We start from the raw sequence: 144179 nt of genomic DNA, 5'->3' as shown, positions 1-144179 counted from the left end.
GTTAGAATGTCTCTATTTGGTTAATGAACAAAAACTTTCTATCAAGATTCCATTAGCAGAAAACTTCACATTTTAGTTCTTAACTATGCTTACACAGTGTCTTTCACAGAAAGAAGAAAACAAAGAGTCATGCACATATACAGACAACTTTACATACGAACACCTAGACACATTCAGTAGATTTACACAGAGAAACACAAATGCACAAGCACAATCACTCATAAATATAACAACAAACCTGTTATTAGTTAGCAGCAGTATAAACGAGGGTAGTTCATTTAGTTTCTGCACTGCTGCTAACTTTCATGTACAACGGTGTAGGGAATATATATATATATATATATATATATATATATATATATATATATATATATATATAAAAACTTTAATTTTGTTAATTTATGTTCATGAATTCACTTACTGTATAATGGCTATTAAATTTGCTATTACCTTGTATATTCATTCTGAAATGTAGTGCACCTCTCTGTTTGTGAAATATAAATAATACTGTCAAACACAAATAAGGAAAATTAATATCATTCATCAATTCATTTGAAGAAAGAAGTGCTCACATCTGCATGTTTTAGCTTTTGTAGATTATTGATATTCGGGGAAAACTGGGTGCTTTCACACTAGTACTTCTGGTGCACAACTTGGTTAGTTTGAAGTCAGATTTCAGCTTGTTTGGACGATGTGATTGCTGTTTTCTGAACTCAAGTGGTACCTGTGTGTGAGTCCACAAGTTAAATTCGCTGAAGATATTAACCCAATTGTCCTAAATTGCTTAAGTGAACCTGTATAATATATTCAGACTATGTGATTGTTCTTTGAAACCTTTGCAATACATTCGCAGCAGACAGATGCAAGTGGCATTCTGTGTTGACTCTTTTTGAAACTAGCACAAGGGGTTAAAAACCAATGTACAAAACTGAGCAATGCTGTCCATTTTACAGCCTTTTCCTAAGTAGTTATCTAGCAACATGGGAAAACAGCTGCTGTTTTGATGACACATATTTACCACGGTTTGGACACAAAAATACAGTGTGAACACAATCCAGTAGGGCCAGGGAAAAAGCAGAGCAATTGAACTCTGGTTTGTACCAAGCAATCAAGTATAAGAATAATGACAATCTAAACAACTTTAGATAGAAGAGGTCTTGAGATGTGCGATGAGTTCTAAAATCATATCAAGATAACAACGACATATAGACATATATGCATGGACATTCACAAGTGCATTCGTAACCTAACGCTAGTAACTTACAATAAACTCAACCTAATGCATAAGTTCAGTGTTTGGTCTTACACACAGAGACAACATGACATGTATTATTTTTTCGTAAATTAGTTTGTTAATCGGTTGTTTGCTGGTATTCAGGAATGTTGGAATGCACTTTGTACTAAAAAGATACAAATAGCTTCTTTAATGGTGTTAGTAGTAAGGCTATTGTTTGTGCTGCATTTGCTGTTACAGAGTTGTTCCATCGGGGTTTGCTGCCACGTGCCAACAAAACCTCTCCCTTTGAAAGGCTTTCTGTTCTTTTCGTGAAGACACAATTGATCAAGGTCCCAAGGGCCTCTAGTAATCTGATGCATCACTTATCCCCTCCTGTATCATACTGTAAATGATAAGTACCTTCCAGAGCAGAGCCACAACCCTGTATTTGTCCTCAACAAAGGAGAACCAAGCCTTTATGGGTTTTTCTTTTTGTTCGTTATAACAGCTTTCTTTGAAGGTGTTCTAGAATTACTTCACTGTCCACTGTATCCCTTTTTGGTGATTATCTTATTAGTGGAACCACAAACAACTCAGTCCACAAGTTTCGGACAAAAGGCCCTTGGATGTTCACAACCCCAAATGTCTGGTTCAATCTGGTTTTGGTTTGGTGGTTTCTTACTTGCAGATGTGGACATCATAAACTCGTGTACACTCCTGGCAACTCACGTGGCAGCACCAGTGAAAAATGCAGTGGCATTTCTCCTTGCGTTTCTCAGTTTGAGTGTTGTGGCCTCGTCCGCAACAGAGCAAGTCGCAGCCATCGATACCATGTGATGTCATATTACATAAACGATCACGGGTGCCAAAGGAGCCAGTTTCTGGGTTGGGTTCACAGAAGTTAAGTGAGCTTTCATAGTAGACAAGGTCAGTTTCAGTAGGGGGCTTGAAGAAGGTGTACTTTGGTCGTAAGGTCTCAACCCAGCCTCGCGATTCCCGATGTTTCTCCACCATCATTTCTGATGCGCTGTCATACTTGTCCTTTATGTAGTCACCTATAACCCGAAAGTCAGGCTGCGACCACCAGCAGGTTTTCACCTCACAGCTGCCTGAAAGGCCGTGACACTTACATTTCAGGTACATGTGTTCAGTGATTGACTAGGGGAAAAGGGAAAACAGAATATTGATCTTAGCAATGATATTAAGCTTTATTGATTTGTTTTGTTTTTTACCACAGGAGCAGTTCAAGAAAAACAGCACTTCTGCATTTGGATGTTGGTTCCTTGGTTTCTTGACCAATCATAACTTTTTTGAATAGTAAGACTTGCTTGTTCACCAGCAAGCAGCATAAACTAACCTGAGCATATACTACCCCTGAGCATAAAAAAAAAGTTCTCACCACACGTCCAGCTTCATTGTTTTGACGATTCATAGCTGAGCGAGCGTCTGGACGATTCTCACGAGCATCAGCGAACTCTCGGGATACCATGCTGCCAAACTCCACATCCTCACTGCAGCCACCCCACTTCCAGCCTTCACCTGGCGGTCCTTTCCTCCGCGTGTCACAGCCACAGATGGTGGCGGAGCCCTCAGAGCAAGCCCGCGTCACAGCGAATGCTACCCCCGCTGAGGCAATTGCATGGACAAATGCTGATTCTCGAGTGGCTATGGAAATGAACAGAGAAAACAAGCATATGTTATACCTCAGGATGTCGATCAAAGTTATTGGTTATTTGCGAGATATAACAGGTATCTGTCTTGACCTTTATTAAATACGCATCTTAGCACTTATGAGCACTTATCTGCGTGTTTGTATTTGTAGGTAAGGCAGTTTACTCAGATCTCACTGTGGACATGGTGTCGAATTATTGAGGCATGAGTCAGGGAAGACCAAACATATCCTTCCAGATGAGGTAAATACAAGGCTGACAAGTCTATAATTAGAAAGACTTAATTTAGTAACTCTGAGGTGGGGAAATAGACCTGCAGTACTCACAGCTAAGACTCACTGTCGAATTGTGGTTACAAGACCCAACACGTTACTTTCAGAATTAATTTGAAGAATGAACAATGCTAGTTTATGTTGATGATAATCTCAAAGATGATCCAACATTCTGTCTAAGCAGGGATTGTGACAATTCTTGCTGACGAAGGCCCTATACAAACTTAAAAATCGATTTACAACAGGAATCTAATGAGTGTTGGTAATTTTGATGAATATTCTGTGGTCTTGTGCAGTCATGCACTTGCAGTAGATAGGAAACGGCTATTGAGACATTTTGAATCAAGTGTTACTTTGTTGCAGGTTTCAACTGGTAAGAGAAATCAAGGCTAGAGATAATGATGTTGCAAAACTGGCCACAAGTCTTTATTTCACAATGCTAATTCTAAAAAGAACCTTTCGGAAGTTTCAATTGAAATTACCATCCAAAATTATTTGTGTTGTTCTTGACTACAAAAATATTAAAGTCTTTATCTGTAGCACAGATGGCTTTGATTCCACTTGCTCAAACTAGCAACTTCTGCTTCCATATCCAGTCTCTAAATCACACTGAAGTTGGGGGTACAAATAGTTGGGTCTGAAAGAGCATTCAATTACAATTTAAAACCCACTGATTGACCTGTGATTTATGATCAGGAAGCCAATAAAATGTGGGTCAAATACGGCTTGCAGACAATAACATGGCAGACTGGTTGGGGGAATAAAGGAGAGACAGCGTTGGGGGAAAGTGGGGGCAGATTTAATATCCAGAGGAAGAATGGATGAATGAGAGATAAGGAGACACTTCAGAGTGGTAGGGTGTCTTTACATGAAAAGAATGCATGTGAAGCCAGATTAGACTGATTTTTGATCAGTTGCTGCCCACCTTCTGGCTAACTTTTCTGGACCCTCACATGGCAAGTGGTCCCTGTTACCTGCTGGGACCCTGAATCCCTCATTGTGCTGCCACTGTCATGGTGAATTACACACACAAAAGCCCCCTGATATTTTATATGAAATTTGCCCTTGCCAGTGATAAGTGGGGACCAAGTTAAGTCATAGCAACGGAGAACTATGCATTGGTCGGACCTCAGTTGTCGGCAGACAGGGAAATCCCCATTGAAATGGTTTCGTAAAACCATCTAAAGGGCGCGTGAACTGTGAAAGAAGCTTTCTCTCTGGCTTAATCTTATGGTCGCCCAGATATTGTGTGGTGAGTTGGGCCCAGCAGGAGGCGGGGCTAAGGTCCCACCATCAACTCTGTTTTCCACACCCAATTCTTTCTTTCTTGGGCAGGGTTAATAATATACTGGTGAGCAGACTTCCCCCGGCACGGTTAAACATGCATTTGATGAAAGGCACGGTGCTCTCAGTACATCCTAAATTGTAACAGTTTCTACTCCTGAGGGCAGAGGTCATAACCTGGGTAGCATGACCTCATGAAAAGTTGGTTTAGGTGAGGGTGTTAGCATTAAGAGTCGTGGGATTCCTTTACTTATTTTGTGTTGGTGGGCAACATGGTGGATGCCCCTGAGGAATTCCAATGAAAAGGCTTTCCTTGACACCCAGATGTAATTTTATTGCTTGTTAAATGTCTGAGTATATTGCAAGGAAAGGCTGTTTTGAACAAATATCACGAAGCAATATGATGGTAAGACAATGCATGTAAAAGGCCACAAAAATTTCAATTTAATGGTCTGATTTCAGTAATAACAGAAATCTTGAGTGACATTAAGAACAAGTTAATTCTGGTTTCCAATGACAGCTTGCATGCGACTGGCAACGTTAACTGTAGGTGTGTTCACCAAACCCTTCTAGAACACCTGCGCTGACTCTTCTTTCTTTGTGCATTCCAATGGGCCATGTTTTGACACTTTGGTTTATGTAAATTAATGAGCATTGATACAGACGTGGCCCGAGGCAGCACTGTGAAGTAGATAGATGAGGATGAGATTGGAGAGGTAGTTTACCATTACAAAACAATGCAATACTGTAGGCAACACATACACAGATTTATGAAAGGTTTGTGAAGTAACCAAAGAAAGCTGTCAAATGGTCAGTAAAAGTATCAAAGTAAAGGCCTTTAAAGGTGCACTTTCTGCCCAGAATTTTAAAAATAATGTCTGGGTTCAGACAGGTTTCCAAAAGACTCACCTCCCCTGTCTGTCAAGCGACAAACAAACAGGACCTGTCCTAAATTACATCATTAGTTGAGCCAATGTCAGGTTGATCGGGATGCTTAAACAAACAGAACATATTCTTATAGCCCCACATGGCCAGACTGCCATGCATATAAAGCAGGGATAGAGAAAGTAGATTTCTGAATGCTGAATGCTGAGGAAACATCATCCACTTCTACTGAAAGTGCCGGAGCAGATCTCAGACACCCGTGTGATGGTCAGTAACAAGCCGCTGAAGACCAATTAAAGATCTGTGCTCCATTCAGTCCAGCACAAAACAGAAGAGGAAACCGACGCACATCCGTCTGCGCCCCAGACATTAAACACCAGTGCACAATAGCACTAGCTCCGCAAAAGTGACAACGTAAGTCACAAAGGAGCGAAAGTGAGAGGTGCTCTTCTCTAAGCTCTGTGAAAAAAGCTTCTGAGCTTCGAAGCGGCCCTTAAACCGCCCCCCAACAAAGCACTTAATCTGTCTGCTTTGACCTCTCACATTATTAAGAGCTTCAGAAGCTTTAATCCAATCAAAATGGTTTACTAAAGCCACACCGGACCCTGATGACTGACTTGGTTCAAACCCCCATCACCCCTGTCCCTGACCAATCTCCCCTTCAATTTAGACCGGAGGAGGGGGAACTGCAGGGGACATGGAGAGGCTATTAACACTACAATGGAGAAGACCTGAGTAGTCCTCCCATCATCAGTGGCCAGCTTGGGCCCAAGCCCTCTCCATCAATGTAACAATTACTTGAGAGTTTATTAAAAGCAACTGACACGGCTGACACCACCTCCTGCCGTAACCAGTTATCAGTATTCATCCCACCTGCAGCCCCTCGATGCGCTCTGACTCCTCATACCCTGACCGCTCATTTCTCCTGGACACTGTGAGAGGGCTAAACTGATACAGCTTTGAATTGATATAACTTTTTCATAATGAGAGGGGAATAAAAACAGCAACAGGAAGCCAGACCCTTCTCATATACTCTCTCCAAATCTCAACATACCAGAGCAATATCCACTGACTGCAGTGCTGGGGAGTAACAATTTAAAAACCTAACTATAGCCTTCTGTACAAGGGCTTAGCTGTTTTAAAAACTGAGTAACTCAGTAGTTACTCCACAAGGTGCTTCGTACAAAGGGCAGTGGTGTTGTGTCACAAAATGTATTTTTATATATTGTATTGCACGTGCATCTTAAAACCAAGGGAACTGGTAATAAAATCTTAACCACCAGAAAATTGCCTAAAATGCCCTTTTTCTTACAGAGTACTAAAAGTGACGATAAAACCTGGGAGATGAATTCACCAATGGTTTCCTCCAGATTTTCCTATGGTTTTTATCATGAGGCTCTTCAGTTTATTTGTAAAACAAGGTCTGCAGTAAATATAATAAGTTTTCTCTACAACGTAAATTAAAATCTCATGGATGGACAATGGAAGTGGAATCATTGTACACAAATATAGATCATGAAGAAGGTTTTCTTCTTCTCACATTATCCAGAAATTAGATAATCTTTTGAAAAACAACCGGCTTGTTTTATTTAACAACTAGCAGAATGGACATTGAAAAATGTCTGACAGATGGTTGACAGATGACTGAAGAAAGATGATTTTGATATCAAGGCCCATGATATGATTCAAAGATTTAAAGAACGAGGATATAAAAATTATCATGTGATCTGTAAGGCATATAATAAAGCTAATAACATAAGTGAAAGTCATGACATTTGCCATGTATGGTAGCCCATAAGTGCACACACACAGCAGTGAGAAGTGAACACACCATGAACAAACACCCGGAGCAGAAGGCAGCTATATATCCAGCGCCCGGGGAGCAACTGGGGGTTCAGTGCCTTGCTCAAGGGCACTTCAGTCATTGAGGGAGGAAGAGAGCAACAAGACTCGAACCGGCGAGTAACTAGTCTAAGTCTCTAACCATTAGGCCACAGCTGCCCCATGGCCAGTAGTGATGAGTAAGCGGCATAAAGTCAAAAATCAAGACAATCTGAAAATTTTGTTGACACAATGCAATACAGAGACAAATAAAATCACGAAAATTGTTAAAGCTAATTATGAATCACTCTTAATGAGTAATCATCAACTTAGGGAAGTTCTAAGAGATTCTCCTTCTAATGAGTTTAGAAAAGGACCAACTATTAAAGATAAATTAGTGAAAATAAAATCTCTTTGTGTTGTTTTTACACTTAATCAGGTGACAAATTGATAGTTCTGAACGTGTTTGTAGGTTGACACCCTGATGAAGGCTTGTGAGAATAAATGCTTTTTATTTTGCATTATATTTTCGAGTGCCTAGGCATTTTGAGTTTTTTTTGACAAATTAACAAAATCCCACTCTATACTTTATACCATATATTTGCATTTTTTGAAGTATAGTGAAGTTATGTTTAGTATATACCTTAATTTACTCATGATTTAAAACCCCATAGCAAAATCTCAGCATGATGAATTAGTCTTTTAGGTTTTACTGTCATGGCTGAAAGGGATAGTTCGCCCAAAAATGAAAATCATGTTGTTCTAAATCTGTATAATTTTTTTCTTCCTCTGAACACAAAATAAAATATTTTGAAGAATGTTGGTAACCAAACAGTTGAGGGCAGCCATTGACTTCCATGGTATTTTTATTTACTAATAAATTTAAAAGGCAACGGCTTGGTTACTTGTGGGTGAGTAAATGATACAATTTTGGGGTGAACTGTCCCTTGAAACACTAATGGGAAGGCTGATTAATTTAATGAAGCAGTTTGTTTTTAAATCAGTAAAAACTGGTTTATTGTAACATTTTGTGTCTTTACTTTTTGGATATGATAAAATTAAATATAACAGTCAGGTACAGTCATTTAAATATTAATATTATATGTACTTAATTGTGGCTTTCCTTCATTATGTTTTGACTAAGTTATGCAATGTTAATAAATTGATCACATGATAGTTTCGGGACCAATTCTCACTATTAATTCGTTGCATATTAGCATGCATATTACTAGCATATTGGATGTTTATTAGCAAATATTAATGCATTATTCTGCATCACCATATTTTAGATCCCTTAATCTGTACCTCATACATAAACTTATCAACTACCTTACTAACTATTAATATGCAGCAAATTAGGACTTTACTGAGACAAGATCATAGTTAATAGTTAACATTGAAAACTGGTCCACAAACTAAAGTGTGGCCAAAAATATTAACCCACACACAAATGTCATTTGCATCAAATTTGATAAATATCTTATCAAATTAAAGTTGTTTAATATGAACAATAGCAATAATGGTGCTTACCTTAGCAAACTATACACTTCTGTAATGAAACCATCCAGTTTATTCATTAAGAAACAGTTGATTTAGTTTTTTTTTTTTTTTGCTGAAAATGCCACGTCTTCTTGTTAAATCTACATAACCCTAAACTGTTCTGTGTTATGCACAGACTTGTGCCACAAGAATCCGAACTGATTAAAGACCAAAACAACACATTCATAACTTCACCTTAGACAAACACACAAGCTGGCAATGTAATCCATTTGAGTGCATGGTAAAAAGTATGTCTGTTAATGTGTGTGTGTTATACACACGCTGAGATACTTCTGAAATGCCTGTTAGGAACGTCAGCGTGTTGCTGCTGTGAGATGCATTACCGTTACTGTGCCGGGACAAACACAATGAGAAATGTGGGGATCCCCTTTGACAGAAACAAACAAAACATGTCCCACCCACTTTACACGCGTGCATCACAACATCTTTACAAACGGTCATAGTCCAGTGCACCTGACTAATGCCCATTGAGAGTGGGATTACAGAGCAGCAATTAAATAATGTGCACAAAACAAGTAATCTCAGCTGTGTGCAAAAAGGGACTTTTGTTGTAATTGAGAAGTCATAATGTTACATAGTCACTGAATACAAAGACGCACTGAATGATATATGATTTTCAAGTAGCTTTCATTATTGGGTGGATAAAGGTAGATCACATTCCTGTTCTCCAGTCTTTAAAACGTAAAATCTGAAATTCATAGATCATTTTTTTGTCATTAGACATTTTTTCATCAGGAAAAAAGCGTAAAAACAACATACTTTCACAATGAAACAACTGTTGCTTTCAGCTGATATTTGAAATGTATCTGTTAGTTGCTAAGCTTAGTCATTAAACACCATTTTGATATTAAGGAGAAAAAAGAAGACAACGTTTTTCTTGGTGTTGAGTTCAGCTATGTTACAGACAAACTGTAAGTGTTTACAGTTGACAATCTTACCATTTTGACTCAGAATTTCAATGGTAGGCCCTGTCTGACCAACCAAAGTGTATTTTCTTGATCAGGTTAACCTCATATTTATTTATAAAAAATAATAATAATAATATTAAATCATAAAAATATTGCAAACCATAATGTACCCAACATAGTTTACAAGCAATTAATATACTTGTCAAAAGGTCAATGGACATCAAATAAAGAAAAAATATAGAAACAAATGACCATAATTTGTTCAAAATGTCCATTACAGAAGAAAATGACATCACATGAGTCTGGTCAAATTTTTTTGGTTTTGTTTTCAGGGGTGCTCTTTTTAAAAGATATTTAGATTGCAGAAATGAATTTAATATATTTATGATCTTGACTAATACTATGAAATTTCTGAATAAAATTATTAGAAAAAATTAAATTATCATCAATGGAGATGATATGTACAATGACTCGATTGAAGTGAAGTGACATACAGCCAAGTATGGTGACCCATACTCAGAATTCGTGCTCTGCATTTAACCAGAGACAATTTATAAGAGACATGCCACTTCCTCAATCCTCAATACAACTATAGAAGGAAAACCCGGAGATGGCGGTTGTATGCACATGTCCCGCCCCTCCCGCTGGAAAGCCAATCATCTGCTTTTAACAGTCAAGCCGGGAAACATTTAAGCCTATCGTCTAGTTCCACTGACGTATGCGCACAGTTGAGGAACCCTTGTGCATGCTTAGTAAAAGTATAACCTGTTGGGAAAAAGGCGTTTTAAACCTTATTTTGGGGCAAAGTCATAAAATAATTTCAGCGATTTTTATCATATTTTACTGCTGTTTTTATACATGCAGTTTTTATGTCCCAGTGACCAGTGAAAGTGCAGTTCTGACTCTATGCCCATTCATTTAGATAGGAGCTTGGTCTTGTTAGTCTGAAATAGCTGCCCGGAGGCGTTGCCAAGATGGCGGCTTAGTAGCACGACTTGCCTTAAAGGACTTTGATTTAACCCATCCAAAGTGCACACACACAGAGCAGTGAACACACACACAAACCGTGAACACACACCCGGAGCAGTGGGCAGCCATTTATGCTGCGGTGCACAGGGAGCACAGGGGGTTCAGTGCCTTGCTCAAGGGCACCTCAGTCATGATATTGCCGGCCCGAGACTCGCACCCACCACCTTAGTGTTACCAGTCAAACTCTCTAACCACTAGGCCACGACTTCCCCCATTGTTTTCCTCAATGATTTCCATCGATTCTCTTATTGTAGGCCTACCTTTATCCAGCACTGGTCCAAAGATGGCCAGGTTGTCATTAATAGTTGTGCAATTCCATCTGCGGCCTCGGAACTGATGCTGACACTCTTGGATGCCGATTTTCACCCCCTCTGCCACACTAGGCATGATTTCCACATAGTTGCGGCAGAAGCGGAGCTGTTTGGGTACCAGACCAGGAATTGAGCTGCACAGGATGGGCTGAGTACCCAGAGAAGTGTACTGGTGTCCCACCGCCAGAGACCTGCCGAGGAAAACATGGAGGTTAGCAGATAACTGGTACAGTTTTTGCCAGCACTTAATTTTACAGTCCTTTTCTGCATGTACATTACTATAGTTATTACGGTAACACTTTATTTTAAGGAGCAATTCTTACTATTAGCTAGCATGAATATTACTAGCATGATGACTGTTTATTAGTACTTATAAAACACATAATGTATTAATGCCTTTTTCTGCATGACCACATTCTAGGTCCCTTAATCCAACCCCATACCTAAATTTAACAACTACCTTATCAATTAATAATAAGCAACAAATTAGGAGATTAATGAGACAAAAGTTGTAGTTAGTGAGAATTGGTCCTTAAAATAAAGTGTGACCCTAATTACAATAACTGGTTGTTAACTTTGAACTAACCCTATATGTCCAATCCCAAACTTATCCTTAACCCTTGTTAAATCCATGTAGTTACATTTCAACTGGTAATACTTTTTTTTGTGTGTGATAGGTCCACTCTATGCATCCATACTGAAAAAATAAAAGTAAAACTGCTTTTTCTTGCATTTGCTGAACTTTAGTGCTATCTAAAATATGATTGTTGTCTTGAATGCCGACAAAACTGATCGATGCACCAGATTTAACAAATAATCCACAATGCTCAGCCACAGAGACAGTGCCGAATGAATAAGTGAATATAACACATCTTTACTGAAAAGGCCAGTTTTGCTTTATAAAATACAGATTGTGTCAAAGCAGCTTCAATAGCGATAAAAAAAAAAAAAAAAAAAAAAAAAAAAAAAATATATATATATATATATATATATATATATATATATATATATAATTCAACTTATGGAGACTGAGCAGCTCTAAAAGAAAACAGTGCCATTATTCGGCTCAAGTCAGATCAGTGTTGGTTCTGTTCAGACTATGAGACATCTTTCAGTCCTGATCACGATTTCTGCTTCTCTCAAATTATTAAGCATAATCATCTGTGATATTTGCCCGCTGGTTATATTTACCAAGGTATTATTACTGGTTTAGCTAGTAATGAGGCCTGTTGGGACATAGCAGCACACTAGCATGTACCATGCTGGATCCAAACCAGAACATTTGATGCTGGTATTTTCAGTCAGGATTGAAAATAAGTTTTAATTTTGCTCAAAGCACAGACCCTCCTTTACTTACTACTCCTATTTACAGCATTATCACGGGTGTATCATTTGAAAGTTAGCTGAAAAAGCCAGAAGAGTGTAATTTGAACAATTACAGGATCAAAGTGTAACATGTGGATGGACTCCATGTCCTTAAATGAGGAGATCAGTCTAACACTTGGCATTGTATATTTACCAAACCAGCTAAAAAAAATTAGCAGAAGCAACTATTGTTGCTTGTGTTGTTTGAACCTGTCATAGGCATTGAGGATCTTTTGCTTTGTGGGAGGGGTTCAGATGAAGCCATAACACGTTGCTAAGTGGTAAACAAACATGAAAGCCCCAGCTGAGACAGAAGCAGTGTACTAATCAAAGATTCACAGTGCGGGACAGATACCTTGTCATTAAGGGCCACAGACATCCTTAAACCGTGATATAAGTCTGTGGCTTGCTGTAATGACACAATGTGCACAGGTCTGGCTGAGCACCAGAGGATGCTTGACTTATGTTAGTTTGAACTCAACCATTCTTTGATGACACACGGCTCAGATGCAACTCAAGTGCTGACATGCTTTTCACTTACAATTCAGAGTTTCCATTGCACTGCTGTTTGTCAGAAAGTTTGTCAGTCGGTACAAGGTGTTTAGCTACTGTTTTTCTACTTTGTTGTAATCAGTTTCAAATATAAGATACAATCTGTATCCTAACTCTTAACTATGCATAAGTCAATACAAGTAGTCTATCTGATATGCTAACCACTCATGTTAAGAACAAGACGCATCTCGCATCTTGCAACAGCTCTCATGATTTCAGAAATAAGATTTAAAAAAATCACAATATTTTAGAGAAACAACAACAAAAAATATTACTCAGCAGTGAGTGTGTAAAGTGAATATATGTATATTTTATTTCATTTATTTTTTAATATAACGTAAACATTTTCGATAGGGCTGCACAACAAATCCTGTTTTATTTGTGGTCATAATTTCGGTTTCTCTCAATTTATTAGTCATCAGTGATAAATGCGTTTATTTAATAACCAATTTATTCGTAGCAACATTTGCGTTATCTTGTATCAGTAACAAGCTTTCATGGTTGCGGTTGCCAGAAGAGTTTTAATCTAATTAGTCTAATACAGACAGTCTGTTTTCTTTCACTCTGTCATCTGTGCTTGCAGTGACTAAATCTGCAAGCAAACCATGCGAGTTGACACTTTTGTGATTTGTGCCTATGTGAAATTGCACTCATTCTGATGAAACGTAAAAACAATCCGCCCTAATTTTAGATATTAAATATTAACTTATTGTAATGTTTACAGTTAAAATGAAAGTGAAGGTGTGAGCAGTCTTAGTTAGCTGTGCGGGTTGACCAGTGTTATGAGCTGATTACTAATCACAACAAAAGGGCCCCTCAGTGACCCCTGACCAGCAGCGTTAGACCTGTAGGGCTCTGACTGTGACACTCCCTCATCAGCTGATGTTGGCCTAAACGTGAATTTCATTGTGTATGATTATAGTTCATTTGTATATTTTAAAAGAGTACAGAAAGTACTTATACTGAATTCGGCTTGAGAAATGTTAAAGAAAGAAGTACGCATACTAGCCACTGCTAACAGCTGCCTTGTCTTTCTCCTGCAAGGTGAACTCTTTGATATCTTTCTATGACGGTTCTTGTTCAAACTTACTTGAAAAGCTTATGCTTTGCATAAGTTGATCCCTGGCATTATTTTACTGTGAGTCAGGCAATTTTACATATTTCTCGGTAAAAAGCTTAATCTGAATTTTACATTAAAGAGTCTAAGGGGAGCACAGAACAAGAGGGAACTTGAATGAAACTGTCCCGAGAGAAGATCCAGACCTCATTTTTCATTTGTTTCATTTACATTGATTTTTCAATACTTTTTAATAAAATTCTCCTGTAAATAAGATTCAAAATTTATTATTTCTTTATTTTTATTACTTTTTTGCATGGCATTCAGAAGTTTAATTATATTTTTCCAAAACACCAAGAGAGGCTACGTTACAATCATTTCACCACAGGTAAGCCTTGATTATGGTCTTCAGGTATACTGCAGTCAAGACTAAAGAGATAATTAATAGGCTCCGCTGACGGCTAGAATCAGCACCTCATACTTTGGTTTTGTACTTTGCCAGAAGCTGATGAATTTGAGACGTCACCATCGCTGAGTGAGATGAACAGGTGTTTCAGTGACACGTCCTGTGCTCAGCTGTCTTGGGCGTGTGTCTGCCCCGTCATCTGTTAAAGCTCATGATACTGAGATCACCATCATTTATAAAGAACAGAGAACTCGGGCCTCTAAAAACAAATAAAAGCACATTTGTCCAAAACAAATTCATTGTTACTGCACTGAGATCGGATAAGCTGGTATTTCATGAAGAATAATGAAGATAGAATCAAATGCAATACAAACATTTATTTGCATCAGGTGTGTGAAACTCTTTGAACCAAGCTTGTGCCAAACTTTCTTATTTTAGTGATGTTCTAATGAAAGGATGACCAGCTGACATCCACCATCCACCCTGGCAGAACAGTACCATCTTACCTCCCTGAAATCTCTTAAAGCCAGGTAATTAAGGAGAGAAGTGAACATTCTTTATGCTCTGGAGTCTTAGATATATTTGCTCATTGTATCCAGTCTAGGTTTTAATGCATATTTCAGCAAGCCCAAGCAAGTGCACCTCTGAATTACCACTTTGCTTGTAGGCCCTGGGGCCACAGAGCCGACTTTGACATCAAGAGAGAAGTGTTTTGGAGAAGGAATGTGCAGCAAGCTTTCACCTCCTCCAGGTATTTATCTTTTAAGGTGGAGCACGGGGTGGAGGTGCAGTCAGGCAACTCTATGTCATGAGGAGATGCAGGAAGCCATGAACCTGCTCTCTATACCTGACCCACATCAAAAACCTCCTTCATAGTGGCCTTCCCAGCGCTACCAAGCAAAGCGTTATCCAAAAGTAAATGTATAGATACACCTGTGCTGTCCAGGTCTCCTCTGCATGGACATCAGCAGTCCTGCGTTAAATCACCGCGGTCATGACTGCATGTTATCATATCACATAACTCTCTCAGCTGGAGAACCGCAGGCCACTCTGCTGGGTTATATTGCCCAGCCATGTTTTCATGGATATGCACCTTTTGTAAGGGGAAACCGAAACTCTGTGGCTTGTTTCTTGGAAAAAATGAAGAACCTCAAACTTCAATGACTTTATTTATACCTCCATCAAAAGCTGATTGTTTAGAGAAACTGGCACATTGAGTCAGAAGCAGTACATTTCACATAAAAAAAGAATAAAAAAAACAAACTGATCTAGGTCAAACTTGACACTTTCTGATGCTTCTAACTTTTAACTCACATTTTACCTTGAAGGTGAAGTTGAGGCTTGAACTGAAAAAACATGTTCGTCCAGAAGTGTGACAGCTGGTTAGCTGTATACCTCAGTGTTTTTGTAGCTTTTTGCATTGATTAATTGACAGTTTTATACCTTGATAGTAAATGTCCTGTACTTGTATCACACACTCCTGAGCTTGAGACAGAAGAACACTTACTGCAAGCATTACTTTTAAAAAGAGTGCATATTATGAAAATATCACACCTTTAAAAGAACATATTTAATTGGGTTTCTGAAAACATTGCATTGTGTTCAGAAACCTAATTGCAATCTATTACCAATTAAATGAAAGGTTAAATTTATATTTAATGCATTTAGTTGAATTTAATAGGGTTTTGACCCAATTAAGTACATCTTTATATGTAATCTCATAATTACTATTACATAATAACTGAACTATGGTCAAAGTGTTGAAAGTACAGACAAGCATTTATGGTAAAATGAGATAAAGGCTACTTTAATGTAAATTCTATTGAAACTAGTATGTCATGTATTTAAACGTATTTGTAATTACACATTGTGATCTTGCAATTTGGCACAACTATATTAACTTTAAATGTATCAAATAACTATTTTTAATAACTGCACTATGGTTACAGATATAACCAAGTACATTACATGTGCTTTAGTTTGTTAGTTAGCACTGAAAACTTCAAAAGATTATTAAAAACATCATTAAAACAGTTAAAATGTTCTTTTAAAGTAAAACCTTTCATTTGATTCTTCATTGCACTTTTTAAAAGTGTACTTTAACGTCTTAAATATAGTCAAGAAAGTGTATTTTCTTTAAGAGTGGGCTTTTATTTTATTTATATTATCTGAAAGTATTTTAAAAATATACTTTTACGATTTGAAGTACCTAACAAGTGCACATTCAATCCAATAAAGCACAATTTTTTTCCACAAGGGTTGCAACTCATAATAAGCAACAGAAGTTTTTGGATGCTGTTCTCTGAACATTGTGAATGAGAAGGAAAGCAGAGTTTTCACAATTTCAAGAGGGTCAGACAGACAACAGTTAACAAAAAGAGCAGCCTGGACTGTGACTAATGACCTACTTTTACAACCTCTGAGAAAACTCAGTTTATTGTCTTGTCTCCCTGAAACAATGATCTTTTAGGTTTGTGAGTGGAGAACACCTTGAATGTTTGCTGTGTCAGTTCTGAACTTTACTTTTTTTGTACAAGCATGAAGTTATTTTAAGAGAATATATTTAAAGAAATACATTGAATACATTGAGAAATCCAGTGGATTTTTAAAAATATGTTCTCAAGAGATAATGCAAATCCGCATATTCTTAATAATCATTTTCCAACCTCACCAGCTACAATCTCCTATATTACTTTATTGCCATTATTATAGTAAGTGGTTTAGGCCTATTTAAAATACACTAATTACAAATAAGTGTTAAAAAGCCCAAACAATAATGATGATAAACATACAACAACTAAAATCGAACATGCACGATGCACAAGCCTGATTTTAATCAGTTCACCGAAAGCGAAATCTCTGATTAACGAAACTAATTGAACAGCTACGTTAACCGCATTGATTTATACTAATCAACACGTAGTACAAATAGCCTATCATTTTCTCACTTGGGTTTTATTAAAAAGACAACCCGGTCTGGCGTCCAGCCTGTCGTAAAATATCACAAAAAGTCAACATCTGAATCGCTGAGAATTTTTTAAAATTGATTCATTAAATTTTAATGAATGAATCGAACGCTTTAATTTTTTCTATGTTGACAAAGGTTGGTCCTGCAATGCACTTACAGAACGATTAACAGGTGCATGATAGATAGATAGATTTTCAATACCCCAAATCATTGTCAAGTTGAAAGCTTGTCATTTACCCTTTCTAGACTACCAAACTCATTGTATTTAACAGAGAAAGGTTAAAAAAGTCATAAAACTTACCACCATATCGGGTAACTTGCCATGACACGCGTGAGCCCACAAAATAGAAGCAGGAAATATCCAAGATATATCATCCTTTTAAAAAGTTAGGCTTAAACACGCACGCACGCACACACACACACACACACACACACACACACATACACACACACGCTCACATGTACGCACACACGCGCGCGCGTGTCAATAAGAAAGCGCGAGGTGATGATGAGCGATATTTCTCTCCGATAATCCTACAGTGTTCTCGTGCGCGCGCTCACGAGCCGCATGTTAAAGTTGAGAACAGCTCTGCGCTCGGACCCAATCACAGGCTTCTGCCACGGGCGAAATCCTGCTGATAGAGTCACTCAGACAGCCTGAACCGCAGAGCTCGGGACACGCACTGTCTTAATAGTTATTGGGACATGCAAGGCTTTTTGTGTTATATATATCAGGTTGTCTAAGGGTGGGTGGGGGGACCCCTGTGGATTAGGTAGCTATAACAACCTGTCCGGATTTCACCCCCCCCCCCCCCCGGTTTAAAGCCCCTCATAGCAAAAATGAAAAACGTGTGAATTGCTTGTTTGCCTTGTGTTAGTTTTTTTTTTCTTTTCTTGCAGTATTGCTTGCTTCGCTGTGCTCAAATGATTCCAATCAAGCAGTTTTGTTATTTAACCCTCTGGGCTTCTTCGCCCGAAAACGGGCGAAAACTTGAACGTTTTTAAATGTTTAATTTTTTTGCTTCATCGGATGGGTATGAAACTTGGTGACTTTTGTTGTATTACCTATATGAACACACAAAAAAATCAAGGAGATGATTCTGATATGTTAAAGGGTCGTAAAAAAAAAAGTCACACTTAGCTTCCTCCCGCCCGAAAACGGGCGACATAGGAAATGAATGGGAAATACGAAAAAATAGGAAAACTCAGAGAAACTTTTGGTGGTACAAGCTACAGATCAGCAACTGTGCTGAAAAAAAGTGTACAGCAATGAAGGGGTGACACTCTAGAACATCAAGAGTGCAAATAAGACCCCCCCCCCCACACACACACCCACGCACACAAACACACACACACATACACAGATAAACTGGCGACTGCAACAGCAAATTTGTAGAATATTCCACATAAAATCAATAAATGAAAAAAAAAACTTGCTCAAATGCACACACACACACACACACACAGAGAGAGAGAGAGAGAGAGAGAGAGAGAGAGAGAGAGAGAGAGAGAGAGAGAGAGAAAGAGAGAGACTGGTAAGACTGCAACAGCAAATTTTGAGAATATGCAAAAATAAATAAACAAAAAATACAAAAAGAGACTCTCGCTCAAATGCAACACACACACACACACACACACACACACACACACACACACACACACACACACACACACACACACACACACACACACACACACACACACACACACACACATTGTGTTCCCTTTCGAACCAAATGCTATAGTTTGATTGTAATCATAATGCAAAACCTGATACTTATCTAAACATTTTTGTTAAGAAAATAAAGTAATCATCTTTTAGAATATCTAAATGTATATCTAAATAAAAAAAACGAATAAGATAGAGAAATCATGTCTAAAACAACAAAAGGAATCAAATAGCCTTTCTACATAGGATATATAGGAAGCTATAGGCAGCCTACAGGCTGGTACAGGACATTACACAAAAGTGGCTATTTTTTAAAGCCACTAGATGAAGTTCTTCTCCTGGAACATTTTTTTTTTAGGCTGGCACTCTATTTTGATGTGAAATGCTGCATTTATTGAATTTTTTTTTTAAAAATAAATATAAAATAAAAAATGATATATTAATTCTAATGGAAAAAATAGCTCATAAAAATTATATAATTAATGCAAAGTATCATAAAAAAATCTAAAAATTCTAAATAATAATCAGAAAACATTATAGAACAAAAATATATTTGATTGGTTATCCTGGGAAAAAGTAAAGTACAATTTTAAGGCTTCGCCCGCTTTCGGGCGGGAGGAAGCTAAGTGTGACCCATTTACGAAGAAGCCCAGAGGGTTAAAAAATAAATAAAATAAATTGAACCTTTTTTTTTTTAATAGGCTAAATGTTTAACGATAGGCTACGTAAACTGCAAATAAAAATAATAATACAAAATAAAATAAAATAAATAATGTCATGATACTAAATACTAATTTGCAGCATTTTAAATAGCTACATAACATCCAAATGAAATCTTTAAAGACGGGCAATATTGCTCTGGATAAGTCTGATCTGTCCGTCTTATAAAAACTTTCAATTAAACGGTAGGTTTGCCTCACGCTGAGATCATGAAATTGATCAAAACTGATTACTGATAATCAAAATTATAAGAAAAATAATCATAAACTTTGTTATTGTAATACAATAATAGCTATAGGTTATAATTCTGGTCTTCGCCAAACAGGAAACTTTGTTTTTATTTGCAGACGTTGCACTATTTCTACAAGTCTCAGAGTCAGTTCCGTCCGTCGTGTTTCAGACCGGAAGTCTGAATATTGATATCTTGATATTCATCGATCCTCTACACACCTGCTCAGAGCGGTCTGTGGTGGTCTTTACAGAGATCTGAAGGGGAACAGGGAATGCTGATTAATTAATTCATGAATCTCACGTTCTCCCTCATCATAAAGTCTTAAAATGTAGGCTAATGAGTAACTTGCAGATCTAATCTGAGAATTCTTTCCGACTATTACCTGTTAAATAACTATTGATCAACTGTTGCATAAAACTGCATATTTCTTTAACATAATAAGACACTAGTCACATATAACATATTTCCTTATAGACCAACACATAGACTTACATTTCTTCACAGGTCATAGAGACTTTTAATGATGAACTGCTTCCAGTTTCATCTCCACATCGTGTTCACAACATATCGATTAAAATACTTTGAGAATGTCATCTTCACATCTGAGTCGTTTCAACCCTTAATTAACAGCTCATCATATTTTCATTCATTCACCTCAATGCGTTATATGTACAGAACTGCGTTCAAACACATTTCTGTTTCATATATCTCCATCTAGTGGCAACAATCAGCATCAAACTCGATGTTGCTCTTCAAGTTGCTCAACACAAAACCAGCCTTTTTTGACAGAGTGAGTATTGTTCATAAGCATCAAATCTTTTCTTCCTCATCTTCTGTGCCAGTGAATGCTTTCTATCTAAAGCTGTCAGTGTTTCTATTAACATCTGACCTGACCAACCTATGCCCTCTATTGGAAATGAAATGTTATAATAGATAGACAAGATTTAGCCCCTGGTGCATCACAAAAATAACGACAGATTACTTGATTGTGATTTGTGCATTACTACAATTAATAAACCTAAGAATCTGGAATGAAAAAAGCTGTGTTGCCTTGGGATATGCACGGTGAAATATCTCTTCCTGACAAACCAGCTTCCTGGTATGACAGACGTTTACTGCCATTAAGTCAGAAACTAGTGATTTCTGGAAGTCATTTCAAATGCCTCTGTGTTGTAATAAGTGACTCGCCTGTATTGAATGAGAAAATTAACTTTTGGATTAGATATTCATTAATGGAATGGTTTACCCAAAAATAATATATGTGTGGATCCATGTTTATTTTTATTTATTTATTTTTAATCCATTGACATATGACTTTCTTTCTTTATGTTAAATAAATAAATACATTTAATTTTTTACAAAACACTTCATTTTACTTCATCTGCTCTGCAGTGAAACCACATCCACAGAGCGCGAAGTTGTGCAGCCAAATAATACAATTTAAAATTTGGGAGATTCAAGCCACCTTTGGAATAAGGTGCCTGTAATGTAAGGAGTTTGACTCTCTGTGTTTTGTTGTGCCACAGGAAGGAAGTAAGTGATTTATCTAATTCCTTAAAAAAGGATATAGGAACCTTCAGTGGTTTACACTGGAATAAATAAATAAATTTGGGTAATAGATTCATTTTTATTGTATTAATCCTGCCAATCAGTGATAAAGGGAGGTCCATCCATCTCAGTAACTCCTTTTTAGATTTAGTAAGCAATTTTCGGCGTAATTTTCTTCATATATTTCGTCACAGGTGCTACAGATAGTGATTCGCAGGTATTTGAAGCCCTCCGTACACCATTTAAATTGAACTGGAAGCAGATTTATATAATGGTTTGTCATGTTGATTGGGAAAGCTTCACTTTTAGAGTAATTAATTTTGTATCCCAAAAAAGCACTGTATTTTTTAAGATTAGTCAATAACGAGGGAAATGATGTGATAGGTTGAGATATAAATACTAATAAGTCGTCTGCATAGAGTGCGAGTTTATGCTCTTCCGTTCCAATTTTTATGTCGGTGATGGATATGTCTGATCGAAGGGCAATAGCCAGAGGCTCTATTGCAATTGAGAAGAGCGCGGGAGAGGAAGGACAGCCCTGGCGACAGCCACGCGATAAGGAGAAGGAGCTCCACAGAACCCTATTTGTTAGGATCTGCGATCTGGGGGCGTCGAATAGGGTCCTGATGAAACAGAAAATGTTCACCAAAATTCATGGCCCTCATGGTCTCAAGAAGAAAATTTGGTTCTATCCTGTCGAACGCCTTCTCGGCGTCCATAGAGACGATCACGGCAGGGTGGTCATGTTTTTTTTTTGTGTGCTCTATAATATGAAATAGTCGCCTAACATTATCTGCACCTTGTCTGTTCTTGATAAAACCCGTTTGGTCTGTATTAATAATTTTTGGAACTACTTTCTCTAAACGTTGTGCAATAATTTTCGATAAAATTTTATAATATACTACTTTTAAAGCAATGTGAATATGAGTCAATGTTCAGTTGATGGCTTGATTTTGCCGATGCATAATAAAAAAATAATAATTCAGACAGAACGATGGTCATGACAGTCATTTATCACAGATCAAGCTTTAGAATGAACATTACTGACATGATCAGGCACTTTATTGAACATAAAAAGCCAAATGTTAGAATCCTTCAGGCCGTCTTGAAACGTGTTTTTGTAGCACAATGACCTCTTGTCAAAAAATCAAGGAAATGTAGATTTCTCAGTTCACGCTGGTTTAAACAGAGCTACTCCTGAGCTACTGTAAACATTCATCAGCACATTACCTTAGTTAATGTAAAACTGCAAGGTAGGTGGAAGGTGAATATAAAACAGCGAGGCATAACTAGGTGTTTCTTCAACAGGAACCTTTATTACCCAGCCAAAACCTTTTTCTTTCAATAATTTGTATAATACATATTTTTGTTATTAAATATAAATGAATTATTAACTGTAATAAAAAAAATCACGGTGTTTCAGCTGAGATGTAATTTCTACCATAACTAACTTTTCATTTCTTTTCTTTTTTGTTTTGTTTTTAAAGTAGTATTCTGTGTTTAGTTTAGTAAGTTCTTGGATATCACGACGACAGACTTTGCAAAGTGCAAAGTTGAGAAAAGGTATCAGTTTTCTTTTATTATGCATTATTTCCAGTATATTATGTGTGAAAATATTATTTAAGTGTGTGTATTTAGCACATGCTAGCTATGAAATTAGCTTTAACAAGGGAAAAGAGACTGCTTTTTCTAGTCCTAAAACTGTTGAAAAAGTAATTTCTACCACAAAACCCAATAAATAAACTTGGGAGAAAAAAAAAGGACAATAATAAATCAAACATCTTTTCATTATTTTCCGTTTCACAGCTTTTAAATGCACAATCTCACTTTTTTCTGTGGGTAACAGAGGGACCTTGTGTCAACATCATGGTGTTTTCACGCTCCTACAGTATTCTGAGCTCACTGAGACCATGATGTCATGTAGAGAACTGCAAAGTCAAGGTGGTGTCCAGGAGAGTTAGTGCACTGGATGGGCCAGACCTCCACATGAGCTGCACGTCACCGAACCTTCATCTTTCCAAGTTCTGTTTCACCGCCTCATATTGTACTAGGTCTGAATTTTCAGTCCAGCATTATGTAAAACAGAAAATATAGTACAATTAATGTGGATGTTAAAGGAGATCACCCATTATCTTATATATTATCATTATACCTACCTTGTCACATGGCATTGGTTACAAATCCAAAAGTATCTCAAATGCGTTATATACAGCATATCGTTTTCTTTTTTTATTTATTTATTTTTTTTATTTTAGTTTAGTTAACATTTATTTTATCTCAAGCTTTAGTACATTTTATTAACCCTGCTCTCTTGTGAATTCTTATAGTTGAAAATTTTTATTGTAAAAATGTAGCACCTTTAAAGGGAAAAATGAACAGTTCATGGTAGCCATTGACTTTAAAAATTTTTTTTTTTTTTTTTTTTTTACAATAATAATATATAGAAGTCAATGGCTACCGTGAAGATGTGCATGTGGGTATCAAACAGGTGAAGCTCTTCAGAGAAATATTTGTTGTTCAACATAAAATTTATATGACAAAGAACATAAGAAAGTATATTTTATAGTGACAGTAACTGTAATGGAATCTCATACTTTTACAGGAAAGATAATGACAGTAATGCCAGGTTTAAACTGCATGATTTTGGGCCCAATTTTCACTCGCTGACAGTTTTCAGGAGATCACAGGTGAAGGCCAAAATCTGGTGCTCGTTTGGTGAGTGTGAATTATCAAAGACATGATCTGAGAGAAGCACTGATGCAGAATTCAGAAGGCTCTTACATAAAAAAGTTAGACCAGTTCTGATGATTCTTTCTGATTTTATGAGTCTTTGTTTTGCCAAAAAAAATTTATTTAGATCTTTACTGGACAGAACAGCTAAATCAAATCGGACAGCACAGGTTGAATGGAATCATAAAAAATAAAAAAAAAGTACTAAATTGCTTTAAAATGTTTTACAATGCTGTTTTTTTCTTGTGACTCATAAGGCTGAACTAATAATTTCCCCTAGATGACATGAATACATTCCAGTCTTGTCTCTTCACAGCAGGAATAAAATCTATTTCTTTTCCAAGAGCAGATGAGCAGAGAGCAAAAAGACTTAAAACAGAAATTCCTATGCATCCTGTCTTATATCATGAGCGTCCAATCAATCCACTCAGCCTCACTTTCCTTCACAGCAGGCGGCCGGTCGTGCAGTATATTTCATATTGCTCTTTCATAAGATGCTGCCTGGAACATCTGTCAGTTTAGGTCTATCTCAAGGGAAGAAATAAAATGTTGCAAGCAGGCAAAAGCATTAAGAGAATGATTTAGTTTTTCAAGGTTGTGGCAATGGAAAGAAACAGTTGTATAGCAGTAACTTTTAAAATATGAATCCTCACTTTCACTTTCCTGGTTCACTGTGGATTCATGCGAGCGATTTTAACATTGGGGTTCTTCTAAGTTCAACCGTCAATCCCAATCAAAGTCACTTGCCTGTAACTTTATAGTAATCATATGTGTTTGTTTAGAGCTAGAGCTCGACTCTGCAGGATGGTGGTCCTCCAGGGGCCTGTACCATGAAGCTAGTTGAACAAACTCGGGGTTAAAGGATTGGTTTCAAATTGACCAAACCAATCCAATCCAATCAGGCTTTGTTGGTACCAGCAACATTCTTTCCCAACTTAGGCTTTGATCCCGAGTTCATTATTAACTATGGAGCATGTGCAATTAAAATGTGACATCAGCAGGGTACAGCAAATGCAATTCACTAACTTTTCACTTATGGTGAAGATTAAGAGATTGTTATGAAAAATGCATTCACAGATTTCCACAAAGTAAGGTGACTAAAATAAAATAAATGTTACATATGTTACATGTTATCTGTATACACAAATTAAACTAAAAGCATTTTGATTGTAAAATTATAATTGCTTAAAGATGTGTTAAGGGTATGGCACAATACATAATAAGCATCAAATTAGGAGTTTACTGAGGATGAAAAAAAAGTTATCTAATACTGAGAATTGGACCTTAAAATAGATTTGACCAAATGATTATAGCCTACTAAATTAACACTGAAAGCTTGGAGCTGTGTCTTTAAAACTCTTTTACTATGAATTGACCTTTAATTTAGAGCAAAAGAACCCGAAGGAATGATTTTGTTGCATTAGAGGTGTCACATTGCTTAATGCTGGTCTAATTTCAGTTTTAGATCTCTTACCCAGAACAAAAACTGCCCCGGACCAGGTTATCCTATGCAGGTGAGCGCAAGTTACTATGGCATTGAACAATGGTAAAAGTCGAGCTACTTATACCAAAACCCAGGGTTGGCACAACCCAAATCTATTTGGTTATATGATGGTATAGGCCTCAGAACCAGAACTGAAGAGCCTCATTCTAGACAGATGGCTGTAAATTAAAACCACTAGAGGTCAGTATTGTTTGAAAATTTGCTTGACTTCAACTCATTCACAGCTGTGTGTAATCTGTGTAATTTTGAAATATTTAATAATATGCAGGGACAACCAAAACTCATCTGTATGTTGAGTCATCTGTATATGGCTACCAAAAACATCTCTCTTTGTTTTTGCATTCCCATCATTTTGGCACAGCAACATTTCCTCAACCACTGGCGTAAATTTGGGACAGGATTATGTTTGTCCAAACAAAAGCAAACGGGTGTGTTAAGAAAACCTAATTTACAGCAATTCCCATTTTGTTAATTTGTATAAAAGTTGTATTAGGTGCAAAGAAATTACACACCTAACACCTGTCTAATTTATAGCTTCAGCAATGTGTGATAATAATAAAAAATGTATAATTACATAGAAAAATAAACAGTAATATTCAGAGGCAAGAACACACAGCAGCAGAAACATTAAAGCATGATGACATTTAAAAGCCTGTAAAGAAGCACAATATTCTAATGACAAATGTTACAAATCATCATTCCGGATGTGATAAGTTTAGCTAGGCATTGTTAAATGCAACATAAAAATGTGCAGCTTTTGCAATCAAAATGTCAAAATTTTTATGCCTCACTGAATTTCTGAGAGCTTTCTGAATTCCAGAGAAGAATTTTAAGACAGAACACAATGAAATAACTGTAGCATTCAGTCCTTCTCAGCTGTTTTATCTGTCTCGCTCTTGCCATTTCTACACTGTATAAGGAGAAAAATTAGGAGCTTGTAAGGAATAGATGAGAAAATAACTTTATTTGCTGTGTAGTTTTTCATAGAGAACCCAGAAATTTGGAAGGGAGTTCCTGCAGTTCTTGTAGCATGTGTTTTTGTGAAGGATTATGTACATCCAGCCGATTATGTACATACACAGAATAAACCAGTAGTTTATTTTATTTAGAGTTAACAAACAGCTGGATGTACATTATCTCAGTTATAACAAGGCTACTTGGCTCATAAGTAAACAATTTGACACAAAATATTGATTTTAGTTGAAATTCTTTATAAGCTCTTTAAACACAAAATTTATTTGAGAAGAAAGTCAAAATATTAGGCCTGCCATTAATACTGCAGCCCTCCGTTTTCATTTTACTGTAAATACAGTCGATAATAGAAGTGCAAGATGACAGCAGGTGTGCTCAAATAAAATGAGCAAGAGCGCGGCGGTGGAATATGACAGACTTTGACGTTTAAAGATGCGTCGATCTCAAATACCCAGAGCAGTGTGTTGTTCTGCGTTGCTATTGAACCAGTGTTGGAGAAAGTTACTTTTAAAAGGAATGCATTAAAAATTGCGTACTCCCTACAAAAGTAACTAATTGCATACTTAGTTAATATTTATGGAAAGAAAATTGTTTCATTGCTTTTGGGTTACGTTTTCTCATCTGGGCTGGCTTGTTTGTTTGTTTTTTATTATAAAATATTCTGTGTTTGGCAAATTTAAAAGCCCTTTTGTTCCCTCAGACTAAAAAAATTGTAAAAGTAACTCAGATATTTTCTTGTAAATTAAAAAGCAGTAAGTTGCTTAACAGTCACTTGCAAAAAGTAATCTGAGTAAGTAGTTTGCGTTATCCCCAACACTGGGAATAATAACACTTTTTGGCAAACTGAAATACATTTGCGCTGAACTTGTTGGGTGGTTAAACGGTTGGCCAGTGTATTACCAAATCTGGTGACACAGTTTCTATGCTTAAAGTGACCTTTTTTTTTAAAGCAACATTTGTATCAAACCAGAATGCAATGTATCCGTTTGTTATGACAACTTGCTCTTGGTGCTGCACATCAGACATGCAATGCAGCTGATCGTGCTGCACTTATTTATTTTTTATTTGTAGTTTAGACACATTTCCTTTACATGCTCACTATTGCATTATATTTTTAGTTGTTTATCTGAAATTTCATGCTGCCATGGGGCAAATATTAATCTTTGTTTATTCATTGCCTCCACCTTTTGAAACAAGAGGTGAAACACGATCTAAAAGTGTCTTAATTATTCCAGACATCAACATCATTACAGCTATGTCCAACTGCGTCAGTTTTATTCCACTCAATCATTACGTAACTGAAATCATTCGGGTGGATGTTATGTTCCTCCCTTCGCTGACCTGCTTATCTGCCCCAGGCCTTTGAAAACTGGGCTCTTCCCTGGAAAGCACTCGCCCACTACTGTCACTTTGTCAATCCCAGAGTCTGAAGAGACAGTGAGGGGAAGGAAGGGACTTTTGGGCTGAAGGTAGTGCCTTCTTTGATTATCATGGTGAGCTTTCATCAGTTATCAGGTTTGATAAAACAAGACAAAGCTCTAAGAATCATGTTTTATGAGGTTAACTGCAGGACAAAGTAGGCAAATCCCCAAAAACCTTGGTTGAGATACCACATAATTTACTAAATGTGGGAAGTTGTGGATGAAAATGAGATGAAATTTATGGTAGGTGGTGGAGTACAGAGGTCTGGTGAATAGTTTTGTGGTATGTTGCACACATATTCTGGCGGAGAATGATGTCTAAACTACTGGCTGTCATGGACATCTCAGTGGGAATATGAGGGAAAGAGAAACATGTTTGCAGTACGTTAATCTAGCATTAGTGCAAAAGAAATCGTATAGGTTTCTGCCTGCTGCTACACGACTTTACGACTCATCCATGTAGTGCAAGGGCATAAGCCATATAAATTAATTTCTGTAATTTAAATGCTGTTATATCTGTGAATGAATCTGCATTTTTAAGCAATTATAAAATGAACAGTAAATTAAAAGGAGGTAAAATGTTAGATCTGCTCTGTGTCGTGTGCAGAATACTTTTCCACACTCTTTCGAGTCTCTTGTACATACATGAAGTTCAATAAAAATATCAAGACCTGGTTCGTTCTTGAAGGACTTAAAGTGTTGTTGTTGTTGTTGCAAATTTAAAGATTCACTTCACCAGAATTATTGCACAAAATTAACACCATACATGTTTTTTTTTTAAACCTGAACACTAGACATCATATACTTGTTAGATTTGTAAATATTTACAGAGGAAAAACTAGGCATCATACATTAAACTACAAAGGATCACAGAATTTCAAGTCATTATGAACACAACAAACTCACACAGAAACACATGCCTTTTTGCTAAGAGATGCATGAAAAATTAAAACCACATGTGTTCTAACAGAGTCTGTGACCTTCATACACTACGTGATTTTCAGTTAAATCTTTCAACTCAGATCTGCAGACTGCCTCTGACTTCTACAACTAGTATCAACCTATCCAGTTAATTCCATTAACTGGAACACAGTCCGACCTGGACACAGGGTCAGTGTAAGAACTCTTTTTGGTGAACTAATTCAAAAGAATCAAGTCACTGGGATGACTCAAAATAAACACATATTTACATACAGTTCTACTTTACATTAATATTGTAATAGAAAAGAAAAAGCTGCATGCATAAATTATACAAAACATATTTGCTCAAAGGAAACTTTAAATCAAAATGTGTGCTTTGATTTAAGGCCCAACATGGTCAGTGGTCAAATTTACACTGCCACCTAACTGACCTCTCTGCTTTCAACATTTTTACACTAAATGCAATCAGCTTCTTTTCTTGTGATGTTGGGGTTGATTGCTATGGTACTGTGTTTCCCTCAGGGCTAGCAGCCATGGAATTTAAGCCCCAGGAATCTTTTTCTTTATAATGTTTAACTAAAAAAAAACTAGGTTGTATTGTGAGGACAAGGAGTCTACACAGAACGCCTTAAGGAGATGGACATGCACCTACATGTCATTACATATTGGTAGAGGAATTTCACAACAATTAGACACGAAATGTGCATTAACAGTAGCTGACTGATATTTAGAACACTAACAGACAGTGTCTTTCCATTATGACAGACAAACTTTGCCATTCTGATATGCACTAATCATGCCATGCAATAAAATCCATTAATGCACACTGTACAAAGAGCAGTCTATGGTTTCTATGTAAGCTGTATTCAGCCTGCACATTCCTCAGACACCTTCAATGAGGGGCTCCTCTTGACCAGATCTATCAGTTGAGGAAATTATGCTTAAAAAGAATTCTTTACATTCTTTTTACATGCCTGTTGTCTGTCACCAATCATTTCCATGAGCATTCAATATGCTAGCTAAATATGATGCATGTAAGAGTAGCAATGGTATGGAATTACAGACTATTGAAGAGCTCGGATGTAACAGTTTGATATATGCACACAGCTTTTTACTTTTAAACATGGTGAATTAAAAAAAAAAACAACAACAACAACAAAAACGCCTTTCTATATGGAAGCATATCAAGCCTGTTTGATTTCATATTACTGGACTTAATCAATGGATTCACATTATTCTAGAGAAAATATTCACAAATTTTGATCAAAATGTAACCACTTGCCCCATCTCTAATGATTTTTTCTTTTGGCCTTCATCTTTTACTAAAATTAAAGTCACTGCAAGCATTAATTTAAAGGTGCATTTCATATATGTTATTAATGTGTCTCGGTTATGTATGGTAACCCTCATTCCCTCGCAGCGCGAGTATATAACAAGTAGCAGGTACATTCGCATTCCTGTATTTCCGCTGAGGAGCCAGACCTGTGACCCGGCCGTACAGCAGAAGCTCAGCAACTGTGGCAAGGGGACTCACGTCTCCGTTCCCTACTCGGGAACATACATAAGTTAGCATACATAACCGAGACGTTCCCCTTCGTCAGATCACTACAACGTGAGTCAGAAGTCATTCTGATGAATGGGGATATCTACCAAAACGCCACGGCTGCTAGCCCTTCCAGCGCTCTGCTTGAGCCTCCTGGCCTGACCCGAGTGTGGGGCAGAGGTAGGGGCTCTAAGCAGAGAAGGTCAGTCACTGCTGTTCCCGCAAGACCCAATCAGTGTGACATCGGATAACGCTGGGAAAGCGTACCTTTGGGAAAGGGAATGCTGCGGAAGCCACCTCCTACCCCGGAGAGAGGCACAGTGACGGTTACACATATGGACTATACCAACAGGGTAGTACAACATATGGCAATCTCTGGGGTGGTTCCAGCCTAGTTACAAGGGGAAAGAACACCAGCAGAGACGACAGAGCGGCTCTGTTGAGGGAAAGACATGGCTCGACCACAGAGGAGCTGATCGTGGAAGAATACACATACGGGGTCGCCGTAGGGACCGCTACATATGGACACCCAGCCTTACACAGGTTCCACAACGCATACGAGTGTAGGGCTGGCGTCAGACGCTCCACCACGTCTGACTGCCGCAGGGGTGACAGAGGAACTCACAGGGTTAGCCATACTGGGGAACACTACTGGAGCAATGGACGCACGTATCCGGCCCAAGGGGGTGGGAGTGGCATCGCAAGCTGGCACTAAGAACGAGTCACTCGCGCTACTGACCATTGGGGGCGAGTATACGGGAAGATACCGGCTCTTCACGGAGGCTATAGAATCTAGCGAATGTATTAGATGTCGCCCAGCCCGCAGCTCTACATATATCTGTCAGCGAGGAACCTTGCGCCAGCACCCAGGAGGAAGAAACACTTCTAGTTGAGTGTGCTCGCAACCCGAATGGGCAAGGCACACCTTGGACTTCATAGGCCAAGGTGATGACATCCACTATCCAGTGGGCCGTTCTCTGCTTGGATACAGCCTTTCCCTTCTGCTGACCTCCATAACAGACAAAGAGCTGATCTGAGGTCCTGAAGCTTTGCGTTCTGTTCACGTAAACCCGCAAATAGCGGACGGGACAGAGAAAAGCTAAGGCTGGGTCTGCCTCCTCAGAAGTAAGCGCTTGCAGGTTCACAACCTGGTCCCTGAAGGGAGTGGTAGGAGCCTTGGGCACATATCCTAGCCAGGGTCTCAGGACAACATGAGAGTTGGCCGGCCCGAATTCTAGGCATGATTCGTAGACCAAAAATGCTTGCAGGTCCCATACCCTCTTGACGGAAGCCAGAGCAGTCAGGAGCGCGGTCTTTAGAGACAGGAACTCAGCTGATTGCAACGTTTCAAAGGGAGGTCCCTGCAGTGGGCTGAGCACCAGAGACAAGTCCCAAGAGGGTATAGATGGGGGGGGGGGGGTAGGCGGATACAGTCTCCTCGCTTCTCTCAGGAACATGCTTTCCCAATAACTTTCCTTCAACTGCATCGTGATGTGCGGCAATAGCGGCGACACACACTTTGAGGGTGGAGGGAGACAGCCTTCGCTCCAACCCATCCTGCAGGAAAGAATGTACGACTCTGATGGGACATCTTCAGGGGTCTTCCTGGTGGGAAGAACACCATTCAACGAACAGGTTCCACTTCAGCGCATAGAGGCGCCTCATTGAGGGGGCTCTAGCAGAAGTGATTGTATCTACCACCACCTGGGGTAGATCACATAGAACCTATGGCAGGTGCCATAGTGTGCCGCCTCTCTGAGAAAGCAGGTCCTTCCTCAGAGGAATGGGCCAAGGAGGTGCTGTTGCGAGGAGCATGAGTTCTGGGAACCAGGTCCAGTTGGGCCAATATGGCGCAACTAGCAAGACCTGTTCCTCATCCTCCCTGACGTTGCACAGAGTCTGTGCAGGAAGGCCCACTGGGGGAAATGCATACTTGCGTAGGCCCAGGGGCCAGCTGTGCGCCAGTGCATCCGTGCCGAGGGTCCCCTCAGACAGGGAATAAAACAACTGGCAATGGGTCAAGTCCGGAGAGGCAAACGGATCTATCTGTCGTGAGAGCTTGTCGGCTGCACGATTGAGCATGCCAGGGATGTGAATGGCACGAAGCGACCTCAGATGCTTCAGACTCCATAGGAGGAGATGGCAGGCGAGCTGCGACATGCGGCAGGAGCGTAGACCACCTTGATGGTTGATGTACGCAATGGTCGCAGTGCTGTCCATACGGACCAGTACGTGTTTGCCATGTAGCGGCCCTTTGAGGCGGCCCAGCGCAAGGCGTACCGTGAGCAACTCGAGGCAATTGATGTGCCAATGCAGTTGAGGCCCTGTCCACAGACCTGAAACTGCACGCCCATTGTACGTGGCCCCCCAGCCAGTGGCATTCATTCATTTTATTTATTTGTAGAAAAAAAAGACAAAAGGGACAATACATATTAATGAACATTTTTCACAAATGTAAATATGCCAGATTATAGCCAAAGGCTAATTTCCATCTGCAGACCCCCAAACAGGTAGATGTTACACATAAATACACATAACTACATACAGACACACTATGCACAGGCTATATACAGAGAAGCAAGGACAATAACAGTGATCACAACATACTAAGACCTATATCCATGCTACACTAACTCCATGCTTACACAACCCATATCACACTGATAGTTCTATCCCCTTTATTTTTACAAAACACTAACTCTATTTTACATCTGGTATATATATTAATGATTACTAAACATGCTCACATATTTGTGCAAGAGGCAGAGGCATCCATGAAGACCACAGCATGCCTGGACACTTGTTCTAGGGGAACACCTGCCCGTAGAAACGAAGGGTCTGACCACGGCCTTAAGGTATTGAGGCAGTGCGGAGTGACATGCACCCGGTTCAAGCAACTTCCTCCAGTGCTGGGTTGCCCGTCTCAGGGCCACTTGCCGGTTGACTTAGTGGGGGCCTGGGTGGGCTGGGCACTCCTTTTGCGGCTGGCCACCTGCTGCCTGGGTGGAGGCTGCTGTTTAGGCTGAGCAGGGGCGGAGGCAGCTGCAGGGGGGTGCCCTTGGCAATGAGCAGACAGAGGGACCACCGACGACTGGGCGTAGGCAGCAGCTGGTCGTTGTGGCAGGATGTGCTTAATCGGCTCCGTCTGCTTCTGTGCCACGGAAAACTGCTGGGCAAAGTTTTCCACAGCGTCGCCGAAGAGGTCGGCCTGGCAGACAGGGGCGTTGAGGAACCGCACCTTGTTGGGCTCACGCATGTCCGCCAGGTTCAGCCACAGGTGTCGGTCCGGGACCACTAACGTGGACATCACTCGACCCAGGGAGCCTGCAGTGACTTTCGGCGCCCGGAGGGAATGGTCCGTCACCACACGCAGTTCCTGCATAACCCCTGGGTCGAAACTACCCTTGTGCAATCCCTTGAGCGCCTTGGCCTGGTAGACCTGGTAGACAGGCTGAGTAAGCCTTGCATGCGAGAGCAGACAAGAACTTACACGCCCAGGAGGGGAGGCATGGATTACCACACCAGGAGGTAGCGGTCTTGGGAACCAGCTGCATCGCCACAGACCGCTCCAACGGGGGAATCTCCACGTAACCCTTAGCTAGGACTCTCGACCGCAATGCCACGATGGTCCCGCAATGAGAACATGAGTCATTCATGAGCACCATCTCAGCGTGCCTATAGCCCAAGCGCTTGATACAGCGATCATGCCTGTCAGCCGGAGTCAAACACTGGCCACATCCAGAAACACACGATCTGAATGACATCTTGAAAAAGACGTAGACAGAACGTGTTAGCTCTTTTAGAAGCCCTCTGAAGTGCTGAAACGCACAGGGAGATCGCCGCGGCTACACACAGGCAAGTAGTGCAATCCTGTGTGAGCACTCACTCTGAGTGTCACGCCCACTGAACCAACAAAGCTGTGAAAACAGCTGTTTTGCTCAAATTGTTGACATGGAGAGATCGCGACCGCCGCTGCATGCGTCGTCACACCAACACCACACAGAGGCTTCCACGAGCGTCCCGATTCCACATCAGCGTCGCCCTGGTAATTCACGAGGAGCACCGGCTCGAGGCTCATCACGGGCTGATCACCCGCACATGCCTCTCACACCCAGCACCCAGACCCAGCACAAAGACCCAGGTACGAGCGTTTTTGGGGTTCGCAGGATACTACCGCTGTTTCATCCCTAACTTCTCCTCCTTAGCCGCCCCCTGACAGACGTGACCAGGAAGGGGCAGCCGGAAAAAGTGTGCTGGACACCTGAAGCGGAGAAGGAATTTAAGAAGGTGAAGTGTCGCCCTGGTAATTCACGAAGAGCACCTGCTCGAGGCTCATCACGTGCTGATCACCCGCACACCTCATATAAACAGCGTGCACTCAGGAAAAGGGTGAGAAGCCTCTCCACGAGCTACCACGCTGATTCTTCTCTCTCACCTTCCTTCCAGAAAGCAGCTTGTGACTGGAAGACATTGCCACGAGCACTCCACCGACTCACCTGCACCTGGACCCGAGTGAGAGCACCCTTGCACGCCGAATCACTGCCATCACCCCCGCAATCTTTCACTTTATAATAAAATCCACCCTCCGGGGCTTTACACTTGAGTTTGCTCCTGCATATTCCTTCCACCCCACCACAGAATATATAAATATAAGGAATGAGCATTTACAAATAAGTATCACCTGCCAATACATCCAGTATTGGCTGATACTTAAACATAGACAAGTGTAATATTGGTCCATAACAAACATGCTACATATATATTGTGCATCTCTTATAAATGCATATAATGGAATTAAATTAGGTTGTGAATGCCATTGCATGTTGACTTTAAATTAAATTTCTTAGCCTCTAGCAGCACCGAACAGTTTCCACTGAAACAACCAACCATTTTACTTCTGTAATATTGGGTGAAACTTGTTTTATCCATCTGGAATTGATTGGATCATGAAAAGTGGTCTCTAAATGTTGAGTTGAAAAATAAGAGAGCTTGATTACATCAGGCAAAAAAGAAAGTCATTTTAGAGCCAAAGCAAGATGTTACATTTTGATTAAATATTACAGAGACAAACTTTTTTCTTTGGAATGGCTTTGCACTGATGAGAGAGTAAATATGTGTGGTTAAAGGCTCTTGTATATGTCAGGGCGTAGTGAAAGTTGTACCCTCAGATGGTTCAGAGAAAACTAACACTAGAAGGTGACTCAGTTGTCTGAGGTGCGAGACCTGAGACAGTCCCGCTGCACAGATGCAGTGTCAGCCTCCACATCCCAAACCACTAATGATGCCTAAAAATCCTGAAAATACCACAATGGCCCTGAAAAGTTTGGCAGGGGAGTCTGACTGTAATGCTTTAATGTTAACTGGATGGAATCTACATCTTAAACACACAGACATATTCACTACACAAGGAATATATTTTATGAGAAGAGCCCCACAACCCAGTTCCCAGCCTATTTATCCTCACCTTTACTTACTGCATGCATGGTATTCACAAGAGTTAGATAGTTGGCAGGAAGCTAACACTTATTTATTTTGTTTCAGGGTCTGCATATGCAAAGACAGAAAGAAGCTATAATGTTAAGCTCCACACGAGTCTATATGCTGTGTGGAAACAGATTTGTACAGTAAATCATCATAAAATATTAAATAGTTGAAGAGCTGTTTAATTTGCAATAATAAAAAAAAAATTGAATACAATATTCGTTGCTTTGTATAAGAGGAAATGTTGAAATAGAAATTCCGAAATAGTACTTTCTTGTACAACTTAGTTTTGTTTTTATTATAACTTTGCAAAAATAATCATTAATAGTGCAAGAGCAGATGTGCAAATGCTATTAAAATATACTCACTGTGGCATCTCAGTAAATGCAAAGAATTATGACAACAAATTCTGAATGGACATGCCCATTTGTTTTCTTTTCTTTCTAAAATCACTAAACATTTCATTAAAGGGTAAGTGAAAAACATTTTTCTTATGTTTTCTTAAATGTGACATTAGCACAGAAAAAATATAAATCATTTTAAGTGGGTGCTCAAAATGAGATTTCAACTTTTCACTGGTTCATCACTCCTGTGCATATGCTCAAATCTGCGTTATTATGACAATTAACAGACATATGTTCAGGCACATCTAATCTGGAAAAACACAAGTATAAATCCATGGACATGGATGCACTGTGTGTGAAGGAGTGAATTTGTCTTACACACCTACCTAACCATAAAAACCTGGAAGGCAACATGCACGATTATTCACTAACCATGACATCGCTTTACACATCAGTGCAATTGCCTGTCAATCATCTTCTTCAGCTGTCTTTTTTTTTTAATCTCCATGCATACCTAACAGAAACATAAACATGTATGTCTCTATGAGCTAATTCTTTCCATAAAATTCCACTCATTGAAACTGGTGTGAACATATATTGCAAACTTATGTGTGAAAAGTGAAGTTTTGCTTCTGTCCCCTTAACATTTTATTAAATGGTCTTTTTATACAATGCACTTAATTTAACAAAAAACTTAATTTCCTCTGTACAAAACCCATCAATTTTTACAGCTGTTTTCCATTAATTTAATTATTTTTAAACTCTTATGAACTTACAAACAGTGCAATGTGGTTCTTTTTTTATCAGTTTTGTTTAATTGCACGGTGCATAGTTATGAAGCAAGTCTATTACAGTAAAAATCACATTGTAATAATCCAGGATAATACAATGGATTTCCTAATGCACTATTTGCAGAATTAAAACATTAACACCCCTAACCATTTGTTATATTATCTTTTCTAGAATCCTACATTTCAGAATCATCATACATTTTAATGTCTTGTCATAAATACGTCCATAGAAGAATAAGTAAGCTGCTATGAGAAAAAACATGACAGGTTATGTGAGCATTTCATCTCAACTAAGTTTACTTCACATGTCCTGAACACTGTTAACCAGGATAAGTTGAATTTACTTAAAAAAACTGAGGTAACTCGTTGCCTTAAAAATTTTAAGTAATGAAGCATTAGTTGAATAAGTGAAGTGGACTACGTTCAATGTACTTAAGCCCATAATGGAATGGAATAGAACATTTAAGTTGAATGTACTTATAACTGAGTTACAGTAACTGAAGATACTTAGTTTAAACAATCATTCCCCACCCATTTATTTAACTCAGCTTGTTAAGTTAGCATTACTCCATTACCAATTCAGCTAAATTGTATATTGTAACTGACCCAACTTAACTTTTAGTTCCTGAAACTCAAAATATCTTTCAATCAATAGAGCCATGTAAAATAAATACATACACCTGCAACATTACACTGATCCAATTGTATTTATATTGAACATGTCTTTTTTTTTTGGTTTCTAGTGTGTAGTTTCCTCAGTGATGGCACACAACAAATTTGAAATCGGAAATTTAACACCAATAGTTAAATTTAACACTTTCTCAGTGTATATATGGATACCACCACACGAGTGTTAAATCAACACTTTCAAAAGTGTTGACACTTGCAACACCAATACAGTGTTAAAATGTAACACTATTGGAGTTAAATAACAACACTGCAATAAGTAGCTGATATTGCCAACACTATTATGGTGTTAAAATGTAACACTATTAAGAGTTAAATAACAACAACAACAAAAAAAACATTTTGTATATATATATATATATATACATGTATATATATGTCTTCACATTCAGTGTTTTCAATTCATATAAAGAACATTCAGTCCGTTTACCCCTCAAGTGTGGAGTCTGGTGCGACCGCTTAGGGTGCCCCCTAAGGACGGCCCTGGCTGAATGTATGTGTCAGGCTGTCTAGTCTCTGTTTCCCTGGGTGTCCACTAGTGGGCTCACTTCCCCTTAGGCACTTCACCGTAGGCACTAGAATTCCTCTAGTCTGGTCCTGTCTTCACAGTAATTGCACTCCTGTTAATTGCACAAGGTGCAGTCACTTGATTGTCATTAGCCTCCTTATAAATACCAGTCTTTCCCTGTTGTTTGTATGGAGTCCTTACCTTTCATGTTATTCAGCCTGCTTGTCATCCAAGATTCCCCTTTGTCTTCTCGTCTTCCGAGTTCCTTTCCTGTTCCCTCCTTTGTTTATTTGTTTGCTTAATTTTGGACTGTCTTTTTGGCTTTGACCTCTGCTTGTTTGACCTCGAATTGGATTACCCTGAATATATAATAAATACCTGCAATTGGATCTATTACTCTCTCCTGTGTCTCTCTGATACACGAACTGTCACATAAGGATGCCCCAGCCACTCCTGTCTCTTCCGGTAGAATGGCCGCCAGCCCAGTGCCACAGCACAAGATGGCCGTCAGCCCAACGTCACAACGCAAGATGGCTGCCAGCCCAGCGCCACCGCACAAGATGGCCTCCAGCTCATCGCCACTGCTCAAGATGGCCGCCGGTCCATCATCACTTTCCAGAGTTGAGTCAGGTTCCGGTTGACCCTCCAGAGTCGAGTCAGGTGCTCGTGGACCCTCCAGAGTCGAGTCAGGTGCTCATGGACCCTCCAGAGTCAGGGTTAGTCACCTTTGACCTTCCAGAGTCAGGGTTAGTCACCGTCAACCTTCCAGAGTCAGGGTTAGTCACCGTTTACCTTCCAGAGTCAGGGCTAGTTCCTGTTGACCTTCCAGAGTCGAGTCATATTCCCGTTGCATTTCCTGAGTTGAGGCAGGTTCCGGTTGACCCTCCAGAGTCGAGTCAGGTGCTCATGGACCCTCCAGAGTCGAGTCAGGTGCTCATGGACCCTCCAGAGTCAGGGTTAGTCACCGTTGACCTTCCAGAGTCAGGGTTAATCACCATCGACTTTCCAGAGTCAGGGTCAGTCACTGTTGACGTTTCAGAGTTGAGTCAGGTTCCGGTTGACCCTCCAGAGTCGAGTCAGGTTCCTGTTGACTGTCCAGAGTCGAGTCACGTTCCAGTTGACCCTCCAGAGTCGAGTCAGATTCCTGTTGACCTTCCAGAGTTGAGTCATATTCCCGTTGAATTTCCTGAGTTGAGACAGGTTCCGGTTGACCCTCCTAAGTCGAGTCAGATGCTCGTGGACCCTCCAGAGTCGAGTCAGGTGCTCATGGACCCTGCAGAGTCAGGGTTAGTCACCGTCGACCTTCCAGAGTCAGGGCTAGTCACCATCGACTTTCCAGAGTCAGGGTCAGTCACTGTTGACCTTTCAGAGTCAGGGTCAGTTCCTGTTGACCTTCCAGAGTTGAGTCAGGGGCTCGTGGACCCTCCAGAGTCGAGTCAGGTGCTCGTGAACCCTCCAGAGTCAGGGTTAGTCACCATTGACCTTCCAGAGTCAGGGTTAGTCACCTTTGACCTTCCAGAATCAGGGTTAGTCACCGTTGAACTTCCAGAGTTAGGACTAGTCACCATTGACCTTCCAGAGTCAGGGCCAGTTACCGTGGACCTTCCAGAGTCAAGGCTAGTCACCGTTGATCTTCAAGGACAGAGTCAAGTCACTGGTGATCTTCAAGGACAGAGCCAAGTCACTGGTGATCTTCAAGGACCAAGTCAAGTCACTGGTGATCTTCAAGGACCAAGTCAAGTCACTGGTGATCTTCAAGGACAGAGTCAAGTCACTGGTGATCTTCAAGGACAGAGTCAAGTCACCAGGGTTCTTCATGGGAGAATTCAAGTCACCAATAATCTTCATGAGCAGAGTTAAGTCAGCACCGATCTTCTGGAATCCAGTATAAACACCATGGGATTACCAGAGTTTCGTCACTTCTCTGTGGAACTACCCGAGCCTCTCCACGGCTCTGATGAACTACCAGAGTCTCTCCTCGCCTCTGCGGAACTTCCAGAGACTCATCAAGTCTCGGTCGAACTCTCTGAGCACCCGACTGTTCCTGTTGTGGCCACGGAGGCTACCCCTAACATGTTCTTGTTCTATGTTTTAGACTTGCCCAACCAGACTTGTCCTCCTGCTGGTCCGGCCGCACGGATGTGGTGGTCTTCTGCTCCGCCCTGACCACACGGTTGTGGTGGTCTTCTGCTCCGCCCTGGGGACTTTCTGCCTCTACCACAAGGATGTGGTGGTCTTCTGCTCTGCCCTGGGGGGATTCTGCCCTGACCACACGGTTGTGGTGGTCTTCTGCTCCGCCCTGGGGGGTTTCCGCCCTGACCACACGGTTGTGGTGGTCTTCTGCTCCGCCCTGGGGGGTTTCCGCCCTGACCACACGGTTGTGTTGGTCTTCTGTTCCGCCCTGGGGGGCTTCCGCTCTGACCACATGGTTGTGGTGGTCTTCTGCTCCGCCCTGGGGGGCTTCCGCCCTGACCACACGGTTGTGGTGGTCTTCTGCTCCGCCCTGTTTTTTCTGTTTGTCTTCCTCCTATGGACCTGGGCCTCCGTCCCTCCCCCTGATCTTCCGCCAGTCCACCTCCCTCCTGGGGTTCTAGTCTGTGTCTTTCATTACGTTTCCCTCTAAGGACCTGGCCCTCCATCCCTCCCCCTGATCCTCCGCCGGTCCACCACCCTCCTGGACTCCTTGTTTTGTGTTGCACTTCTCTTGTCTCTGTTTCCCCATTTTACCTGGTTGTCTTGTCTCTGTTTCCCCATTTTACCTGGTTGTCTTGTCTCTGTTTCCCCATTCTCCCTGGTCCTCTTGTCTTTGTTTTACCATTTTATCTGGCCCTCCGTCCCTCCCCCTAGTCCTCCGCCGCTCCACCTCCCTCCTGGTCTCTTTGTCTGTTTGGTTTTCCCTTGGGTTCGGGTGGAGCATCTGGCAGCTGCTCCGTGGAGGAGGGGGTAATGTCACGCTGTCTAGTCTCTGTTTCCCTGGGTGTCCACTAGTGGGCTCACTTCCCCTTAGGCACTTCACCGTAGGAACTTGAATTCCTCTAGTCTGGTCCTGTCTTCACAGTAATTGCACTCCTGTTAATTGCACCAGGTGTAGTCACTTGATTGTCATTAGCCTCCTTATAAATACCAGTCTTTCCCTGTTGTTTGTATGGAGTCCTTACCTTTCGTGTTATTCAGCCTGCTTGTCATCCGAGATTCCCCTTTGTCTTCTCGTCTTCCGAGTTCCTTTCCTGTTCCCTCCTTTGTTTATTTGTTTGTTTAATTTTGGACTGTCTTTTTGGCTTTGACCTCTGCTTGTTTGACCTCGAATTGGATTACCCTGAATATATACTAAATACCTGCAATTGGATCTATTACTCTCTCCTGTGTCTCTCTGATACACGAACCGTCACAGAATGTTACTGATCACTGAACAAAGTCTGTGCCAATGGCGTTTGGACCTCCTTGGAGAAAGTAGTCTCTTTCTTTTTTTCAGGATGACAGGATGTGGTTCTCTGCAGTTTACATCTAAGTAAGAAATCCACTCCCACTTGCAGCATCACAAAAGTGCTTCTGTAAAATTGGGGAGAAAAAAACAATCATTTTACATCCATTTATCAAAAATATTATTAACAGGTGAAATATCAGACAAGTATCAATTACAATACAATAATAGTTCACTCAAAGCATTTACCCAAAAATTCTGTCATAATTTTTGTTCTTCCTCATGTGGTTCCAAACCTGTATGACATACATGTCTTACATGGTGTCTGTAGAACGGCATGAGTATAAGTGAATAACTCTGTGCATGAATATGTGTTCATGAGAATCTATTAGCAAAGCAATTCAATCCAACTCAACTAGGAAAAGCACACAAGTTGTGAAAAATGAAGATTAATAAAAACATAGCATGAAATACAACATATGTGCTTTTTTCTCTGAGGTAAATACATCTGCTGTGCTCATTGCAACAGGAAGTTATCACGTTCATCTGTCAGATGTCATTTTGACAGTCATAACAACCGAAGCTCTGGTCAGGAGTCAGTGAAAAAGATTCAACTCAGTGAAGAAAGTACACAGTTTTTATTTATTTATTTATTTATTTATTTTTTCACAACTTTTGTGCAATTCAGAGTGAACTAAACTAATAGTGTCTCATGAACACACATTCATGCACAGAGACCAACTATTTAGTCAGGATATTTGTTATATAATATGAAAAAGTTCAGTATGTTTCTGATTCTTGAATTCCATGCTGATCTCACTGCGCTCAGGGCTCTATCAAAATGTATGCGCATAAATGGGACAGCACATAAATAAATGACAGTACCAAAAAAAACATATCTAATCTGTAGTTCATGCTACCCATGTGTCATACTCCAAGTCTTGTGAGGACACAAATTCACTTTGAAGGGTGAACAATTTAACTCATTATAGAGGATTTGAGTATATTGAAAAGTTATTTTCAAATATATACAAATGAATATATAAATAAATAAATAAATAAATAAATATAATATGAAATATGAAACATAAAGATTCATACATATATATGGAAAAAATAACAAATAGAATATACTGAAACTCAACATTATGAAAACTCATTAAATTAATGCTTAGTATAATGACAAAAATGACAACATTTGGTCAGGACACATGCAAGAAACAATTAACATTACTGATATTGCTATTTTGACATTAAATTTAATCTGTGAGAAATGTTTCAGATCGTCTAGGCACGCAAGGCATACAAATAGCATTAACGTTTCTAAATAATATTATTTTATGAAATAACGTACATATAGTAAATGAAGTAAAACACTTACTTTCCTTGTTTTCCTTGTTAAAACCAACTTCCCCGTCTGCTCCGCTTTGTGAGTGAAAGAAAATATCTCTCTGAGGAAAGTGTAGGAGCGCAAAACTTATTAATGTCACAATAAATCAATATGTTGTTATAAAATAGATATTTTAAATGAGGTAAAACGCTTACTTCTGGTCTTTTCCGCGTCTGCACCATCATGGTCTGCTGCACAGCAGTTCAAATCTTTGAGGAACCATTAGGCTCGTTTAGGCGCACAGAGCATTTAAATATCACCATAAAGTAATATCATCTTATAAAATACATGTAAACGAGGTAAATCACTTACTTATGGTGTTTCCTTTGATAAAAAAATGATTTCCCTGTTTTCTCCCCATCGTGAGTGGAAGAAAATATCTCTCTTGAGAAAAAGTTTTGGAGTAAAGCACATAAATATAGCTAAAAACCAATATGATGTTATTAAACACATTTTAAATGAGATAAAAACACTTACTTTTTAGATTTCCCATATAGAAATTAAAAGGCGTCCTCGTCTGTTCCGCATCGTAAGTGAAAGGAAATGTCCTTGAGAAAAGTTTATGCGCACACAGAAAATGAATGTCATGATAAAACGATATGATATTACAAAACCCATTTTATGAGTAAGATTATACACTTTATTTCGCCGTATTCCGTCCTCATACGAGCCGCATCGTGAGCAAAGAAAATGGCGTCTATGAAAAGTATTTCAGATGGGTCAGGCGCGTGCACACGAGCAAATGTCCCGGATGTCAATGTCAATGTCACCTTTATTTATATAGCGCTTTAAACAAAATACATTGCGTCAAAGCAACTGAACAACATTCATTAGGAAAACAGTGTCAATAATGCAAAACTCCATCGGTGACAGAATGGAGAAAAAAACCTTGGGAGAAACCAGGCTCAGTTGGGGGGCCAGTTCTCCTCTGACCAGATGAAACCAGTAGTTCAATTCCAGGCTGCAGCAAAGTCAGATTGTGCAGAAGAATCATCTGTTTCCTGTGGTCTTGTCCTGGTGCTCCTCTGAGACAAGGTCTTTACAGGGGATCTGTATCTGGGGCTCTAGTTGTCCTGGTCTCCGCTGTCTTTCAGGGATGTAGAGGTCCTTTCTAGGTGCTGATCCACCATCTGGTCTGGATACGTACTGGATCCGGGTGACTGCAGTGACCCTCTGATCTGGACACAGACTGGATCTGGTGGCCACGGTGACCTCGGAACAAGAGAGAAACAGACAAATATTAGCGTAGATGCCATTCTTCTAATGATGTAGCAAGTACATAGGTTGTTATGGGAAGTGTTTCCGGTTCCGGTTTACCTAATTAATGCAGCCTAAAAATCCTTTAACGGATTTGGATAATAAAAGCATATTAGTATGTTATGTGTATGCCAGGTTAAAGAGATGGGTCTTTAATCTAGATTTAAACTGCAAGAGTGTGTCTGCCTCCCGAACAATGTTAGGTAGGTTATTCCAGAGTTTGGGCGCCAAATAGGAAAAGGATCTGCCGCCTGCAGTTGATTTTGATATTCTAGGTATTATCAAATTGCCTGAGTTTTGAGAACGTAGCGGACGTAGAGGATTATAATGTAAAAGGAGCTCATTCAAATACTGAGGTGCTAAACCATTCAGGGCTTTATAAGTAATAAGCAATATTTTAAAATCTATGCGATGCTTGATAGGGAGCCAGTGCAGTGTTGACAGGACCGGGCTAATATGGTCATACTTCCTGGTTCTAGTAAGAACTCTTGCTGCTGCATTTTGGACTAGCTGTAGTTTGTTTACTAAGCGTGCAGAACAACCACCCAATAAAGCATTACAATAATCTAACCTTGAGGTCATAAATGCATGGATTAACATTTCTGCATTTGACATTGAGAGCATAGGCCGTAATTTAGATATATTTTTGAGATGGAAAAATGCAGTTTTACAAATGCTAGAAACGTGGCTTTCTAAGGAAAGATTGCGATCAAATAGCACACCTAGGTTCCTAACTGATGACGAAGAATTGACAGAGCAACCATCAAGTCTTAGACAGTGTTCTAGGTTATTACAAGCAGAGTTTTTAGGTCCTATAATTAACACCTCTGTTTTTTCAGAATTTAGCAGTAAGAAATTACTCGTCATCCAGTTTTTTATATCGACTATGCAATCCATTCGTTTTTCAAATTGGTGTGTTTCACCGGGCTGCGAAGAAATATAGAGCTGAGTATCATCAGCATAACAGTGAAAGCTAACACCATGTTTCCTGATGATATCTCCCAAGGGTAACATATAAAGCGTGAAGAGTAGCGGCCCTAGTACTGAGCCTTGAGGTACTCCATACTGCACTTGTGATCGATAGGATACATCTTCATTCACTGCTACGAACTGATGGCGGTCATATAAGTACGATTTAAACCATGCTAATGCACTTCCACTGATGCCAACAAAGTATTCAAGTCTATGCAAAAGAATGTTGTGGTCAATTGTGTCAAACGCAGCACTAAGATCCAATAAAACTAATAGAGAGATACACCCACGATCAGATGATAAGAGCAGATCATTTGTAACTCTAAGAAGAGCAGTCTCAGTACTATGATACGGTCTAAATCCTGACTGGAAATCCTCACATATACCATTTTTCTCTAAGAAGGAATATAATTGTGTGGATTCCACCTTTTCTAGTATCTTGGACAGAAAAGGGAGATTCGAGATTGGTCTATAATTAACTAGTTCTTTGGGGTAAAGTTGTGGTTTTTACCATTTACAAGTTTATACAATTCTTCCTCTCCTATGGTAGAGAATGAGTGGAACTGTTCCTCAGGGGGTCTATAGTGCACTGTCTGATGTGATACTGTAGCTGACGTCTGAATGGTTGCAATTTTATCTCTAATAGTATCGATTTTAGAAGTAAAGTAGTTCATAAAGTCATTACTGCTGTGGTGTTGGGAAATGTCAACACTTGTTGAGGCTTTATTTTTCGTTAATTTAGCCACTGTATTGAATAAATACCTGGGGTTATGTTTGTTTTCTTCTAAAAGAGAAGAAAAGTAATCGGATCTAGCAGTTTTTAATGCTTTTCTGTAGGATATGTTACTTTCCCGCCAAGCAATACGAAATACCTCTAGTTTTGTTTTCCTCCAGCTGCGCTCCATTTTTCGGGCTGCTCTCTTTAGGGTGCGAGTATGCTCATTATACCATGGTGTCAGACTGTTTTCCTTAACCTTCCTTAAGCGTAAAGGAGCAACTTTATTTAAAGTGCTAGAAAAGAGAGAGTCCATAGTTTCTGTTACATCATCAAGTTGTTCTGAGGTTTTGGATATGCTAAGGAATTTGGATACATCAGGAAGATAACTTAAAAAGCAGTCTTTTGTGTTAGAAGTGATGGTTCTTCCATACTTGTAACAAGAAGTAGAATTTACAATTTTGGCTATATGAATTTTGCAAAGAACTAAATAATGATCTGAGATATCATCACTTGGCTGAATAATTTCAACACCATCAACATCAATTCCATGTGACAGTATTAAATCTAGAGTATGATTTCGACAATGAGTAGGTCCTGAAACGTGTTGTCTAACACCAATAGAGTTCAGAATGTCTATAAATGCTGATCCCAATGCATCGTTTTCATTATCAACATGGATATTAAAATCACCAACTATTAAAACTTTATCTGCAGCCAGAACTAACTCGGATGTAAAATCACCAAACTCTTTAATAAAGTCTGTATGGTGCCCTGGTGGCCTGTATACAGTAGCCAGTACAAACATAACAGGGGATTTATCATTAACATTTGTTTCTTTGGATAATGTTATATGAAGTACCATTACTTCAAACGAGTTATACTTGTAGCCTGCCCTCTGAGAAATCCTGAAAACGTTGTTATAAATTGAAGCAACACCTCCACCTTTGCCTTTTAGACGTGGCTCATGTTTATAACAGTAATCTTGGGGGGTGGACTCATTTAAAATAATGTAATCATCAGGTTTTAGCCAGGTTTCTGTCAAACAGAGTACATCTATATTATGATCAGTGATCATATTATTTACAAAAAGTGTTTTCGTAGAAAGGGATCTGATATTCAATAAGCCAAGCTTTATCATTTGTTTATCCATATTGCTTCTGTTTTTTATTTGTTGAACCTCAATTAAATTGTTAATCTTAACTTGGTTTGGACGTTTTTTGTATTTTCTAGTTCGGGGAACAGACACAGTCTCTATAGTGACTATTAACACTCAAAGGTAACTCTGATATTTACACCGGCCAGAGGGGGCTGTTTACACTAGCTAAAAGTCAACACCACAACTTTAACACTTTACTCTAAAAGTCCCCAACACTAGGATTTCAACAATGGATAATTTGCTGTGATGAAAAAAAAATATCTTCCTCTTTACCTCCAATCATTACAATATTGTACAGCACCTCTTCAAGTTTTCATCAATTTTACGTTAACATCAGGGACACAATAAAATCCGGAAATCACAAATTTACCCGTGACTCCATGGAAAATAATTCGCGATTTCATATTTAATTTTTGACCCTATGAACCGTTGGACACGCCTCGGCATGAGACGAGTAAACGCCAGGCTGCAGCCAGTCTTGTTAGTAACAGGCAAAACTTGATGATATTGAGTTGTTTGAGCTCAAACACATAATTACAATACACTCTAAAAAAAAAGGTGCTAAATAGCACTAAAGGTGGTTCTTTGGCTCATAATCATAGGGGAACCACTTTAAGTGCCATATAGCACTTATCTTTAAGTCAAATGGTGCTGTGTAGAACCATAAGAGGTGCCATAAAGCACCTTGATTGTTTACAATTTCTTCAACAAAAATGGTGCTCAACAGTGGCTCTTTTGCTCGATATTGTTACGGATCACTCGGAGACGGAGGAGTAACAGATGGAGTTAGTATTTATTGTAAGACACAAGCAGAGGAGCGGGAAGTGAGGAGTGGATGGGTGTTGGGATCCGTGCCGGGAAGGTAGTGACCACACACACGCACCGTAGGGGCTTTGAGGATCTTGGAGGCAATCCTTTGGAGAGAAGATGGAAGACAAGTCTTCGGAGGTTATTCTTGGAGAGAAGGTAAAGAGGAGTTAGTCCAAATAGTTAGCGCACAGGAATGATCTTGTCGCGAACGAGACTGGACAATGACTGGGTGCGTGTGTGTGGCTTTTATGGTGCTGTGATGGATGTCTGGTGATGAGGATCAGGTGGTGATGGTTAGAACTCAGGTGAGGGTGTGCGCCGTGATTGAAGTTGAAGTTTGTAGGTGACCGGATTGATCTGCTGGGTGATTGTGAACGGGCCAATGAACCTGGGACTGAGCTTGCGGCAGGGTAGACGCAGGCGGATGTCCCGAGTAGACAGCCAGACCTTCTGACCGGGTTGATACTGGGGAGCCTCGGAACGGCGAAGGTCGGCTGCCGTCCTGCGTCTACGGAGCGCCCGTTGCAGTTGGTGATGGGCAGCGTCCCAGACCCTCTCGCTCTCCCGGAACCAATAGTCGACCGCGGGAACATCAGAGGGCTCTCCAGACCAGGGGAATAGAGGTGGCTGGTAGCCGAGTACGCACTGGAAGGGTGTGAGTCCGGTGGCGGGTTGACGGAGGGAGTTCTGTGCGTACTCGGCCCACCCCAGGAATTGGTTCCAGGAGTTCTGGTGGCCGTGACAGAAGGTACGGAGGAAGCGTCTGATCTCCTGGACCTTTCTTTCCGTTTGCAAGTTGGACTGTGGGTGGTAGCCGGAGGACAGGCTGATGGCCACACCTAGGAGGGAGTGAAATGCTTTCCATACGCGGGAGATGAACTGGAGGCCCCGATCCGACACTATGTCCTCTGGAATGCCGAAGTTCCTGAAGACATGGTTAAACATCAGTTCTGCCGTTTCCATGGCAGTGGGGAGACCCTTCAGAGGAAGAAGACGACAAGCTTTAGAAAATCTATCCACAGTAATCAGAATACATGTGTTGTTGTCAGAGGGTGGAAGGTCTGTCATGAAATCCACTCCTAGGTGTGACCACGGGCAATTGGGAACGGGCAGAGGATGGAGTTTGCCAGATGGTAGATGGCGAGGACTCTTGGACATGGCGCAGCTGTTACATCCACTAACGTACCTTCTGACACCCGAGGCCATGTTGGGCCACCAGAAGCACTCCCGTAGCAACGAGAGGGTTTCATTGACCCCCGGGTGACCAGTGCCAAGTGATGTATGGGTGGAGTGGATGAGTGGAGTGCGACGTGTCCTAGGGATGTACTGGTGTCCTGGTGGGCAACCCGGCGGAGTGTTGTTAGAAGCTTCGGCTGGAGGTAGGGTCTATGCAGACCAAGTGATAGGGGCGACTATGACCTTGTCCGGGAGGATGGGTTCGGGGTTCTCAGATCTCTCTTCGGGTGAGTAACATCTGGACAGAGCATCGGCCTTAACATTCTTTGCCCCAGGGCGGTAGGTTATGGAGAACTGGAAGCGGGTGAAGAATAGCGCCCAGCGGGCTTGTCTGGGGTTGAGTCTCTTGGCTGCTCTAAGGTATTCCAGATTTTTATGGTCAGTGAGAACTTGAAAAGGATGTTTGGCTCCCTCCAGCCAATGTCTATAATGAATCAATGAATGAATCGTCTATAAAAGTTAGCGAAGCCAAGCAATCACTGCAGTTCCTTTATGGAGGTAGGAATGGGCCAATCCCGGACGGCGCTTACCTTCCCCTCGTCCATCCGGATGCCACTGCGGTCGATGGTATAACCAGGGAACTGCACTGAGGGTTGATGGAATGAACACTTCTCTGCTTTTAGGTAGAGCTGGAAGTCCCTCAGGCATTGCAAGACCTCCGCAACGTGGCGTTGATGTTCAGCCTGGCTCTGGGAGTATATCAAGATGTCATCGATATAGACTAGGACGAACTGATGGAGGAAATCCCGGAGCACCTCATGCATGAAGTCCTGGAATACGGAGGGGGCGTTTACTAGCCCATATGGCATAACACAATACTCGTAGTGGCCAGTAGGGGTGATGAAGGCGGTCTTCCACTCGTCCCCCTCACGTATCCGGATGAGGTTATACGCGCTGCGGAGGTCCAACTTGGAGAACACAGTGGCACCACGGAGATGTTCTAGGGCCGCTGGGACGAGGATAACGAAACTTCTTTGTTATCTTGTTAAGGGCTCTATAATCAATACAGGGCCGTAAACCTACATCCTTCTTTGCCACGAAGAAGAAACTCGAAGCAGCAGGGGAGGTAGATGGGCGGATGTATCCTTGAGCCAGCGCCTCCCTGATGTAATCCTCCATGGCCTTCTCCTCGGGAACGGATAGGGGATAGATCCGTCCCCTAGGCACTGGTTCACCCGGCAGCAGATCTATTGCACAGTCCCACAGCCGGTGTGGAGGCAGCTTGGAGGCCCGCTTCGGGCAGAAGACATCACTGAAGGGGGCGTAGCACTGGGGTATGGAGATGAACTGGTTCTCGACAGGGCTTTCAATCGAGGTGGAGTAGACTGGTAGTGGTTCGGGGGGACGTTCCACTGGAACAGCCGGAGATGCATGATTGAAAGCAGGCTTCGCCCCACTTCAGGATTTCTCCGGTCTCCCAGGAGATCACCGGGTTGTGCTGCTCCAACCATGGGCGCCCTAGGATGACGTCAGTGGTGGAATCCTCCAGAACCAGCAGATGGATGTCCTCGCGATGTAGGAGTCCTGTTTGGAGGGAGATTGGGCCCACGCAGTGGCGTACATACTTCTTGCTTAACGGCCTCCCAGTGATTGTGTGGATCTGGTAAGCGGCCGGCGTAGCCGCGGATGGGAGCCTGAGCTGACGGCAGAGGGCACCGGAGATGAAGTTGCCGGCTGACCCAGAATCGAGGAGGGCGGAAACTGGAAGAGACACATCAGCCGCAGTAAGTGCCACAACAGTGGTGAGTGGTTTCATTTGGTATCGTGAAGGAAGGATGGCACTCACCATGGGACGAGGAGGGCGAACGGGGCACACAGCTATGGTATGCCCCGAAGCTGCACAATATAGACAGAGATTCTGGGCCAGCTGTCTTTGATGCTCCGCCATCGTGAGGCGGTATGAGTCCACTAACATGGGCTCGCTGGCTGGTTCTGGGGAGCTGACGTTCTCTGGTCGGCAGAGCGGAGAGGAGAAATGCGCCTGGCCCTGGTGCTCTTCTAAGCACGACTGCATACGAGTGGCGAAGCGGATGGACAGCTGGATGAATCGCTCGAGGCCGATGGTATCCTCGTATGCAGCGAGATGCAACCGCACTCTGGGTTCCAGTCCTTGGCGATAGGTAGTGAGAAGGGCCTGTTCGTTCCACCCACTATAGGCCGCCAGAGTTCTGAACTGCAAGGCATAATCATTGACAGACATATTCCCTTGTTTCAAATTGTATAGTCTCACCTATCGAGGAGTCCCAGGCAGGTTTGCCGAAAACTTCCCGGAAATGTTCAATGAAGCTAGAATATGACTAGGTTACAGGGTTATTCTGTGTCCAGAGAGAATCTGCCCACTGTAATGCCTTGCCTTGCAACTGGGAGATAATGAAAGCTACCTTGGATCGGTCCGTTGGATATGAGAGCGGTTGTATCTCCAGGACCAGTGAACACTGGAGCAGGAAACCGCTGCATTCCTCCGCCGAACCAGAGTAGGGCGCTGGCCGTGCCATGGGACTGGCGTGCATGGCAGGTGAAGGAGGGATGAAGGGATCAGCGGAAGTGCTCGCTGGTGGTGGTGATGCAGGTGCTGACATGAGTGTCCGACGGAGTGCATCCACTAATTCCTGGAAGGGGTTCGTGAGGCTGATGCTTGTGTCACTCGGTGCTGGTCCGGTCATCTGTTACGGATCACTCGGAGACAGAGGAGTAACAGATGGAGTTAGTATTTATTGTAAGACACAATCAGAGGAGCGGGAAGTGAGGAGTGGATGGGTGTTGGGATCCGTGCCGGGAAGGTAGTGAACACACACACGCACCGTAGGGACTTTGAGGATCTTGGAGGCAATCCTTTGGAGAGAAGATGGAAGACGAGTCTTCGGAGGTTATCCTTGGAGAGAAGGTAAAGAGGAGTTAGTCCAAATAGTTAGCGCACAGGAATGATCTTGTCGCGAACGAGACCGGACAATGACTGGGTGCGTGTGTGTGGCTTTTATGGTGCTGTGGTGGATGTCTGGTGATGAGGATCAGGTGGTGATGGTTAGAACTCAGGTGAGGGTGTGCGCCGTGATTGTGTGGAGGTGGAACCTGGCGTGTTTGTGACAGATATAGGGGAACCTCTTTTGGCATTAATGGCACTTTAGCTTCACAGCACATTTGTCAAATGGTGCTTTATAGAACCTTTTTTTTGGTAGTAGGCCATTATCATGCCATATACTACAATGTTTGAGTCAATATGCTTCTAAATGACGCTTTTATACCAAATCGTGGATTGAAAGATTCAAAATCCTGTACTAAAAGCTTACTGATAAACAAAATACATTACACTTTAAAATAGTTTAATTCATTTCTTTTAATTTAAAATATAATCAGTGTTTTTTAACATTAACAACACTGGCTAAAGGAGTTAGAAAAAATAGAAGGAAAAAAATAGAAATTGGAATAGGCCCCAGAAAGAGAAAAAAAAGAGAGAGAGAGAGAGAGAGAGAGAGAGAAAGAGACTCTATGCACAGATTGAGTTGTACACTCTTTTAACTGTGACAGGAAGTCCGGCTGCATCCTTCATTTTTAAGACAACGCACTCCAGGAAGGTCAGTGTATTTTTCAGTCCTTTAGGATATTGGATCCCAAACAGAAAATATATACAAAGGATGAGGCCCAGTGTCATTGAGATGTCCTCACTCTCCTCAGTAATGGACTGGCCATCCAACATGACGACAATGTGGTTCAGGAGGGCAGGTCTGAGCATGGCCCTGGGGGAGAAGGGATAATGGCATTAACCATCTTCTCATTTATTTGAAAGGCAAACCTTAAATAGTTGAATAAAACAATAAGCCCATTGAACCTGTTTTACAGTGAATTTAAAGGGTTGGTTCACCCAATAATCAAAATGATGTCATTAACTCACCCTCATGTCGTTCCAAACCCGTGAGACCTCCGTTCATCTTTGGAGCATAGTTTAAGATATTTTAGGTTTAGTCCCGGAGCTTTCTGTCCCTCCATTGAAACTGTGTGTACGGTCTACTGTCCATGTCCAGAAAGGTAAGAAAAACATAATCAAAGTAGTACATGTGACATCAGAGGGTCAGTTTGAATTTTTTGAAGCATCGGAAATACATTTTGGTCCAAAAATAGCAAAAACTACGACTTTATTCAGCATTGTCTTCTCTTCCATGTCTGTTGTGAGAGAGTTCAAAACAAAGCAGTTTGTCATTTCCAGTTCACGAATGAATCATTCGATGTAACCGGATCTTCTTGAACCAGTTCATCAAATCGAACTGAATCGTTTGAAATGGTTCACTTCTCCAATAAGCATTAATCCACAAATGACTTAAGCTGTTAACTTAATCAGTTCGGGTCTGACGCTCTGTGTGTCAGTCTGCTTCACACTGAATCACACATGCGCAGTATCATCAGCTCCTCGGTTCTCGAATCGGACACATCTGACAGAAACGGTTCTCTTCTATTACAAAATAAACACAAAACAGCGCACCAGCCCCTCACGGACGACTGATGCGCACAAAATAAAACCAAAATACAACTAAAAGCCCAGGCCTGGTCCTCTCTCGTCCTTCACTGACGTCGCTCCAGTTTTATATCCTTAAATATATCCATTGCCGGCCTCACTCCTTGTTCCCACGTCCCTCGGCCCCGCCCCACTCGCCACACAGCCACATTAAAAAAGTTAACAACTTAAGTCATTTGTGGATTAATGCGTATTGGAGACGCGAACCGTTTAAAATGATTCAGTTCGATTTGGTGAACTGGTTCAAAAAGATCCGGTTACATCGAATGATTCGTTCGCAAACCGGATATCACAAACTGCTTTGTTTTGAACTCTCTCACAACAGACATGGAATAGAAGACAATGATGAATAAAGTCGTAGTTTTTGCTATTTTTGGACCAAAATGTATTTTCGATACTTCAAAACATTCTAACTGATCCTCTGATGTCACATGGACTACTTTGATGATGTTTTTCTTATCTTTCTGGACATGGACAGTAGACATGGACCGTACACACAGTTTCAATGGAGGGACTGAGAGCTCTCGGACTAAATCTAAAATATCTTAAACTGTGTTCAGAAGATAAACGGAGGTCTCACTGGTTTGGAACAACATGAGGGTGGGTTATTAATAACATAATTTAGATTTTTCGATGAACTAACCCTTTAATTAGACTTGCTTCACACTCAGTCAACTGTTCATGGCTCACATCAACTTCAAACAGCAACCCCGGGTCCTCCAGAGTGCAGGCAAGAGCAGAATAGCTGCTTCCAACTGTAGTCCTTTAAACAAAACAAGAATTAGGTTATTATCTAATAAGTTTTCTTTGTTTTTCAATTAATTACTAAGACAGTAATTATTACTATCTTTAATAAACTAGAAATTAGTCTTTATTATTACTCAAGACAGATAAATGCATGAATGTATGATCTCAGGCAGATTTGGGTGTCAGTCAGTGATACACAGAAAATCTAAGCAGTGCAGATTTAATTACCTTTTTTCAGTCTGTCATCTTCACAGTCATCAACCACACACCTGAACTTCTCCATTAGGGGACTCCGTGAAACTTGAAGGACTTTAGGTGCCATTACTGAGAGCTGAGAGAGAATCTGTTGGTCCACATCAACGTTGGTACGGTTTCTCATATCCCAAAGGAGCTTATGTTAAGATGAAGGCAAAGTAGAAAAGACATAGTCATAACTCGTTAGTCATAAGTCATAACTAAGGAGGCAATTATACACTACTGTACTTACCATTTTGGCCAGTCTGAAACATGGAAACTCAGAGATAATCTCCTCCGTGCTGTGGTTAGACACAAAATTTTTCTGGTAGATTTTTATCAGTGCCATCCTTTCTTTAAGCTCTACGTTTGGTCTAAGCTTCTCTGTTTCCTCCTTTATTGCTCGGAGATGTTCCCTGATGCTTCGTTCATCTTCTCCTGCATCAACCTATTGGGATAGTTAAATTGTTACAAACTCTCAAACTACAACATTGGGACCAGCAACTTTAAAAATATGAGGAAAAAAGGAGTAATGGTCAGTCCAACCCGTGAAGTCTGTCATAACCTGAAGAAAGAGAGAAAATAACAAAACAAACAAATTACAACACTAGGATGAATGTAAGCCTATAGAGTAACTTATAGACCTATCTACAGCAGCCCAGTGATGACAAACATTAATAATTTAAATAGTTTGTGCATGTTGACAGTATTTTATGATTTGACACGGACATTTGAAACTTATTTGAAGATTGGGATAGTTGGTTGCCATTAAAGTCTGAATGTGTATCCCTCAAATTTTTTTATTTGTTTACCACTGAAGAAATAAAGACATGGATATCTTGGATGACATCGGGGTTAGTAAATTATCAGGACATTTTCATTTTGAGGTGAACTAACTTAATCCTTTAAATGTACTCTACACTATCAGGCGAGACACTAACGTTACATGTAAATAAGGTAAGACAACACATTCTCCATAGTATGCGCTATGACACTCACCTCGAAAGATATCTTCTGTCTCTTTCTACAGTGTTCTTTGAGGAATGCGGCCGGCGCTCGCCCTCGCTCACGTGCACCTGAACTGCACAGTGCACACTATTCGGCGCATACTCGCATAGGTTTTTATATATATGTGTATAAATGTGAATTTTTTAAGTTCAATAAAAGAAATAATAAAAATTATAATAATAATAATATATATATATATATATATATATATATATATTTTTTTTTTTTTTTTTTTCTTTTATTGAACTTAAAAAATTCTTGACACATTTAAGCTAATTATTTGAGGCCTATACCTACACAACAAAAAAGCAACTGATGAATATGAATATATGTTTTTATTGAAGTTTGTGACATAATTTCGGTATATATCTGACTTCACATCCACACCAAAAAAAATTTCTGTGGTCAAAAAGTCTTGTGTGGAGGAGGCCTAGGATATGTGCCTTGTGTTCAGGAAAATCACAGTATTTTAATGTCATTTTTCTAATCCTATCACCAACTAAAGCTAAAACACTTAGGATTAGAGAACTAATATCACTAAGAATTAGGGGCTTAACAGGTTATTTGCATGGCAGTGGTGCCATATAGCACCATATCCACTGCAAAGAACCGCTGAAGAACCAAACTGGGCTTGCAGGTTCTTTAAATGGTAGTGGTGCTATATAGCACCATATCCACCACAAATAACCCCTGAAGAACCGCTGAAGAACCATTATTTTTTTAGTGTGTAAGATAGGCCATTAAAAAGTACAGTTTACTCAGAATTCTTAAGTAATGTAAAGAAATGACACATGTTTAAGTAATACAAACTCAATTTGTTTGAGTAGAAACTTCTGATTGTACTTAAAAACACAAGAACAATAAGAAAGGACATGAAAAAGTTCAGCTTACTCAGAATTAACAAGTAATGTCAATAAATTAGAAACATTTAAGTAATATGAACTCAATTTTTGAGTTGAATTAAAATCTGGGTTTACAGTGAAAAGTGAAGCTAAAACATTTTGGGGTAGGGTTGGTTGAGTGGGGATTGAGTGGTTATGAACGAATGAATGAAACGCATTTGTCTGTGTTTCACTCCGTCTCGAATCACGCTCGTGGAGAGCGCTTGAGAAACAGTGTCTCTTCCACAGCTCTACGCTTTCAAATTGTTTTTTTTTAGCCTTGAGCAAGATATCCACGAAATTCACATTACACGATTTGACTAATTTTTATGTAAAAAAAAATGAAATCATCTTTGAGAGCAAGGGGGCCCCCTGCTGTTTCGGGGACCCTATGAAGCTTGCATATTTTGCTATAGGGAGGATCGACTCGGCACTGGCTGATCAAGATGACAGTGGCCATGCCTGGGACGTTTAGCATCCCTTTTCAACAGTGGAAAGAAATAAAGACGCATCATCCAATTTCATTTATTTATTTTTTTTTTTTTTACAATATTTAGTCTCAACAGTAACATTTGGCACAGATTTTGTTGCGTATCCTTGAATGTGTGCTTGTTAAAACAACAAACATTGTATAAGCAGGTTTGGACTCTGAAATGACTTAACAAAACAGACTTGTTTAGAACATGCTTGATGATGCATTTCGTGTGAATCTCTGGTTAAAGAGCTTTCATTCAAAAGGTTGTGAGAGATGATGGTGGTCTTTCCAAGCAGCACAACACGGTCTGCTGTCCAGGCCTGTGCTTGAATTTAAGGTAGGTGGTTTGTTAGGATAAATAGCTCATTCCAATGCAATGGATGGGATTCGGGAATTCATTAAAACAGGTGTTTGTAGGGGAGGGGTTGATGAATGAGGGGGATTTATGTCGTCAGATGAAAAAGAGACCTAGGCTTAAAGGAATTATGGAATCTTGCCATTTAGTCTTAAACAAATCCAGTTCTTTAATTTGTGAGGTCGAACTCCCCATCATCTGGTGTCAACAAAGCAGACGTCATTGCCTCGTACTTGCTCAGGTAGATCCTCAGTAATGCCATTTCACCCCGTACCTGTGTCATGATCCAGCAGAACAGGCAGCTTGGCAAATAGAAACTTGGCAAACGGTTCCAGTAGCCCACCTGTTGCTACTGTGATCCTTGTGATGAAAAGGTCCATATTGTTGCCACATTCAAGGGATGTCATTTCAAGCATGTCAATGGCTCCTTCCAGGTGTGCCCAAGAGTGAGCTGGAACCAGCCCAACAGATCTCACTAACAATTTGCTGCCAAAACAAATATGTGTAAGTGGTAATGATGCCAATATTTGTGTTTCATCTGTACTTTTTATGTTATGTAATTGACACATCATTATATGTCAATAACTGCTATCTCCTTGAAGGCAGAGCAGATTAGCTCAATAGTGTGGTGTATGTTGTCTTCACTGCTCATCAAAAAAAAAAGCATTCAAACAAGAATTTACAACCTTTTCTCCTTTGCTCTTGCCAAAACAAATCCCTCATCTTGATTTATAACTTCCAATAACTCATTTTTTCTTGCTTATTAAAACATTCATCTAGATCTTGCGAAACTTGTAAGGATAGAACAAAAATAATTGGTCTGTAATTGCTCACTGCCGCTGAACTTGTGCCAGTATGTCCTCTCAGAAATGTATAAAAGTAATCACGACACTGCTGGACAAGTGTTGAAAGGATAGTTGACCCAAATGAAAGTTCACTCACTCCCATGTTGTTCCAAACCTGCATGAGTTTCTTTCTTCTGTTGAACATAAAATAAGATATTTTGAAAAATGTTGCTGGTCACCACTGACTTCAGTATAAGGGAAAGTAATGTGGAGGTCACTGTGGACCAGCAACATTTTACAAAATATCCTGGAACAACTTGAGGAAAATTATGACAGAATTTACGTTTTTGGGTGAGCTATCCCTTTAACATAATGGAACATGAATAATTGGATAATACTTATTCCATTTCAGAAATATCACGATTATTCTTGCACATGCTTAGACACAATCTATTAGTCTAATCTTCCTATTTCAGCAAACGTAAATGACTGAGCCAGACTTTCAAAATCCGCTGCTCACTCAGTCCCCCCGACCCTTTCTCTCTCTCTCTTCTGTTCTAAGTGATTGGGAGGGGCGCAGAAATCCTCGGAGTGTATAAGAAGTGCAGTTCTCACAAGCAGGGATTTTACACAGCAACTCAGGACGAACGAAATGAGCTGCCCCAGAGCCGCTACAAAATGCTGGATGGACACCTTCTCCTGGGATGGTTATCATTTACCATTATAGTGCATCTAATCAGCTTGCCTGGACCGAGCACAGCTTACTTCGGGTAGGCAGAGGAACTCTTCCTCGATCTTTAAATGCTTGTTAAGCTTCAAGTTTGTAATGCATAGACTAAGACAGATATGCAATTATGAATCAGAGATCATAAAAAAGACAACGCGATCTAGGAAACGTTATGTAAACTTCTCTTTCCATAACAACCTGTGGAGTTGCGATTCAGTGTGAGTGAAGTTCTCATTAAAGCAACCTGTTTGCGCGAAGTCTCCTGTTAATAAACTATTCACACGTTTAACAAATATGCCCTTATTTACCTGTTCATTAAATCGTGCATATCGGGACATTCATCAATGTGTTAATTCAATGGCAGGTACTAGCCGGTCAGGGTTGTCTTTCTCATAGATGCTCGCAGAAGAAAGAAAACAGACACGAGCAGCTCATAACAGCTGTTAACAATAAAAGCTACGGAGATCTCTAACCTGGTGGCCAAAACGTCTGTTCAGATCGCAGATAATATTTCTTCATCCAGCATGTTTTGGCACCCCATTGCTTGTTCATAGGAGTTTAATAAGTTCAAGAATGTGTGTTGAATTTACAGTTTCCCCTGTTCCCCCTATAAACATTCCCCTAGCATAATTTTAATTGAGGTAATTGTGATACCGCGGGAACGCCTTTGGAATATGTTTCTCTATGACGCGTGCATGTCTGCTTATTGATATTCTTCCATTACGCGCCTTCATGTTTCGAGAAACGTGTTTAACTTTTAATCATCGTCTTTAAATCATTGTCACTTGTATCAACAAGTTTGAAACCAAATTTGGAAAGAGAAGATGTTGATTGGTTTGTGTCTTTTATATACAAATACAGAAGTGTTATAATGACAATTCTGATCTAAATGACTACATACAATCCGAAAGTATTGGACATAATCCACGGACAGGTGTGCGTTTGATACTGTCCTAGAGTTCTATCCCAGAATTTGCAGTAATGTTTAAGATAGAAAAGTTTCACCTTCAACAACTGTTCAGAAGTTCGTGCCATGTCTTTAGTGATGGAAGATTCTATGTTAAAAAGTGTGCTAAGGAGAGGATATTGTTAGGGCAAATCAAGGGCCAGGGTGGGAGTGGCTCCCTCAGGCCCCATTGAATATTATGAAGGAGTAAACCGGTTTGTTGGGCTGCAGTGGTTGTAGACCGAGTCTAAGACTATTCTACCCCCTCTTAGGAAGTCAATAAATTTAATAAATGCTGGCCTGTGTTAGCATGGGTGGGACAGTACTTCATATAAAGATTTATAGTCTCCATTATTTGATCTGAAAGATTGTTATCAATTGGAGTTAGCCTCTTAAGAATATTTCCCCCTTTTTTTGTTGGCACATTTAATGGAAAACAATGCGTGATCATGTGCAGATATGCAGTGTCAAGTGGCTATGTCTAATAAATGTCTGGATATTTTTAACATTCAATTTGTCATGTGTATGTGAGGCTAACTAGCCATTGTTCAGAAGTGCTCAAACTTTGCCAGTTTCAGCACTTTGTCCACTTTGACGGAAACCGCTTGTACTTCCATGTTATCGGGCCATGAAAACAAACTATAGGAAACTCATTAGTGATATATTTCACTATGGCATTATGGGTGTTCTTTCTTATCTCACACAATGAGTGTTAATTTTGAACGCTGATATGGGTAAGACTTTTTGTTGAACTCTACAGTCAAGGGGCTACTTTTCAAGACAAGGACACAATCACAAATCAAACAAGTCATTTCAACCTTGTGCAAGCAACAGCATGAAACTATTACCTTCTGACATGTTGTCACACTTGCTTCCACTAACGTGCAAATAAATACCTTCCATGAGGCAAATGCATCTTCTGGCCACTGATTTACTTAAATAGAGGGTCAGTGTTGCATACCCAATTTCCCCAGTGCAGTGGAGCGTATGTGAAACCTAAACACAGTTTCTGTTTGACCTCAGTCTGTGTCTCTGAGGGTTGGGTGGGATTCTTTGCCTAGTTGAGCCACTGCTGAAGTTGTCCTCCTGGCCACAAGAATGCAAAGCCTTAGTTTTACCAGCCGTCCCCTCCAGCCTGTAGCAGCAGGTGCCCAGTGTTGAATCTCATTCAACAGCAGTCTCAGGGAGACCAGGGTCGGTTGGTTGGGGACAGAATGGTGGTGGAACAATACAGCAATATGGAGGCTGCACATTTTTTGTCTAGGTGTAGAGCTCATCTCAAACAGCCTGAGGGACGAAAGGGGTAGAGGTTAAATGCTGGGAAAACATGGGGAAAATAAGCCCTGAATATCCATGGAATGAGTTTCTTTTGTACCTGGCTTTGACAAGTTTATGCAGATCTCCTGAGGAAGCCAGCCTGGGGTCACATGTGGGGAACTGCTGTCCTAAAAGTAAACCTGAATTGAAATGAGGGTACATTTTTAAGACTTAAATGTGAGATTGCCACCAAAATTATGATTCTAGCGATGTAAAATATTTTTAAGTTTAAAAAGCCCAAAACTGTTGCATTTCTATCTCAACAATAGTTTATGATGGATGTCTTGTTATTTACAAGGAAGACTGGTGAAATGCACTTGACCTATTAACAAGGAATTATTTATCAGTTCATAAGGTTAAAGTGTCAGACACTTTTCTTTCGCAATTTCTTTAACATCAGCTGTTACTCGCATGTTTCAAAATCCTGTGTTGAAGACGATGACCGCAACAACATGCAAGCATTTTGGTTCTGGTGTAGTTCTGTCCTCTAGAATCCAGTCAGAATCAGTCCAAAGCTTTTCATAGAAATACTGTGCTTCTATCCCTTAGACTTTGTAATTAATCTGTCATTTATTCTGATTTAGTTGATTAAATGAAGAGTTTTGTATCATGTTTTGTTACAACCTGTCCATCATGTGTAGCAGTACTTGCATTGCCTGATGTTTCCACCAGGGGGTGGAGTCACTTCTGTAAAAAGCCCTGCTCTTCAGTCATCATCTGCTTCTTTATGAAACCTTAGCACAGTGGGAAATGAGTGGCAGAAACAGATATGAACGCAGAGAGCTGTGTGACCAGAATACAGGGAGAAGGTCAACAGAGCAGCAGTTTTATTCAAAGGGAGCTGTGGTCAGTTTGATCTGTTTGCATTGGCATCTTTTGGGCTCGACTCTCAGGAAAGCCCCAGTTTGCTGCATAAGACTTCATATTAAATCTCCCGACTAGACTTGGGCTTGGGAATGTTGATGAGAGCGGCTGCCTGAGCTGCGGTGGATCGCCTTTCAGGGCCGGAGAATAGCAGTGTCTGCAACTGAAGATCCTCACATGCGACCACTCCCTATACACACCCAAAGACATTTTATTGAATCACATGCATATTTCCTTTACATCTTGTTAAAATGTGTTTCATTTTTCTAAAGGTACAACTTCACAGAAGTGTGAAGCATTGCTGGACCGCTTAACATAGTGTGATGAATCTACTATAAACACACTTAAGATTATGAACATTTCTTTGGCTTTTATGACGTTTCAAGTAACCACTTGAAAAACATGAATCCATGTCTTTATATTTCTACCGGTTTGTTTTTCCTCAATGGCTTTCTCGACAAGCTGTGAGAATGGCTTCTCCCGCAGGAGTCATCCCAACCCTGCCTTGATTATATGGTATTATTGCTCTGGGGAATGTCTTTAAATGTGTTTGGCACACTTGCATCCAAATGGCTCAATATTCTGGTAGTATGACTCTGACCACAGTTTGGAGGTCTGCCTTGATTTTTTAAGAGAGGGTGGGTCCGCTCCTGCCATAACCCAGTCAGCGGTGTGTTTTGTAGATATGTAGGCTGTTGTTGGGAATGCATCGCAGACAGGAGCAAATAGCAGGCAAAACCGGAAAGCCAATATGGAATCTGAATAGCTTTTGGTGGTCAAGGATTGATGAAATAACGTTAATTAGTGGCACTACCATGTCATGTGTTTTCCATCTCTCACCACAGGCTGTTTTCCACCACAAAGGGCTTAGGGTGGACTCTGGGGCCAAAATGATCAGTGACTACAGCCAAGATTAGATGACTGGAAAACCATAAGATGACTGTAAAAACCCAGAGCTATGAACCATACATGCACATTTATTACATGGACTGGGTGTTGATGTCAAAACAGTAGGCAAGACAAACCAACAATGTACCTTGAGTTCATGCTTTTTCTGTTTCATTGCATCAAACTAGGAGTTTTTAATTAAAGCTGTTTTTCTTTTCATTTAGACTGTAACCGCTGCGCTGCCTGTATAAAGTGAACAAACAAACAAAAACACAGAACCAGAGATGAATGTATCAATAGATGGTTTTGGCTTGGGTTGGTTATCGAATGACTTTAAGACTGAAATAGGGAACAATATACTGCTAAATTATTTGGTAGCAAACATATGATTTGAATAAATATATAATAGATCAGGGTTCCTTAAATCTTGCCCTGGAGGGCCAATGCGCTTCAGAGTTTAGCTCCAACCCAGATCAAACTCAACTGTCTGTGATTTTCTAATGATCCTGAAAATACTGATTAGCATGCTCAGGTGTGTTTGATTAGGGTTAGAGCTAAACTCTGCAGGAAAATGGATCTCGTGGGCCAGATTTGATGATCCCTGTAATAGATGTTTTTTGGCTATAATAACAACAAATTCAAGCAATTCAACTGGTTCTCTAGGCATCAATAGTAGAATATTCTATATTCAATAGTCAATATGTAGAATAAGATATATAATCTCTGTCAGTAGAAAATATAAGAAGCCAACTAATGGATTTTAAGATTAATTGGTTCTGTAAAAGGCGTTTTGGTTTTTGGTTCCTCAAGGCACTAGCTGTAGTACAAGGTACACATTACCATAGGCTTTACCAGAGTCTCTAATATGCAGAAAAGCTATATAATTTCTGTCAGCAGCAGATATAAATAGCTGTAACTAATATACAGTAGTTGTCTTTTTAAGATTAATTGGTTCTGTAAAAGACATTTTGGTCTTCTATTTGGAATGAAGATGATCAATGTATCAGTGTGCCCATAGAATCGGTGTCATAGTTGCCATGCCATTATATCGTCACACAACTTACAATAAGAACCATAAATGCTACTTTACTGATCCCCACAGTCAAATCATGTTAGGATTCCCATCTTCTCAAGTCCATTTTTATGCTTTTATGGTAAGAACAAACACATCATTAAGGTCTTTGTTTGCATGCTTTTGGAAAAGGCTTTTAGTGGAAGCCCAAATGAGAGAGTGGGGCAGCTCTCGTACCTGTCACTGGGATCTGGGGTTCTCAGTGCCATGGTGTGAGGTCGATAGGTAGAGTCATGTGGAGCTCTGTGGTGCACCCACGCTGTGCCAGTCACACAGTCACCATTGCTGAGCAGCTGACTTGTGTCGAGCCCCGTGGTTAAACCTCTTACTAATGCTAACCACACGCATGGTACTGTACGCACCAACCTACTGTGTGTGTCCTACTCTACTACCCCTACATTTATTTTCAATTACAGTTGAATTATTTTCTAAGATATTGCAGCCTGTTAGGATTGTTTCACATAGATGTCTTATAGAGTAAATGGAGACTATTGCTGAAGTCTGTAGTGCTTCTCAGGTTAGTCTCCAAATAAAATACCTTAGTAAATACATTTGTGTTTCCTTTTGCATTTAAATAGATCACAACAATATGAAAAACCAGTTACTGTTTACTAATATAAGTTACTTATATCATGCAGTTATTGTCAAGTATGTGAAACATGCACAAAGCACGCATTTGGATACCTGCCGATCGAGTTAGCTATATTTGACTCAAACCTGGTACCGAGACTCGAACCTGCTACAATTGGGTTACAAGTCAATAACTGCACCCTTTAGGAATTTCTTTGGAACCACTTTATTTTGATGGTCTTCTTTAGAAATTCTGTTGATTATAAGTACCTTTGCAACTACATGTCAACTACTAGTCATTAAAGTATTAGTAGTCTGTAACCTTAACCCTAACCTAACGGTCTACTAACATTACTACTAATACTTTAATGACTGGTAGTTGACATGTAGTTGCAAAGTTACTTTTAGTCAACTGAATGTCTTTAGGGGACCATCAAAATAATAGTTTTGCTATGAATAAATTAGTTTTGGCTTGGTGTTTATACTACATGTAGTTTGTAATGAATGGCACTATAATTTATGTTTTTTTTTATACTTATTTTTCATTCCTGTTTTAAATACCGTTAGAGTAAAAGGATTTGCTTTGGAGTTGAAGGAAATAAAATGTATGTTTATAGTCTTTCAATGTTCATAAACATTTTATTTACCTGTATTTTACATTATTTCTGAATGTAATAATAAAATGCAACTTTTACACTAATGCTACTTATCTGTGTTTTTTTTTTCTTTTCTTTTTTTCTTAAAACTGCAGTTTTGACCTGATGTGACTTGTAGTCATTTTCTGGAAAATAAGGTACCAATCTACAAACAAACGCCAATGGATTAAATTTTATTCTGTTAATTTCTCATCAGATTCTTCCAAGACCAAGTTCTCTAAGCAGTGTAATCCACATTAATTATATTAATAATGCTTTACAAAGGAAACTTCACTATTACTATTGCTCAAGTATTAAACTAAAAAATAATTGATTTGTTAAATGCTTTACTTGGCATTTGTGGTACAGACATGAGCCATACCTCAAATCAAAAAAGATGTACTACTACTTTTTCAAAGACTCTTGCATTTATTGTTAGTGCATCTTAACAACTGACTTATTTCTAAAGTTTTAGAATAACATCAGTGACAAATTTGATATTGAATTAAAGCATAACTGCAAAATCCCATTAGAAGTAAAGTTTTCCTTTAGGATGTGCTAGGTGTTGTCCATTAACTTTTCCTTTGGATATTACACCTGGTTACAGCTGTAGCAGACTGGCAACTCTTTTAATGATTTTAAGTACATACTCATGTGACCTTGCCAAACAAAATATTAGTGCCGTATGAATAAACATGTTTCTGGATTGTCTATCTGTGTCTGATTGATTTTTAGCCATCCTGTTTGTGTACATCTGCAGTTTTCCTGTGTCCTATCATGACTAGAACTGACAAATTTACAACATGATATTTCTCAACATCTCAGCTATTGTGCCAGTTGTCAGCCCACAGTGACTCTAAAGGTCATGGCGACTCGTTCACATCCTGTGTATGTCACTCTACTGTTGGCGTCATGTCCCGTCATCATCTTGCTATTTGGAGCACTTAGTTCTTGTGAGGCAGTCCTTTTGCTGGTGAATTCACAGATAATTTTAGGGGCGCAGACTATCTTCATTCATTCAAGTCGTCATATAGAGCAGTTTCTGAATGCTGACTGGCATTGAGTGGTCATGATTAATTACATGATTAATTACAAAATTATGTGGAACTGACTACAATGCTTTTTGTCAAAAAAGTATTTTAAGAAAAAAGATGGAAAAGTAAAGAGTGATTTTGCAATAGGTCTCAGTCAGGTTCTTTCTCAGACATGTGCAATTATTTAAACCATTACAATAATGGACAACGTTTGGTTAAAGTTCATCATATATATATATATATATATATACAGTACAGACCAAAGTTTGGACACACCTTCTCATTCAAAGAGTTTTCTTTATTTTCTTGACTATGAAAATTGTAAATTCATCTTGAAGGCATCAAAACTATGAATTAACACATGTGGAATTATATACGGAATTACAGGTCCTTCTCAAAAAATTAGCATATTGTGATAAAAGTTCATTATTTTCCATAATGTAATGATAAAAATTAAACTTTCATATATTTTAGATTCTTTGCACACCAACTGAAATATTTCAGGTCTTTTATTGTTTTAATACTGATGATTTTGGCATACAGCTCATGAAAATCCAAAATTCCTATCTCAAAAAATTAGCATATCATGAAAAGGTTCTCTAAACAAGCTATTAACCTAATCATCTGAATCAACTAATTAACTCTAAACACCTGCAAAAGATTCCTGAGGCTTTTAAAAACTCCTAGCCTGGTTCATTACTCAAAACCGCAATCATGGGTAAGACTGCCGACCTGACTGCTGTCCAGAAAACCATCATTGACACCCTCAAGCGAGAGGGTAAGACACAGAAAGAAATTTCTGAACGAATAGGCTGTTCCTAGAGTGCTGTATCAAGGCACCTTAGTGGGAAGTCTGTGGGAAGGAAAAAGTGTGGCAAAAAACGCTGCACAACGAGAAGAGGTGACCGGACCCTGAGGAAGATTGTGGAGAAGGACCGATTCCAGACCTTGGGGGACCTGCGGAAGCAGTGGACTGAGTCTGGAGTAGAAACATCCAGAGCCACCGTGCACAGGCATGTGCAGCAAATGGGCTACAGGTGCCGCATTCCCCAGGTCAAGCCACTTTGGGCTACAGAGAAGCAGCACTGGACTGTTGCTCAGTGGTCCAAAGTACTTTTTTCGGATGAAAGCAAATTTTGCATGTCATTCGGAAATCAAGGTGCCAGAGTCTGGAGGAAGACTGGGGAGAAGGAAATGCCAAAATGCCTGAAGTCCAGTGTCAAGTACCGACAGTCAGTGATGGTGTGGGGTGCCATGTCAGCTGCTGGTGTTGGTCCACTGTGTTTTATCAAGGGCCGGGTCAATGCAGCTAGTTATCAGGAAATTTTGGAGCACTTCATGCTTCCATCTGCTGAAAAGCTTTATGGAGATGAAGATTTCGTTTTTCAGCACGACCTGGCACCTGCTCACAGTGCCAAAACCACTGGTAAATGGTTTACTGACCATGGTATTACTGTGCTCAATTGGCCTGCCAACTCTCCTGACCTGAACCCCATAGAGAATCTGTGGGATATTGTGAAGAGAAAGTTGAGAGACGCAAGACCCAACACTCTGGATGAGCTTAAGGCCGCTATCGAAGCATCCTGGGCCTCCATAACACCTCAGCAGTGCCACAGGCTGATTGTCTCCATGCCACGCCGCATTGAAGCAGTCATTTCTGCAAAAGGATTCCCGACAAAGTATTGAGTGCATAACTGAACATAATTATTTGAAGGTTGACTTTTTTTGTATTAAAAACACTTTTCTTTCATTGGTCGGATGAAATATGCAAATTTTTTGAGATAGGAATTTTGGGTTTTCATGAGCTGTATGCCAAAATCATCAGTATTAAAACAATAAAAGACCTGAAATATTTCAGTTGGCGTGCAATGAATCTAAAATATATGAAAGTTAATTTTTTATCATTACATTATGGAAAATAATGAACTTCATCACAATATGGTAATTTTTTGAGAAGGACCTGTATATACATAACAAAAAAGTGTGAAACAACTGAAAATATGTCATATTCTAGGTTCTTCAAAGTAGCCACCTTTTACTTTGATTACTGCTTTGCACACTCTTGCCATTCTCTTGATGAGCTTCAAGAGGTAGTCACCTGAAATGGTCTTCCAACAGTCTTGAAGGAGTTCCCCGAGAGATGCTTAGCACTTGTTGGCCCTTTTGCCTTCTGTCTGCGGTCCAGCTCACCCCTAAACCATCTCGATTGGGTTCAGGTCCAGTGACTGTGGAGGCCAGGTCATCTGGCGCAGCACCCATCACTCTCCTTCTTGGTCAAATAGCCCTTGATGCCTTCAGTGTGACTCTACAATTTTCATAGTCATGAAAATAAAGAAAACTCTTTGAATGAGAAGGTGTGTCCAAACTTTTGTTTATAATATATATATATATATATATATATATATAATATACAATATATATATTGTCACGGGGTGAAGAATCACTCGACAAGGGTTCGTGAATTAAATGCCCCGGAGGGTGGATTTATTTATTGGTGCAAGATGCCTGGTGAAGTGAGGTGAGCCGCTTCCTGATGGCTGGTGCTTCCCGTGCGTTCCCGCGCTCTTCTGTGCAAATCCAAAGTGAAAGTGGGTGTCCTGACGTGCTCCAAAGTGAGTGGGCTGTCGGTCACTCACTGTTTTCTGCTGAGAGACGAGAGAAGGATTAGACCAGCGTTGCATTCGGCTCGAAAGTGTGCAGGCTGATGGGGAGCAGCTGTTACCGATCAGCCGGCGGTGAGGACGTGCAGGTGTTCTACTTTGATTGCCAGGGCGGCGCTGATTCCTCTGAGGACGCTCGTCACCCCCCCCCCTCCCCTAAGCTTCGTTCTAGTCCTGTGAACATAGGGAGAGAGTAGGGGTGAAGTTAGGGGAGGGTGGGGAATGACCCCTGACAGACCTGCGTAAGCTGTCCAGATTCGGGAGAGGCCATCGGCGTTCACGTTGGCGGCCCCGGCTCGATGGCGGACTTCAAAGTGGAAGTCCTGGAGCACTAGGAACCAGCGAGTCACCCTGGCGTTGGTGTCCTTGGCGCGGGCCATCCACTGTAGGGGCGCGTGGTCGGTTACCAGGGTGAACTTGCGGCCCAGGAGGTAGTATCGGAGCTCCAGGACTGCCCACCTGATGGCCAGGGCTTCCCTCTACACGGCGGCGTACTTCCTCTCGGCTGGGGACAGCTTCCTGCTGATGTAGATGATCGGATGCTCTTCACCTTCCTGAATTTGGGAGAGGACCGTTCCCAGTCCCGTGTCGGAGGCATCCATCTGCAGCAGGAAGGGGCAGCTAAAGTCCGGGGTGCGGAGCACAGGCGAGGACGTGAGTGCCGCTTTGACCTGGGCGAAGGCTTCTTCCGCCCGACGGAGTCCAGCATACTCTCTCCGGCTGCCCCTTCCTGGTCAGGTATGTCAGGGGGGCGGCTAAAGAGGAGAAGTTGGGGATAAAACATCAGTAATAACCCGCCAACCCCAAGAAGGCTCGTACCTCGGTCTTTGTCCGGGGCCTTGGGGCGGCGTGGATGGCCTCGACCTTTTTGTCCTGTGGCCGGATGAGACCTCGGCCGACTTGGAAGCCCAGGTACTTGGCTAGGTGCTAGGTGGCATTTTCGGGGGTTGGCAGTGAGTCCAGCCCGCCGGAGCTCCGAGAGCACCCTCCGCAGATGATCCAGATGTTCTTTCCATGCCTCGGAGTGGATCACGACATCATCCAGGTAGGCGGCCGCGTACGCCTGGTGGGGCCACAGGAGGATGTCCATCATTCGCTGGAACGTCGCAGGGGCCCCATGTAGGCCGAAGGGAAGGGTCCGGTACTGCCAATGGCCACTGGGGGTTGAGAAGGCAGTCTTCGGCTTGGCGGCCTCGGAGAGCGGTACCTGCCAATAGCCCTTGGTGAGGTCCAGGGTACTGATGTACCGGGCCCTTCCTAGGCGTTCCAGCAGCTCGTCGACCCGAGGCATGGCGTACCCGTTGAACTCGGAGACTTCGTTAAGGCGGCGGAAGTCGTAACAAAAGCGGAGGGTGCCATCTGGCTTTGGGACCATCACAATGGGGCTGGACCACGGACTCCGGGATGGTTCTATTACCCCCAACTTCAGCATTTGTTGGACCTCTTCCTCGATAGCCTGCCGACGAGCTCCTGGCACCCGGTAGGGCCGTTGCCTGATGACGACTCCTGGGGGTGTCCTAATCTGGTGCTGAAGCACGTTGGTCTACTCTGGTGAGGTGTTCCAGGACTAACGGCATCACTCGGTCGATCCGTTCCCTCATTTGTCGGACGTGCTCGATGACGGTGCGATGAGGGGCAGGCTGCTGCTCCCACGCTTCCCGGGCCATGTCCAAGAGCCCCCGTGGTTGACGGCCAAACAGGAGCTCGAAGGGGGCGGACCTCTCAGCCTGCAGAGGTCCGCCATTAGCCGGGACATGAACGGGGTTCCCTGGTCAGTCAGGATCTCTGAGGGGAGGCCGACTCGGCTGTTCAACAGAAACAGCTCCTGGGCGATGGACTTCGCGGTGGCCTTTCGCAGGGGGACTGCGTCTGGGTACCGGGTGGCGTAGTCGACGATGACCAGGATGTGCTCATACCCACGGGCAGACTTCGGCAACGGCCCCACTATGTCCATTCCGATCCGCTCAAAGGGCACCTCGATGATAGGCAGCGGGATGAGCGGGCTAGGGGGAGGGGTCCTGGGCGACGTGGCCTGACAGGTCGGGCAGGCTTGGCAGAACCGCTTTACTTCGGCCTCCAGGCCCGGCCAGTGGAAGCGGTCGCGGATGCGTTGGGTGGTGTTGGCTGCCGCGAGGTGACCTGCCATGGGGTGGGAATGTGCCAGTTCCAGGATGGTCTCGGTCTTGGCTCGAGGCACGACTAGCAACTTTTTCTCCTCCCCCCTCCACTGGGCGACACAATACAGCAGGCCATTCTCTACGACAAAATGTGGGAGAGGGTGGGGCCGGTGGAGGACGTCCTCTCCATCCACGACTCGCATCTGAGTCCAACAGTACTTGAGTCGGTCATCCTCCCGCTGTTCCTTGGCAAAAGAGCCCCCTCCAGCGGCCTGTTGGTACACATCATAGAAAAGATTAGCAGATTGGGAGGGGGACTCACCTTCTCTCCCACTGTCGAAGACGAGCAGGGCCGGCTGGCGGCGGGGTCCAGGCGGCCGCCTTGGCCTTCAACGGTTCCCCTTGGGGCTGGCAAGCTGAGTAGGGGCGGTGAGCAGCTTGTCGAAGCCAGGCCAATCCCTTCCGAGCAATACGGCCACCGGCAGGTCCTTCACCAGGCCTACCTCCACCAGCCAGGTGCCTTGACCATCTCACGGGCCGGTACTTGGCGAGTGTCTCCGTGCACACAGGTAATCGGCAGGAAGTTTTTCTGGCCGCTTCGGGGGGCGCACAACCGTGACTGGATGAGGGTGACCGCACTGCCTGAATCCAGCAGGGCCCGGAATCGTCTTCCATCCACCTTCACCTCTGTTTCAAGGGCTCCCGCTGGTGGACGATGCAGCCTGCCAGCCAGGCTCGCGGGGGTGATGGTGGCAGCCGGTCCCCTGCCCCGCTGTGATGGACAGTATCCGCCAGCTCGATCGCCTCCACAAGTTCCCGGACGTTGTTCGGGTTCCTCATCCCGACGGCTTGACGGTGGGCGTGAGGTAGCGCGAGAAGGAGGCGATCGACCACCACTCATTCCGCTACCTGTGTTGGGGTGGGGTCTCCCTCCAGCAACCAATGCTGGGCGATGTGACCGAGTTCGGCTGCCTGGGCACGGGCTGGCACCCAGGGCTTGTATTCCCATTCGTGAAACTGCTGGGTGGCGCAGACAGGGGAGAGGCCGAGCCTCGCCAGAATCTCTCGCTTGACTTCGGCATAGTTGTCGGCGATCGTCAAGGGGAGCAAGAAGTAAGCCCTCTGTGCTTCACCGGTGAGGAGGGGTGCCAGCGCACGAACCCATTCCTCCTTGGGCCATTCCTCACGGTGGGCGGTGTTCTTGAAGACCTGTAGGAAGGCCTCCACATCATCATCGGCTGTCATTTTTGGTAACAGGTGGGTGGCTTGTGCCCGAGGTTCAGGTAGCGGAACGCGCTGGGATACGGTGGCCCGGATGGCGGTGAGTTCATCCTCCGTCCTGCCCAGGCGAGTGGCGAGGTGTTCCACTATTTGCTGCTGGCGGATACTCACTTCAGCGAGGCGTTGCAAGACGTCTTCCATCGCAGGGACGCGCGCGCCGCCTTCCGTGGTGCTGGTGACACAAACAAGGAAAGAAGGAAAAAAGAGTTAGGAGTTGGGGCGGTGAACTTGTCGGTAATCCTTAACTACTTTGCCCGCATTCTCTACCACTTGTCACGGGGTGATGAATCACTCGACAAGGGTTCGTGAATTAAATGCCTCGGAGGGTGGATTTATTTATTGGTGCAAGATGCCTGGTGAAGTGAGGTGAGCCGCTTCCTGATGGCTGGTGCTTCCCGTGCGTTCCCGTGCTCTTCCGTGCAAATCCAAAGTGAAAGTGGGTGTCCTGAAGTGCTCCAAAGTGAGTGGGCTGTCGGTCACTCGCTGCTTTCTGTGGAGAAACGAGAGAAGGATTAGACCAGCGTTGCATTCGGCTCGAGACCGTCTTCTGAGTGCAGGGTGTGCTGCTTAAAAGTGCGCAGGCTGATGGGGAGCAGCTGTGACCGATCAGCCAGCGGTAAGGACGTGTAGGTGTTCTACGTTGATTGCCAGGGCGACGCTGATTCCTCTGAGGATGCTCGTCACAATATACACACACATATATATATATATATATATATATATACACATATAAATGGTTTTATGTTTCTTTGGTCACTTTTCCACGTGTTCGACTTTTAAACAGAGACAGAATATATTTTAATATGCTGATTAAAGCATTGTCATTGAATGTACCACTTTTTGACAGTTTTGTGATTGTACGGCAGTGAAGATGTTGGCTAAATGCATCTTTGGGGAGACTTCTTTACTTCTAAAGAGGACACTGAGATTCAAATTGCTCTAAAACCTGTGTACATATAAAAAAATATATTTTATCTAGTAGTAAGTACAACCCAAATTCCGGAAAAGTTGGGACGTTTTTTAAATTTTAATAAAATGAAAACTAAAGGAATTTCGAATCACATGAGCCAATATTTTATTCACAATAGAACATAGATAACGTAGCAAATGTTTAAACTGAGAAATTTTACACTTTTATCCACTTAATTAGCTCATTTAAAATTTAATGCCTGCTACAGGTCTCAAAAAAGTTGGCACGGGAGCAACAAATGGCTAAAAAAGCAAGCAGTTTTGAAAAGATTCAGCTGGGAGAACATCTAGTGATTAATTAAGTTAATTGATATCAGGTCTGTAACATGATTAGCTATAAATGCTTTGTCTTAGAGAAGCAGAGTCTCTCAGAAGTAAAGATGGGCAGAGGCTCTCCAATCTGTGAAAGACTGCGTAAAAAAATTGTGGAAAACTTTAAAAACAATGTTCCTCAACGTCAAATTGCAAAGGCTTTGCAAATCTCATCATCTACAGTGCATAACATCATCAAAAGATTCAGAGAAACTGGAGAAATCTCTGTGCGTAAGGGACAAGGCCGGAGACCTTTATTGGATGCCCGTGGTCTTCGGGCTCTCAGACGACACTGCATCACTCATCGGCATGATTGTGTCAATGACATTACTAAATGGGCCCAGGAATACTTTCAGAAACCACTGTCGGTAAACACAATCCGCCGTGCCATCAGCAGATGCCAACTAAAGCTCTATCATGCAAAAAGGAAGCCATATGTGAACATGGTCCAGAAGCGCCGTCGTGTCCTGTGGGCCAAGGCTCATTTAAAATGGACTATTTCAAAGTGGAATAGTGTTTTATGGTCAGACGAGTCCAAATTTGACATTCTTGTTGGAAATCACGGACGCCGTGACTTCCCGGCTAAAGAGGAGGGAGACCTTCCAGCATGTTATCAGTGTTCAGTTCAAAAGCCAGCATCTCTGATGGTATGGGGGTGCATAAGTGCATACGGTATGGGCAGCTTGCATGTTTTGGAAGGCTCTGTGAATGCTGAAAGGTATATAAAGGTTTTAGAGCAACATATGCTTCCCTCCAAACAATGTCTATTTCAGGGAAGGCCTTGTTTATTTCAGCAGGACAATGCAAAACCACATACTGCAGCTATAACAACAGCATGGCTTCGTCGTAGAAGAGTCCGGGTGCTAACCTGGCCTGCCTGCAGTCCAGATCTTTCACCTATAGAGAACATTTGGCGCATCATTAAACGAAAAATACGTCAAAGACGACCACGAACTCTTCAGCAGCTGGAAATCTATATAAGGCAAGAATGGGACCAAATTCCAAAAGCAAAACTCCAGCAACTCATAGCCGCAATGCCCAGACGTCTTCAAACTGTTTTGAAAAGAAAAGGAGATGCTACACCATGGTAAACATGCCCCGTCCCAACTATTTTGAGACCTGTAGCAGAAATCAAAATTGAAATGAGCTCATTTTGTGCATAAAATTGTAAACTTTCTCAGTTTAAAAATTTGCTATGTTATCTATGTTCTATTGCGAATAAAATATTGGCTCATGTGATTTGAAAGTCTTTTAGTTTTCATTTTATTAAAATTTTAAAAAACGTCCCAACTTTTCTGGAATTCGGGTTGTAGTACTGTAAGTAGTACACTTTTATCAGTACATAAAAACATTAACCAGTTACTGCTCTCTTAACATACTGTTGTACACAACACTTGTATATAAATCACTCCTTCACAGCTGCCACAATTCCTTCACAATTCAGAAACTCATAAACAAAAAACACATCCAGCAATTCTTATCATATATCCACCTGTCAAAGCAGTAATCACTTACCTGCAATGCTATCCCCACTTCACAGGTAAACATTCGCTTTAGCGCGATCACTATGACGGGAGTCATTAGGATTTTTTGGCTGCTACACGTGGGGGCAGAAAGATGTAAAACAGGCTGCCACTGCTGTTTGGCTGGATCTACCACAGTGACACTATTGCTTTCCTGCTCTGCCAAGCCAGTCAAACACTAGATGGGACTCCAGGACTGCACCCTGAAATTCTTCTTGCTCTCTGAAATGTTCTTCTACCCCTGGAGAAGGAGGAGGTGTTTTTCAGTACCCAGTAGAGGTGGTGTTCTTTTTCTAGTGGAGTGTTTCTTGGGCCCCTCATCTCCTGGAGGAGCTGTTCTGACAACGTCAGATCAGACAGGGTAAGGGTTGGAGGCCACAGGTTCATTTCACTGACTCAGAGCACATACTGTGCAATTACGATATGCTTGCTATCTTTCTGGCATCTATAACATTCATTGTGATATGTGAATTGCATTAAAGCATATTGAAACACTCTTTCTGAATGAACATCATGGACTTACGCTAAATCCATCTTGTTGACACATCTGTTGAGTTTTTGCTACAATTGGCATGTTTTTTCCAGAGAATTGAAAAAGTGCATTCCAAACCAAATCAGAAACACGAATAGACTTCTCGGAGGTTTTTGTTTGGCTTGTGCCAGTAACTCACACTTTTCCTCACATCTGTCTTTGTTTTGGGTTACTGTGGTAGAAAGCTGGGGGTTTGGTGGGTGTGGGGGGGTGTCTGAGAAAAGGCTTTGTTTGGGGTCAACAGCTGGGGGGAATGATTGCCATGCATTTGAAGTAATTGGGGACCCTGACTTGCCAGCCAGGAGACCACACAACCAGCAAGCCCAAACGTGTTCAAGACTGTTAACTGTCTTGTGTGTGTGAGGACTTGTTTCTGTGGTGGGACCGAAGCAGAGACATTGAGTGTTGCTGTGTAGTTTGTTTGCGGATATCTACTATAAACACTATGACTTTCAAACTCACTGAAGTGCACCCTAAAATAAAAAAATAAGCAACAGTATTTAAAGGGGTCATATGATGCTTTTTTAAAGATCATTATTTTGTGTATTTGGTGTAACAGAATATGCTGACATTCTTTGATGTTCAAAAAACACATTATTTTTCAGATACTATACATTATTGTAGGTCCTCTATGCCCCGCCTCTCTCAAAAGCATAGTTTTCTACAAAGTCCCTCCTTCCGACAAGTGCAGTCTGCTCTGATTGGCTGATCACGATAAGCACTCATCTGCAATGTAATGCCCCTTTCCATAATAGCGAGCTTCTTTCAAAATAAATGTAAAGACAGTTAATAATGTCCTTAGTTTTACCATCAGTTCAAGCCCAAAAGAGGAACTGAGAGGAGTGACAGACACAGTGATGAAACTCGTACGGGTTTGCAGTACATAAGCTAAGGACGGTTAAGACAGCTGACTCCACTGTGATGTGAGTGACCGGTCTCTCTCTCTCTCTCTCTCTCTCTTTCACAGACTCGCTCACCCACACACACACATGCACAACGCACAAAACTCCTCATTTGAACAGTCAATAGCAAATTCTTCAACTAATAACAAAACATACTTAAAGTAGCTGATTCAGAAGCACCAGATTGTCATAGCAAAGTCAAGAATGACCTCCTCTCCTAAGTTCACGAAACGGTCTTCCATAAAATGCATTGCTGTTCTGTCGTAAATAATTTTAAAGATTTCTAAATGCATCTACTTTCGGAAGGCAAATAAAGTGCTTTTGCTTTCACCTAGATACACACAGCATCTCCCTGACATGACTGCTTAAACTCTAACTGCGGTTACTGAAACACACTTCTTTCTTTACGTGAACATTTGGGTGGCATTACGCATATATTTCCACATAGTGATGTAGACATGTGGGGGTGTGTTTAAACGAGATGTTTTAGGGGGGCGTGACAGAGTCTTAACTCTGATAAATAATATCTCCTTGGATTTGAGACTGTAGTCTTTGCAACTTTACAGATCTTCTTTATGTACCAAGAGCTTTTAACACTCCAAAGAGGAAGGAAAAATTTAAATCACATTATATGAACCTTTAAAGGTATAGTTCACCCCAAAAATAAAATTTACTCAATCTAACGCTATCGTACATGTAGTTTGTTTCTTCATTGGAACAGAATTGGAGAAATGTAGCATTACATCACTTGCTCATCAAAAATCCTCTGACATATTTGTTTAGAACTTTTTTGGATTGTTCGTGTATGTAAAAAGTATGGCTGGGTATCGTGTTCAATACTTTTTAGGCACTGACCAAACTGGGTCGATACTATCGAGTATAAAAACATGTCTTGTCGTTCGGTACCGAATTTCGATACCTAAGGGTTTAATCTTGTCAACATCAGTGAGCCATTAAGCGTGCAGTATGCGTGATGTGCCTAAATCATGAGCTGGTGATAGGCTCTAGTGAAGCGTCAAGGAAAACACGTATCACGTGACCATTCACACTATAGCATCATGCTACATATGACAATTTATCATATTTATACTATGCTTTTACTCAAAACTCATTATAAAAACACATACAAATCATACACTGTCATAATCCTGTGTTTCTTAGCTTCATTTTTCATCCATGTAAATGTTTTTCTGAAAGAGTAATGCACGCTCGTCATCGGAGACAGGGTGGTTATGAATGCATAATTTGATTGACATACAGTATGAACTTTATTAAACCTATTTGCACTGATTTATTGTGTTGGTTGAACTCTGTTTCTTTTGTGCAGTGGCTCAGTTGAATATTTGAATCTGAAAAACCTCAACGAACTGAAAAAAAGTTTTACAAGTTAATGTGTAATGTAATATTTTTAAAATGGATTTTATAAAATTGCTTTCGAAAAAAGTATCGTTCAGGAACCATTATCAATGTCACGGTATCTGTATTTATATTGATATTAAATTTTTTTGAACGATACCCAGCCTAAGTAAAAAAGTGCTTGATCTGTTCTCTCCTGATTCAGATGAGATGACTTTTTTTTACTGGAGAAATCAATATTATGGATAGAGGAAACTATGGATAGATATATCTCATCAAGAAGCAATAGTTTGAAGTAAAAAATGCCCTAATAAAGGATTTATAAAATCTTGGATGGTCATAGTACATTTTTAGCAACTATTCTTGTCACCAGTAGTGGAACTTTAAGTGCAAAATAAAAAATTTGTTGCATGCCAAATAGATAGTGCTGCAAGTCATAGCCAGTGGAAGGGAAACTGAGGCGGAGTCAGATAGGCTGGAGAACCAAATGAAGCTGGAGGGGACCAAGGACCAAGGCAGATCCCACTGGTACAAAGAAATGATGGACTACAGTGGAGGTGGGTGATACTAGGGCCAAGTCAGAGCTGAAAGTCAGAAAGTCTGAGGCAGAGCCAGTGAGTCAGTCTGAGCAAGTGGGGAAGGAGGAGCCAGAAGACTGGAAGGGACCAGTGGAGACGACGGAGCCAGGAGGCTGGAGGAAGGTCCAGAAATGTTTGGTGGCAAAAAAATCCTCAAATGGAACTGGCAGGGAGAGAGACATCCTGGGGGTTGGAACATAGACAGGAACATAGTCGTGAGCATCTAGCTCTATGAGCTCCGGAACTAACAATTCGGCAAGCGTCAGCTCTGTGATGAACATGGCATAGCCTGATGCTTCCGGGATGGCAGTGGCAGCAGGCTCTAGCTCCATGGCAAGAATAGACCCTGGTTTCATGGTAGGTGTGGACCTTAGGCACTATGACAATGGCGGGTGTGGGCTGTGGCTCTGGATCTGTTGCAGGTTTGGGGAGAAGCTGGATGATCTAAAGAGGGTGACTTGGATTGGTGCAGATACTGGGGGGAGTTGAGATCATCCTCTCTCTCATGTATGGTGAAGGCTGATGCTCAAAGGATGAGCACCCAGTCAAACTACTCACTAAGGGTCCCTCAAGGACCATCTCTGAGCAGATATGCTCTCGTCTAAGCATTTTTGTTCTCAACGGAGCAATCTCCTGTCAGAAGAGGAGAATCCATACTGCTGTTGGATCCATTTTAAAAATCTGCTGCTTTGTCAGTGGTTGGTGTGGAAGCAATGAAACTTAGGACTATATTTACTGTACATGGGAACAAACATGAAACAAAATGAGACACAGGTGTACACAATGTGTAGCTATGGCAACAAGTAAGAACACTCTAGGGCAAGGATAGGCAACTCTGGTCCTGGAGGGCCACTATCCTGCAGAGTTTAGCTTCAGCCCTCATAAAAACTCACCTGCCTGTATCTATCTAGTAATCCGGAAAACATTGATTGCCTTGTTCAGGTGTGTTTAATTAGGGTTGGAGCTAAACTCTGCAGGACCCTCCAGGACCGAAGTTGCCTATCCCTGCTCTAGGGCAAACAAACAAACAAGGGCAACTAAGTAAACAGGAACTAAACAAAGGAAAGAGAGAGGAAAGGAAATAGACACACATATAAAAATAAGAGTACATGGAACAGAACATAAACGTCACAGTTAGCTGAATTTAAGAGTGTTTTTACCCCCTCATGTAGGACTTAAGTACATTTTTATATGTAATTTCATAATTACTTATGTTGTCTTTGAAATATTGTTCAAGTGTACTAGTGAATGTACTTACTCTACAAGCAGGTATGATGAACTAAAATATACTCAAAATTAATTTCTATTGAAATTTGTATGTTGTGTATTTCAGTATATTTACAATTACACATTTGCAATGAAGTTGCCGTAAAAGTACATTTAAAATACATTAACTTTAAATGTAATACCAAATAAACAGTTCAAGTAGTTTACATACTATGTTAGTCAACACATCAAAACAAGTTTACATTTTTGAAGCACAACAAATGATTATTCAAACATAAATATTTAAAATGCACTTTAAAGTAAAGTTTTAAATTTGACAGTGTTAAAAGTGTGTCAAGAAACAGTCATACTCTCAGTACACATAAGTGGCATTTTTTTCATTAATATTACCAGCAAGTACAGTTTTTTTTTCTTTTTAAGTAAACTTTAAAGATTTCAAGGCATGCTAAAGGTCACGGGGGTGATGTAAGCACTCGATAAACAAGCTCCTCCTGAACTTTTGTTTAGTAGTCCATATCTCAAACTGTCAGGATTTTGAGTGTGATTAGTTATACTGTGTTTCTTCACATCTGTTTTCTATAATCTTTTTCCCATCATATGAACAACATCAGGTTTTTAATATTATCCACTGACCTTTCCTCTCCCACAGGAGCCTTTTCTTTTCCCAAATGATCTCTACTCTTCTGATACCATGTTGTTCGTGAGCCAAACAATTTCATAGCTCACATGCAACACTTACCGTTATGGTGCATGCAAAGAACTGTTTAACAGAAGGTCATGATCTTGAGCTTGTGAATGGAATGTCACTCATTTGTCATGTCATGGACAGCAAGCACAGAGAATGGCAAAGTTTGAAACCCCATTTACACACAGTGGTGTGGAAAAGTTGCAATTCAGTATGATCTTGTTTCTGTGGACAACATAAACAGATGCCTTTTGAATTCAGATAAAAGCTCTTGACGAGAAGAAACTGTTTTGTTCTCCCTGACTCTTATCCCCAAGTGTGAACTTGCCTTGCAATATGTCTGATAGAGAACAGCCACCCATAACACTCTATATAAACGTACTGATTATGGGGGAACGTTAACGTAACTGCCAGTAACTTCCAACTAACTGCTTGCATTTATACATTTTATGCCCTTTTGTCTTTATCCATTATTTTGATGTTGTGTTAGTTACTTGTTTCTATTTTTTTGATAATAAAATTCCTTTTATTAAACTTCTTTAATAAAGTCTTTAGTGTGTTGATAGTACCGTAAGAGGCCAGATTGGTCAGCTGACAAACTTCCTCCAATTTACATTTTATTTCCTTCCTTGATTGTTCTTTTACTGTTAAGGTGAAATTCCTTAGCTGGTACCCGAGGTAAAAGAGAGGGGGGTCATCTAACACTCTCACACTCACCTTAAGTGACGTGAACAAAACTCATAACTTTAATTTGGTGCCACATGTGAGATCCAGTACAGTCAGTATGCAGTATGTTTAGTTTTTGACTTAGTAAATCCTCAGGTTTACAGGCAAGGGCATAATTTGCTCAGTTTCATCTTTGAGATCTACTTGTGGTAGTCATCCGTTTTTAATTTTGTTTACATTTTAATATTCATAAACACTTTGTTGCAAGCTCTAATCTCAAATATGCTGAACAGACAGACAACAGAGTTTAGAACAAACAACAACTTTAAGGATCCTGGAAAGAACCTGCAGAGTGTGTAATGAACCATTTTAGGTCAACCGTCACCATGGAAAATGCATATGACGGTAATGTCACGGGTAATATGAAGTGCTGACAGTAATAAAAAAGGGGCAAACAAGCCCCAGAGCGCAGAGCGACAGAACTGCAGCAATGACTTTTGTGAGAGAGCATGATGGAAAAAGCCAAGTGGTAAAAAAATCATACAACCCTACAGATAACACATCAGTGCTTTTAGAATCCCATGATGTAATAAAAACTGTAAATAAGAGTAAGGACAAATTTTTTATAATGCTTTTCACACATTTTTTCAAAAGAAACTTTACAGTAAGTCGTAATGTTATGACTGTAATGTCTTAAATCTTTAACATAGATTGCTTTTTAGAGCTGGTTGATATGCCAGTATATAACAATGGTATAAATGATCCTCAAAATTTAGATCTGGCTATAGTGTATTTATTGTATTTAATTTGTGTAGCAGGTAACATCGCCTGAACATTCTAATGTAAGTCTATCGTTTTTACTGGAAGTGCAATTTATGTAATTTTGATTAAATATTACAATGTAATTTTTTTAAAATCTAAAAACAGACATGGGTGAATAGTTCACAATACGATCTATAATATGCCTTTACAACTTATTAAAATATAAATATTAGTCGGCTTTGAAGAAGGAGTAGGCAATTCTCAAAATGTATTAATTGAAAATATTAAATAATCGAACATTTATTTCAAGTAGTAACATCTCAGTATGCAGACAAGACAAATATCACACAGAATTATTATATTGTGGTCTATGTGGTTAAAAATGACTCAAACTGTGATAAGGATTTGGTCACATGTATTTGTGTTTTTTAGTGTCCAGAGACTCTTATTTTGAGTATTTCTATGTCATGCACTCTACGAGACCTCTGAACTTGTCCTATGACATCTGGCACCAAGACAATGGCAGCAGATCCTTTAAAGGAATAGACATGGGTTGCCGGAAGCCAATGATAATAGTGTATAAAGTTTTAAGTAAGGATTTTTTTTTCTTACAAAAACCCATTGCTTCACTTCAGAATGCATTCATAAACCCACTGAAGTCGTATGGATTACTTGATGGATTAATGTGCTTTTTGGAGCTTCAAAAACTCGGTGCCATTACAAAGATTGGGAAAGCCAGGATATTATTTAATATAACTCTGATTGTTTTCATCTGAAAGAAGAAAGCCATATACACCTAGGATGGCTTCAGGTTGAGTAAATTATGGGATAATTTTCATTTTTGGTTGAATTATTTCTTAAAGTCCTGTAAGTTGTGAGTTGTGTCAATTTTGAAAAACTGACACTTAAGACACTTGGTTTTGTTGTTCAGGGTCACAAATGGTGTTTGTGGTCTGCAACAATCTTTAGGTAAGTGGTACATGTCATAGTAACAAGAATGCCAAGACCAAAGCCTTCCCAGCAGAACATTGTCCAGAGCATAACACTGCCTCCACTAGCCTGCCTTCTTCCCATAATGCATCTCTTCCCTAGGTAAACAACACATACACTCAGTCATCCAGCTAATTTAAAAGACAACGTGATTCATCAGACCAGGCAACCTTCTTCCATTACTCCTTGGTCCATGTCTGACACTCTTGTGCCCAGACACTCAGCGGTGGACAGGGGTCATCTTGAGAACTATGTTTGTTCTGATGCCTCTCTATCATGGACAGCATTAAGTTAAGTTTTCAGCAATTTGCGCTACAATAGCTCTTCTGTATAATCTGACCAGACGGGGTAGCCTTTGCTCTCCACAAGCATCAATGAGCCTTGGGTGCCCATGACTCTGCCTCCTGTTCACTGGTTGTCCTTCCTTGCACTATTTTTGGTAGGTAATAAACACTGCATACAACCCACAAGACTTGCCTTTTTGGAAATATTCTAACGTAGCCATCACTATTTGGCCATTATCGCTTTTCACTTGCCTATTTTTTTTTTTCTGTGTTCAACACATGAAATTCAAGAACTGGCTGTTCACCTGCTGCTCTTATATATCCCACCCCTTGACAGATGCCATTGTAATGTTATATTTAATGGTTTTCACTTTACCTTTCAGTGGTTTAATGTTGTGGCTGATCAGTGTATAGCAGTCTGCTTCATCAGTTTAATAGTTGTTTTTTTTTATATATTTGATAGTTAAACTGTTTAGCTATTATATTTGCATTTGCCTTGGTGTGCGTGTGTGTTTTCCTCAGTGTTTCATCTGCTTATTTTCTGTTGTAAAAAAGGCAACACTTAGATCTACACTGTCTTAAATTTGTATGTATCAGATGTGTATACTTCTTAGAAATTTAGCAAGGTAGTCTGTTTTTGATTGATTCTGGAATTCAGATTTGCAGTTGTGAGGCAAGCTAGTCTTATGAGATGAGATTCGTAGAGATCTATAACCCTAACTTTACAGCAGCAAATATGAATCTCACGAGAGTTCAAAAGAATGATGTTCTAGACGTAACCTTAATTTCCTGCAATGTTTAGTTCCAAAACTAATCTTAAAAAGACTAATCATTCAAGGTCTTTAAGTTCACATGAAAATGACAGGTGTGTTAGAGCAGGGTTTGAACTACATTCTCTAGAAGCGGGATTGAGCATTTCTGATTTAGAAGAACAAGAGACCTTGTCATTTACCCTATATTTATTCTCATATATGTACCATATTGGCAGCAAATTCCATTTTAGCATAAATCCATCTGCCTAAATCTCTCTATGAAACACACACATACACAGTTCGAACATAGTGATCATCTGAATGTTAAAAAAAAACACATGACCTGTTGTGCAATTAATACTTAATAAAAAGTTGTTTGTGAAAAAAAGTACCAAAGCGATAATTAAAATAATAATAATAGTAATGCATCCAGACGTGTGATTTTGCTTGTGAAAACCCAGCTAAAGAGTTTTTTTTAGTGATTTGCAGTTTTACATAAAATCATCTTTCCTAATGTAAAACATTATGTCAAGATACCTTGAAGGTAACCTTGATATTTTTAATATTGACTGAGTAAGGCCATGTCAAAGATTGAACTCAAAGTGAAATTAATAGTTGAAATCTAATTTTAATGCTGCTTGTCTCATAATTAGATTTTAAAACTATAGCCTGGATTTAACAGACAGGGTCACATATTGTTGAGAGCAATCAGCCTCGACAGCATGCTGACAAGTATACAATTATTCTTAATAATTATCCATATGAATGGGAGATGTAATAACACTCAATATTCTGGGTGTAGTCTTACCTTGATTTTATTCCTTCTAAAGAATTTGTTATATAATTATCACGAATGATACCTTGTTATGAAAATGAGCATTATGGAAGAGCTGTGAAAAGATTCTTCAAACAGTCTCTTTTTTAGTGTTCTGTGGAAACAACAAAACTGCATGAGGTTTAGTAAATAATGCAATGACAAGTTTCCTTTTTGGGTGATTTATTGCTTGAAGAAGTCAAAGGTTTGTCCAGAGATAAAACTTCAATTTAAGATTTATTGCTAGTCTCTACTGACATAGTGTAGAGACTGTAGAGCAGTCTGTCAAATCTATACAGTTTTGGAAAAAGAAAACACATAAAAGCTCACACATAGCTGAGGTGACTTCATCTTTCAAAAGCCTGAATACTTGACTGCTCTCCATTCTCACACATCCAGGCTTGCCCTCCAGCACTCTGGGTAAAAGGCTAAAAATACTGGGCTGTGAGCCATCGCCAGTAGCCCAGGGATTAGTGGAGCTCAGTGTCTCTGGCAGCTCTCCAGTTCCATAGTAGCTTTTGTGTTTCAGATAGAAGCATGTCTCAAAGACTTCTCAGAGGCCAGACATGAAATTTCTGTTTTGTTTCTGTGAGATCTGTCAGTTTGTGCTTGAATTCATACAGCCCAACATGCATCTGGTGTGTATGTTATTGGCTGATAATGAACTCTTAATCCTTTTTTAAAGGAAATGAAGGGTAAATGCACAAGGAATAAGTTTTCCTTTGGGCCAGAATCAAACCTTATGCAATAAATTTGTAATTAAGTTGCTCAGCCATGACAGTAGCTGCCTTGAAAAAGAAAAATGACAGTATGTCCGCCCTATATCCGCCTCTTGTTGCAACAAGTACTTCAGTTGCTTTATGAATGGTACCCCAAAACATCCAGTGTCACATTAGCTAGAAGTTTTTGTGTTCACATACTTTTGAGCCTCATACAATGACTGCATTACTAAAGTTTCCGACACTTCTATTAGAAAGTATACAGCTAACGAATCAGTACAGCCATGAATAATAAATCTATTTTAAAGCTTAAATTAGTTTAATTGTCGTTCCTTTGGTATTTGATAATAATTGAGCAATGGTTACTTGTGAGTGAAGTTTATATCATATGTGTACATTGACTATTTCTTGTTCGCTTGTAATGTTAAACATGGCTCTGTTGCAGAGGGATAAACTGTCATTATAAAATAAGCTATGGATGTGGGTGTTGTTAATATACTTTTGCAAGTCTTTGCCTGCCTAGTTTCTGTTTCATAACTTGTCAATAGGTATCAAATTGCAGCAGTAAACAGATTCCTTACACTTAGCTTCAGCTTACAAGATTGTGTTTGTGTTCATTTAAACATGCTGAACTCATGCCGCGTCAGGGCTCCCGAGAGAAATGTCTCACAGACCTGTTTAAATCTGTGTTATGCGTTCAGAATTTCCCTTTAGTACTTGGAATGAAACCTGTAGACTGTATTTTTGGCTCTCATGACCATTTGCATCATATATTTTGTTTTGTCAGCTTTTCTGCAGATGCATCATTGCACACTTGTTTGCTTATTGAGGTTACACTTACAGTCTGCCTTTACGTCTGAGCTGGAACTAAAACTTGTAGAAGATATTGCAAGTATATCATAGCCACTATATGAAGATGTATTTATAATGGAAAGATACACTTTGCTAAGGAATTGAATATTCCTTTTTTCCATTCCCAGAGAACCGTAGTATGTTGGTACGTTGAGGGTGGTCTCTCTGAGAGGCAGGATATTACAGAATCACACAGGCAAGCCACAAGCATGTCTAATGTCCTAATTGGATTATGCAGTTGCGGTTTCTTGACAGCAAATTATTCAAACAACCTGAACCCTGAATCCCTTGTGTTTTCAAGAGATGACAAATAATGTAAGACAGCGCTTTGGCATACACCTGATGATCAGCAATTAACTTGCCTCGAATCGAAAATGTTCAGACAATATCGCCAAGTAGTACAGTATGTGACCACATAGGTCAAGCTCTTTCATGACCACACATTTGCTTAAATAATTCCTGGGAAAAGCAGCTGAATTTACTCTTTTCCACCCCCAGAATTCCCCCATTTTGTCAGCCAGATCTCACATCAAGCCTGAAGGTTACAACTGAATAAAAACACAAGTGGACCCCCTTATATTTTTGCATGAAGTCACCTTTGAGCAACTGAATAAACATGTTTTTATGTCATGATTTCCTTATGAGGCAGCTTCTTTTCAAGCTCAGAATATATTGCATGAAAATTTGGAAATTTAGCTGCATGAAAAAAAACAAAAACATCAGTATCTAGTGCCAAAAAACCTCAGCAAAATTATATTAAAGTGATCAGAGCAGAATACTTCTGGAAACCTCCAGTGCTGTGATTAATATCAACATCTGCTGCTCTGTTGATGTATATATGTTGTAGTTAATAATAGCCAACACTTATATTAGAAGTTTAAAGCTATAAAAAAATTTAAAGCTTTAATCTTCAGTGTAATAACATATGTGTTTTAAGACCCGAGTCTGTGAGTTTTGCAAATCCATTTATTTCTTTGCTTCTCATTGAATGTGTAAAAGGAACCCAGAAATTACACATAATGAGCTACTGCCCTGCCAGTGCTGTCAATTGGTGTGACCAATATGGTCATTAGCTGACAGTCTTGTCCACTGTATGTGTTGTGAAAGTAACTCTCAGTTGTCCTCGTCACCAACCGCAGAATGCTGGTTAGATGTGGCAGACCCAGCCAGCGTGTTTTATGCTTGCATGCTCTAAAATCACACTTTGCACCCCTTTTACTTCCATTCATACACATGCATACAAGGGAGATCAGCAACACAAGCTCATGCAAAGAAATACTGTACTCTATTGTGTACAGAAGTTCAAGTTTGGTAAACTTTGACTTGCGAGGAGAAGATTTGGGACCAATAGGCAATCAAAACATCAAAGAGGTACCACTTGACTTAATTAAAATATTCAAGCTGCAATGGTTTGCAGTGTTATTTGTAGATTATGTACATTCAAATTTTGAATTTATGTGTTGCATTATTAATAATGAACTAAAGCTCTGGAGACGTTATATCCTGTTCATTGCAGTGTCTGTAGACATTTTGCATATAGGAAGCCCAGCGTGACCACAACTTCACACACACTTGCATAAAAGTGCAGTATTTTATCAGTCTATAATAACTATTTTCAGTATTGGACTCAAATACTGTGATATGATATTCCACACAATCATTTTTGGAATTGTTTTGGAAGGGTGCCACTATAAACTAATAAGCATATGGGTCAACCTCTGCAGCTTATCAGCTCATCAGAGTTTGAACTGACATTACTTGAGTACAGAATTGTATTTATTTATTTATTTATTTTTTTACAATTGCTAGGACACAATTCTCAATAAGTAGGTCACTTTTTCAGAACTCTTCACACAGCAGGAACATGCAGCATCAATCTATGTGGGCTAAACTGTGGATCATTTCTCATTCATTTAGCAGAAAATGCATTCATTGATGACATCTGTCAAATTACATGAATTCTTTTCTCACTTCCACACAAAAACCACCAAAACTTTATGTTCTACAAGACAATTTACACGTTTACATAATCTTTTCAAAACTATTAAACTTAAGTGAAAATCCTAGCGCAGTGCAAAAATGAATAAGATTCAATTCAGAATGTAAAAAATCTTCTAATAACATCAAAGCAGTTGCATGTAGCTGAACATCTTTACAAGTGTTAGTCTTTCACCTTCATTACCATCTATACAAAAGGGGAAAACTTAGGAATAATTTTGTAATGTAATGTAAACATGGACCATGTAACATATTCTGCAGTGAATTATAAACAGTAGAGAGTATGATTCTTGTTTTGTAAAGAAATGTTACAAAAGAAAACATTGTATAATGCTACTTGTTGTTAATGTTTTTTAGGTTGTTGTGTTATGATTAATAAAGCCCAGATAGCACACGCAAGATGCTTAAAGCATCTGCTGTGTACAAACATCTGATAGACATCTCAAAGATGTCAGTTTTACATACATTCTACATCATAAACATTTTCTAAACGTCTATTTGACATCTGATAGGAAACGTCCTATAGATGTATTGCAGATGAGCAAACACACAAAATACGTCTTGCAGATCTAAATGCAGATGCCAAATAGACATCTGCGTGATGAATGTGTGCTATCAGGGTGTGTTTGTTTGGTGTAAACCTTTTCTAGTGTTATGTAAGAATGCCTTGATTTGAGACATTAATGAAGTGTTTTTGTAGTTTTAGTGCATATTGAATGTGAAATAAACTGCTCTGTCAAGTTGGAAGATGGTTAGAAGAACTGTGTGAAGAGTTTTGAAAAATATGTCCTAGCGGTTGTAAAAAAAACTCTAAGAACAGCTTTAATTTCAGAAAAGAAGAAGAAGAAGAAAAAAGAAAACGTAAATTTGGGACCAGAATTTTCTTTTACGACCTTGTCCCCAATGCATGATATTGATTTGTGATGTGCCTTGCCAAGTAGTGGTGCTTATGTGGGTGATTTGAGGGTGAATTTATATTTTGGCATTTTTCTGTTACAAATCTGATTCATTGCACTTGCAATATTCAGTCCTCAATACGAAGTTGTATAACCCATTTAAATTCAGTGCAATATACAGTAGACAGATCACAAACTGCTTGTCTGTTGTATTGGATTTCTTGAACTTCTCAAGAGTTGAACTAGCATTGGCCAAACAAACAACTTGGCTCAATGTGTATGTAGAAGCATGCTTGTAAAAACTAGGCTCCGGGGTTGATGGAACTTTCCAAATCATATACCATGGTATGAGTACATTTATATCACGGTAATGGTATATTACAGTAAATGTATGATTTTCATTTTTATTTTTTATTTTTTGACTATACACTATATTTAATGACTGTATACTTTTGAACTTTGGTCTTTGTCTGGGACACCCTTTCAAAATGGTAAAGGCTACTTGCTAACACATCTCTTTAGATGTTCCTATATAACATTTAAAAGTAGCCTTTTAACACTTCCTCAGTAACAGTGATTGTATTTCTGTCTTTTGTAGGCTAACAGGTAATGAACCCCTATCCATTTTGCCACTGAGTTCACAGCCAGACGAAAGGGTGGGCAAGGCACACTACAAGCTGTGTGATCGACTCAAACTGGAGAAGAAACAGCGCAGAATGTGCAGACGGGACCCTGGCGTGGCTGAGACTCTAATGGAGGCCATCAGCATGAGTGCCTTAGAGTGCCAGTATCAGTTTCGCTTTGAGAGATGGAACTGCACCTTAGAGGGCCGCTACAGGGCTAACATTTTAAAGAGAGGTAAGTAGTGTGAAATCTATACAATGCCTATACAATATTGATGGTCTGCTGACTATGAGTAAATGCATGTACAGGTAAACATATTTTACCAGCCCTTTCCATAACCTGAAAGTCTAATACTCTAATGAGAGCTAGAGGCTGTTGACACAACACCGTTTTCAACTAAAAACAGAAAACTTTTTATGCCTTTTGGTCATTCATTTACATGACAACAGCATTTTGTAGGTCTGAAAATGCCAACCCAGGCTCACTGAAAATATATGCTTGTGAAGACGTTTCGATGTGAAAGGTCCAGGGAGTGGTGCTGAAACTTGCGTTGCCTTATGACCATGCCCATGTTTTTATTACATTGGTACAAGTTTTGAGGCACACGTATAATTTGGCCCACCATAACAGATACGACTAGAGGAGAAAAATGCCATTGATTCTAGGCCTGTTGCGATAGTTACTATATTGACTTATCACACAAAATATGGACATGACTTTGCTGCAGCCTGGAATTGAACTACTGGTTTCGTCTGGTCAGAGGAGAACTGGCCCCCCAACTGAGCCTGGTTTCTCCCAAGGTTTTTTTCTCCATTCTGTCACCGATGGAGTTTCGGTTCCTTGCCGCTGTCACCTCTGGCTTGCTTAGTTGGGGTCACTTCATCTACAGCGATATCGTTGACTTGATTGCAAATAAATGCACAGACACTATTTAACTGAACAGAGATGAAATCACTGAATTCAATGATGAACTGCCTTTAACTATCATTTTGCATTATTGACACACTGTTTTCCTAATGAATGTTGTTCAGTTGCTTTGACGCAATGTATTTAGTTTAAAGCGCTATATAAATAAAGGTGACTTGACTTGACATGACTGCAGTAGGTTTTGGTAATGCAGTATTGCCCTTTGCGTTTACATGCTTGTTTGTTCACATAAAAAATGAATTTCAAAAACATTATAGATATCCAGCTGCCTCTGACATCTGGCCTACTCTCTATTGTTATGAGCTCCCCTAGTCTAGGTTAGGAAATTCTCATAACAAGGAAATAAAAGGACAATAAAAGGACTTGGATCCAATGATCCATATCTCCTCTCCTGTCCCAGCTCACTCACAAAAATTACACTTTAGAGAAGAGTAAACCTTACCTACATAGTGGCTTTTTATTTGAAGCATTACAAAAGATAAAACAATCATGAAGTGATTCTCTTCAGGAGAGGTACAAGCCAAAAAAGCAAAACACACTTTACCTTTAGAGTTTACTAACTTATACAAGAAAAACTCACAAAATTAATGACAAGGGTCTTCCCTGACTTCTTAACTGTTGTAAAACAGAAGAAAACCATTTACAAATAGAAAAAGAGCAAACCTGCTCGTTACAGCTTCCGAAGACACCTTTTAAATGGTGAATTAATGTGATTAAAATGCCATGTTTGGAAAAGCCACACAATGAATACAATAGTCAGCCACACAAGCCGAGTTACACAATAGCACACATCAGTCTGGAGCAGGAGACAAAGAGCAAAAACCACAATCGTGGAGGGGAGCAACGACGAACACGTGCACACCATACAACTCCCGCTTAGCCATTGAAATTTTCTACTTATTTAAACAATCCCGTTCCTCTTCACAAATTCTCCTTCTATAAAGAGAGAGAGAAATAGAGAATAGAATTTTCAAGCATCTTTATTTAAAAAAAAAAAAGATTAGTCACATAAAAACATTAAATATATTTTTTTTCACAATTTTATGGAGTTTTATGGAATGTGTCAAGGGGACGTAACGTCTCCGTTCCCTCCTTCAGGGAACAAGGGTTACATACATAACCAAGACGTTCCCTTTCAGTTGGTCACGTTCGACATTACGAATGGGGTCCCTTACAAAACGCCACATGGCTGTCTTCCATCGACCCGTGTGAGTGATAGCACCCTGTCGTGAGGCCAGCACGAGTGAGGGCACATAACTTACACAGAATACACTGGGTAGCATATTCCAGCTGGACGTATGCTAGCAGGCTGCCTGCCCGTGGGAGGACTTACAGAAGGCAGGTATCCACCAAGGTGATGATACATAAGAACTCTGAGGTACCCAGCCCGCAGGGTGGAAGTTTTAACGACAGAGTTGGCAAGGGGCTTGCCAAGGGAAAGACACATGCTGCGGAGAGACTTACTGTGGACATACACACGTGGGATTGCCCAGAAAGGGGAATCACAACACATGGAGGCACCTAGTCCCACACAGGGCTGACTAAGGGGCATGTACGCAAGTGTTAGACATTAACAGTGCTGGAGGAACCCAGGGTTCTGACTGAGGAACTCACCTGAGGGGAATAGCGCACGCATCCAGTCCGCGGAGTGGAATGCCGCAGCTAGCAGATTGACACCAAGCAGGTCCTTACTGGCCCGGAGGGGCGAGTACCCGGGAGGACATGGACTCTACGTGGAAATTATAAAATCTCGCAAATGTGTTAGGTGTCGCCCAGCCCGCAGCTCTATAGATGTCTGTTAGCGAGGCGCCATGCGCCAGTGCCCAGGATAAAGCTACACTCCTAGTTGAGTGAGCTCTCACCCCTAGGGGGCATGGCAGGTCTTGAGCCTGATAAGCCAGGACAATAGCATCCACTATCCAGTGGGATAACCTCTGCTTGGAGACAGCCTTTCCCTTCTGCTGGTCTCCGTAACAGACAAAGAGCTGGTCTGAGGTCCTAAGGCACCGAGTCCTGTCCACGTAAATGCGGAGCGCACGTACTGGACAGAGGAGCGCCAGGGCTGGGTCTGCCTCCTCCCGGGGCAGCGCTTGCAAGTTCACCACCTGATCCCTAAAAGGAGTAGTGGGAACTTTGGGCACGTACCCAGGCCGAGGTCTCAAGATAACGTGAGAGTTAGCCGGCCCCAATTCCAGGCATGCTTCATCAACTGAAAATGCCTGCAGGTCCCCAACCCTCTTCACCGAAGCCAAAGCCGTCAAGACCGCAGTTTTCAAAGATAAAAACTTTAGCTCTACTGAGAGCAAGGGTTCAAAGGGAGCTCTCTGCAGTGCCGATAGAACCACTGTGAGGTCCCAAGAGGGGACTTGCTGAGGGCGAGACGGATTGAGCCTCCTTGCTCCTCTCAGGAACCTGATGATCAGATCGTGCCTCCCAAGAGACTTACCTTCAACAGGGTCATGGTGAGCCGAAATGGCGGCCACATAGACCTTGAGGGTGGAAGGAGACAGCCTTTGTTCCAACCCCTCCTGAAGAAAGGAAAGCACTGACCCAATCGGACATTTCCAGGGGTCCTCACACCGTGAAGAACACCAAGTGACGAAGAGGTTCCACTTCAAAGCATAGGCGTGTCTGGTGGACATGGCTCTAGCTGAAGTGATGGTAGCTACCACCTTTGGTGGCAAAGTACCTAAACCTTCCGTGACCCGTCCAGAACCCACACATGTAGGTTCCATAGATCAGGACGTGGGCGCCAGAGGGTGCCCCGTCTCTGAGAAAAAAGGTCCTTCCTCCGAGGAATTGGCCAGGGAGGGGCTGTTGCGAGGAGTACAGGTTCGGGGAACCAGGTCCGACCGGGTCAAAAAGGCGCAACCATGAGGACCTGCTCCTCGTCCTCCCTGATCTTGCACAACGTCTGTGCAAGAAGGCTCACTGGGGGAAACGCATACTTGAGCAGGCCCAGCAGCCAGCTGTGTGCCAGGGCGTCCGTGCCGAGGGTGCCCTCTGTCAGGGAGTAAAACAACTGGCAGTGGGAATTTTCTGGAGAGGCAAACAGGTCTACCTGAGCGTCTCCGAAGTGTTCCCAAATCAGCTGAACCGACTGCGGGTGGAGTCTCCATTCCCCGGGGCGAGACTGCTGTCGTGATGCTTGTGACTCCACAAGAGGAGATGGCGAGCGAGTTGCGACATGCGGCGGGAGCGTAGACCACCCTGACGGTTGATGTACGCTACGGTCGCAGTGTTGTCCGTACGGACCAGAACGTGCTTGTCCTTCAGCAGGGCCCTGAAGCGGTGCAGAGCAACTCGAGGCAATTGACATGCCACTGAAGTCGGGGTCCTGTGCAGGAGCCCAACGCAGCATGCCCGTTGCACATGGCACCCCAGCCCGTGGCAGAGGCATCTGTTGACACACCTGAGACGGGTCGCCCGTCTCAAGAACATCGCTTGGCCTGGCGTTTGGCAGGCTTAGGGGCAGAGACGGCCGAGCGGGAGTGGAGGAGGCCGCAGGGGGGCGCCCTCGGCGACGAGCAGGCTGAGGCGGCTGCGCCGGTGGCCGGGTGGAGGCAGCAGTGGGCCGCCAGGGCAGGATGTGTCTGATGGCCTCAGACTGCTTCTGGGCGGCAGAGAACTGCTGAGCAAAGCTCTCTACCGCGTCGCCGAAGAGGCCATCCTGGGAGACCGGGGCGTTGAGGAGCAGAGCCTGATCAGACTCCCTCATGTCTGCCAGGTTCAGCCATAGGTGGCGCTCCTGGACCAGCAAAGTGGACATCACCTGACCCAAGGAGCGCGCAGTGACCTTCGTCCCCCAGAGAGCGAGGAGCAGCTTGGCCTGATAGACCTGAAGGGAGGCCATGGCATGCAGGGCAGAAGCGGCTTGGCCCGCAGCTCTGTAAGCCTTGGCCACAAGCGTGGATGAGAACTTACAGGCCTTGGAGGGCAGCTTGGGACCACCACGCCAAGCGGAGGCGCTCTGTGGACACAGTTGCATCGCAACAGAACGCTCCACCGGGGGAATCCCAGCATACCCCTTGACCGCCCCGCCATCGAGGGCAGTGAAGGCGGAGGAAGTACCAGAACGGTTTCAGGCGGTTAAAGGTGCCTTCCATGAACTGGTTACTTCCTTGTGCACTTCCGGGAAGAAAGGAACCAGAGGGGGGTGCTGGCGATCCGCATGAGCAGCCCCCAGGAACCAATCATCCAGCCTCGAGTGCTCGGTACAGGGCGGAGGATTCCACTCAAGCCCGATGCTCTCCGCTGCCCGGGAAAGCACGGCCGTCAGCTTGGGATCGAACTTAAATCGGACCTCGGCACTCCCGAGGGAGGCAACGCAGTCGAATCCTCATCTCCTGAGGACTCAAGTCTGCCTTGTGTTGCGGCGATTGACATACGGTCATCTTTGCGAGCCCCGAATGAGATGTCAGGAGCCTGAGAGGGTCCAGCAAACTCATCCAGAAACTCAACCGGCTGCGTCGTATGTGAGGGGCGTGTGGCCCGACGAGGTTGGCTCATCTGGGAAGCCCACACAGTAACCCTCAGATCACCCTGGCCACCAGCCGAAGTAGCCCTCTTACGAGAAGAAGAGCTAGAACGGGGTGTGGCAGAGGGGACTCTATACCTTTTAAGTTAATCGAGTCTCGATCTCAATGCCGAGATGGTCATGTCCCTGCAATGAGAACATGAGCCATCCACGAACGCAGTCTCAGCGTGCTGGAAGCCCAGACATGTGACACAGCGATCGTGGCCGTCACGAGGAGCGATGTATCGACCACACCCAGAAACACACGGGCGAAATGACATCTTTAAAAAGACGCAAATCGGCCAGTATCTCTTTTGTGAAAGAAATTTGCTCTTTCAGAGGTGTTGAAGCGATCAGGGGAATGCGGGAGCTGTCGCAGGAAACCCAGACGAACCGCTGAATCGCGCCGTCACACCAACACCAGCTCTTGCTTGTAGCACTCCAGTGATAGCAGCAAGCGATGTGCTCGGCTCTGAAGCGAAAGCTTGAATGTGAGTTGCTCGCATTGCTCCTTATATACCCGCTCTGCGGGGCGGAGCTCGCGATGCAAATCCCGCAGACCAAGGTACTTTGTGTACCATTGGCTCGTTTTGTACCACTCGAAGGTGATTGGGCTCTCGGGCGAGATCCCATTCGTAACGTCGAACGTGACTGACTGAAAGGGAACACAAAGCTCCTCTGTTACACCATATTCTTTCAAAAATATTTAAGGACTTTGTAAACTTTGTAAAAACAAAAATCAACTAAAAGCCTTGATTTTATCATAGCCTTTTATCAACACCCTTTCAACATTATAATAAATGTTTTACTCAATTTGATCTCTTCTGCTAATGTAAATAGCCATTTTGGCTTTACCCAAATTAAAATTAAGCAATTGACACTCATTCTTTCGTTTTTTGAACATATTTAAAGCCCAAAACAAAAGTTTGGACAGAAAACTTCTCATTAAAACAATTAAAAAGATTTTGCAAACCATCAAATAAAGACATAAGTTTTGAACAATACAAAAAGGTATGAAAAACAGTCTCTAGCTGAAAACAAAAAGGACATTCATTGCTAACATCTGGATTTAAAACAGAAATAAAAGCATTAACAGCAATAATGCCATGCAGAATCCGCTTTTGTAGATCTCCAGCTCTTTTAGTTAACAGTGGCTTGTACAGTGCTCTCCACTCCGGTCTAACATTATTACTCATCTTAAAAACAGTATGCCATGGTGTGTCAACTCTTTCATGCAGTCCCTTCTTGTTACAGTTTTTCTCAGTCACTTTGGTGCATTTCTTAAATCAGAAATGAAATTCTCAAAACTACTTGTACAACCTCCACATCATCTAGTCATTTATACACATCACAAAACCAGTTTCTGATTCTTTTGAACAAACTGCGATTGCTTTTGTACATTCGTGCAATTGATTATGCACATTTATCTGCGGTTACCTACATTATTAGTTGCTAATGTCATGTCGCTCAAAATGTATTATACAGTTTTCTGTGCAATAGTCTTACCCCTCAAAACATCTAGTCTTTAGGTCATCGTATAAGTCATTAAATACAAAATGGTTCATCTAGTTGTCATAAACTGCCAAGCACACTTTTTATTTTTATTTTTACAAATTATTATTAGACTTTTTGTCAATTTGGCATGAATTGTGCAAGTGAATCTTGACTAATGAAGAGAATGTAGATGATAATGATAATGACCAATGATAAACCATTTCTCTGAAATAGATGAAAGGTTCATCTCATGAATCTTCAGTTGGAAAGGTTATACTGTGTAGACAGAGGACAACACAAGAGTTACAAATTCTGAAAATTTATTTTTCCTTTTCTATATCACAATGGCATTGCAAAGTTTTTTTGTTTTTTTGGGTCAGACCACTAGTAAAAGTGTAACTGGGAATTCTATCCAGTCTCTTTCAATCAATATCCCACATACAGAAATGTGTAAATTTGTACTTTTGAAATGGATATATGGCATACATAAGCATATGGCATACTGTTCAATATAGTAACTGTCATACAAAATGTTGCCATAGTTTACATCAGAACATCCCTCCAGAGTACAGTTATATTGTTATAATGTAATATAATGTGTTATATTGACAACATTACTAAGCAATTTGACTGTCTTATCCGTAAACTATGACACAGGGACTTGTCATTCGATGGCACTGACATGTTCATTGACACAGATATTTATATTTGAGAGATGAACTAAGGATTTTGAGCAAGAGACTGGCTTTTGCAGGTAATCCATGGTGTTTTGCTATTTTTAAGAGTTGTTTTGAGAAATGCACTTACTGTTTTGCAAATCTCAAGGATGATTCGAGAAATGTACCAAAGCAACTGAGAAAAACTGTAAAATATTTGACACTAGCTTCATAAAAAAATATGTTTTTTAATTATTTTGTTCTAAAAGCAGATTGAAATTTCTGTAATACTTGTGTAACAATTCAAATGGATTTCACTTCTAAAAGAATACAGATTACCTGTATCTGTCATTCTTCAGGTCAAGTCATATTAGTAAATCAGTTTCCCATCAGTTGTCAGAAGATGAAAGCGATATCTTTGTTATAGCATCCTTTCAGTGTTTAAGGGGAATTTGCCCCTTTAATCAATGACATTGTTCTCTATGAAATGAAACATCAGCTTCTGCATTATCCAGATAATGCATCGATCGTTGATTGAGCCTTACTAATTGACTTTCAAAGTTAAATTAATTTCAACACCATGTTTCATTCATGAATGAATCAGCATTTTTATCTGTATTAGGCTAGCTGCACATTAGATGATTTTCAAATCTTAAACGATTTTAAAACTATGGGAGACCACAGACATGAAGACATTCAACTGATATTTTGCCTTATAATCCTCTGAACACACACACTAGACGATTTGACCAGACTGCAATAACACACACTTGTCTATTGTAGGAAAGATTTCACAGTGACACGTGATCTCACAGACACTCGCAAGATCAAAAGTGACTAGAGAAGAAAAACAAATAGAGGACAATCAACTTTGTCAGCTGGCTCTCCTGTCGAACGTTCTGTTTCACAGTGAAAAACAAAGTATAGAAAAGAATATGGGTAATGTTCTCTGCTTTCGTTGCATGTTTGTGGCTGCCAAGCTTAAGCTATAGAAGCACGCAACGGTAGGTGACACTTGATTGCTCTCATTGGTTATCGTGGGTATCACGTCAGAGGCAGACTGATCAGGAGTCATGTTTGATATTTACAATTTGAGTTCGGGGATGATGGGTCTCGATCGGGAGCAGATAAATAATTGTAATGAACCACACAATAGAGGATTTTTGGACAAAAAATTGTTTGCGACAAGCCTCAAATCTGGCCACACCCCCGATTGTTCGGGGCTGCAAATCGGGCTTAAAATCAGTCTTAAAATCGTCTAGTGTGCGACCAGCCTTAGTTAAATGAAGAGATCGGTTTAATGATGACTACTCAAAGACCGTTCCTTGCCACCACCTACTGGTGTAACAGTGTAATTGCATTGATTGACAGTCCCAGTGTTGATACTGATGAAATATATGCACTTTTGGAAAGTCTATTTATATAGCATTATAGTAATAATAATAATAAAAGTAATGCGTTAATATCACTGTCAGCGAAATATCCTGATGAAATTCATGTTCAAACAAGCACAAGTGATATTATGTCTGTTCAGCAGTACCTTCCTCTGTGAACAAACTTTCAGTCGTTTTAACTTGAACAAGTGTAAAATGAGAAGCAAATAACTGACTTTCACCTACTTAATATCCTGACTTTGTCAGTAATTCAGCTGCCACCCAATTTGGAAAACATTTAAAAAATAAGGACTGGCTTTATGTCTCTCATTAGAGATCACTGATTTTGAAAGCATATAGCTGTGTTGCTTTTATCTTGAATAGCTGTATTAGGCATTGAACTATATTGTAGTACAAATGGGAGTGTTTATATGTTTTCATTGTAAAGTACTTTCTGTTTAATTGAACTATAAAACTTTGAAAATAAAACTGCAGTAGTTAAGCAGTTTACAGAGTAATATTTTCTTATGTATATTGATGATATTCTAATTATATGACCAGCACCTGTATTCATTTTTAAATATTATGTATTCATTTCTTAAATATTATGAACTCATAAATGATGGGAACCTTAGAAAATGTATTATAATAAATATAATTTATCAACCTTGTAATAAAATACAGTTTGGTATAATGCAATTCTTATTCTTATTTAATTCTTATTTATTGACTGAGGGACCACAGCTCAAGTTTGATTTTTGGCCCTTCATAAGAAAAAGTTTGGGCATCTCTGATCCTACACCCAACCCAACTACAACTACACCAGCCTGATAGTGTTAACAAATGCAAACATGATATAAAAACACATTCGCTGATACAACTGTGTTATTTTTACTTCCTTCTACACAGGTTTGAGCTGTTTTGTTGAAACATTTGTTTCATGGGATTGTACCGGTGAACCTCCGTACCGGAGTGCTTCACTTCACAAGTGAAAACGGCATATTGTGTGAGCTACTGAGCAAACCTACTACATTATAAAACCCATAAATAAAGTTGTATATGTGGTGCTAATGTTCAAAAGTATAAGTTTTCAAATCTTGCAGCATATTAGAATTGTTTTGAACATAATATTGTGCAGGAATTGTGCGAAAATTAGGCTTTCTTAGGGAAAAAGTTTTAGTGTTCATTTCAACTGGAAACTGCAGTGATTTGTATGTAGGTAAATTTTTTGAGTGTTGAATAAGTGTAGGTTGAGAAATGTATTTCCAATGTGCAAACTTTTAAAATAGGGTTTCAAAGTGCAAGTTTTTGAAAACAATACCATTATAGTCTCCGTGTGAACTATAAAAATTTGAATTTGTGAAAAAAGTGACGTCATGCACAAGTTTCTTTACAAAGTGACATCACCAACTACTGACCTGGCATGCTTATTACATCAGTTTAGTCATTTTCAGATCCATGAGAACAGCTGTTGTTTTTGCAAGATTGTCACCTGTATGATAAACTTAAAAAAAGTAAAAACTTTTCCATTATGTAGTACATTGTTGTTTTGTAAACATACCCTTAGTTGACATGTAGTTGCAAAATAACTAGTTAGTAGAACGTCTAAAGTGGATTATAAAAATAAAATTTAACTGATTATGATACTGTTTTTGCAGGTTTATCTTTTTTTTCAGGTTTCTTTGATGAACAAAGTATTTTTGAAATCAAACATCTTTTGTAATGTCTTTACTGTCATTCATTTAATGTGTCCTTGTTGAACAAAAGGAAGTTCAAGGGGTGCTTGGAACTGTTACTAGCATTCCCTGTAAAATCCCAGGAGAAATCCCAGGATTAAAGGTCAGGAATGAACTATTGGCTTTCTCTTAATCTCCATGTTCCTCACAGGCTTCAAGGAGACGGCATTCCTCTATGCCATCTCTTCAGCAGGCCTGAACCATGCCATGGCCAAAGCCTGCAGCGCTGGCCGTATGGAGCGCTGCACCTGTGATGAGGCTCCTGACCTGGAGAACCGCAAAGCTTGGCAGTGGGGAGGCTGTGGAGACAACCTCAAGTACAGCAACAAATTTGTCAAAGACTTTCTGGGTAAGAGGTCCAACAAGGATCTCCGCGCCCGGATAGATATGCACAACAGCAATGTAGGAATAAAGGTAAGCTGTTAAGATATATTCAAAAGTATGTAGATCATGGGAATGATAAATAATTCGAGAAATGTTGTGAGACAAAAACATGAATGAGGAACATGAAGTTATCTGCATACAGTATACTATAAAGTGATTGAATCATTTAGCTTTCTTTCTTTCTTTCTCTGTGGTGGTTAAATGTTCAGCTTAAAAAACAATCAAAATATGTGGGAACATCAAAGTCACTGCTTCAATGTGCTTTTGAAATACTTGTTTTGTAAATAGCATTGCCCATCTGTTTAACTGACCCATAGAGATTTTTCAATTTGAGGGGCAACATAAGGGTTTGGTAAACACAGCACTTACTGCGTCTTTGATGTATCGCAGCTGAGCGCTGTGCTGTGTCTGCTGAGATAATTGGAGACATAAATGTTGATGTTTGGTAAAAATCTTGAATGTATTCCTTTGATGTGTGTAGTCTGACTACTTTTAACATTTGTCCTGCACAGGTGATCAAGGCAGGGGTGGAGACCACCTGTAAGTGTCATGGAGTTTCGGGCTCATGTACCGTGCAAACATGCTGGAGGCAGCTGGCACCATTCCACGAAATCGGCAAGCAGCTCAAGCAGCGCTATGAGAATTCAATCAGAGTGGTCAGCTCCACCAACGAGGCGACTGGGGAGGGGGAGATCTCCCAGACCCGATCCCAGGGGCAGCAGCCCTCTCCGGGCCCTCAGCCGGACCTCATTCCACGCACTCTTGACCTTCTTCACATTGAGGACTCACCGAGTTTTTGTAGGCCTAGCAAGTATTCGGCAGGCACCATGGCCCGCAAATGCTACAAGGATAAGAACTGTGAGGCCATCTGCTGCGGCAGAGGCCACAACACTCAGAGTCGGGTGGTGACTAGACCGTGTCAGTGCCAGGTGCGCTGGTGCTGCTATGTTGAATGCAAACAGTGCACACAAAGAGAAGAAGTTTACACCTGTAAGGGGTAAAAACTGTCACGACTATGCTGAATATCTCTCACCAGTCTGAGAACAGTGAATGAGTGGAAGGCAAAAAGAGAGGAGAAGTGACAAGTTGTCCTGGTTTGGGGAAAGGTCTCAAAGACATCAAACTAGTTGAAAGCACTTTTTTGAGAGGTTTTGCAGGGCATTTTTTTCTGTTTTCCATGTGGAGCAGCATGAAAGCTGTATAATATTCCAAGCCTAAAGGAATGGTCTACAGCTTTGAGAGACACCTTGGAAGTAGATTAAACATTTCACGGAGTAATTCATCTGCCAAGATATCAATCAGCAGTGAAGTCCAGTCTTGGACAGACAATTGTTTGTCCAATGATTTGACAGTCTTGAATAATAGCTTCAAGCCATTTGTGTAAGAGGTTGTGTATGTATGTGACTTAATTCCAACTTGCAGACAGAATTTGCAGTTAAAAATGATGGGGTCAGATTTATTCTACATGCACATGTATTCTACACCCACACAAGAGTGTATATGCATATGTACATAGATAAAATTACATTATAATTCTATTATATACACCACTTATATGAGTATGTTAAATAACCACTAACCACACAAATGTTTTATTGTTTGTGTGCTTGCATTCACTTTGTGTTGTAATTCTCTTTGACAAGGCCCTTAGGAAAGCAATAATTTTGATTTGTGTTTTTCTGTGGATATAATTTATGCAAAATGTGCTTTTCCTTCCTTTTTGTATTTTTATTTTATTAATTTCTTTTTTGCTTGACAGTGGAAATCTTTGCCAGTCTATTTAAGATTTAAACTTGGCATTTAACAAACTCTACAAATGACTGTTCAGGGAACAAGTGAAACCACTATGCGCCATTGGATGGTAAAGAAATCTCAGAGATATTACAAGGAGCTTAGGCTCAGTGATTTAGGCTTCCACTTGATGACAGATCTGTCCATCCAACTGCTGATTCATTGCTGTGATAATTGCAGCAGTGCTTTTCAGGACAATGCTGGTTAACTATGATATATGCCATGGTTCATGGCCACTACGTTCTGTCAGTTTCACAGACAGCTAGAGGGTGCAAATAAGAGTTGAGAATGAACATGACAGCAAATGTGAGACCCAAACTTGCATTTCTAGGGGGGAAATAATCAAACTCTGCTATTCTAATACATTTGCCAGCAGATATGGATGTTGGAAAATTACGCTGAACACATTTTTTATATTCAAATGTGGATGATGTACTGCTTGACTGTGGTTCTCTATTGTTAACTTTTACTAATTAAGTTTGCTGAATAACCACATTGGACAAATTCCCATGCATGTTAATCAACAATGATCATTTCATCAAATCTATTCACAATTGTAGAGAGGCTGGACATGGTATATTTTTTTATGACTATATGGGCATAGAAGTCCATATACTGTATCTATATTGTAAAATATAAACACTGAAATTCCATATTTTTGAAAATTATTTAACATAACAGCTGGCATGGAGAATGCTGCTGTGTGACCAAATGACAGGATCTAAGTTTCTGATCAGACTTTTAATCATTTAAATGCTCTGTCAGTTTAGTGGCAAAACGAACTTTGAATATGACTTTGTATACAGATTGCCAAACTCTGTTGAGATCACATCATGTAAATACAATATATAGAAATTAAGATATGACAAAATATATATGAATGAATTATATATGCTCTTTTATTTTATTTCTTTGTTTAGTGTGAATGAACTACTGAGTGAGAGACTGACAACAAGAAAAATGGCACCATTCACGCACTGAAGCTTGGAAGCTCTTTTATTTATTTATGAAATGTTTTTTTTTTTTTAAATAGCTATGGTTATGTTCCTGTGGTATACAGACAAAATTGAGGCACATGCATACCGCTTTTGGACAGAACTTTCCAGAATAAAGATGTTTAGACCTGTCTGACTAAGTAGAGGTACAGTACGTTGTTGTTTTAAGTTAAAATTCAAACTCAAACTTTTATGATGTGCCAAGTTCAGTGCTTTGTCAATAAATGTTACAATTTTATGTAATTATCCTTTGTAGATCTTTGTGAAAATATGCATAATCTGGAAAGCGCTGTATTTTATCTTTTTTTTTCAAATCTTTAATTAAGCAAATTTACTTATTTAATTTTTGTTCAAATGTTGTAAAACCATCTGGTGAATGATTCAATAAGGAAAGTTTCGGTATTGCATTGAAGATTCAGACTAAAATTACATCTGCATAAATAGACAGCACTAAATAATAATAATAATAATAATGATAATTTTATTCATTAATTAATTTGTCTTGGTTTTTTTTTTCTCAGTAAAATATCTTTAAAACAAGACAATTATGTACTTCTGCAAATCTACAGAAAAGATATTAATAAGATATTAAGACTTTTTGCTTCTCAAGTAAGGATTGTTCACATACAGTACAGACCAAAAGTTTGGACACACCTTCTCATTCAAAGAGTTTTCTTTATTTTCATGACTATGAAAATTGTAGATTCACACTGAAGGCATCAAAACTATGAATTAACACATGTGGAATTATATATGGAATTATATACATAACAAAAAAGTGTGAAACAACTGAAAATATGTCATATTCGAGGTTCTTCAAAGTAGCCACCTTTTGCTTTGATTACTGCTTTGCACACTCTTGGCATTCTCTTGATGAGCTTCAAGAGGTATCACCTGAAATGTTCTTCCAACAGTCTTGAAGGAGTTCCCCGAGAGATGCTTAGCACTTGTTGGCCCTTTTGCCTTCTGTCTGCGGTCCAGCTCACCCCTAAACCATCTCGATTGGGTTCAGGTCCGGTGACTGTGGAGGCCAGGTCATCTGGCGCAGCACCCATCACTCTCCTTCTTGGTCAAATAGCCCTTGATGCCTTCAGTGTGAATCTACAATTTTCATAGTCATGAAAATAAAGAAAACTCTTTGAATGAGAAGGCGTGTCCAAACTTTTGGTCTGTACTGTATTTGCATAACAAAAATGCTATTATCTAATATATATATATATAAAATCAGTGAAGATTTTGTTGCAAATTTTGAATACAAAAACCAAGGGGTTCAGCAGTGCATAGGAATTAATTCTGTCCAAGAAGAGATTAAATTTTTCATTCATTTAAAGTAACAAGCTGAATTCCAAATAGTCATTTGATGGGGAGACATGCCAATTAAAGAATGCATGGAAACACAAACATAGACTTTAGCATGCTAAATGAAAATCATAATAGCTATGCCGAGTTTTTGACCAGTCATGGTGTCTGCCCACAGCAGAAGTGAACAGAAAATAGCAATGACATTCATATAAGACGAAATTCTCCTCAGCTGCTTTTTCACATCTGTTTTGATTCACTAAATATGATGACATACAATACAGTTCAATATAAATATCATATATAGTTGCATTTTGGCATGCTGCATGTTCTCAGTAATATATATATATATATATATATATATATATATATATATTTTTTTTTTTTCATTGACAGAAGGCATTGTTAAAGCACATAAGTTTCTTTTTGTTGTTGTCTTGGTTCCATATTCTTCCTTTTCCAATGCAACCTGTATAAAATGAATTTGGTAGGAAAATGCACACAGAGACAAAATATAGCTTATATTTAAATGTTTATGAGTATGTGTTAATTGTATATTTTTTAAAGTTCAATACGATTTTCTATATATTTTCTTGCATTTTGCCTGTTATTGGGATTATTTGCTTTCTAGGGTTGTGGTAGACATTTTTTCCCCCTACAACTTTATTGCTCCCGACAACTTTCCCCCAAGATAAAAAAAAACCACTGCAAACCCTGTAAAATTCACTTCTGCTCTTATGTATGAATGCAATGTTGTCCTTATTTATTATAAGAAATATATACCAAAGATTAACCATATTTAGTTTGTAACCAAAACAAAACTACACACCTACAATAATACTATATGTCCCAGTTAGCTGTAGAAATTTCCTCATTTGTAGCATAACGGCTGTAAAATGTTATACTATTTTATACTACTCTGCTGATTATATAAAAAATAAACAACTGGCAAGTTAGTTAATGTTTTAGACCTACATTCATTGAGAGTGGATCACAGATACTTAACATTGATCAAATGCACAGTAATTTTTCCCAAAATTTTTCCAAATTCCAATGGCTTGGTCACTATTCTGATTTTTGTCAGGGTTTGTGCAATGCTGTAACTATTAAAAGGCATTCTTTTTCTTTTAAGTGCAGTTTTTGTCAGTAGTTTGTCTTTGTCCACTTTTTCTTGTCTTATGGGAAACTATTTTCCTCTAAATTATTTTCCTCTACCTCATGTGTATAGCTTGTAGGTATAAACTGATCATGAATGACTGGTAAGAATGTATTTAAGTTATTTAACATCTTTGTATAACAAAGGCAAGAAAATCTGAAAATAATTAAAGAGTTTTAAAAAGAATGTTGAGATTTTGTGTTTCTGATTTTACAGGATGTTTCATCACATCTAAAGCCTCCTTTCTATTGGTTAAAAGGTTGTTGAAAAAAGTGTTTTGTTGGGTTTCATTAAGATAAAATCCTTTTTTTTCAAGTAACCTATGCTGGCAGGTTATCATGCAATATGATATTACAAACCTTTCTGTCTGTTACTGACCCCCTTTACTCTGAAATTTGGAAAACCTACACAGTAATGGGGAACAGGAATCTGATCAACATGATTCCTGTTCTTGTCTTTATCCTATTTTGGGGACACTGAGAGTAATTACAGGCAGGAAACAGCTGTCTCAAGGTGCTTTTTTTTCAGTGACAGATTACTGTAATGACCTTTTATTTAATGGCTTTCATATCTGTAGTGAATTCCACAAGCTTGGTTCAGTTAAAGTCATTCATTTTAAACTCCTGCTGGAATAGCATCTTCCAATGTCCGGCTGTAATTGGGGATGGGGTTGAGATTGTCGCCACCAGAGAGGTAATTAGTGAGAATTGGTGAGTTGAGAGGAAGATGTACTGTACATCTGGACAGATGGAGAAGACATGGGGGAAAATATATGAAGTATACAGTTTCATCATTTGTAACATCATGACATTGTCTTGGTACCAAACACTACAGTGATTTTTTTAAAATAAGCAGAATATCATTTATATGCATCTCTCTGCTTACACGTTTTTGTAAACCTGTTTCATATCATGCTGACATAGCTCTAGAACCTCTGATTATGTTAAATCAGAAGTCAAACAACTTTGCCAGATTATGACACTAACTCCCCACTGAGGATCTTTTGTTCAGTCAACAGCCTCAAGTTCTTCACCAGCTGTGTATGTGAATATAACTAAAGCCTTAGTGAGAGAGCTCGGAGTATCCCAACAACATTCATGTGCTTAGAACATAAGAAAATTGCTAATAAATGTGATTTGATATCAGAAAAATCTACTTCAGTAATTCATGTAATTATTAATAATTCACCTTAGGACTGCCCCCAACTAAAAAATGTTCTGTTGGACAAATAGCTGTTCATTTAAGCCACTATTTGAATAATCACATGTTTATATTAATTTAATTATTTGAATATGTACTTGGGGGGCCTTTCATATATAGCCTATTTCAGTCAACTGCATGCAAAATGAATATATTGGGAAAAAATAGCAAGGAGATATTTTAATTTATTAACTAACCAGTTAATAAAACATACCCTCTTCTTGTTAGGGGGGCGGTCCTACAGTTAAGACACATCAGAGCAATCCTCCATTCACTTCTTGGCTACCTCTCTATTGTTAGTCAATGCTACAGAACCAACACAAACAAAGAGTAATTCTATTGCTAATAAAGTCTTTATCATTATCATTTGACAGACTGAATAGCGAACTGTATGGACACTTCGTTTGAGTCTCAATATATTTATTCAATTACAGTTTGTGTTTGTGGTTTAAATCTAATGGTGTATGTCACAGTATGTTCAGTTTTCACATGGTTAATTTTTGTTAGCTAGATCATCACAGAAACCCTGTGATGTCTGACAAATGTTAAAGGATAACGAGCATTGGAAGGGCATCGCATTCACTTTTCATCCCTTGGGCTGCTCTCACCTTACTCTGTATAACCTTATTCCCAGCATGTATCAACCCTTCTAGCTTCCTGTCCAGTGCCAGGCTCTAGCTCCATCTGTAACTGTGCGGTGTACTGTAATCTTGCAACGTTTTGACAGCTGTTACCATTGAGGAAGTGGGTGCAACTAGAGCAAATTAAGGCTGTAGAAAAAATACCAACCGGACGGACAGACAGACAGGCAGACAGACAGACACACACAGACACACACGCATGCACAAAAAGCAGTCTGTTTCCTATTCTCATCATTTTATCTGCTAAGTTCAACAACAGGGTTGATGTGGTCAAGAATGGTGGGAAAGTGAGATAATCTGGCAGTTAAAAAGTTAAAAACAACACAAGTATGCAGCAGTCCCCTCATTAGTCACCCATAGAGCAGAGGTGTGTAGTTGCCCATTCCACTGAAGCTTTGTGATGAGACGTGTTTCATTCTGCCTATGACTGTATGTGAAATCAAGTGCTACGAGGTGAAGAAGCAACAAAAATGGAAGAGTTTGCACTGCAAGAGTAACGTTTACACAGGTAGTGCTTCTAGGCAACTACAAGGGTTTGTGGAGAGACTATCATATTCAATGTACAGGTACATCTCAATAAATTAGAGTGTCATGGAAAAGTTCATTTATTTCAATAATTCAACTAAAATTGTGAAACTTGTGTATTAAATAAATTCAATGCATACAGACTGAAGTAGTTTAAGTCTTTGGTTCTTTTAATTGTGATGATTTTGGCTCACATTTAACAAAAACCCACCAATCTTAACAAATTAGAATACTTCATAAGACCAATAAAAAAAAAAAAAAAAAAAAATATATATATATATATAAAAAAATCTTTAGTTAATTGTTGGCCTTCTGGAAAGTATGTTCGGGTTCAGGTATGGTGAGTTTGCTGGCCAGTTGGTTGTATATCTTATTCTTCCACACTTTTTCCTTCCACTCAACTTTCTGTTAACTTGCTTGGATACAGCACTCTGTGAACAGCCAGCTTCTTTGGCAATGAATGTTTGTGGCTTATCCTCTCCTTGTGAAGGGAGTCAATGATTGTCTTCTGGACAACTGTCAGATCAGCAGTCTTGTCTTCCCCATGATTGTGTAGCCTAGTGAACCAATCTGAGAGACCATTTTGAAGGCTCAGGAAACCTTTGCAGGTGTTTTGAGTTGATTAGCTGATTGGCATGTCATCATATTCTAATTTGTTGAGATTTGTTGAATTGGTGGGTTTTTGTTAAATGTGAGCCAAAATCATCACAATTAAAAGAACCAAAGACTAACTACTTCAAACTACTTCAGTCTGTGTACATTGAATTTATTTAATATACAAGTTTGATTTGAATTACAGAAATAAATTAACTTTTCCACGACATTCTAATTTATAGAGATGCACCTGTACAGGTAACATATATAGCAATATCAGTCTTGATATAGTAGAGGTAAAGAAACCAAATTCAAAAGAACCAAATCACAAATTATATCTGACTAACAGTGCCAACCACTAATATTGGCACCGTTGGTAAATAGGAGCAAAGTTGGCTGTAAAAATTAATCTGCATTGTTTATCCTTTTGCTCTTTCACGAGTTCACGCTTACATATAATTACTAGAGTAGTGTACCCCCCTTCCCCATCTATTAAAGGTGAACTCGAAGTGAGGAGATGGGGTGGAGGAGGGATGCTGATAAACCGTCAATGGATAGAGGTAAGTCAGCGATATTTATACTGTGGTATTGATTACTAGATTGTGGTCCACCTGTGTTGATTAGGCTAAGTATATGACACGCTCCCCTCGAATCTTGTTACGAGGACACCATTTATTAAAAAAAAAAAAAAAAAAAAAAAAAATTCGAACCTATCGTTGAAATACAACAAAATAAATTGGGGGGAAACTCTCATTATGAAATAAATGTTTTTCTCCAATCCATGTTGGCCACAACTATTGGCACCGCTAGAAGTCTTATGAGTGTGTAATGATAAAACCTTCCTAATCATCGGGAAGAAGGAAGCGGGAACTGGCGGACAATCAACTGAAACTTTAATAATGACAAAAGAAATACAAAACAGCGCGTCAGCCCCTCACGGACGACTGATGCGCACAAATAAAAAGCAAAACACAAACTAAAATCCAGGCCTGGTCCTCTCTCTTCCGTCACTGTCGTCGCTCCGGTTTTATATCCCTCCATCTCCTCCGTGGGACTCGAGACCGGCGAGTGTCGCAGGTGTCGCTCATCTCCAATCACTCCACCGGCCTCGCTCCTGTTCCCACGTCCCTCGGCCCCGCCCCACTCGTCACAGAGTGAAATATCTCTGAAGTATATTCCCATTTTTTTGGAACACCAGGTTGACTAGGAAAATGAAATTCTCCAGCCATGACTTCCTGTTCCACAGGATTATAAATAGAAGGACACAAAGGCCAAATTCCCTTTATCATTCATCACAAAGAGTAAAGAATATAGTTCTGATGTGCAAAACAAGATAATGTAAAGATAGAAGATATAAAGTGGCTGTAAGAAAATAGCTAAAGCATTTAAAATCCCCATTTCCACCATCAAGGAAATAATTAAGAAGTTCCAATCAACTAAACATTTTACAAATCTGCGTTTGAAGAGGATGTGTGTCTATATCATCCTAATGCACAGTGAGGAGGAGAATTTGAGTGGCCAAAGACTCTCCAAGGACCACAGCTGGAGAATCGCAGAGATTGAGTCTTGGGGTCAGAAAGAAACAAAATTATAATAATAATCAAACAGCACCTACATCACCACATGTTATTCAAGAAGGTTTCAAGAAAAATCCTCTTCACTCATCCAAAAACAAACTCCAGTATATTCAGTTGTCATACATGATTGGTACTTCCCACATAGCAAATGTCTTCTGGCCCAGATCCGGGCCACACAATGACTTTTCCCTCAGCCCAAGTACTGCAATGAATGATGGCCCTGAAGTGGCCCAGAACTGGATTAAAGACTCCGGCCACATATGGGCCATAACCGGCCTGAATCTCAGCCAGTTAATCAGCCTCAGCTGGCCCTGATCTGCGCCAAAACAGGTTTTATTATTGGTGCCAATTCTCAGCCTTAAGTAAACCAGAAACCCCAAATCTGAGCAACACCTGAGCCATATATAGCCCAGACCCAACCCAGACAGCAAGCAGTGTCGGCCCAGATCCGGCCCGAATGGATTTCACGCAGGCCAGATGTGGGCCGGATCTGGGCCAACACTATATTGTTGTCTGGGAATTTTAATATTTCATATTATTACCTTGTATATTACTATGATCGCAATTTTTCATTTTGTGACATGTTTTTAATGTAGACACAAACTATGCCAATAAAGTACATTAAACTGAATAGAAAATCATACTTAAAACCCATACATCATGTAACTGTGCAATAAAAAAAAATATTGCATTGGTTTTTCTATTTATTTTTATAAAGAACAAATCAAGCAATAAAGAGTGAGTGTATAAAGTAAACAGTCTATAAGAGTAACGAAACAGATAGACACATTTAACTTAATCATAATCATTTATTACAGATGTGACAAAGAGCAGTAGTCCAAATGACTAAGCATTGCAGTTGCAGTCCATCTGGCAGAATATAATAGTAGTGTGAGGAGCAGGGCATAATTTAAGTTGTTAAACGCTGAAAATACTATCCTGATCCACTCCCTCAAGGCGCACATTTCTCATTCAAAACATGCATCACCAGAAACAAGGCATGTCGCAATCTCCGACGAAACCGACAAGAGCCAATGAGCGTTTGATATCGCTGCCGTAAAACTTGTTGTAAAACTTCTTAACGGCATATTTTTAAATAGTTACTATAGCTACAGAGGAAGGAGATACATATCACCAGTGATTGCGGTTTGAATTTGGATCTGTTCCTCACACCAAGCATCACATGGATACAGGATTTAAATAAAAATAAAATCCTTTCATGATCATTTTATTTAATGCTTGTGAATGACAGCATACTAATAAAAATGATGTGCCCCCACTCTCTATTATAGATCAGTGTGTGTCCCATAGTAAACCAAATAAATATTACATGATAACGGTTAAATACTCTCTCTCTTTCTCTTTCTTTTCATGTAAGGATTCTAAGACTATTTGTACCAAGAATAATAATATAAAATTTAATACAATTATTAATTGCAGTTTAATTATCTTGACTAATTTGCTTAATTTTTAAATGATAATGTTTCATTCTGTTTTGACTTGCCATTTCAAAGACTTCATTTTAACAATACTACACCTCATTAAAATGTATGTGATCATTTATCCATTATCATGCAATATTGTATTTATCTTGTTTATCATGGGTCACATAATATGCTGCCAGATCTTAGCCTGATTTGGGCCACATATCACCTGACTGATCTGGGCCACACTCCTCCCACCAACAATTGGCCCTTAGATTGTTTGCCGGATCCCCGCCGTGCTGTCATTGCCACACATGGCCCAGCTCTGGCTGAAAGGGTACATGCCATTGCCGACAGGAGGCCAGCAGCGCCACCTTGAGGCCACATGTGGGCCAAGTCTGTTTGCTATGTAGGTTCAAACGGGACTGGCTTCTATGAAAAAAAAAAAAAAAAAAAGATATAAGAGCTTTTTGGCAGCAAAACCACTAGATGGGTTATTACAAACAGGGATAAAACATTTTTACCACATTTATTAATTCCAAATTATTACTTAAGGTTATTCAGAAATTCAGACATAGACAATATTTTTACATTTAGAAAAAGATAATCATAATAAATGAACAATTTAATCAAATAATGAATTTTTAGGGTTGAGGCCAAGATGTCTGAAGGGCAGGCAGAGATATGAGCTTAGGTTAAGTTGTCAGACTGAGACAACTTAGATAAACATGGATTTGTCCTTTGGGCCTCAGGTTCTGGCAGATCTTACATGCTTGCATTTGCTGTGGGTGAATCATCCTAATCTTAGAAGTATAGTAGTAAAGGTCTAATTAGACATTTGTATTAGAACTGTGAGGGCTGAACATTTTTTTAAATTTCATATCTGTGCAATATTTTATTATTTTTAGAATATCAAAAAGGTGCTTCGCTCAGTTCCCTACATTTCACTGGATCTCATTTACTAACATTGTGATTCACAAATTTTTGTTAAAATCTGTATGTTTTATGCTGTGTTAACAGTTCATTGATAAATTTGCATTTAAATATTTTCTTCTAAATTTGGGACAAAATTTAGAACCACGTGTATGCCAAAATCACTCCTGGTGGCCTTACACATGTGGAATGCGTTAAGGGTGGAATGCGTTGGTGTGCAACCACTTTAAGTCACTCTATAATTTGGATTTATTACAAATTTTTTTGTTATAGCTTGTTCCAGGATAGGTTTTAGTGAACCTACAGTATAATATAAGACCCATGTAATAGATTTACAGAGAATGACAAAATCAGGGGCACATGCTCCCTTCTTTAGAATAATCTGTATTCTTCAACTTTAAACTTGGTAGACTGTTCAGAATTATCCCAATACCAACTTGAATAAATTGAACCAATTGCCTTGAAAAATAACCATTGGGTTGATGCTTAAAGATGTACAACTTACAGTCGATCTTTAAAGGGAACCCTGGGTATTAAGACTGGTATTTTATTTTATTTTATTAGTTTTTAAATTTTCCAATTTTTTTATTAAGAGTATTTCAGTAAGAGATATTTACATTATTTTAACCCAAATATGACTTAATACCTGGGGTTCCCTTTAATGATGGATCAATAGAGAAGTACAATTAAGTGAGAAGCGTACCTATATATAATATCCAAGATGGTTAACAGCCAACAAAGGACTGGGTTTTAAAGATGCAATACCACAAATGGAACACATTGGTCTCAGAAATGAGATGTTTTAACTTGAGTATTCGCACTTCCAACTTTGTCTGGTTTCAGCATGAACACTTGGGAAGTGTCCACTATGGTGAATCAGGTGTCTGTTATTTAGGCAATGATTTTTTTTCCATGTCCACTGGTGGCTATCACAAGTAAAAAGCTAGACAAGACAAGGAACAGTAAATAGCGTGAGTGCTAAAGGAAACATGGTCCTCAGAATGGCAGCCATAAATCACTCATCAACCCATGTTGAAACACAGAGGAAAAATAAGGGAGCTTGGCGCATCTTACTTGGCCAAGGCACAAGAAGATATTTAAAAGATAGAGGTCAGTCACCATAGCTCCTACATTTTTCTTTCTTAGCCATTCAGTGTCTCAATGTTTATTTACTTACTGGATTTTTGTATTACCATTTACATAATACTTAAGAACCACAGACTCAAAATGAGATTACAGACCACCCAGCTCAAAATCATTAAATGTCTTAAAAAACATCAAGTTTCTCACAATAATTTCACAACAATAAACAATAATAGAAGTTATATCAGCTGCAATTAAATATGAGTACAGTAATTGTAATGTTTTAAATACAGATATTCTTGAAATATATTTATATTTTTTACTGGTAGCTTGGGAAAAGAACAGCAACAAACACTGGTTGATTTAATGGACAACAAAATATTGTTATAAAATTTTTGGTTAATCTGAGCTGCTGAGATTGTGAGATATTGTTTTATATTGTGAAGTTAGGCTGAGATAGGTAGTGTTGTGTATCATGCCAGTGATAGAAAAATGGCAAAAGACTTGACCAAGCAATGTTATATCAAAAAATGGATTGGGCCAAACACTTTACTCTAGAAGTTCTACTTTTATGACTTGTAGATGAAAGTTGCATGTGTAAGCATACCCTTATGAAAAAGAAGTTTATTCATCTGTGCTATTAGTATACTTATTTTCAATTAAAATAAGCATGTATACTTTGAGTCAACATTTTTTGTACTTATCAGAGATATACTTCATAAAATTATACTTAAGAATACTTGGCTTGTTCTGTACACCACATAATCCAAGTATATTTTGGCCTACACAGACACACATTAATCTTTTTAAAAAAGAGGGAGGAGAGAGTAGTGCAGAATAAATTAGTCAGTATATAGATGCTGCCACATCAGCTAGACCCTGTGTTTGGGCCAGGAATTGCACACAGACTGAAGAGAATTTCATGTCTTTAGTACTGAAGTGTGTGGTCAAGCTCGCAGAATGAATTCCTGTTTACCACTCTTAAATTTCATGCACTCCATAGCTATACTCCCTGCAATTAATGGTCACACATCACACACCATGCACCTTTTACCACAAGTAGTCATACTTTCTCATATTTTCATATATTCAAGTGTAGCTCTGAGTAAGAATACTGCTTTGATCAATTTGTTTCTTTTCTTTTGTATTCACTGAAAAATATGAAATCCAATCCTAGAACTACTGCAAAGGCAAGGGTTTTGGGGGTTAAAACAGCAGCCTGTGAGATAAATCCTTGCTTGTGGAGATTAGCCTTCGTTGTCTGTCCATTTATTGCCATTTCCCTTCTTGTAACCTACTGTGTTTATCCAGCTTTTTAAAAATGGCAGGTGCCCACATTTTCCCACATGTGTTCTGGCCAGTCAACGTAGACGTATGTCACTGGTAGTTCCTATAGCGCAGGTATAACTGTTTTATAAATAAGTACCCATGAAACAGTTCCTATAACTAAAATCGTTCCTAGTTTCTGCAGTGTTTCTGTAGTTCTAGGAACTATGAAAAGGTTCCTCCAGAGCAAAAGGGGCTATTGTCTTGTTGGGGCGAGTTCCTTCCAAAGACTCAAAGGCTCTCCCTTTCCAGATGCTGATACTATGCAACTGATGCAATTGACTAAGAAACCGGGGACTGAGGATGATTTGAGTGTAGTTGTGGAAGACATGGCATTGTTGGAAGGCTGACCACCGGGCTTCCGAGTCATCTGAAGGCCATCCAAATGTGGAAAATGTTAACTTAAGGTGGTCACTCTGAGGACGATGTACATTTGGCCACATCACAGAAAATGTTCAGTTTCAAATTCTAGTCTACCAGTGTGTTCTAGAAGGCATTCTGAGAAGTAATAGAGGAGTAGAGAACAAGCAGAGACAATGCAATACAATTTCCTTTATCCTCTTCCAATCAAAAACAATTCCACAATCCAAATCCAGAATGAACTGACAATCCAAATCCAGAGCAGCAAATTTACTAGTCAATCAAAATTACTACCTCTTGATAAAGGTTCAGGCAGAAAGAGAAAATTCAGGTTCCAGGCAGGGTAGAGTTCACACAGGCTTCAAGAATCTGATTCAGGAACTGGCTGGAATGTTCACCAATGAGTTGATGAGACAATCTGGCAAGGAGGTAAGAGCAAGACTGGCTTATATAGTAAGGGAGACAGGTGAAACCAATGAGGGAAATTATAGAGGAGTTACGAGGCCAGGAACAGGAAGCTGGATGCTAGTTGCCAAAATAAAAGTCTAACAGTAAGTGGTGACAGAATCATGACACGGGCGTCGCTAGGCTTTTTTAGCGGGGCTGTAGCATTAAGCTCCATAAACTGTACACAAATTTGCAATCGCCTCAGAGTCAGTCACCTTAAATTTCATATGAAACCGGCGTCAGACCGGTCTCCTTCCATCTTTCAGCGCTCTTCAATCCGCAGACCACGGGGGAGCAGCGTGAGCGGACTCAAACAGAAGACACAAGGTATGTGTTTATCGATAGATTGTTAGAATATCCGTATCTGTGCAGTTCTTTGTCATAAATACAGTTTACAAAAGGTCACGAGGGAGCAGTCAGTTTCTCATCTACTGTAAAGTTTTCGCTTGTCAACGCTCATCACTAAACAGCTGTTTCCTCCAGCGAAAATCTAGCCCTTAACACATATGAACGAACACATACTTTAATTACATTTATTAAAATATACTTAATTTAATCATACGTACTTTATACATACACCAGCTACTGTGCAAAAGTCTTAGGCACATTAGTATTTTCACTTAAAAGAATGGCGTTCGGTCAGTTATTTATTTATTTTGCTGTAGTGTGTCAGTATAAAATATCAGTTTACATTTCCAAACATTTATTTTTGCCGTTGACAGACTGCTTGTGCATTCAAAATCGCACAAGATTATTGTTAAAATGAATGGCAAACTGATATTTCCTACTGACACACTACAGCAAAAGATATAAATAACTGGCTTAAAACCCTTTTTTGGTGTGAAAATACTAATGTGCCTAAGACTTTTGCACAGTACTGTACTTTACAAACGACATTGTTGCTACTTTATAAAGAATGACTATCCAGTAATTCACAGAACTGATTAAAGACAGTGACAGGCAGCACTCATCTTAACTAAATATCAGAGTGAGTGGCAGAGATACAGTAGAAACATTATGTGTGGTTTTGTATTAAATAATGACCCAGATTGTGAAATACATTCATTTGCCTTAGGGTAAGGGAAGCACAACTTGGGAAATTAGAGCATCCAAGGCGAAAGCTATGGATTTATTTTAAATATTTGTAATATTCTTTAATGTTATCCATAGGTTTTTTTTTGGTTCTTTTTTTTTTTAAAGTATCGGTTCAGGCACCGGTTCTGTTTTAAAAGTATCGAAAAGGCACTGGACCCTACTTAAAAGTTATTATTTCTCACTGGCTCATTTACCAAAATGGGTGCTTTCTCTTGGTCCTCCACAAATTAAGCTACTGTAGGTAGTTCGGTAGCGAGACGTTTTAATAAATTATCGTTTGCAATTGACGACGCGATTGACAATGTTGTGATAAGTAGGCTATACCAACTTTGTAACTCGTTACTCCCCCCCCCCCCCCCCCCACACACACTGGACATAGCAGACGTATGTAGTGAATACAGGAATGTATCAATCAAGAAGGTATCAGGATTATGAGTTATTTTTCATTTTTAGTTTTTGATTATTCACTTGGATTAATCATTCATTTTAACAGCACTAATGTTTAATGTAAAGAGACAACCATACAAGGGTAATTGTTACTAAGCCTGCACCAATGTTCTTGTCCATTGCCCTCGCAGATTCCTGCAGCTAAGCTTGGATGTTCATTTACATTCCATTAAAGGTTATTGATGACATACCTCTGAAGTTTGACTTTTTGCACCATAACAATACTTATAGGCAACTAGTCATCATACAGTATCTCTAGTTCTTTAATGTATTTGCATTGTACAACCCGAATTCCGGAAAAGTTGGGACGTTTTTTAAATTTTAATAAAATGAAAACTAAAGGAATTTCAAATCACATGAGCCAATATTTTATTCAAAATAGAACATAGATAACGTAGCAAATGTTTAAACTGAGAAATTTTACACTTTTATCCACTTAATTAGCTCATTTAAAATTTAATGCCTGCTACAGGTCTCAAAAAAGTTGGCACGGGGGCAATAAATGGCTAAAAAAGCAAGCAGTTTTGAAAAGATTCAGCTGGGAGAACATCTAGTGATTAATTAAGTTAATTGATATCAGGTCTGTAACATGATTAGCTATAAAAGCTTTGTCTTAGAGAAGCAGAGTCTCTCAGAAGTAAAGATGGGCAGAGGCTCTCCAATCTGTGAAAGACTGCTTAAAAAAATTGTGGAAAACTTTAAAAACAATGTTCCTCAACGTCAAATTGCAAAGGCTTTGCAAATCTCATCATCTACAGTGCATAACATCATCAAAAGATTCAGAGAAACTGGAGAAATCTCTGTGCGTAAGGGACAAGGCCGGAGACCTTTATTGGATGCCCGTGGTCTTCGGGCTCTCAGACGACACTGCATCACTCATCGGCATGATTGTGTCAATGACATTACTAAATGGGCCCAGGAATACTTTCAGAAACCACTGTCGGTAAACACAATCCGCCGTGCCATCAGCAGATGCCAACTAAAGCTCTATCATGCAAAAAGGAAGCCATATGTGAACATAGTCCTGAAGCGCCGTTGTGTCCTGTGGGCCAAGGCTCATTTAAAATGGACTATTTCAAAGTGGAATAGTGTTTTATGGTCAGACGAGTCCAAATTTGACATTCTTGTTGGAAATCACGGACGCCGTGTCCTCCGAGCTAAAGAGGAGGGAGACCTTCCAGCATGTTATCAGCGTTCAGTTCAAAAGCCAGCATCTCTGATGGTATGGGGGTGCATAAGTGCATACGGTATGGGCAGCTTGCATGTTTTGGAAGGCTCTGTGAATGCTGAAAGGTATATAAAGGTTTTAGAGCAACATATGCTTCCCTCCAAACAACGTCTATTTCAGGGAAGGCCTTGTTTATTTCAGCAGGACAATGCAAAACCACATACTGCAGCTATAACAACAGCATGGCTTCGTCGTAGAAGAGTCCGGGTGCTAACCTGGCCTGCCTGCAGTCCAGATCTTTCACCTATAGAGAACATTTGGCGCACGACCACGAACTCTTCAGCAGCTGGAAATCTATATAAGGCAAGAATGGGACCAAATTCCAACAGCAAAACTCCAGCAACTCATAGCCTCAATGCCCAGACGTCTTCAAACTGTTTTGAAAAGAAAAGGAGATGCTACACCATGGTAAACATGCCCCGTCCCAACTATTTTGAGACCTGTAGCAGAAATCAAAATTGAAATGAGCTCATTTTGTGCATAAAATTGTAAACTTTCTCAGTTTAAACATTTGCTATGTTACCTATGTTCTATTGTGAATAAAATATTGGCTCATGTGATTTGAAAGTCTTTTAGTTTTCATTTTATTAAAATTTAAAAAACGTCCCAACTTTTCCGGAATTCGGGTTGTACTAAAGTGTGTTTATTTTCAATGGGCATAAATGCGGCTGAACCAGATAGCCTAGTGCATCCCAAATTTTTCAACATGAACATTTTAATATAACATTATAGTCATTAATGTCTATGGCCTTTAGAAAAATGTTTTTTTTTAGGCAGTGGGGTAGTGCACAATAGGCCCCTGTGGCGCGGCCTAAGCTTTTGTTCTTAATGCCATTTTTTTCCTCTTACATCACTTTTACTTTTATACTTTAAGTAGTTTTTTAAACCAGTACTTTTACACTTTTACTTGAGTAAAAAGCTTGAATGTATACTTCAACTTCTACAAAAGTCTTTTTAAACCCTAGTATCTATACTTCTACTTGAGTAATGAATGTCAATACTTTTGACACCACTGTCAATAACAGAGACTAAAAATGTCAAGTTTAAGATAGTCCTTTATCCATAATATTGCTTTCGCTTGCGAAAAAGTCATTTAATCAGAATAAGGAGAAAAATATGCATAGATCAAGCACTGTTTACAAGCAAAAAAATAATAATTTTTGGGGTGAACTATTCTTTTAATGTGAGAACTTGACAGGACACTTTAGCACCAAAGACATTAAATGTTATGCAGCTGGTGTGTGAAAGTGTGGTACACAGTATCATCCCACCAACAGCAAGCGCCCCTTCCATACTCTGAAGCCTAGCTGTCAGCCTTCTAACAACACCATTGTTCGCCACAATTAAACTCATATCATCCTCAAACCCTGGAAAAATAATCTGAACTGAAGTTAGTTGTCTGGAAAGGGAAAGCCATTAAGTCTTCTAAAGAAGCTCGCCAGAAGACAACCTCCATTCCTGATCCCTTGGTTCCCCAAGTTCTCTTAGGATGGATAAATCTACAGATTACTCTCTACACAAGAGTTTTTACCTCGCAGGCTGCTGTTCTCACCTCAAAAGACCTTTCCTATGCAGTAGTCCTAGGATTGGACTTTGTGGTTTCAGTAGTTTGCAGATTAGCATGACCAACACCTAAAAAGGAGACAGCACACAAAGACATCCAACCAAAGCCTAGACAGCATAGATAAAAAAGCATTCATTGATATTGCTGTAAGTGATGCCACATTATTTCTCAACAAATTGGCATAAATAAATAAAACAAGGAAGGAAAAAGCTAATAAAATATATCTTATAACCTGTCATATATAATATACCTATAATAACCTTATTTTAAGAAAATGTGCTTAATAGAAAAAAATGTGTGCATGATGTGCTTGGTCCAACAAGACGCATTCATAAACAGTAGACTCATAAAGCACAATAACTCGCTTTAACATGATAGCGGTATCACATTCCTAATAGGACTTTTGTGATTTCACATTCCAATGGTCTCAGAGGCTTACTTCCCACCACCCTAATATAACTGTGAATCAGAGAAAGATAAAGGGTACACTAACAGGCTACATCATGCACAGTTTGGCTTGTAAAGATTCTCCAGCTGTCCAGAGGATTAAGCTTAGTGATTAAAAGCTTAAGCCTCATGGCACCGTGGCTGGAGCAGGCGCCTCTGGCTCAGGGATGGGCTGGTACCTTCCCCGTCATCAGGTCAGACATTCTAGACCTATTCTATCAGGGATGGATTCTATCTGAAACCATTATATGAGTGCTTCAGTGATATATTCATGTTTATAGAATAAGGGGTGACAGCCTAAGAATAGCAGAAGCAAATGCATATGGGACGTTTATCTTGCTGCCCATAATCTGATGCCAGTGAAAGAATTTGCCCTTTACTTGTTAAAATTAATCTCACCTCACAAATGAGGTTTAATATTTCTCAATTGCTTCTAAGTGATGATGTGATGTCTAATTTAAGATGAGAAACAATCATTGTACAGGCTGCTCTGAAAGTTCAGGAAGCACTCTGGGTTCTTTGTATCTCTTTACTCAAATGCTGGTTCAATTGAGGCAACTGGAACCCAAATGACATTTTGAATGACAAACAGTGACACACTGATTCTGTGCATAGAAGTAGAGCACAGCTGTGATCCGTGCAAACACTCACATACCTGTACACATACAGACACACACACACACACACACACACACACACACACACACACACACACACACACACACAAATGGGTCTGTGCCATCAACAACAAAGTGACAGGAATGAAAAATTAGTTTGAATGTCCTGATGAAAGCTACTCATACTGTGAATGATTCAACCAACACTTAAAAAGAAGAAGTATACTAATATGCACTAGTAAAATACTTGTATGTGTACTATTTCAAAACTTTTTGGGAGTAAGTTGGCCCATTTTTAGTTTATAAACATATACTTTTATGTGCAAAAGTACAGAACTATATATGTTTTTGAGTATCTCAGTAAACCACCAGTTTAATAGTTTTTATACTGCAAGTATTCTTATGTTTTCTTTAAGTGTACTTAACATCATACTTAAAGTTTACTTTTTATACATTCTTTTTGCATCTGGTCTCTTTAGTTGTTGCCTTTCAAGAGTTTCTGAGGAAAAAAACAAACAAAACAATTTTCTCTACTTTTGTACCTTGAAAAATAAAATTCAAATTACTCTTGGACAAAAACAATTGATAACATAATTGAATTTTAAAGTTCACATACCATTAACTGTCTTTCTTGCTTCTGAGGCTGAGGAAAAAGGCACCTCCTCATCATCTTGTTTAATTGCAGCACTTTCTTAATAAGCAGCAAAATTAAGACCCATAAGGGTTGCACTTTATTTTACAGTACGTGTAGTAACATGTACTTATAGTGTACTTACAGTGTAAGTACTAAGAAAGTTCTGGTAATACAAGGTAACTACATGGGGTAGGGTTAGGTTTAGGGGTAGGTTCAGGGTTAGTACCTAGTTATTACATAGTTATTGTAATTACTATAATAAGTACATAGTATGTACATGAGGAACAGGACTGTAAAATAAAGTGCTACCATCATAAGTCTAAGTAAACTTTTTTTAGTAATTTTAAATAACTAGGTAATAAAATAACATTTAATAAAAAATATTTAGTTATTAATTTTTTACAGTGCATGGTAAAAACAAATGGTCACATGTCCACTTTACATTAAAGTACACTTTAACAGGTTATTAATGTAAATAACTCATGAATTAATGGTTAAAAGTTGTCCACTTTACATTTAGTTACTATTTCACAGATAACTAGTGTTTATAACATGAATAAAAGATTCACTGGTGCTCAACCTGCATAAAGGTTTACAGGTAACTGTCACGCTGTCTGGTCTTTGTTTCCCTGAGTCTCTACTAGTGGTCTCACTTCCCCATAGGCACCTCACCGTAGGCACTACTATTCCCACAAAGCCTTGTCCCTTCATCACAGTAACTGCACTCCTGTTAATTGCACTCATGTGTCTTCACTTGATAGTCATTACCCTGCCTATATTAACCGTTTTTTTCCTGTTTGTCTTCATGGAGTCCTTTCTTTCCGTCACCCAGTTTCCTCACCTTCCGAGTTTCTTGTTCTTATTCCTGTTCCTGTACCATTCCCTGTTTGTTTGTTTGTTTGGATTGATTGATTTTTTGGTTTTGACCCCTGCTTGTTGGATTCTGACTTGGATTACCCTTTAAAACCCACACTGCGTTTGGATCTATCATCTCCTGTGTTTCCCTGTGTTCCCGAACGTAACAGAAGGACTCCATCCATGTAGAGATCCAGCGGTGTGGGACTTCATTCCCACTCCCCAGCCAGTATGGTGGAGCGGAGGGCGAAATTCTTAAGATTAACCACCTTCCGCCAAGAGGGGATTGAGGTGGGTGCTATGGCACATGTGTTCTGGACCCTGGCGTATGGTATGGGATACAATGATGCGGCCCTAAAGGACATTTTCAACACCGGTCTGGATGACCCGGTGCCTCAAAGGGAAATGGACCAGTTGGATGCTTTTAATTTCTGGGAGTTCGTGTTCTACCTACAACATCGGCTTCCATGGGATACCCCAGCCACTCCTGTCTCTCCCGGTGGGATGGCCAATTCTAGACTGGGGTCTACAAACAGGAGGACCGCCAGCCCAGCGCCACAGCACAAGTTGGCCACCGGTCCAGTGCCACTGCCCAAGATGACAGCCACATTTAACCCTCCAGAGTCGAGTCAGGTTCCCGTTGACCCTCCAGAGTTGAGTCAGGTTCCCGTTGACCCTCCAGAGTCGAGTCAGGTTCCCGTTGACCCTCCAGAGTCGAGTCAGGTTCCTGTTGACCCTCCAGAGTTGAGTCAGGTCCCCGTTGACCCTCCAGAGTCAGGTCAGGTCCCCGTTGACCCTCCAGAGTCAGGTCAGGTCCCCGTTGACCCTCCAGAGTCAGGTCAGGTCACCGTTGACCCTCCAGAGTCAGATCAGTTCACCGTTGACATGTTAAAAGGAGGGTGATGCTTGAAATCATTGTTCTTCCATTGTTAACCATGGTGACCTGCAAAGAAACGCGTGCAGCCATCATTGCATTGCATAAAAATGGCTTCACAGGCAAGGATATTGTGGCTACTAAGATTGCACCTAAATCAACAATTTATAGGATCATCAAGAACTTCAAGGAAAGAGGTTCAATTCTTGTAAAGAAGGCTTCAGGGCGTCTAAGAAAGTCCAGCAAGCGCCAGGATCGTCTCCTAAAGAGGATTCAGCTGCGGGATCGGAGTGCCAGCAGTGCAGAGCTTGCTCAGGAATGGCAGCAAGCAGGTGTGAGCGCATCTGGACGCACAGTGAGGCGAAGACCTTTGGAAGATGGCCTGGTGTCAAGAAGGGCAGCAAAGAAGCCACTTCTCTCCAAAAAAAAACATCAGGGACAGATTGATCTTCTGCAGAAAGTTTAGTGAATGGACTGCTGAGGACTGGGGCAAAGTTATATTCTCCGATGAAGCCCCTTTCCGATTGCTTGGGGCATCTGGAAAAAGGCTTGTCCGGAGAAGAAAAGGTGAGCGCTACCATCAGTCCTGTGTCATGCCAACAGTAAAGCATCCTGACACCATTCATGTGTGGGGTTGCTTCTCATCCAAGGGAGTGGGCTTACTCACAATTCTGCCCAAAAACACAGCCATGAATAAAGAATGGTACCAAAACACCCTCTAACAGCAACTTCTTCCAACAATCCTACAACAGTCTGGTGAAGAACAATGCATTTTCCAGCATGATGGAGCACCGTGCCATAAGGCAAAAGTGATAACTAAGTGGCTCTGGGACCAGAATGTTGAAATTTTGGGTCCATGGCCTGGAAACTCCCCAGATCTTAATCCCATTGAGAACTTGTGGTCAATCCTCAAGAGGCGGGTGGACAAACAAAAACCCACTAATTCTGACAAACTCCAAGAAGTGATTATGAAAGAATGGGTTGCTATCAGTCAGGATTTGGCCCAGAAGTTGATTGAGAGCATGCCCAGTCGAATTGCAGAGGTCCTGAAAAAGAAGGGCTAACACTGCAAATACTTATTCTTTGTATAAATGTCATGTAATTGTCGATAAAAGCCTTTGAAACGTATGAAGTGCTTGTAATTATATTTCAGTACATCACAGAAACAACTGAAACAAAGATCTAAAAGCAGTTTAGCAGCAAACTTTTTGAAAACTAATATTTATTTAATTCTCAAAACTTTTGGCCACGTCTGTAAACTATTATTAACAAAATGTCATGAATAAACAAATTATGGTCATTTTGCCTTTTCTCTTTTTGGAGTATATAAAGTTTGACAAATTAATCTCAGAGTACATTTACATTTATCTGACGCTTTTATCCAAAGCGACTTACAATTGCTATATATGTCAGAGGTCGCACGCCTCTGGAGCAACTAGGGGTTAAGTGTCTTGCTCAGGGACATATTGGTGTCTCACAGTGGATTCGAACCCGGGTCTCTCACACCAAAGGCATGTGTCTTATCCACTGCACCAACACCACCCCTGACAGTAGCTCCTGATAAGCAACATGGAAACTGATATGTCATGAGATAGAATAATATGAATAACCTGTAAAAAAAACACTTTAATCATCTGTAACAGTCTATTTTGCAACATGTAATCATGAACCTGATAATCATAAATCTGGCTTTAAACAAATATGAATAAATGCATATTTATAAATGCTGTCTTAAATGTCTTGAAATTGAAGTTCAACTTTTTTACTGACATCAAGAGAAAAAAGTCAATAGCTGCTTTCACACATTTAACTTTATATATTATCATAAAATAGCCAAATTGACTTGTCTGGTGAATAAATGGTTTATTTACCAGACCAGTCATTTTGGCAAGTGGTAAAATCTGCAAATCAAAATCTGCTTCCTGTGTTTTTACCGTTAAGATCAAGTTCACACATCATCATAAAAACACCAGTAAACTCTGCAATACCATTAATCTGAAAAGAAACCTGTGATTGTTCTTTGATCTTTTGACAAAAAATGGTCAGTGTGCAAAGTTTCAGAACTCCAAACTTTCTTGTTACACCAAAAACAGCTTTCTTTCTTTCTTTCTCTTTCTTTCTTTCTTTCTTTCTTTCTTTCTTTCTTTCTTTCTTTCTTTCTTTCTTTCTTTCTGTAATAGATTAATACATCAGCACTGCATGCACAGACACATAAAAATGCCTCTTCATCTCTTTGGTGCACTCACTGGTGCAAATGCATGAAATCTGTGAGAATGTGTGAGGTCAGATTCTGAAATGAGACAGGGCAAAAGTTTGGGATGAGCCAAGCTAGCCATAATCCCTTCCACAAATGTGAGCTGCTGCTCCTTAGCCAGTTGAACACCCATTCTAGTTTTGTCTGCAGGGTTTACTAACTACACTTAATCCTCAGAGTATCAGGGGGTCTTGTGAAACAGCAAGACACTTAATGGGCAAGTTTCAAGCCCTCAACAAGTGAAGCTCGTTTAACATGAAGAACCATTATGGCTCACACTGGAAGAGGGTCAATTTTGTTGGAGTTTAGATATTTGTTGGTCAAATTCTGTATCCTTTAGATGGAGAAACATGTTAATCCTTTGCTGTGGGTACATAATGGCATGTCTGGTCTGCGGCCAAAAGCATGCATCTAAGAAATTTCAATGGCTAGAAATGGAACCAATACACTGTAAACCCTAATGTTGTCTTGACTTAAAAAATCAAGTAATGTTGACTAAACATTACTTAAAATTTTGCGTTTTGGCCCTGCCACTTAAAAATATGAGTTAATTTAACTAATTTACCTTCAAAATGCATAAACTTAAGATTTCAAGTGTTGTGAGCTCAAAATCATGAGTAATCCTTTGGAAAAACTCAACGTCACTCTGTTCTTCCTTTAATGTGATTGGCCATGGGAGGAATTCTGCCTAGCAACAAGAGAAACAAAAGCACTGATTGGTGGATTACAAAATTCGTCCTTTTGGTCTGTTTGGTTTACTGAACTACATTTCAAGATGACGTTTTTTTTTGTGTATTATGTTAGGTGAGTAAAGTTATGTAGATATAAAGTTGTTTTGCATGATTTCTACTAGTGAAATATGTTATCCTTGTGGTACGTGATTTTGATATGGTATGATTATTGAAACGACAACTTATAGTATTTGATGAAGTGGCCCAATCGTTTTCCTTTGAGAGAAAGAACATGGCAGCTAACGTTACTGCTTAACTCGTTAAACCAATACACTGGAAACCCTAATAAGTTGACAACTAAATTGATTGAGTAAACTCGTTGCCTCAATTTAATTGAGTAATGGAGTCTCCCAAAACTTACATATTTAAGTTTATTTAACTTGACGCTTTTGTAGAAAACCCTAATAAGTTGACTGAACTAAATTTATTGAGTAAACTCGTTGCCTCAATTTAATTGAGTAATGGAGTTTCCCAAAACGTACATATTTAAGTTTATTTAACTTGACGGTTTTGTAGATTATACTTAAATCACTCAGTTCACCAAACTTGGTGCTTATTTAATGTACTTAAACGATTATGTTCACTTAACTTGGTATTCATTTCAAGTGTACTTATATATTTAAGTTAACTCAACATGTAAATTTAACAGAAAATTATGTTCTTATTTTTGACCGCACACTTTTTGCACACTGAAGTAAAACAAATAACAGCATATTTAAACTTTGACCTTTTGACAAAATGTCACAATATTTATGAAAATACAGTAAACCCTATACTGCACTGTAAAAAAAAAAGTTGTGTCAACTTAAAAAAATAAGGCAACTTATCGCTAGCGCTTTTTTGAGTAAACTTAACAAAAAATTACTATGTTTGCGTATTTTAACATCAACCTAATCCATTGGGCAAAGTTACGTCCAGTGGGCATCTTTTTATGTCTTTGCAGACGTTGAAAAGATGTCCACTGAGGAGGCAGAATGTTTTATGATGTCTTTTTTTAAATGTTTTTTATGTCTTCTGTACGTCCGATATAGACGTTCACAGATCCTCCTTACAAGGTTTTCTGTGACTTTATTTCTGTCAGACATCTAGAGAAGCTCTTATTGAGAATTAACAGAGGTTTAAATGTTGATACTTTATACATTTGAAGTCACCATTGTGGTGGAAAGTGTTTGGTTTAGTTGGGATCTTGGTCCAGTTACTTCTTGTGTAAGCTTGTCTTTTGCTGCTGTAACAGTGTATTTTAAAACACTGTTTTTGTGGCGAAGAAAGACAAACTTAAATGAGCTCAGGTGTCATCAGCTCTTTATTGGTGTTAGCTTGTCTCTTGCTGCTGTAACTTGTGTGTTGTAAAACACTGTTATTGTGGCAATGAGAGTTGAGATCAGACATGCACATCTTGCTTGTAATGGTGACAAGTTAAAATAAAATGTATTGCTGCAACTGTGGATTCACTTTTATGGATAGAAACCTAGTAGATAAAATAATGTACTTACTTTTTGAAAACAGATCACATCGTCACAAACAGACATCAAGATTTTGGATATGCATCACATCAATGGTGACAATCAGAACAAAAAAGGCTGTAAAATAAGGATGAGTTTGTGCTATGGAGCTCTTTTGTTTGTCACCGTTGTTGTGATGCATATGCTAAATCTAGAAGTCTGTGTGTGTGAGTACTTGATTCTTTTACTCAAAATATTTCAAATGCATTCATTTTGTCCATCTTCAAAATAAGTATTTTGCTCTTGGTACCTGTTAAAAATATCAAACAAAACTTATTTTATGATCTCAAATACGTATTATGTGATGACTTTCTCATCAACAAAAAACATCTGATAACACCTGAGCTCATTTAAATTTGTCTTTTTTCACCACAAAAACAGCGTTTTAAAATACACCAACCCAGCAGCAACTGGACCAGATCCCAACTAAACCAAACACTTTCCACCACAATGGTGACTTCAAATGAATCAAGTATCAACATTTAAAACTTCTGAGTGATTTAGGTAGAGTCTACAAAAGCGTCAAGTTAAATAAACTTAAATATGTACGTTTTGGGAGACTCCATTACTCAATTAAATTGAGGCAACGAGTTTACTCAATCAATTTAGTTCAGTCAACTTATTAGGGTTTTCAGTGTAGACCTTAATCAGGTAAGCTGTCATACTGTATTTAACGCAGATGAAAACAAGGCTGTGAGGGACAGACACAGTCTTTACAATGGCATGCACCGTATAAAGGTCATAGATCATGTAATTGATTGATTGTTAGTTTTTAACATATAAAGTTCTATTTTTTGCCAAACGGAAAAAGCCTTTTCACAGCAAAAGTGAAATGGATAAGCCTCAGGCTGAATGAAATGTAAATTCACGTCTGTACAGTAGAGGATGCAAGTCAAACAAACCTTTCAGATGTGACTGCATGAAGAAAAGGATGCTGGAGAAGAAAGTTCAACACTCTTCAGTAGTAATAATAATAATAAAAAAAGAAACACAAATGTTTATCTAAAGTAATTTTTGCTTATTAGTATGGTTGAATTGGCTCACTGAAGGACAGCAGTAACACAGATATTTTCTTGTAAATTAAACACGGTACTTTAGTTACTAAAAATATAATTCACATTACGTTATGTGTTACAGGCCACGGGTTTTCATTTTGTGTTGCCTATATATGTATTTTTATTTTTTTTTTACACGTGGCCTGGTATTGTGATTCATCAAAGACCACAGTTTCAGCTAAATATTTTCTTTACTGTTCTACTTAAGAAAAAAGTAACTTATATCTTGAATGGCATGAGGGTGAGTAAATTAACAGCAATTTATTAATTTTTTTTTTGGGGTGAACTATCCTTATAAAGTCCCATTCACACAAAGAACAACAGGTAAAAAGATAACTATAATGATTGGTGATTGCTAGTGACGTCACATGCAGAGAATGCACAGGTGAGAGTGCAAGTGCATGTCTGCATTAAGCCATCTTCTCTTTTTTATATAAATAAGGTATATTTATAATGCGATATAAGGCAAAAAAGTGGAACAGGTTTCAAATACAAGAAATTTCGACTATGCCACCCATGGGAATTTCACTGAGAGAAATATAAATGAAACCTACAAGATTGTGATTAGGTCACCCAGGTTCGATTCTCTAAAAAAAAAAGATGGTAGGCAGAAACGTGGGTATCAAAAGTACAACATTTTTATTAATACAAAATTTTAAGCAAGAAGACACATCACGTTAAAATGCGGCCATTGTACAAGGCAGTATCTGAAAGCTTGGAAAAGGTGTACAGTATGGCTAACAATTTCAAATAAACAAAAGAAGTGATCACCAAGCAAGTTGGCCAAAAGCACACTCACACACACACCACCGTGCACTCAGATCACACCACAAAAATGCTTCAAAAGTGTCACACGGCAAACGTTTGGAGGAGCAACACCACCACTACCTCAAGGAATCCTTCACCCAGGAGACCACAGCACCTTAAAGAAAGTAATAAAATACACACACACACACATATTATATATACAGGGCTATAACGGTAGCGCCAGCAGGAAAAACAATCATCACGAACGAAAAGGAGATTCCGGGAAGGGACAAATGTGCTTACACAAGATGCTTATCCCTTCACAGGCACAGATATTCCAAACTCATAGAAGCCACCGTTTAGCTGAGAGGTGAGCAGTCCTTAAATCCATCCAAACAAGCCGAAGGAAACGGAGGGGAAAAGACCGGCTACAGCTACAAATCAACAACATAAAGGGAAGAGCCAGAAGTGACGCATCCCAGGCTATAGCCAACCAGCTCTTAAATAGGAGGAATTCCTCGCTGATAGGTGCTCACTAAATTTCAATCACCACCACTCATCTCATTAATTCGATTACAATCCACCCCCAGCTTCTGCACCGACACCCCGGCGGTGAACTGAACTGAACCTACCCTGAGTTGTCAGTTCCAAGGCCAAAACAAAGTAACAGCTGTACCACCCACTATAGTAGACACTCTACCTGCACCCAACGATCGTGGGAGGTGATGTACATTAGGATGCTGCCCAGCAGTACTCCTTCCTGTCCTCCTGACCACAGCAGAACCTGAAGGAAGACTTATTACAGGCTGCAAGTTCACCTCTGCCTCAAGAACTTCTTCTGCCCTCTGAGATTCACCAGATGGTACCTTCTCCGTCCTCTGAGGAACAGACGGGGCAATACCCCCAGGCACCTGCCCAACACTAACTAACTGTTTCCGGCACTAAAACAAACAAGTCTACCTCATCTTCCTCCTCTCTATGAGACTGCACAGATTCAACTACCGGATTGTCCTGCAAAACGGGGGAGAGGTTTCTACCAATCTGAGTTTTCAGCAAGAATCGGTGCACGTGCTTTACCCAAATTGGTGGCGGGGGCAATGGTATACACCACACCCCCTTCCTTAGCTGCCTTCAAGATTTGGTACACCACTGAAATCCACAGGTCTTGGATTTTGTGTCTACCTCTCACGCTATGGTCGAGGAGGTATACCAACTGACCCTCCTTCAGTGGTGCTTCTCGTACCTGCAGATCATGCCTGGCCTTCCGACGATCTGCCACAGCCCCCAACCGCTCACGAGCACCCTCAAAAGCAACCTGCAACCTATCCTGATGCTCCAGGACCCACCTATGCACACTACCTGCAAGTGGTTTTTCAACCCTACCCAGCAGGATGTCAATAACTCTGTCACACTGGTTGGAAGAGGCCACTGTGAGACCGCCTCTATCTTACCTGGGTCTGTGGATACCCCTTCCGACGAAATCACATGACCCAGGTACTGCACCTCCTGTTTGAAAAAGGCACACTTGGATAGTTTGGCCTTCAAACCCTCCCTATGTAACCGGCTTAACACCACCTCCATCCGTGCCAGATGTTGATCAACTGAAGAGGAAAACACAACAATATCATCCAGGTACAGGAGCATAGACTGACACTGTTGGTCCCCAAACATCCTTTCCATCAATTGTTGAAAGGTGCCGGGGGTATTGTAAAGCCCAAATGGCATTCTGTTCCTTTCAAAGAGGCCAAAAGCAGTACAAATGGCAGTATTAGATCTTTCAGACTTCATAACAGGAACTTGATTGTACCCACTGGCAAGGTCCATGGTAGAAATCCAACGTGCTCCTGCCAGTGAGTGCAATGTTTTCTCAATACAGGGTAGAGGAAATGCATCCTTCCTGGTCTTAGAATTTAAATGACGGTAGTCTAAGCACATGCGCAGACTACCGTCCTTCCTTTTGACCAGGAAGATGGGTGAAGCATAAGGGCCACAGCTTTCTCTAATTACCTGGGCCTCAAGCAGTTGGCTAATGTGTGCCTTCACTACATCATACTCCGAGGGAGGAATATGCCTGTACCGCTGCCGCACAGGGACATCATCCAGCAAAGGGATATCATGAGAAATGAGATTGTTACATCCCAGATCTCCATCATGCATGGAAAACACAGTAAGATACTTTTGCAGAAGTCCCCTCACCTTGCCTTGTTCATCCATTGACAGCACAGACAAATCAATTGACCGTATCTGTTCTGACACAACGGGGGAAACCTGCACAGCTTGTGTACTCACCCTAGCTGAAACAACCTGAACCTCAGTGACCTCTGGAGGTAAGCAAACCACATAAACCTGGTTGACTGTACCTATAACAGTGCTAGCATATAGTACTACATCTATTGGCTGACATTAATCACAGGCACATAGGCTGTACCACGCTCCACTGACACTAAGGAAGGAGATGCCAACAAATCGGCTGGAAGACCAGCATCTAGAGGCTCAAACAGTACTGTACCACTCGAGTACTGTGCAGAGCAGGTCACGGCAACCAATTTCATGGTGCCGCCTGGGATGCGTCACGCCTGACGTCCACGCAATTTAACTCGGCCCCCCGATCCGAAACTGACTGGGAGTCAATATGGTAGCAATGTTGTAAGGCTTGGAAAACAGAAGGAGGATCTTTGACCACCAGCACCCCACAACCTAAGACCACTCTCCCACAAAGCTTAACATCTAGTTCTATATAGCCTATGTATGGAATTGATAGGCCATTTGCAGTCCGGAACTGTAGCCAATGGCATGGCCGAAGCTGTTCCTGACCCCAAGATTCAAAATGGTCAAGAAACAACTCTCTGTAATGGTAGACACCATTGAACCGGTGTCCACCAGACAAGGTACCTTGACCCCACCCATACCTACGAGGAGTTGAGGACAAATTGACATAAAACGAGACATAAAATCTGAACCCGTCAGAAAACCCGAGCCTGTCTTTTCCCCAACCAAGCTGTGGCCCTGCATCTCGGCAGGAACTAGTTTTTTTCCGACAATTGTCTAGATGGTCACTGCGCACTCCTCATTACAGAGGAATCTGCAAGTGCTGGTGGAAAACGAGATGGTCGCTCCCCATCACAATCCCTGGCAAAATGACCAGGTTGTTGACACCTTCTACAAATAATCGGATTAGGCCGGGATTATCGCATTCGCAGTTGGGGATTTTGAAATTGAGCTATGCTATGAGTCAATTGATTAAATTGTTGTTGCTGTTTTTTCATCATTTCTCCTAATTCGCTCAATTCAGATGTTGTTGAAACAGCGTTACTCCCTGTGTGCTGATGTCCCTGTACTCCATACTGAATACCATAAGCAGAAGGGACAGACTGACTTCGACCCCGTGTTCCCCCGGCACTCCCTCCCGTTCACAGCGAATAGCTTCACTGCGAATGTCCAACAATGTAGCAGTGGGTTGGCGATGGACTAGCTGTTTTAAATCACGTCTGAGAGCACCATCATTAACATATTCCATGAACTGATCACGCAACAAAGTTTCCGCATTAGGCATGCCATAAGGTGACTGATTTAACTTTTTCCAGAAGATTCATCAGAACCAGGGAGAACTCCAATAAGCTCTCCCCATCCTGTTGTCTCCTGGAAAAAAATGACTCCTGAAGAGCAACATATGGTTTTGTACAACCATACAAATCACGTAATGCCTGAATTAGGGCTGTCAATTTTTATTCGATATTCGAATATGCATTCGAACATGACGTGAAATATCCGTAATCGAACTATAAATAAAATATCCGGTTTTTAAAATGCCATGTGTAGCGCATTTTTTACAGTCTATGCTTAGACCATTTGTTTTTTATTTTATTCTTTACCATCTTATCCAGTAGAGGGCACTCTAGACATATTGTAGCGTAGGACCATGACCAAATCAAGCGAATAAGAGCTAGTAGCCAGGCACGTCTGTGCGCTCCAAACGTGTGTTCTCCACTGCGGGGAACATTGTAAATAAAAAGAGAGCCGCACTTGATCCAGATCAAGTTGATAGACTGGTGTTTCTTGCAAACGATATTAAGAAATAAATTAGGCTAGGCTATATGCCTTACTCCTGCTGCTGTTTAAGTTGTCACGTTATTGTTTGTGCCTGTTCTGAATTGTTTTTTTTTCTTATTTCATTTAGCCTAATGTTGTGGGATATGCAGAGTGGCACTTAATATAAGTTGATATTCAAACAAGTTGATAACCAGCTGTTTCAAACATTAAGTAAAAAAAAATAAAATAATCCAGACAGTCCTGTTTATGACTGTCACTGTTAATACATTTGTGATTGACTCTCCATTAGGCTACGGTGTTTTTTTTTGTGTTTTTTTTTCCGCGGGGGTGGGGGTGGGTGCAGGCACGTAGATATTTGAATATATTCGAATACATTGCATGATATTCGATATCCGTTCGAATGAGATTTTTCTCAAAAGTGACAGCCCTAGCCTGAATTATTTTCTTTGGATCCTCCCTCTCGTCCCTCGACCTGTAACGAATCTCCTCCCTTGCCTCTCCCTCCAAATGATCAACCAGAAAGAATGCCTGATCAGTATTAGAGAGATGGCGAAGCCGCATGCAGGCCTGAACCTCCTCCACCCATTCATCGATGAAAACGCCAGACCTACCATTACATTTTGGACACTTTCTGTCACGAGGAACAAAAACGAATCGCTCCGTTACACTGGAACCAGTGGGTGGAGGGTCCCCAGCTGCAGGTATGGGAGCACCAGATGGACCAGGCTGTGCAACCGGCACTTGCTCCTGTCCTTTTAGTTGGATTACTAATTCTCTTAACTCACATAGTTCATGTGCAAGGGCAAGGAAAAGAAATAAAATAAAAATAATAAACACTTAATGAAAATACAAAACTCACAGGGTCCACTCGTCACACAAAACCCAAAAAAGAGAGACTGCGACTGTCTGGTTTCTTGTTGGTTTTGTTGTACAAAACCAACAAAAGCAATACCCATGTCTTTGCGTTATACAATAGAGACCCTGCCGACTACGGCAGATTGTGGCGAAAAGTGGAACAGATTTCAAATACAAGAAATTTCGACTACGCCACCCATGGGAATTTCACCCAGGGAAATATAAATGACACATACAAGATTGTGATTAGGTCATCCAGGTTCGATTCTCTAAAAAAAAGATGGTAGGCAGAAACGTGAGTATCAAAAGTACAAAATTTTTATTAATACAAAATTTAAAGCAAGAAGACACATCACGTTAAAATGCGGCCATTTCACAAGGCAGTAAGGCTTGGAAAAGATGTACAGTATGGCTAACAATTTCAAATAAATAAAAGAAGAGAACTAACTAATACTTATGCAACTTACAAAGACACCAAAAACTACAGACTTACAGGGCTGAAGTACACCACAGGAGTGATCACCAAGCAAGTTGGCCAAATCACAGTATAGTGCTAAAGCAGAAAATTCAACAACAGGGGGAGACAGGCTCACACAGAGCAAACACAGTTTTCCGATCCTGTTCTAAACACCAGTGAGCGTCAACACCAAAATAAAAAAGAAAAAGAAAATTATAATCAGTGAAACCAGACAGCAACAACCCCTCTATGAGTGGGGAGATACGGTGTTCTCTCATCTCAGCAGAAAAGCGACAGGGCTATAACGGTAATGCCAGCAGGAAAAACAATCATCACGAACGAAAATAAGAATCTGGGAAGGGACAAATGTGCTCACACAAGATGCTTATCCCTTTACAGGTACAGATATTCTAAACTCATAGAAGCCGCCGTTTAGCTGAGAGGTGAGCAGTCCTTAAATCCATCCAAACAAGCCGAAGGAACAGCTACCGGGCTATATCCCAGGCTATAGCCAACCAGCTCTTAAATAGGAGGAATTCCTCACTGATAGGTGCTCACTAAATTTCAATCACCACCACTCATTCATTCGGTAACACAATGCTAATTGACCCTTCACCAGAAGTCTGGCCAATCAAAGCCAAATCTGCCATTTTGTCTGACAAACAAGAAAGGAAGGTAGATTAAAGTCAGTGTACTTGAACTTCGAAGTCTTGAATGTCGTTCTGCGGTTGAAATAAGATACCTTCTGATGTTCATTCATGTTTATTTCATGCTATAACTAGTAAAGAGGAAGAGATGGACAGTTCACATGATGCTTGAACTAAGACGCTACAGTGATCTGTCATGACACATCAAAGAGCCACAAAATAGTATTTATTGTTTGAATTTCTTAAAAACTGACAAAATTTGAAGGCTGAGACTTTGTTTCATACCAAAAATAACCTGATGTGTCTCATTTGTCAGCATTGTCAGTGTTCTATTTGCTCCTTTATGTATTTTTCACTGTGTGAGAACATGATGAGTGGAGTGAGAGTGTCGTGGCTTGTTGAACGTAGCAACAATAACCATGTGTGGTGGTTCTTTGCGAAGAATGGCCTATTGACATTACTACAAGTAAGTAACTGTTAAATGACTGAAAAATAATGCAGACCCAAGGTGGTAATGCTAAGTCAATTATTCAACTTATACCACGGTTACAACACCTCAAAACATTTTTCAGATGTTTAAAGAATTTTGAACGGGGTGCATAATGTGTTTTGTGTATTTTTCTTTGGCTGCATGTTCCATTATTTATTGCTTTAGATTCACTCCAGAGTCCATTCAACATGCTTCTGTTATTCAAATAAAATTAATCCACACATTAGATGAAGTCAACAGATGCACACTCGGAACATCAAGGCTTCTCTATACAGCGATTTTAATTGGCTATTTGGAATGTCGCTCATTTATCTGTTGTAAATTCAGTTAGGTTGATGATACATGGGGCAGCTTTTTGAGCAATATTCCCATCAACGGGCAACCAGGTGAGACACAGGGCCCACGACTGATCCAAAGTATCCAGACAGAAATTTGCTAACCATTCTCAATGGGAAAGTTCCCAAGCAACATTGCTCATAAAAAGTTGCCCCGGCCCGTGTATCATCAGACTTAGAATCAAGTATTCAACAGCCCTGTGGTATAAAATTATGTATTTTATGCCTCATTATATGATAAGACACCACAGATCGCATCACAACCACAGATCATTTCATAAAAATCTTTTAAAGCACTTGACTGACATTATATAGTGAGTTTAAAGCAGAAACACAATGCGAATATGCTAACTAGCCCTTATGCACCTGTTGTGGTTGTTTTACGATTCATTTTGAAGAGTAAATACATGTGAATGTCATTGGAATGTTTCTTTCATAAGTCGTACTTTTGATACAAAGGCAAAGAATGTAAAATGAGAAGCTTGATTTAAAGAAATTAAGGGTTAAATCTGTAAATAAAAAATTCAATTCAGGTTTATTTGTAGAGCGTTTTTTACGATACAAATCATTGCAAAGCAACTTTACAGAAAATTAAGTTTCTAAAATATTTAGTAGTAGCTTAGTGAAAAGGTATCAGTAGAAAGGTATCAGTAAATATATTAAAGACCAAGGAATTACAATTACAGGTGCATTCCACCCAAAGATGTGTATGTGTGCTGGGGGAGACAGAACATGAATGGAGCAATTTGAAAACATTTACATTTATTAATTTAGCCAATGCTTTTATCCAAAGTGACTTACAACTCTTATGGAAAAAAATCCCACCTTAGATTTTCATTTTTTTTTGTTAATTATCCAGCTCCACTCACAGATACATAACACAACAGATGTATAATGGGCTGTGAATGCTATGGGGGAACTAAAGATAAACCAGCCTTAAGCTACGTGGAAATTTGTGTTGGTCTAAACAAGTGTTTTCAGCAGTGATGTTATGTAGTTAAAAAAAGTGATTGATTCCAGCTATGCAAACCATCTGACTCAGAGCCACAACACTTTGGAAATCTTTCCATGATTTACCCAAGGGATTCTTTCATATACTTTCAAAGCAAAATGCAGCTGTTAATAACAACTAGATTAAACTGAGCATGTCCCATAATCAACATTCTTCAAACCCAATAAATGTACATAGTAAATAGGGTCCTTGTAAATAAGTCCCTGCCCTGGGAGTAAATATGGGAATGTTGCGACCTCACAGAAATGCAATGAATGTACTGCTGGGTTTAAATATATTTAACACAGATGTAAATAAGCAGCAAGAAAGCCCAGTTCTGCCGATAAAGATGCATGACAGGAGATGCTGAGAACCAGGCTGTAAATGTGGCAAGAAAAACAAAAGAACACAAAGGCAGCAGACAGCAGGAAATTAAAAAAGATAAGTAAAAAAAGGAAAATGCAAGTAACCATATAATTGAACACAGTTGGTTAGGAAAATCAGTAAGCTTATCAACTTCAGAAAACACTTACAGTGTCTTTTCGTGTTGGCTTAAATGTTGCGCAATATTTAGCACAAACTCATTTGTTATTGAGTGAAATCTGGCCAAATTGGGCAGACGCCAACATGTGCAGGTTGCATGACATAACCCTCAACCTCGAAAACTGTGAAAATTCTGGCAAATTCTGGGTCCTATACAATAAGTAAAACCAGATGAGAACCACACTACTTAAAAGTTTGTCTCAGGCTGGTTTGTTCACAAGCAACATTTGCCTTTAATTTCAAATAATTTAATTACAGCTTTTTAATTAGAAATTTAGACTGGCATTAGGTCTTACTTGTAATGCTAGGTATGAAGCCTGGTAGGGACACAAGCATTCCATGATGGGGACCAGAATAAAAAGCTGAGTTGCATTGTATTGCCTCCAGTGCATTTAGAAACTTTGTGAAATCTTACTAAATAGAAGCCACGCTTGGTCAAGCTCTCTCGCACTTTTTTTTCTATCCAGGGAAAAGGTAAGGTGTGGTGAAGTCACTGGTCCATGCTGTCATTTTGAGGAGTTGTTATCCAGCCAAAGACTATTGCAGATTAATGTACCACAGGTGCAGCAAGTCTAGACAAGGGGTGAGGGAGTGATATTTAGAGTGAAAGAGCGAACAAGGGTGTGAAAGTGGTGAAAAAAAAGTGTGTGAGAAGGAGAGAGAGTGGAGCAGAGTGATGTAGAGAGAGGGAAAGTAGCACTACATGCCTGTACACTAAACTTAATATGCAGGTGCATTTTGGTGGAGTGCCAACTGCAGTGAGTTCAATTTGTTCATAAAAACTACTGGTCATCCAATTATTTAAATCCTTAGCACTTTCTGTTTTAGTTGAAAAATTTAGAAATGTCATCTGGTCTTGAGGAAATATATAGCTAAGTATTATCAGCATAACAATGGTAACTAATACCATATTTACTAATAAATTTACAAAGGGGCTGTATGTATATTGAAAATAGCAGAGGGCCTAAAACAGGTTCTTGTGGCACTCCATATTTTAATGGGTTTAACTTAGACCATTCCCCATTTAAATAAACAAAATGGAAATGGTCAGACAGATTGGATCCAAACCAATTTAATGCCTGACGCTGAATGCCAGTATACTTTTGTACGAATCCAATCTAAGAGATTTGAAATGGGTCTGTAATTCGCAAATTCACTAGGATGTAGTTGTGGTTTCTTAATGAGGGGCTTAATAACTGCCAGCTCGAAGAGTCTTGGGATGTGATCTAGAGAGAGGAGTTAATAAAACTGAAAAGAGGATCTTCTGATACAGGCAACAACTCTTTCAGTAATTAAGTAGGCAGGATCTAATAAACATGTTGTTGGTTTAGATGCAGTGACACATGTATTTACTGTATTTTACTTACTGCTCATCTTGTTCCATAGCTGTAAAGCACTACAGGCAATAATTGAGGCTGAATCATAAAACACTGTCAGAGGTTGTAAATTTACAATTGTATTTCTTATACTTTAGATTTTCACAGTGAAGAGATTCACGAAGTCATTGCTGCTAAACTGTGGAATATTCAGTTTGGATCAGGCCAGAGGAGAACTGGACCCCCGATGAAGCCTGGTTTCTCCCAAGGTTTTTTTCTACTGCCAAATGATGGAGTTTGGATTCCTTGCCTTCTGCCTTTTTTTTTTTTTGGCTTCTGAAAGACACTTAATTTTTAGAAATGTATTGACATGACCACACTTTTTGACAGCATCGGATGAGAACTAAACTTGAACTGAATCAAGCTGGATGATGGCATTGTTGTCTTTTGTAGAGCTGCTTTACAGCTGAATCGCATTTTGCAACATCAACTCTGGTATTGATCTGAATTGAATCAACACTGAACTGACTGAAGCTGAATAACAACATAGCTGCCTTTTGTACAGCTGCTTATAGTTGAATTGAACCTGCTGCAAACTGATGAACTTCACACTGTTATTGATCTGAATTGAAAAAACACAGAACAGACTTGAGTCTGTTTTAGAGCATAATCTGAATTGTCTGCACAGTAACTGGACCTTTATTTCGTACCGTACCACCTCTTTCTTGGAAAAAAAAAAAACATTAACTAATCAATTAACAATATAATGGTTAAGTACCAGATGAAGAAAAAAACTGATATGTATTAAAAATTTTTTTTTTTTTTTTGTCCAGACACCTCATCAAACATTCAAATGGAGCACCAGCCTATGCCTAAGAGTGAATATGGCAGAGAAGTACCTGGGTTTACGTGAATTGGTGCCAGGACAGTTCCCTCACTCCCCTTGTGCTAAGACTCTCCAGTCATGGATCACAGCCCTGGAGAAGAAGGTAATAGCCCCCTTTGAGTCTGGCCCAGTGCAAAACTCTCCCTTAGCTAAAACTGTTCCTCTGGGAAATCAATGGGCCCATTATTTGGTGAGCTTCAGTTTGCCTCGATGCTCCCAATCTCCATGTGTAACAGTAGACAGTAATGGAGAAACATAAAACATAATACTTGTGTGACCAGCTTGTCATTGGCTCGCTGGTGACTGTGTTACATATTTTCTGGAGATAGAAGATTGGGCAGATGGAGGGGTGGTGGGGAATGACGGACCTGGACATTGTCAGTAGGTCATACAAACTGATTTGTTGCAACACTAGGTACTGCAACAGTGTTGACAAAGGAGAAGTTTAGCCATGGCCTGAGATCAGAGGAGTGGAATCAGTCATGCAGAGTTAGAAGATTCCATCTGTGCTCACAAAAATGGCACCTTAAGAGTAAGACTAGCCTTGTGTGAGTGTAATAAACTGTAGAAAAGTATTATTTTTGTATTAAACACTAATATGCAGCCAGAAATGCATGCTGTTGTGCCTGAAACAGAATAAGTGTCATACAGAAAATCCAAACCACTGCTATTATGTTCTTTCAAAACTGTAGGGTGTCTGGACAGTATTTAAACCACAGTCTATCCTTTCATGTAATTTCATAACTTGACCCAGTCATACTCCTTATTTTTCATGTCAGGGTCAACTATGTGCCTTGGAATCAAAAATTAACCACAGGCCTTGTCCCTTTTCTTTCTCTGATCAGTCTCAGCCAAACTGTTCAGCAGACTGGAATTGCCTGGAAACAACATATCTGGCTCTGTACAAACATGTGCACATTAGCATTAAGCTGGGCTCTTTTTAAAACGGCTGAACTTTTCTCTGAGATATGCTCCAACATTAAGATCCCAGTGATGTCAACATAAGCATTACATAATTAGGTTTTTGTGGTGTGTATAAAAAAAAAAGCTTGTGGCAGGTGGCACAGTACATATTAGAGCCGCTTTAGACACAAATGGCAGAGCTGCAGTTTAAAGTACCCAAATCATCTTAATGTGGCTAAGCTTAAATGCTTACAAATCAGATGAATGGGTTCTCCCCTGGCAGTACCGTCTCTCTGGGTGTCATTGTGAATGCAAGGTGACACAAGATGTTGTCGAGCCAGCTTATGACCACAAAGGCTTCTGATATCTTGAAAGCAAAGGCTTGGTTAAGTCCCAGCTTGACATAGTTAGGAGAATTTAGCAATTGTTTTGAACGTTAGACTTTCGTGGTGGTATTGGATGCATTATTGTCATTTCAACGTAATAACATATCATATAAAAATAACTTGTATAAGCACTCATTCAGTATAAATAAACTTTTTACAGTCACATGAGTAGGTGAAAACTGGTTAAAGAGAGACTTTAAACTGCACAAGTCCCATTAAATAATCTTCAGGTAATCTTCAAGTTAATTTTATTTGTATACTAAAGTAAGTATTACACTTTCAAGTGTACTATTTCAAAACTTCTCATAACTTTTTAATTGGCCCACTTTTTAGTTTATTTAATTATACTTTTAACTGTGTATTTAGAGTTACACTTGTGAACTCTGAGTACACATCTACTATAGTTGATATCTATGTTTTATTTTTGCATTGCAACTACACTGTGAACAGGGCTTGAAACAAACTTTTTCACTTACTAGCCAATTGTACCAACTGTTCTTTTTAAAGTAGACTTGAAGTTAATTCATATGTATGCTACCAGTGGATTTATGACAAAGATGTATGCATTACATAAAGATAATTGATTCTATTGTTTTTTTACTTGATGTTTTGTGATGACGTACTGTAAAATCTTTAATTCTGGTAATAGCTTACCTACCTAGGTTTAAACCCTAAGGTTGACTTTGAATTAAGCATGTATGTTTTTATGATAGTATGTAAAAAATATGCTGGAACTTTAAATAAGTGTCTGGAAAAAAATGGTAGGGTGTTTTTAATGGTTTCAAGAGTGAAGCCATAAAGTTGCTAAGATGTTGTGAGTCTATTTAAGGGTGTTACTATGGTCTTCACAGTGGATGCTATGTGACTGCTTTTTCCCCCAAGTCAAATGAACACTAGCCTGACTACGTCAGACTTCGTACTTCCGCTCAATTTCAGTTCGCTTTCTGTACTCAGTCTGAGATAGCAAACCATCTCCCAGTTTTCCTCCGGCTCCAAACCAGCCGGCCAATCAATGAACAGAGCGCTGGCTGAGAGCCGTGACGTAGAAGCTAAGCGCTGAATTTAAGATTGTAGTTTAGGTTAGGGAAATTGAAAATGACAGCGGGATGCTATTCGCTCTGCTGTGGAGAATATTCCTGGCATTTGCCAACTGAAGCCCGAACAAGAAAAGTGTTTGTTTCACATTTTGAATGGAGGTGATGTTGTGGCCCTACTCCCGACAGGTTTTGGGAAAAGTTTAATTTATCAACTGTTACTGATTGTCAGTGAGAAACTGGGGAGGCCAAAGTCCGGCAAGCTGGTAATTGTGATTGTGTCCCCCTTGGTTGCTCTCATGGAGGATCAGGTTAAGGAGCCAGCGAAACTTGCTCGATGGTTTTGTTTTCACAGCATACCTGTGTTTACAGTGGAAGTTCTAGGTGGCTGAGCTGGCGCATAACACACGTCATAACCAAACATTATGTGACTGACTCGCGGGTACACCAATGATTTTAAGCTTCAGACAAGTGCCCCCCCACAAGAAAGTAAACGCTTGTCAATTATGCCCTTCCGGACTCTTTCTACAAAGCAAAGCGAAGTAGCAGAGTTTGGTACTACCAGGCTAAATGAACACAACAACAAGACCCAAAAATTTGGTTCAGGTCCATGCACTTTCATCTTAAGACTAGTAATCTTTAAAGTGAAACAACATCCAATTAATGACAGGAAAAACAACAACAACAACAACAACAAATCAACAACAACAACAACAACAAATCTAATCCTTTGCTATGTTTAATACTTAGGGCATCTCAACAGGATTGTACTGTTCTGCCCCTAGTGGTCTATTTGTTGGTTTGTCTTATTTTGTTACGATTACTGAGCTTTGGGTTGGATTTTAAGAAAGCTGATATGCTACAAGGATCCCCGGAAAGGTCAACCACCACTACTCTATTTTCCCTGAACTCTCTACGGT

General features: G+C 40.1%; 2 protein-coding genes across 2 annotated transcripts; one reads left to right on the top strand and one right to left on the bottom strand.

Moving 5' to 3' along the window:
- Positions 1–1453: 1453 nt before the first annotated feature.
- On the bottom strand, positions 1454–18082 carry LOC132155263 (protein Wnt-3a-like). Its single transcript, XM_059564142.1, has 4 exons — positions 17606–18082; positions 10906–11147; positions 2616–2881; positions 1454–2374 (listed from the first exon to the last, which is right to left on the bottom strand). The coding sequence occupies exons 1-4, from the start codon at positions 17677–17679 to the stop codon at positions 1895–1897; spliced, it is 1062 nt and encodes a 353-aa protein (XP_059420125.1). The 5' UTR covers positions 17680–18082; the 3' UTR covers positions 1454–1894.
- Positions 18083–58941: 40859 nt separating this feature from the next.
- LOC132155262 (protein Wnt-9a-like) lies at positions 58942–104368 on the top strand. The gene is made up of 4 exons (XM_059564141.1): positions 58942–59097; positions 89854–90113; positions 100733–100995; positions 101478–104368. Exons 1-4 carry the CDS (start codon positions 59006–59008, stop codon positions 101964–101966), a joined length of 1104 nt encoding a protein of 367 aa, XP_059420124.1. The 5' UTR covers positions 58942–59005; the 3' UTR covers positions 101967–104368.
- The last annotated feature ends 39811 nt before the right edge of the window (positions 104369–144179 follow it).

This window comes from Carassius carassius, chromosome 12 (genome assembly GCF_963082965.1).
Source record: "Carassius carassius chromosome 12, fCarCar2.1, whole genome shotgun sequence".
NCBI classification, from domain to species: Eukaryota; Metazoa; Chordata; class Actinopteri; order Cypriniformes; family Cyprinidae; genus Carassius; species Carassius carassius.
The sequence above is the reverse complement of the archived record's forward strand: the minus strand, read 5'-3'. Positions and strand labels throughout refer to the sequence as shown.

Bases quoted from the DNA above. Each gene is read 5' to 3' on its own strand.
- LOC132155263 (XM_059564142.1), bottom strand. From the start codon at position 17,679: ATGATATATCTTGGATATTTCCTGCTTCTATTTTGTGGGCTCACGCGT. The intron at 11,148-17,605 runs GTAAGTTTTATG...TTTCCTCGGCAG, and splicing joins GCAAGTTACCCGATATGGTG to GTCTCTGGCGGTGGGACACC. The intron at 2,882-10,905 runs GTAGGCCTACAA...TCATTTCCATAG, and splicing joins TGGACCAGTGCTGGATAAAG to CCACTCGAGAATCAGCATTT.
- LOC132155262 (XM_059564141.1), top strand. From the start codon at position 59,006: ATGCTGGATGGACACCTTCTCCTGGGATGGTTATCATTTACCATTATA. The intron at 59,098-89,853 runs GTAGGCAGAGGA...TGTCTTTTGTAG, and splicing joins CCGAGCACAGCTTACTTCGG to GCTAACAGGTAATGAACCCC. The intron at 90,114-100,732 runs GTAAGTAGTGTG...TGTTCCTCACAG, and splicing joins GGCTAACATTTTAAAGAGAG to GCTTCAAGGAGACGGCATTC.